The following is a 140,026-nucleotide window of genomic DNA, read 5'->3' on the forward strand; positions in this document are numbered from 1 at the left end:
TTTGCTTCCCTGTGGCCACCAGGTGATGCTCCTTCCCAGAGTACAGTACTATACAGACCTTTCAGAATAGTTTTTGTTGACAAAGTATGCCCAATAACCACAGTTCCATATGCCTGGATGAATAGCCCCGCCGGGTGTCTCGGTGAATAACAACATCTTAATGCTGTTAGCAGTTGCCTAGAGATCATAGTCGTGATATTTTGGTGAAGAAAATGGCTGCCTTTTGCCCTTATCTAAAAAGTCTGCCTGTGGCAAAAGTGAAGAGTTTTGGATTAATTCCACTGGCAGAGGGATCTCAAAACAGTCTACTATGGACTCTGTCATGTGGTTATTAGTGATAACTCTGATGAAGATTTACACTGGAAAGGAGCAAGTTGAGTAGGGTAAATTACAAAATGTAAATTTTGAGGACAAAGAAGAACACCAGGAAGTAAAATGGAACTAAGTCCTGTGTTCAAGGAGATAAATGGATTAGGAAATGGAATAAAAAGAATGGTGGACTCAGAACAAGATCCCACCCAGCTGTGGACTCAGAACAAGATCCCACCCAGCTAAGTTTCCAACTTGTGGAAAGGGGTTAAAGAGCATCTTAGAGCCAGGTGGGTAATATCGCATGCCTTTTATCCCAGGACTTGGAAGGCAGAGGCTGTTGGATCTTTGAGTTCGAAACCATCCTGGTCTAGAGATTCAGTTTCAGGACAGCCAAGCTTGGGCAGTGAAAGACAGATATCTGGTGCAGTTGTAATTAAACAAGGGGGCCATGTTTTAGCCCCAGCAAGCACGAGAACTTGGGGTAGCTGGCTTTAGAGTTAAGGATAGAAGAATTGGGTTATGGAATTTTCCTCCACACGAAGGAAAGCCACTGAGACCAGGCATGTGTCAGGGTGGTCCCTGAATGGAAGCCCAGAAAGGCCATTTCATGAAACTGTGAAGTTGAAGCCTGGATTGCTTTGGAGACCCCAAGGTGTTAGAGACGCCATTATATGCTGGATATATGTGATTTGTATTTTGATTTTGATTTTAAAGATTATAGTTAAGAGATCACATGAATTTCATGAGAGACTTTGAACTTTAGATTTTTTAAGTGTTGAGATTGTGATAGACTATGGGGACTTTTGAAATTGGACTAAATGAATTTTGCATTATAATATTGTTGAAAGCTTATGGGAATCAGCGAGTAGAATGTAGTCATTTGAATATAATTAGTCCTTATAAGCTCATAGGGAGTGGTACTATTAGGAGATATGGTTTTGTTGGAGTGAATATGGCCTTGTTGGAGGAAGTGTATCACTGCGGGGGCAGGCTTTGAGGTTTTCTGTGCTCAGGATACCGTCCAATGTCTCAGTTGACTTTCTGTGCCTGCAAGATGTAGGACTCTCAGCTACTTCTCCAGCACCATGTCTGCCTGCACACCGCCATGCTCCCTGCCATGATGATAATGGGCTGAACCTCTGAAACTGTAAGCCACCACCTCAATTAAATGATTTCCTTTATAAGAGTTGCCATGCAGGGTGGTGATGGTACATGCCGTTAATCCCAGCACTTGGGAGGCTGAGGCAGGCGGATCGCTGTGCATTCAAGTCCAACCTGGTCTACAGAGTAAGTTCCAGGACAGCCAGAGCTGTTACACAAAGAAACCCTGTCCTGGAGGGAAAAAAGTTACCATGGTCCTAGTGTCTCTTTAGAGCAGCAGAAACACTAACTAAGACAGCTGCTTAATAAATATTTATTGGGGGTGGTGAGATGGCTCAGTGGGTAACGGTACCTGCTGCAGACGGCCTGAGTTCATCCCTGGGACTCCTATGCTAGAAGAGAATGACTCCTGATTACCTCCACAAGCACCATGGCATGCACGCCAACACACATACACATGCACACAGGACAAGCACCATGGCATGCACGCCAACACACACATGCACACAGGACAAACAAAATGTAATGGTAAAAATAATCAAATACCGGAGGAGTTCTACCCGGAGAGATCCTTCATCCGACGATGGATGGCGATACAGACGGAGACCCACATTGGAGCACCGGACTGAGCCCCCCATGGTCCAAATGAGGAGCAGAAGGAGGAAGAACATGAAAAAAAAAAACTCAGGACCGCGAGGGGTGCGATCACCCACTGATACAAGGGGACTGATCTAATGAGAGTTCACCAAGGCCAGTTGGACTGGGACTGAGCGAGCACGTGATCCAACCAGATTTTCTGAATGTGGCCGGATTCTCTGAATGTGGCTGGCCCGGAGCCTTTCTGAAAAGCCATTGACAATGACACTGGGACTTGTTTCCTCTGCATATACTGGATTTTTGGAATCCGATCTGTTTGGATACTCACCTTCCTGGACCTGGAGGGAGGGGGGAGGAACTTGAACTTCCCACAGGGCTGGAAGCCCTGACTCCTCTTAGGGATGGAGAGGGAGGAGGAGGGGGAGGGGGGGAGTGGGAGGGTGTTGGGAGGAGGGGCAGAAATGGAAACTTTCATAATTTAATAAACTTTGAAAAAAAATAATCAAATACCCAAGCATGGTGCATGCCTTTAATCCCAGCACTCAGGCGACAGAGGCAGGTTGATCTCTGTGAGTTCAAGGCCAGCCTGGTCTGCATAGAAAGTTCCAAGACAGTTGGAACTACATAAAGAGACTCTGTCTCAATCAATCAATTAATGACTCAATCAATAATACAGGTGGGAGAGATATGGCCTAGAGATTAAGACCACATATTGCTTCTCTTCCAGAGGCCCGAGTTTGGTCGACGTCAAGAAGTGCCCAATCTCCTGTAATTCCAGTTCCAAGGGATCAATACCCATTCTTGCCTCTGTGAGCATCCCTCCACACACATACACTCATATTTTCATAAATATATATATAATTTAAAATAAAACTAAAATTTTAGCTGGGAGGTGGTAGTACATGCCTTTAATCCCAGCACTCAGGAGACAGAGGCAGACAGATCTCTGAGTTCAAGGTCATCCTGGTCTATGGAAGGAGTTCCAGGACAGCCAAGGCTACACAGAGAAATCCTGTCTCAAAAACAAAACAAAAATTAAAACTTTTTAAAAAAAAGGAACTAGAGAGAGGGCTCTGGGGTCAAGAGTGTGTAGTGTTCTTGCAAAGGCACCCACATTAGATGGCTCAAATCTGCCTGTAACTCCAGATCCAGGAGACTGTGTCTCTGGCATCTGTGGGCACCTGCACCCGTGCACATACACACATGGATACAAATAATTAAAACAATAAACTCCAAAAATAAATATTAATGACTTTTGTTACTCAAAAAATTTGGATAATTAATTTTTGGTAGCATCGTTAGATTTGCACCACCACCCTCTCAGGTGTTTTGTCTTATTAAATTGACAGTTTGCTTCACAAGGAAACCAGCAGAGGGCTCCACTTCAAACAACAGCAAGAATCTCTCTCCCTTCACTTTCAGAGAAGAGAGCATGGATTGTGCCACACCACAGCTCTTGTTTCCCAGTGTTCTTTGTAAAAAAATTTAAGGTTCATTAATAACCTTTGTCTGAGTTAAACCCGTTATTGGAACTTAAATTGTGATTATTTTCTTTCTTTTTTTTTCTTTTGTTTTGTTTTAAGACAGAGTTTCTCTGTGTAGCCCTAGCTGCTTTGGAACTCTCTCTGTAGACCAGGCTGGTCTCACAGAGATCTGCCTGCCTCTGCCTCCCGAGTGCTGGGATTAAAGGTGTGTGCCACCACCACCCGGCTGGTGGTTATTTTCTAATTCTATCATTTATTATACATTTAGTAGGGGGTACTCTATTGTTGCTACGGACCGGCTCAGGGGAGCCACTCAGACCGTAAGGGAATCAGGGCGAAGGCACAGGAGAAATCAGGATACGGCGAGGAAAGTGACACACAGACACTCTCAATGTTGAGACATGCTGTTGCGATTTACTTACTTCAGTGCAGGATTATATATTTCTTTTTACAATCAAAGAACTTGGCAAAGGCATACATCATCAAATCATAAAACAGAAAAGAACAGCATAAAACAGTTTACAAAAAGAATCTTTGAAGATGCTTTGACTTGGGCACAAGGACTTCTGCTCTCTCACACTTTACAAAACAAACTCTCTCCTCTTGCCTTCAAAGAGATCACTGCCCTTGAGCTAGACCATCTTTATCAGCTTGCAGGTGGCTGGTTGGTTTGAGCTAAGTGACCTTGTGTGCCTGGGTGAGAAAGAAAAAGGCTACTATCTCCCTGGGAAAGCTTTCTGCTAGGAAAATTCTAATACATAATCTTGAATCTCTCTGAAGTTTACTTTATATTACTAACTTCAACTCTCCTTCCTTCTCAATTCTCAGGCTCAGATATTGTCAGCTTAGGCTAGGTCTTTTTCTTCCCATAAGAAAGGTTTCATAGGCCTTCTATTTACAGTTGGACATATTTCTCAGGCAAATGCCTAAAGCTTAAGGTTTTTCCTAGTAAAATTAACTCCTTTTGTTCCACATCATCAAGGAATTGTCCTAATGATGATTCTGGCAATTCCCAGAACTGGCTACTTTTTTAAGGCTTTAATTAATAGTGGAGCAGAATTCAAAAATGTCCTTAGCAGTCTTGTTTGTATCCACAACTGCCTGGAATAGTTTGATCTGTTAGCAATATGCAAGGATCACAAAGAACACACAGACAGGGGAAAAGACAGACATATGGCTTCAAGGACAGCCAGGTTGAGTCAGTACTAATGGCGACTCAGGTAGCATTACACCACAACTGATTGCCAAGGGACCGCCTGGAACACACAGCTTCGAGAAGCACAAATCCCACTCCTACCGGCAATATTTGCCCATCCAGTCAGCATTTCTGCTACACTGGCGAGACAGCCGTGGATGTAGCATATTGTAAAGAAAACCTTCCCAGGCTAGAGAGATGGCTCTGTAGTTAAAGGCTAGGTTCATACATCAAGAAAATTTATCCTTCATCAACTGAAGGTGAATCATTGTTCTATTGTTGTTATTAATGATTTTTGAGACAGGCTCTTTCTAGGTAGCCCAGGCTGGCCTAGAACCTAGTGTTTAATCTCTTGAGTGTACAGAAATGCACCACCCATCAGGCCTGGTGCACAATTATGTAAGACAGAATATATGCTATTTTCTTTAATTAATTGTCAGAGCAGTACACTGATTTAATAGTCAATTCCAATAATGGGAGAACTATTCTCTCTGTCCAAGAATAACTATGAGTTCTTGATTGGTTTCAGGTTTTTTGCTTTTTTTTTTTGGCAGGTTTTGTTACGTAGCCCAGGCTTTCCTCACATTTATAATCTCTGCATCTGCTCCTGGGTTTGGGGATCACAGTTTTCAGGTATTCAGTATTTGCGGTCAGTTGTTGTCATTTCCCTTTTGATTCTAAAATTGTCCCTAATTTGGCTTGTGGGAAATCCTCCAAGCTGATTCCTGTGGCTTCAAATTTTACTTTTGGCACTATACTATATAATGAACCATGGCCAGGCTATAACCTGTATAAAATAGAATTGTAACCTACACCCTGTAGCAACTCTCTCAAGAAGTCAAAGCTTTATCAATGATGACACCCCTAGGAAGCCACCCTGCTCTACTGAGGCTGATAAGAAGTCAGTGTGCTCTCCATTCATAATTCAGGAAGCTAGACCATACCCTCTGTAACAATCAGTGCAAAACACCCAGGGCTTGATTCAACAGTGACAGCTTCCCCAATCCCCCAATTTTGTCTCCTTACTTCCATGTAAACCGGGGTGGACTCAAACACCTTATGAAGTTGAGGATGACCTTGACCCTCCTGCCTTCACCTCCTGAGTGCTGTGGTTACAGGTGTGTAGCCCCACACCCAGTGTGTAAGTGCTGGGGATTGAACTCAAGGTTTCATGTGTGCCAGGCACTCTACCTGCTGAACTCTATCTCCAGCCCTTATCTCCACTTTCAACATAGCCAACTATGCCCCTCTAAAGCAGACAGATGGGGTGATTGGCTTCCAACTAGTCACCTGCCTCAGGCTGTGCCCAGGCTGTGCCTCAGGCTGTGCCCAGGCTGTGCCCAGGCTGTGCCCAAGGCTGTGCCCAGGCTGTGTCCAGGCTGTGCCTCAGGCTGTGCCCAAGGCTGGGCCCAAGGCACAGCTGGAACAGCCGCTTTCCCACTGGGCATCCTCTTCCTGCCCTGGAATCTCTTCCATCTCAAGTCATGAATTTGATTGACTTTCTCCTTCCAAGTACCAAATCCTCAAAAGATAGCCCTCTGCTTACTAACTTTTTAATTTTTATTTTTGAGCCTTTGGCTTTTCTCATGTGATTTGTTGTGGTTTATTTGCAAACTTTATTGGCACGTAACTTGCATGCAAGACATGTGCCCTTTTAGTGCTGGCTTGATTTGCTTCGATAAGTGTGCATTATCTGAGTAACCAAGATAAAGAACAAACACATAGACCTGGGTAACCACATACTGGTTCCAACCCTAAGTTCCTCGATCTTCCTTTTTAGTTGCTGCTTCTTCTCTTCCACTCCTAGCACCTGCTGATATCGTTTATCACTATGGGTTAGTTTTGTCTTTTCTCCTAATTCCTGTGGATATATCTTATTAACTCAGACACCTCCTCAGTATTTAAGACATAGCAAAATATTTGACTTACGCCCCCCAGAACTGGTAGCAGAAGCTCTGGATTTTTTTTAAGTGTAAAATAGAATTTATGCGCTAGAGATGGCTCAGCAGTTAAGTGCCCGTAGATGCTCCTCCAGAGACTTAATTCGGTTTCCAGAAACCCCAGCATAGCTCATGATCCACGGACCTCTTCTGGCGTGCAGGCATACGTGCAGACAAAACACTCACATGTATAAAATACATAAATACATTTAAAAGAAAATAGGAGTTAGAAACCAAGAGCGGTGCTAGCTCTACTGGTTACCATTGGGGGAAAAACCATCCTGGTTTGTCATGGAAGACAGTTTTAGATTTATGTGTATAAATGATTTGTCTGCAGGTATGTATGTGTACCATGTATGCTCCTGAAACCAACTGAGGTCAGAAGAGGGCATTATGGATGATTGGGAGCCACCATGTGGGTGCTTGGAATTGAGCCCAGGTTCTCTGCAAGAGCAATAAGAGCTCTTGACCATTGAACCACTCTAGCCCTTGTCTGAGAGTTTTAACCAAATGGCTATTACCCCAGGAAGCCCCTTTAATACCTGGGAAGAGCTGACAATCCATGACCCTTCAAAGTCCTTTCAGTACACAAAATTAAGACTTTTATCTTTTTCTTAAATGGGTATATATTAATCATACAAAATAACTTCATTACATTTTTTTGTTTTGGTTTTTTGAAACAGCGTTTGTTTTGTTTTGTTTGAGACAGGGTTTCTCTGTAGCTTTGGAACCTGTTCTGGAACTAGCTTTTGTAGACCAAGCTGGCCTTGAACTCACAGGGATCCACCTGCTTCTGCCTCCCGGGAGTGCTGGGATTAAAGGCATGTGCCACCACCGCCCAGCCAAACTTCATTTTTAAAAATTTAATTTATATATACCTATGTGCCTGTGTGTGTGTGCCCATAGAAACCAGAAAAGGTCAGACTCCCCTGGAACTGGAGTCACATGTGGTTGTGAACCATTTGATACAGATGCTGGGAACTGAACTCAGGTCGTCTAGGAGAGTAATGAATGCTCTTAACCCATGAACACTCTGTAAACTTGCCTCATTATTTTTATGTGTATATATGGTACTTTGATCATATTTCTACCTCATTACTATTTTTTTTTGTCCTTTCTTCTATTGATCCCCTTAGGTCACTTACTTTAAAATGTGTTCCAGAAGCTGGAGAGACAGCTCACTCATTAGAGCCCGGGCTGTTCTTCAGAGATGCAGGAGCAGTTCCCAGTTAGGTGCATCCACCTAAACGGTGGCTCGCAATGATCTGTAACTCCAGGTCCAGATTGGCCACCCTCTCTGACTTCCAAAGCCACCAGGCACACAGACATACATGCAGACAAAACACTCACACATACAAAATAAAAATTTTAAATCTAAAAAAATGGTTTTTGAAAGTATGCACACACACACACACACGTATGTGTGTGTCAGTATTATGTGTGTGTCAGTATTATGCTTGTGTACCACATGTAGGCCTACATAAGAGACCAGAAGGGGGCATCAGACCCCTGTAACTGGAGTTACAGACATTCATGAGCTGCCATAAGGGTGCTGGGAATTGAACCCAGGTCCTTTGAAAGAGCAACAAGTGCTCTTTCCAATAGGGCCATCTCTCCAGCCCCAAATTGACATTTCAAATTTAAACTTGGTTTTTCTGAACTTCTTTGGTTTTGTGTTTGTGTCTTTTTTTTTTTTTTACCCTGGCCATCTTTGGAGACAGTAACATTAAAACATTTGTACTACAATATACATACCTTCAAAATCACAGCAACGATATGATTAACTATAAATCACTTAATGAAACTGAGTAATTATTACTATCTATAGTACAGAGTCCTCCACAGGCACAGTACCAGAGTGTGGCGCTCAAACACTGCAAATGTATTCTTTCCCTTGTGTATCTTAGTTGCACAGCAATTTTACTTAGAGTGAGTTGGTTTATTTCAATTTACTTTTGACTTCGGGGCTTTTTTTGTTTTGTTTATTTCTTTGTTTTACCTTTTGGCTACGGAAATTTTAAAAATTCAGATGTCCTGTTTCTACATTTATCTCCTATACCCATTACCCTCTTTATGAGTAACTCTTACGGTTCTGCACTATCCTTCATTCTTTCCAATGAATATGTGCCTACTTATGCTGTGGAACAGTCTTTGCACACCGTAAATATGTATTGCTCTCGTCAATAAAAAGCTGATTGGTCGATGGCTAGACAGCATTTTCAGGGCAGAGAGAATGCTGGGAAGAAGATGGAGCCAGGAGAGTTGTTAGGAAACGCTGAGGGTGCAAGACAGTTAACGGCTGAGCATTTTTATTAATAAGTCTCCGAGTAGTTTTTGGAAGCCGCTGCAAAACAGAGCTGACCGCGGTCCCCACGAAAAGCTCCGACTACATATTCATATATGTGTATATTTATTTTTACACCTTGCTTTATTCACTTAACAGAAACCAGGACTCATTCCAAAATAACAACTTTTTTTGTTTTTTCTTTCTTTTCGTTTTTGGTTTTTCAAGACAGGGTTTCTCCGTGTAAAATCTCTGGCTGCCCTGGAACTCACTCTGCAGACCAGGCTGGCCTTGAGATCCGCCTGTCTCTGCCCTCCGGCGTGCTGGGATAAAAGGCGAGCGCCACCACTATGAAGGGCTGCGTCCTCACCAGAAGATGAGATTTCAATGTATATTTCCATTATAAACACAGTTGACCCTCCTGCCATGGTAAAGGGTCTTTTGCCACGTCCTTCCCCGTTTTCTTTAGTTTACTGCTATGTAAACTGGAGTATTTTCTCGAGCCTAGGGCGACTACACACCATGGCTCCTTTCATCATCTGGTCTGTACTGTCACCGTATCCTTATGAACCATCTCAGCCAGGACACCTTCACTGGGATCAGCAGTTCTCAGACAGCTGGCTAAGGCGGCCGAGCCTAAGAAAGGCTGTCCCATTTGAGGAGCGGTGTCCTTTTTGCTGCAGCCAGGCGGACTGTCTTCCTGGAATCCTCGCCCGGCTGCCTACCCGGGCTTCCGGTCCGCGGTCCGTCCACGCAGCCGCCCCGCTCCTCGATTCAAGCCCCGGGACGTCCAGGGGGGCGCGGCAGCGGCTGTCGTACGCCCTCAGTCTCAGAACGAGGGACACCTCGGCGCGGGGCCGCCGTCTGCGCGTTCCGGCGACGGCGCGCGGAAGCATCCCGAGCGGCGCGGCGCGTCCGCGGCAGCCAATCCCGAGCTGCCTGCACGGATTCCTCCGCCCAGGCCGTGCTGCCGCCGCAGGTGGCCCGGCCGAGCTTGTCCGGCGGCGGCCGCCGTCCCGAGATGCCTCGCGGGTGACCTCCGACCTCGCGGGCCCGCCCTCCTCTCCGGCCGCTTCCCTCTCCGACCCGGCTGAGCTTGCAGAGCCCCCACGGGGCAGGCGCGGGCCGCGGCGGCCGGTCTCGGTGCAGCGGCTGGCGGCGGCGGCTCCCCAGCGCCCCGAAGCCCCGAGCGGGCCGGCCGGCCTCCCCTCGCCGCTCCTCCCCGGCGGGGTGACCGAGGCAGTGCCCGAGAGGCGCGTCTCGGGTGAGTGGGCCACGGGCGGGGTGGCGGTGGGGCGCTCGGGGCGGGGCGCGCTCGGGCGGGGCGGGGCCGGCGGCGGGGCCTGGTTTCCTCCCTCAGCGCCATTTTGTGGCTGCGAGACCCGCAAATAAAGGCTAGCGCCGGGGCTGCGGCGGGAGGAGCGCGGCGGGGGGGGCCGGCGGCGGCGCGGCCTCGGCCTGTGTGACTGGCGGCGCCCGCGCAGCCTCGGGCTGGAAAGGTAGGTGCGGCCGGCAGCGGCAATGGCCGCGAGGGCCTGCGGGGGCCGGGGATCGAGGCGCGGCCGCCCCAGACCCGGGAAGACGCAGCCCGGGCCGGAAGGGCGATCGGGCCTGGGACCGCGTTGGCTTCCCGTTAGCCGGAGCGGCGCGCTGCCCGCGGGGACGCTCCGCTCTCTCAGGGCCATTTTCCTTCCGTCCCCGGTAGCAGCCGGGGACAAGGCGGGCGGGCGTTCCCGCGGCCGGGGAGGCGGGGAGGCCGGAGGCCGGAGGCCGCCCTCTCGGGGCTGACTGGCCATGCCGGCCCTTTCCCCGCCTATGTCGCCCCCTCCCACCTCCAAGGACTGGTTCCTGGCGACCCAGCGACACTGACGAATTCTGCCAAGCACAAACGAAGGGTTCGGTTTCTTTTTAAACCGAGTTTCACGTCACGCAGTAGCTTGTCACTGCAGCCACGTTCTCCCGTGGACTTCCATTTTTAAATAAGTGCATGCATTGTGAGAATAATTGATTTTCTTTGACAGCTTCGAGAAATTTTTCGTCAACTTTCAGTCTTGTTTTGGATCTCTTTGAGGCTGGTTTGACTGTATTTAGAACTGTTTTCCATAAGCGTGAAAGCACAGTAGGAAAAGGCCTAAGCTTTTGTGTGTATGTGTGTATGTTTTGTTCCAGGGGGGCGGCTAGGAACGGAATCCTAGGCCTTGTGTATGCTAGGCCAACAATCTGCCATTGAGCTATTGCTCCAGCCCACAGTTCTTGATTTGATAATGAGGAAGTTAGCTAATTTGACCCCAAAGGACTAAGACACTCTTAACTGGTGTAAAGATCAGCGAGTATGTTACAGCTTCAGGGAGCATGTTACAGTAATAAGCTTGATTTGCTAGTAAGATTTATGCCTCTTTCCTCACTCTAGCTTTTTCCATTTAGTTTTATTCTTTCAAAAGTGGAAGATCTGTTACTGCAAATTCTGTTTTTTGTTTTATCCCCCCCTCCCCTTATATTGATCATTGGGACTGAAACGTTGGCCCGGCAGTTAGGGGCACTTTCCACTCTAAAAAGACGAGTTCCCAGCACCGAAATGATGCCTCTAGGCTATCCTTAACTCCTGTTTCTGGGATTCTGACTTCCTCTTCTGATCTCTGTGGGCGGCACCAGGCCTGCACGTGGTGCACATACTTACATACAAAACATCCATAAACATAAAATACATTTTTTTAAATGGCAGATTTAAAAAAAACAACTGAGCATCAGGTTTTCTCCTAGGTAAACAGACTTGTGAAACGACTGAAAGGAGGTGGCTAGGTTTCATTGATCCAGTAACAACTGACAGGAGTCGGGGAAAGACTGCAGTTCACTGGGTGGCTTCTGATGGGACTGAAGTTGACTTCTAAAGATTCCGGTAGTGTTTCCAAGAGTGCTTTAGTTCCTCGCTCCATAGCAAAGGAGCAACTTTTGCTTTAGTGGACCCTTTAGCAAAGCAAGATGTGAAATAACACTACTCTTGTTTTTAATTACCTCCTCCTTTCTACCTCTGAATACTTTATATTCTTGTAGTTAACTAAACTTGGAAAAAAAATTTCAGTATTCCCATAATTGTATAAGCTATTTGATATAATGTGGTACTCTTCCATCAGACTAGATTTATGTTATCAGTGTTCTTTATGTGCTTTAAAGATGAAACTGGTGGAGTTTATTTTCCTAATGTTATATTTCTTTCTACATTCATTGTGTTCAAACAGTTCTTGTTTGTATAGTCTTTTTATGCCACCAGTAACAGAGGTCTGCAGCACTTAGTGCACCAACATCGTTCTCTTTTGCTGATAGAGAAGCTGAAGCCCCGAGTTAAGTGACTTACTTGTTCAAATAAGTCTATGTAACTGACTGAAATAGTGGTCTGACTTGTAACTTGTCCCTTTGTAGTGCATGCTGAGGCTCCAGCACCGTCAGGTAGTAGGTTTCTTATATCCATTGTGATTTATTGCGAGGCATATACATGTCTTGCATAAAGTTGTATTGGCTTATGCTCACTTTTCTCCAGGGACTAAGTTGCTCAACTTGGGATCATAGTGTTAGGATCTAGAATGCTAGGCACCTATTCAACAAAAACTGAATTCCACAACCTAAGCTCAGCATCGATGACATTCTAAATAAGTATATATAGACTTATTTGTTCTGTTTTATGTGTGGGGGTGTTTTGCCTACATGTATGTCTCTGTTCCATGTCTGTGCAGTGCCCTTGGAAGAAGCGGGTGTCGGGTCTCCTGGAACTGGAGTTCAGTAGTTATGAGCTACAGTATGGGTGCTAGAAATGAAACCCCAGTCCTATGAAAGAGCAGCTTAGTATTCTTAACTTCTGAGCCATCTCTCCAGCTGCTTTTCCCCCTTACATAATTTTAAAACCAGTCATTTCTAACCCTGTCGTAAGGTTGGCAAGTTGGTCATGTTGAATTTTTCTGTTTTGCCTTTGTTTTTAAACATGGTGTGTCTTTTTGTAGCCCTAGCTGGCTTGCAACTTACTTGCTGTGTAGAACTTGGAACTCTGCAGCCTGTGCCTCCTGAATGTGTGCTGTATGGGCCATATATACTGTACCACACTGGACATGCTTCCTTGTTGTGTTTTTGTTTCTGGTTTTTGAGACAGGGTCTCACTGTGTAGCCCTGACTGGTCTGGAATTCAATAAGTCCCAGTTTCTCAAAATACAAAAGTGTGTATTATTTCTCTCATTTGCAGTTCCAGGGGCTCAAACCTCAGATTCTTCATGCACTTATCATGCAGTCCACAACTATATCACTTCCCCAACCCATGAAAGACTTTTAAATAGAAGACTTAAGCTATAATTTATAATGTGGTCATTTAGAGTGTTTTCCTAAAATTTTAATTTCTTTGTACAACAGACCTAATTTGAGAACCAGGGTTTAGTGGTGGTTTGATTAGAATATCTAGTTTATTTGGGAGTATGCATAAAATTGATATTGGGAAATCTTTACTTTGGTAAATTTTGATAAATCTCAAATATTCATTAAGAAATTAAATATCACTGGGCAGGAGGACTTCTGTGAGTTCAAGGCAAACCTGGTCTACAGAGCGAATTCCAGAACTGGCACCATAGCTACTGAGAAACCCTGTCTCAAAAAACCAAAAAGAAGTAAAAAAATCTTTTAAAAATCACAAATTCTTCAGTCAAAATTTTAATAGTTCAGAATTTTGAGACAGATCTCTATGTACCTTTGATTGTCTAGAACTCAATGAAGCCTGGTCTCAAACTACAGAGATCTACCTGCCTGTTTCTCCAGAGTGCTGTGATTTAAGGTGTGTACCACCACACCCAATTTATAGTGTAGAATTTCTGTTAAGTATAGATGAGTAAAATAAAATGAAAAAAAGTTGTTAAAGATGTAAGGGAATTTTGGTGATAGTCTGTGAGAACTAGGACCTAGGAATAACTATGTTTGTTTCCTGGTTAAATTTGAATATCAGAAAACAGGAGAAAAAAAAACAGCTGGGGAGGGCGTAGCACACACCTTTAATGCCAGCATTCTGTGAGTTCAAGGCCAGCCTGGTCTACAGAGCAGCTCTAGGTTAGCCAGTACCCTTACACTGAAGAAACCCTGACTCGAAAAACAAAGAAAGAAGGGCGGTGGTGGCACAAGCCTTTAATCCCAGCACATTAATCCCAGAGACAGGCGGATCTCTGAGTTCAAGGCCAGCCTGCTTTATAAGAGCTAGTTCCAGGACAGGCTCCAAAGCTACAGAGAAACCCTATCTCGACCCCCCCCCCCCAAAAAAAAGGAAGAAAGGAAAAACAAAGAAAAAGAAAACAGATATGTGATGTGTTTGTTATAAGAACCTTCCCTCTAAAGATCTATTGATTTATTTTATATGTATGAGTGCTCTATTGACTTTGTACCAGAAGAAGGCATCAGATCCCACAGCCACCATGCAGTTGCTGGGAATTGAACTTGGGTCTTCTGGAAGAGCAGCCAGTGCTCTTAACCACTGAGCCATCTCTTACTCCCCAAAGAACTTTTTTAAAGATTTATTTTTAATTGTGGATGTGTATGGCGGTGTTCATGCTTGCCTGTGGAGGCCAGAAGTATCTAATCCCTTGGCACTGGAGTTGTCAGCCACTTTACGTGGATGCTGGGAACTGCATTCGTGTCCTCTTCAAGAGCGTTTGACTGCTAAGCCTTCCCTCCAACCCAAGAACTGAAGTTTTAATTGTGTATAAATTATTACTTCAAATCAATTTAGATTTGGGTGGAAAAATACTGGCTCCCAGACTTAAGTCAAATAGTATTTAGTGTTCATAAAATCTTCAAAAGAAAGTTTTATATTTATTAGGTTAGCTTTTCCTGTTCCATATATTTGCTCCCCAACTTGTTTTGTAACGCATTATGGTACAGTTGTTACATATTTCTGTCTTTCTGTAGTATGTGAATTTGTGGTTTAATAAGTAATGACTGCCAGGTGGTAGTGGATGCACACCTTTAATCCCAGCACTTGGAAGGCAGAGGCTGGTGGATCTCTGTGAGTTCAAGGCCAGCCTGATCTACATAGTGAGTTCCAAGATAGCCAGAGCTACACTGTGAAACCCTGTCTCGAAAACCAAAAAAGGGAGAGGGGGGAGTGGCTGCTGATAGAAGCGTGTAGTGGTTCTGTTGAGGTACCTATCTTTTGCAGCAGTTAGGTGAACTTTGTATAAATATATCTAAAGAATCTAATTTTGAAATATAGATTACTTTGGCATGCAATCATGTGGTGTAAGCATATTTCTGTAGTTACTGTTACCAGAGTGGTGATTAGATGATGGGTTCTGCTTCGTGGTGAAAGCATGTTACTATAGAAGTCTCATCAGGAGACTGGCTGGTGCTACCCCTCTGTGGCCCTTCAGCAGTGCCTAGATTGCCTCTGAGGTCCTCTGAGATCGGACTTACAGGGAACTTTTAAAAATTACATAACCATGATAATGAAAGATGTTAACAAAGAGGAAATTTGTTGAAAGCTACAGAGGAACTCATGTCTTTGTACTTTTTTTGTAAATTAAAGCTATCCCAGGCTCAAGTCAGTGACAGCACTTAGCAGAGTGTGAAGGAAGCTATCCTGGACTGAGTTCCTTCCACTGCAGTGAGAACTGTTTCACATTAAGATTTGCTTGAACATTTGTGTGAAAGAAGCAGTTTTAACTTCGAGAGGAATAATTGAATTGAAAGAAAATCAACTGAAAATCTTTTTCCCAACACCCTTCCCCCTGCTTTTTTAGGGTTCAAGATGACAAACGAAGAGCCTCTTCCTAAAAAGGTATGTTGTTTGAGCAGCGACACTTCACTTGTTAAAGCCTAAAGGACTATTCTTTGTTCTTATTTTTCACTTCCTTTCCCTTGTACTTTGCATCAGAGGTACAGAGTGTTGGATGTGTATCTGTGTGTGCTCTATTTAGCATGAAGGATCACGGCTTTTAGAAGGCGTTACTGTGGTCTGCACTTCTTAGCCTGAATTAAATGACTATTATACACACATGTCACGTACAATTTCTAATCTTTCTTTTACAGGTGAATTTTTTTTAATTTTCCCTCCTAATTTATTAAACCCCGGGCTTGTAACTGAAATCCATCCTCTTGTGGATTTTTCAAGGCTACAGCCAGTTAGTTCTTACAGTGTTTTCTTCTTTCATTTCCTAACTTTTGATTTCCCAGTTCTATATTCCTACATTGAATTTTAGCTTACTACATTTATAGTATAGATGCACTACATATACCCTGAGGTTTTGTTAAAAAAGAATAATATAGTTTATGGAAGACTTGACTTTGTAACTCAGTTGGAAAAGCTTAGTGTTTGTTCATTAAATATTTAAACAACTGATTTATTATCTGCTGTATAAAATTCTGCCTTAAATTTTGAGTCACATTACTCCTGGAGTGAATAAAGAACTGAGTATGTGGGAGCTGTGACTTGCTTTCAGTGGGTTAATGTTTCTCTGTTTTGTAGAACAGCACTGGTTAATGCTTAGACACTTTAAAGAAAATGCTTTCTCTGCTTCCAGGCATCAAGCTAGGCTTCGTGCGTGCCCTGCAGGCACTTCTATTGATCTATACTTCCTCCACTAAGAATTGTCTTTTTAAAAAAATATTTATTTACCTTTTAGTTATGTGTATGTATACGTGTGTTGGGGGTGTACACATTGCCCTAGGTGTTAAGGAGGCCAGAAGCATTAGGTTCCCAGAACTGGAGTTACAGATGGTTCTGGGCCACCTGACATGGGTGCTGGGAATCGAACTCAGGTCCCTTGGAAGAGTAGTACTTGGTCTTTACCACTGAACCATCTCCCCAGCCCCGAATTTTCTTTTTTTTATAACAGAAATTAATAAACCTTTAGATTTTTTTTTAAATAAGGGAAAACATTTCTAAATGTACGAAACAATTTCAGCTTATGTTCTACTTTTAAACTTTATTGGAGAGTTATAAATTGATAAGTTTTAAAAATGTTCAGGGATGTTCTATGAGCCTCGTTAAAAAAACTAGGGAACTCGTATACTGGGGTTTACCTTGTCTGCAGCTTTGTGTAGGAACCACCAATCAAGGTCAGCTTCTGAATGGTCACCACAGGCTCTCCTTTATAGGCACTTTGACCCGCTCCCTCCATCCCCCACCCATGTTATTATAACCTGTTCTGCTTCTTTAACTAACCTGAGTGCTGTGTAAAGGAAATCATGCATGTGTTTCCTTTTGAGATTATTTTTTCATTCAGCATAACTTCCTTCAAATTTATTTGTTTCCTATATCAATAGTCTTATTTTCACTTAATGCTGAAGAATGTTGTATGATATGACTGAATTATAGTTTTATACATACTTAGCCTGTTAAGGGACACTTGGATGACTCCAGCTTTGGACATCACAAGTAAAGCTGCTATGAATATATGCTCAAGAATACAACTACTGGGGGCTGGAGAGATGGTTCCGTGGATACGAGCACTGGCTGCTCTTCCAGAGAACCCACATAGCAGCTTACAACTGTTTGTAACTTCAGTTCCAGGGGATTTGACACCTTCATACCACTGCATATAAAATAAATTTAAATAGATTAAACAAAAAGAATGCAACTGAGTCATATATGGCATGTGCATTTTAATCTTGTTTTGACTTTCGTTTTTAGTAGGGATTTTTTTGAGGTTTTCATTTGTTTTGGTTTGGTTTTTGTTTTTTCTTTGTTTCAGTTTTTTTGTGTATATGTATGTTGGGGGATGCCCCGCGGTGTGAAAGGGGTATTGGATCCTCTGAAGCTGGACTTAGAGGGATTTGTCACTCCTACTGATGTGGGTGCTGGGAACTGAACTGGTGTCCTCTGGAAGCGCTCCAGGCACCCTTAACCACTAAGCTGTCTCTCTGGTCCTCACTTTTAGTTGAAAAAGAGCAGTCAGGCTAGTTTTCAGAGTTGTGAAGTACTGAGCTATTTAAATAATCCAGTTCGGGAGACGGTTCCTAGCTCAGCACATAGCACCTCTCTGGAAGAGTACTCAATCCATTTTTAATTTTCTTTATAGGTCCGTCTGAGTGAAACAGATTTCAAAGTTATGGCACGGGATGAGCTAATTCTGAGGTAAAATGTTCATTCATCAAAAATTCAAAAAATCTATAGACAACATACTGTGACTACTGTAAAACTTTATGCATCTGTACTCTGGGTTTGCTTGTTTTGCAGATTTTTATTGTTGCTGATTGTTTGATACAGGGTTTTCCTGTAGAAGTCAGAATCCTCCTGCCTTAGCTCATCAAGGGCTAGGAATAATAAAGATGTGTACTTTGTTGTTGATTTTTTTTTGAAGATTTTTTTTAATTGACTTTATTGAGCCATACATTTTTCTCTGCTCCCCCTCCCTTCTTCTCCCCTCCAACCCTCTCCCATGGTCCCCATGCTCCCAGTTTACTCAGGAGATCTTGTGAAGACGGGTTCTTTGTGTAACCCTGGCTACTGGAGCTAGCTTTATAAACCACGTTGGCCTAGAGCTCACAGAAATTCGCCTCCCTCTGCCTCCCAGGTGCTGGGATTAAAGGCGAGCGCTGCCATCGCCCAGCTCAGTTTTACGTTTTTAATGTTAATATACCCTCAAGTCCCTTTGTATGTTTTTTGGACATGTTTCCTATGGTTCTTCGGTAGATAAACAAGAACTATAACATTAGCTTGGGTGATTTCTAGACTGACACAGAAACCAAGTTTTCTTTTAGAGCTAAAATACTAAGATTTGTTACATGGGAAGCATTTTTATTTAATGTATGACTTGCTAGAAGGGATGTTCAGTTTAATAAATCAGGCACAGGAAAGGCAAGATGACTCAGTATATAAAGACCCTTTCTGTGGAAACCTGGCTTTAACCTGAGTTCAGTCCCTAGAACCCACGTAAAGGTAGACGGATTAAAAAAAAAAAAACTATCCTCTGGGCTCTTCCACACGTGTATAGTATGGCAGATGTGAGCTCACACACATATGTTTTTAATAAAAGTAATAGGCAAAAAGTTTAAATTAATAGGCATGGATGTTGGGGTTTTGTTTTGAAACAAGGTCTTTCTTAATGTATATTCAAGTTGGCCTCAAATTGAAAATCCAAATTAATCTTCTAAATGTTACAAATGTAAGCATGTATTACCATGCCTGCTCAATATTTTTATTATATTATTTTTTCTTATATTGTGTAACATATATTGAAAAGTTATAATGAAAGGATGGTTTTCCCCCTTTGGTGTTTTGAGACAGGATTTCTCTGTGCAGCTCTGGCTATCCTGGAACTTGTAGACTAGACTAACGTTGAATTCAGAGATCCGCCTGCCTCTTCCTCCCAAGTGCTAAGACTAAAGGTTGTGTCACCACCAACCAGCCGAAAGGGATAATTTTTATAATTTTCATTTTGTGTGTATGGGTGGTGTTTTGTCTGTATATATATCTGTGCCCTGCTTGCCTACTTGGTGCCTAGGGCGGCCTGAAGAGAGAATTTAGAGTTATGAGCTGCCATGTGATTACTAGGATTCAAACACACATTCTGGAAGACTTTCCACCTAATAGAATCCTGGAGTTCAAGGTCAGGCAAGACACCTTCATCTACTGAGCCATTTCACAGCCCCTAAATGAAAGTTACTGAACTTGGTTGTCTTGAAAATTTTCAAAAACTTTTTATTTAAGCATATCTAGCAAGGGAGAGAAGAGATGATTTCATTTGGTGGAGACAAAGAGACCATTGCATTATTCCTAGAGGTTGGTCTTTGTTGCAGTGCTAGAGATGGAGCCCAAGTCTTTGCACACCAGGCATGCATTGGACTCTTCTCCCAGCCTGAATTCAGTAATTTCCCACTTTGGCTTTCGCTAAGCTTAAGCTAATGTGTTGTGGACTTCCACATGTCTTTCACTGCCATACGTCTACATGTAGATAACTCTTTGCTTTAGCTTTACCTTCCTTCTTAGACCCTTGCAGTTAACCTACTTACTCTTTTTATTTTAAATCAATCTTTTTTTTATTTTATTTTTTATTTATTTATTTATTATGTAGGCAATATTTTGTCTGTGTGTATGCCTGAAGGCCAGAAGAGGGCGCCAGACCTCATTACAGATGGGTGTGAGCCACCATATGGTTGCTGGGAATTGAACTCAGACCTTTGGAAGAACAGTCAGTGCTCTTAACCGCTGAGCCATCTCTCCAGCCCCTTAAATCAATCTTGAAACAGTTTTTCCAATCCTATACCTCAGTGGTAAGATTACAATTGTGTGCCACTAAGGCCACTTGGCTTTTTTCAACATGGATTATCTATTTCTGACTTAACTACTGAGTACAAGCACTCCTTGTGCTTCCAAAGTTGTTAGACTTACAGGTCTAACCACTGCCACAATTTGTAGTCTCTTGATTTAACAACTAGAAGAAACAAAAAAAATCAGTTAAATTTTATTTAAAACGTTTTGAATAAGTGTGTGTGTGGTTGTGTACATGTGAGTGCAGGTACTTTGGAAGCTAGAGGCTGTGAAAACCCTGGAACTAGAGTTCCAAGGCAGTTGAGAACCACCTGACTGGAGGTCTGGGAGCTTGAGCTCTTCTGAAAGAGCAGTATGGTCTCCAAAATGCTGAGCTATCTCTCCAGTCTCCCAAATCAATAATCTTAATAACAATAGAAGTAGAAACATTTCTACTAAGTAACAAAGGTTCTAAAACATTTCTAAAATGTATAATTTATACTTAGGAAATTTTTAAAAAACTTTTTCAGTGATTTTTTTTTTCTCCTTAAATACTTTGATGGTTTTAAATCAACTGTTTAATTAATCTGTTTCCTAAAGTTTGAGGGGTTTTTGTTTTGAAAATGTCATCTGTTTGTAACTGTTGAGACTTTGTAGCCAGGGTGCAGTTAAACTCCTGGTCCTCCTTCTCCCTGTCTGCTGCTGGAATTACACCACACCCAACTCTTTTTTTTTTTAAATATTTATTTATTGTATATACAATATTCTGTCTGTGTGTATGCCTACAGGCCAGAAGAGGGAACCAGACTTCATTACAGATGGTTGTGAGCCCATGTAGTTGCTGGGAATTGAACTCAGGACCTTTGGAAGAGCAGGCAATGCTCTTAACCACTGAGCCATCTCTCCAGCCCCACACCCAACTCTTTTTTTTTTCTGTCTCTTTATATATGTCTCTGCCTGTGCTTTGGTTTTTTTTGGGGGGGGGGTTATTTTTCTAAAGAAGCTCTTCTAGCCCCCAGAAAGGATCTGTGTTGATTTCTAAGTGGCCAGTGAGCTCTTCTGTATCCTAAGATAGAAGGGGCCCTAGAAAATAAGCATTCAGAGGAGTATCTATGTAGAAGATGATTAATTTCATTGTGTGTATAATGGTGAAGATTATAAGATTGTCTGCTAGAATTAAATTTTAGGTGCCAAGAATGTAGGCTTATTGGTAGAATGCTTACCAAGAATCCATAAAGGCCTGGGTTCCATCCCACACATAAGCTAAAGGTCATTTTCCACTTTGCAGTGAGCTACATGAAACACTGCCCCAAAGGGATAAAACCAAGTTAAATTTAAATTTTACTTAGCTGTACCTAGAATAGAAGTTAGAAATCAATGCTTAACATAAGCAGGATGACAGACATTCAAACAAGGTATTCTCTGTCAGGAGGTGCTTAAACTCAACCTGAAGAAGTCTTTATTGGTGTTTGTAGTAATTGCCAAAAGCAGTTGGTGACTCTACGTACATTGAGTAGAGTAATATAACAAGCAGGGAACATCCCTTAGTATCCTTTAGCACTTGGCATTTTTATAGGCTGTTCTTGCCAATTAGTTGTCATTTTCTAATCTTGGAAGATATTCTTTAACCCATTCTTATAGGTTAAAAAAAAAGCAACTTTGCAAGATGGGCATTGTGGCTCATACCTTTAATCAGTGAAGGGACACTCAACCTACTTTGAATTATGTGACTCTGGCCAACCTTGTCCTTTCCTCTCCCCCATTCCCTCCTTCTTTCTAAAAACCATTAGACTACATCCCTAAAGCTAGCCACCAAGGTCTTTTTTCCCCTTATTTGGATACTTTCCTATGCCAGACTCATTCCTGAGGATGAGAGTACCAAAGTTCAGCACTCAAAAGCCTGTTTGGTTCACCTAATTAACATGCCCAATCAAACTAACCCACTGTATTGTAGCCCATTCTAACACTGACCTCCCCTTTTCCTCTTTAAAAAAAAAAAATTACACCACTTCTCTTCCATAGGACCCGGGTTCAGTTCCCAGAACCCACATGGCAGCTCACAACTATTTGTAATTCCAGTTTCAGGAGATCTGACACCCATGGCAAAACACCAATGCACATAAAATAAAAAAAAATAGATATTTTTAAAATTTTAAAGAAAATTATGCTTGCAGGGTCATTTGCTGCTGTTTTCTGCCTGAGTCAGAAAGTTAAGGCAGTCGCTTTAGCTTTTCTTCCCCCTACCTCCCCTTATTAAGGCTCTCTCTGTGAACACAGGTATTTGGGTGTGTTTTGTGACTAATCCAGGGTTCCGGACGAGGAAGCCCCTGCTGTTTGGGGATCTTCCATATCAACAGTCAAGACAGAGGCAGGTGGATCACTTTCAAGTCCAGTGTAGTCCACAGAGATATCTATATCTATATCTATATCTATATAGTGATACTCTGTCTTCAAACAAACAAAAAAAAAAACATTGCTTTGCCAAGAAATAAAGGAAAGTTTGAAGGTTCTGAATACAAGTAATTAAATATCATTTTAAAGAGATGGAAATGCTAATTGACGTTTTGGTCATTCCACACTGTATGCATGGATATATTAAATTATCGCACTGTACCCCGTAAGTGTGAACGTGATAATTTATGATTGGGAAAAATACTATTTTGAGATAATGTACTTTCGAAAAGAATAGTTCCATGCAATTAAGCACATTTTTCTCTTTCAATCTTAACCATTGGTAATATCTAAACACATGTGGTGTGATCTCGCTCAGAATCTGAGTGCCACAGTAGAGAACACTTTATCTTTGTATCCCCACCCCAGCACACACACACACTACTGGGAATTGAACCAAGGGCCTCATGCTCGGCAAATGCTTTACCGATCAACCATGACCAGGCTACTTTTTAGTTGTGTTTGTTTGGAGACAAGGTCTCTGTGTAGCTCTGGCTGTCATGAAACTCATACTGTAGACCAGGCTGACCTGGAACTCAGCCTGTCTCTGCTTCCTAGGTATTAGGATTAAATGTATTTGTTACCACTGTCCTGTTTTTGTTTCAATATGAGATAGTAGTGATAAATTGCTACACTGGCTTGGAGCATGCTTTCCTAGTAACTAGGATTGTAGGCTGGCTGTCACTATGCCCAACTTAGATGTGGACTTTTACCTTAGTATACTTTCTTTTACCTGTCTTAATGTAAATTGAGAAGAAATAATGAGCTAATGAGTATATTTCTGATTAAGCTATGTTTGTGGTTATCTCAAAGTTAAAAATAATCCAACACAGCTCTTAGTCTTAATGATTGTGGATATTTTTGTTTGTTTGTTTTATTTTGTTTTCCAAGACAAGATTTGTATATGTAACAATCTTGGCTGGCTGTCCTGGTACTTGCTCTGTAGACCAGGCTGTCCTGGAACTCACAGAGATCATCCTGTCTCAGCCTCCCAGGTGCTGTGATTAAAGATGTGCACAGCCCAGCATGTATTTTGGGTTTTGTTTTTGTTTGGGGGGGGGGGGTAAAGAAAGGTAATTTCAATATAAGCACTAATAAGAATTTTCTTTTTACTAGATGGAAACAGTATGAAGCATATGTTCAAGCTTTGGAGGGAAAGTACACAGATCTCAATTGTAAGTTTGGTTTCCTAAATGAAGATGTGTAGTTGTCTTTTGAAAACTGGTTACAGTGTAAATTAGCTTTCCCAAAGCAGATACTGTTTTTGTTCAAGCATTTTATTACAAGAATTGTGTCCAGGCCCTGTAGGGAGTTGGAAAATGTAGTGAATGATGCTTGAAAGATAGATGATTTCTTCTGACAGACTCCCAGGCACCAAGGAAGACATATTTATTTTAGTAAACAATGGTGTGCCTGATTTTAGCAATATTAAGTACAATTAGGATAACACTTGCTTGGATCTTTTGGTGTGTACCTAACTACCTTCTACACGGGAATTTTAACTACATAAACTGTTAACATAGAAGAGACATACATGGAAACAACTAGTAATAGATTTTTTGAGAACCTAAATGACAAATTTTGTGGCTATATTACTCATATAGATGTGACTTATAAAAGTTTATGGTTCATGTAGTTAGTGTTTTTTGTTTTGTGTTGCCAAAACTGCTCTGGAACTTAAGATCTCCCTGCCACCACCTCCAGAGTGTTGTGATAAAGACAGGTTACTGCCAGGTCAGGCGAGTTAATGTCATTGTTAAAGTGATTAGGTTAGAATGTATTGTTGGGGTTTTTGTAAATATTAAATGAACTGTGAGTGTAGATAGTAGATAGTGTGGCTTCCTGATTTAAGTACAGAAACAGCTCAGTATAATAGTATGTTTGGGGAGCATTAGCCATTGCTTCCTGGGGGAGGTCTCATGATCAGGAACAAGTACCATGTTTCAAAAACTGTGATTTTGATTACTCTTGAGACAGCTTTCTTCTGGCTAGTTCAGTTTGATTTTGAAATGAGATTTATGATGTTTTGGATTTCTTTTTTCAGCAAACGATGTGACTGGCTTAAGGGAATCTGAAGAAAAACTAAAGCAGCAACAGCAGGAGTCTGCACGCAGAGAAAACATTCTTGTCATGCGATTAGCAACCAAGGAACAGGAGATGCAAGAGTGTACTGTAAGTATTTCAATATTGCAGTCTCTAGTTGAGGAATCCACATCACTACAAGTAATTTTTAAGCAGTGGTAATGGCAAATATAAGTGCACACTTTGTTAAGAGTGGAATGGAGAGTGCATGGGAGTGAAGGTCCCTATGTCACTAAAGGGTCTTGAATGCTTGCTTTCCTCTTGATTCCTAATTTTTACATTTTGGGATTTTGTTTTTTGTTATTGCCAGACATAGACAATTTGCACTATACCAACAGAATCTCTGGCTATTGTTTACACGGTGGTATTTTGGATCATCATGCCTAGTCAAAGACTGGGTGGTAGTACTCCATCATAATTTTGATTTTGAATTTTGTTTTAGGTTTTTGTTTTGTGTTGTGTTTGTTTGTTTGTTTTACCTTAATCTTTTCTGGTAATATTTTTAATATTTTTATTTTATGTATAGGCAAGTTTGGCTTAACATTTAGTGTCTGTGCACTACATGTATGCCTGATGCCTGTGGAAGCCAGAAGTGGGCATTGAATCCCCCGATAGTGGAGTTACTAACTGCTATGAGTCAACACATGAGTGTTAGAAACTGAACCTAGATCCTTTACAAGAGCAATCATGCTGTCTCCAACCTTGGTCATTACTTTTTTATGCCTTTCCCTGAATAGTAAGTACAGCAGTGTTCTTGTAGTTGGGATTTAGAGCTGAAGCTTTGCGAGCAGCACTGAATAAAAAAAGCAGGGGAAGGACACATGAAGTTGGGAGTTTTGGGTGAGACTGAAAAGTAGTTAAAGACTTGGGGACTTAGGTTTATCCTAGGTATAAGTAATGGCAAGAAGTTTTTTCTTAATTTTTTCTATTTTTTGTTTTCTGTGATAGGGTCTCTCTCACTTTGTAGCGCTGGCTAGTCTAGAACTTCCTATGTAGTCTAGACTGGCTTGAACTCTTAGTGATCCACCTGCCTCTGCCTCAGTGCTGGGATTAAAGGAGTACACTACCATGCCCAGCTACCAGTGCAGAATTTTTCAGCAGGATACTCATGGGGTTGTGAACTGATACATTTTGGGTAGATGACTGGCTTGAGTATGGAAGGTAGATTTCTTCCTCTCTCTTCTCACTCTTGTTTGTGTGTTCTTGAAATATGTGGTTCAGCCCTAAAATCTCTAGTAACTGAGAATGACTGCATTTCTGATCTTCTTGTCTCTACTTTCTGAGTGCTGAGATTATGGGAGCTCACCAAGTACACCTTGTTTATGCGACTGTATGTGCATGATAGGCACACTTTGTTCTGAGTGACAGCCCAGCAGCCTCTAGCTGAGATTTAGAATAAGAAAACTAGCTGGGCCGGGAAGCAGGGTCTTTAAATCATATAACAAACTCACTGGTAGGATGTGATAAGATAGTCTCAAGGCACAATCAATAGGATTTGATTAATTTAGATATTGTTGGGAAAGGATTTAAGAATGAATCATAGGTGAATCTCAAGTTTATATTATGTAACAGAGTGGCTGAGAGATTGAATTTAGGAAGAGCAGAATATACTGTTAGTAAAACAGAAGCTGTAATTTTGCTCTTCTGCCCACCCCACCACCAGCCTCTAGGTATTGATCAGAGTGATCAGAGGCAGGGCAGAGTTATTCAGCTGTTAAGAACACTTGTTGCTCTTGAAGAGGACCCAGGTTCAATTCCCAGCAACCAGATGGTGCCTTATGAACTGTAACTCTGGTCCCAAGGGATCTGAAGCCCTTTCCTGACCTCTCTAGGCACCAGGATCTCATGTGGTATACATACAGACATGTAGGCAAAACACTCATAACACATAATAAAATGAATAAATCTTTGGTTTGGTTTTATATGTTGAGATAGGTTCTGTCTGTATAGGGCTGTTTTGGAACTCACTGTATAGACCAAAGATCCACTTGCCTCTGCCTCCTGAGTGCTGGGATTAAAGGCGTGTACCGCCACACCCAACCAAATGAGTAAATCTTTTTTTTTTAAACTTTATTTAACTTTATTTCATGTGCATTGGTATAACGATGTCAGATTCTCTGGAACTGGAGTTACAGACAGCTGTGAGCTGCCATGTGGGTGCTGGGAATTGAACCCGGGTCCTCTGGAGGAGCAGTCAGTGCTCTTAACCACTGAACCATCTTGCCAGCCCCATGAGTAAATCTTTAAAAGGGGAGAGGTTAGTTTTAATTTAAATAGGAATTATAAATTGCTTAATTTAGCAGTCAGGAAAATAATAGGCTACTTTAGTAGTACCTGTTACTGTTGAGGGTTTGTATTGAAGGAAGATTGGAGTAATAGGTGATAATTTCAATTAAAAATGTGGAGGCTAAGATTATATCTGTTGGGTTAAGGACCTGAGTTCAGTCCCCTAGTACCGTGTAAAGTATTGTACATGGGAGGTGTTTTGGTAATCCAAGCCTTGAGGTCTAGCCAGTGGAGTGAGGCAGATCGCTGGGCTTTCTGGACATAATCAGCAAGTGTCAAGCCAGTGAGATACTTGGCCTCCAAAAACAAAGTGGATGTTTTGTGTACGTAAAGTACCAGAGGTTTACAGCCAGACTAACACTTGGGTGTTCTCTGTCCTACACAAAAACACATGATTCCATCTTTAGCAAATTTTAATTTAAGTATGAAAGTCAGACGACAACATGCGTGATTAATTTTTTCCTTTCACCTTGGGGATCTTGGGGATTGAATTTAGGTCTGCAGACTAAGGTAGCAAGTGCCTTCACCCTCTGAGCCACCTTACTGGTCCTTTTTTTTTTATGTTTGTTTAGTATGGTTATGAGTGCACTCATTCCATGACAAACGTGAGAATCAGAGGACAACTTGTGGGAGTTGGTTCTCTATCATGCGGATCCTGGGAATTAAATTCAGGTTAAACTATCTTTCACGTTTCCTTGTATTCTCTTCCCTAGCAAAGAGAATTTATTCTAGTCATATTTGCCTCCTTTTCATGACCAAAGTGTCGACTGTTGGGATTTAGTCTGAGTCAGTGTTGTGAAGATTGTTTCAGTTAATGTTGAGAGCACATGATGCACACTATGTGATGTGTTTTATTCTTCTACTAAATTACTTTAGTAGATGGCAGTGTCTTGAATTAAGGGAGATACTTTTTGTTTAAAATTAATTACTTTCAAATTTTTCCATAAGAGCTGGGCAAGATGGCCCAGTGGTTAAAGTGCTTACTTGCTGCTTATACAGAGGACTGAAGTTCTCTTCTAGCACCCACACCTATCTATGTAACTCTAGCTCCAGATCTGATGGCCTGAGAGCACTCAGGCGACTGCTCGTACTAACATATAGGAATAAATAACATACAAAAATAAAATAAGGGCTAGAGAGATGGCTCAGCGGTTAAGAGCACTGACTGCTCTTCCAGAGGTCCTGAGTTCACTTCCCAGAAACCATGTGGATACTCACCACCACCTATAATGAGATCTGGCGCCCTCTTCTGGCCTGCAGGCATACATGCAGACAGAACACTGTTTACATAATAAATAAATATTTTTTTAAAAATCTCTTTAAGTTAGAGCAGGTTTGATGGGCTCATGGCTTTAATCCCTGCTCTATAGAGTACATGTTTCTGAATTCCAGACCAGCAGGTCTACATAGTTAAACTTTGTCTCAAAAGAAAAATGTATCTCCATAAATTTAAACATTCCTTTCTATTTGTGTGCAGGGACCTCATAATTAAAGTCAGTATATCTGTGCCTTCTGATCGTCCTAATTAAACCTTAGGGTACAGTAGGGCAGATGGACAAAGATGCTTGCTACCAAGCCAAGTGACCTGAGTTCAACCCTAGCCCCACATGGTGAGAGGAAGGGGACTACAAATTTTCCTCTGATCACACCACTTGCCACTAACAAAAATAGTTAATGTTTTAGAAATTAAAAAAAACAAGTCGGGTGGTGGTGCACACGCGCTTTTAATGCCAGCACTTGCGCTTTTAATGCCAGCACTCGGGAGGCAGGGGCAGGTCTGTGAGTTCAAGGTCAACCTGGTCTATAAGAGCTAACTCCAGGGCAGGCTCCAAAGCTACAAAGAGACCCTCTCTTGAAAGAAAAAAAATTTAAAAAAACCCCAAAAACATTAGGGCAGCAAAATACTCAGGATTCAGTTGTACTCTGGATACAAAAGAAATGAGATAATTTTAATTCATGTTTTGGATAATGTGCTTTTAGAGTGATAGTAAGTGGCAGAACTGAAGTTGAAATTGGAAGTTTCATATGTAAGAGGGTTCTAGTACGATGCTAAAAGTTCTCCTAGGATTCTGCTCACATCCAGCTTGCTAAATCTAGTTTAGTTACTTTGTACAACATTGTTGCTCTATGATTCATACATGGAAGAGAAAATAGGAATATATTTCTGCTTAAGATGCTATAGAATTTTGCTTCTATAAAGCCATGTCACTACTCTGTTTTTAAATTTGGAAGTTCATATTGTAATATATTCTAATCTTGTATCAGAGAGTCTTATTGTAGAATGGTTTGCTTAGGCAGAACTTGTTCAGATGTAAACTAAGACCTCACCATTTCTTCCGTAGTAGAATTTTAAACTTTGCTTCTTTCCAGCAGTCCTCAGTGTCCTTAAAATAAAAACATTGTTGCTTGTTTTTGTTTATTTTGAGACCAGGTCACACACTATATAGCCCTGGCTGGCCCAGAATTCACTGTATAGGTCAGACTATCTGCCTCCCATATACAGACAGAGAGTAAAGGCACATACCACCATGCTCAGCTTGTTTTGTTTGTCTGGTTGGTTTGGGTTTAAGACATATTTTTAATAATGCATGTGTCTGTGTGAGTTTCTGCCAGGTATTGCGTCTCCCCTGGGCTGGAGTCAGTAGGCATTTTTGGGCTGCCCAGTGTAGGTGCTAAGAGCTAGAACTCTCTAGTCTTTTGCTTCTGTAAGAACAATTCATGCTCTTAATTGCTAGACATGATACACCCTTGTTTTAATATTGTTTTGGTTGCAAAGTAAGACATAACCTCGTCTTAATTGCTTTAAACAAATACTTGATTTTTAATTTGTGTGTGTGTGTCCTTTTTTTCCTTTTGTGGTTCTAGGGACCAAACCTAGGGTCTTGTGCATATAAGGCAAATGGTCCACTGCTAGGCTACTTAAAATCCTCTGCATTACTTCCTAAGTGCAAAATTATAGGCATGTGCCACCATGCTCAGTTTTAATTGGTACTTTTTAGGGCTTGTTGTAATTCTCTGAAATGGTGTATATTTGTACTGGAGATTGGACTCAAGGGCCTTGGTCCACATGTTCTTGACTGTTACAGAACTACACCCTTAACCTTAGGGAGACTTTTGATATCAAAGGGGTTACACACCTGACAAGCAGGCTGATCCACTGTCAAGTTAATAAAAGGGAATTTTTCTGTTTTAAAGATTTCTTCTGGTTTGGTAATTGTTTCTTTTGCTTTGCACAGACTCAAATCCAGTACCTCAAGCAAGTCCAGCAGCCTAGTGTTGCCCAACTGAGATCAACAATGGTAGACCCAGCCATCAACTTGTTTTTCCTAAAAATGAAAGGTGAACTGGAACAGACTAAAGACAAACTGGAACAAGCCCAAAATGAACTGAGTGCCTGGAAGTTTACGCCTGATAGGTAAACAAATCATACTCCCCAGTCAAGACTTCCCTGACAGTCCCACCTCGAGAAAGCTGTGGTGGGACAGCCAAGTACTCGTTTCCACACCAAGACTCAGACTTTTTGAGCCAAAAAAGCCACATTCTTATACTGCCCAGCTTGTAATGGTTAATGTAAAACTTACCAGATGAACCTTGTGTTTCAGCTTTTCTCTTCCCCTTCCCCTTGCTTCAGAGGCCTGATGCCGTCGGACTATTCCGAAGAAGAGGCCACCTCCGAAAAATTCCCCTTCTAGAACATGTAGACACTTGAGAAATGTTTCTGTTTGAAGAAAATAGAGGGGAAAACAGAAGTCTTAAGTCTGTGGCACACTGTGTCTTCAGACAGTTTGGAGGATTGAAAACCTAGAGGTTTTAAATCATGAATTGAACATGTAAAATTCCAGTAAAATGTAAAAATGGAATATGCATCGCTCTTAACCTTGAGCATAGTGACTTATAGACACTGTACATCAGTTTTGCCAATAAGACTGTGGACTTCATGATTGTTGAACTACTGGGTCAAAACTCAATGAGGTGATTTTGCCTTTAAAGGGTTTACATTCTAAGAACCAACTTCTAATAGCCGTGAGACAATCAAGCCATAGCTACCAGTATAAGTAGAGCATATATTTATCCATTAGCTCTCAGCTCTATATTACATAATGGAGCCTTAAATATGTGGTTTTTATCAATGGTTTGTTCTTTGAATGGTTGTGGAACTGTAGATAACCTTACCTTAACTGAGGACTGTACAAACGTGAAGGTGTGGTCTCACTCTTCAGGTTTAAAAATGTTGGAAGCATTATAAGCATTCATTTTATAATTAGATTGTATAAGGTATTGGCTGTGATGAGACTCACGATATTCAGTAAACCCTCATCTCATTCAGCAGGCACATGTTAAACAGCATTGTTGTTGGTGTTAAATGGGGGAATGTGTTCCTTCATTGTATTTGGGCCTTTTGTATCGAATTCTTGATATTAAATTAAATGTGCCTTGAAATAGTTGGGTTTTTTTTTTTTTAATTCAAGGAATACTCTGATAATTTTGTTGTACTCTTTATATTTTACTTTGGGGGGTTGTGGAGAGCAGATCAAGACTTTGGAAAAATTATCCTGTGCTCTTCAAATTCAAAGTAAAGGAAAAGGCTGTCTCATTTAAAAGACTTTATTCCAGGTGGTATAAAAGACAAAGAGACTTGGCATTTGGCCCCAGGATATTGCAGTAGACCATAATGTGGGACAGTCTCACAAGGTACCTGCCAGAAGATTGGGGAAATAATGTGTTGGAACTCTGGGCTGGCCCAAGTGAGACTTTCTGTGAATTGAAAAAAGGTATAGTTTTTGATCATTCTAGCAAGTTCATGTGCTCATTTAGATAAATGAGGCATTATATTCTTCATGCTTCCATCCAATCCTGGAGGTGAATTTTTTTTCGTCTATAAGTCACCAGTTTGAATTTTCGCTTGGTGATAATGGAGTCTGAGATGAGTAGAAGATAAAAGTTCCAGCTTGTCCCAACGTTTAAGTGCAGTTTTAACAAGGGTGACTTAAGTTCTCTCTTAATCGTTCAAATCAATTGTAAGTATCCTGTATGTTTGCTTTAGGGAACTGATTGTGGGGCAGGGGTGGGTTGGAGGAGTGGTTTGTATGACTTTTCAGGAACAAGTCTTCTTCTAAAACTGTCACTGGGGGTTTGGAGGGTAAGTAACCAACTGTTTAAAAGTAGTCTATTGTAACCAAATTGGATCTTTTGTATTTATTATGCATTTCCAGATCATAATAGAAAAAGGCCTGAGTATATTTTTAGTAGGTTAAGTAGTAATTTGTAAACTGTATTACTAACATGTGTTCAAATTTAGCCAGTCTTTCTTTGCTACTTGGATACAGTAACGGAGGCCTGTGGGCCTGCTTTCTTGTTGTAACTTCTGTCTTAATAAGACAATACATGCTCGTGTATACAATTGAAATATTAGAGGAAGGGGAGATGGAAAGTGTCACTCATGAACTGACTTCAACCTGCCCTGTTCTGCTCTGCAGGACCAGTAACCGCTATTAAATATCTTGGGTATCATCAAGATAATTTGTGCATATGCAATGATTTTATGTATATTGGTTTTAAAGAAATGTAATCATGCCGTACATATATGCTTCAAAGCGTTATTTTTTTCTCCATTTTTATCTCGGGTATTTTTAGCTTATCTAGATTACACCTTTTTAATGGCTACGTAGTAGTTTTATTAGTTAATCTTAAACAACCCATAGATGGGGTTTTATTACATAAAATTAAATCCTAAACCAGACTATATCAAGTATTAAAAATACATTATTAATTTGAAAAATAGTAATGATTAAATCAGTAATCTGTATGGAATGATTCAGGTGATTGGGTTTGGGTTTTCTTGTATGTGTATATGGTATTTCCCCTCTTTGTTTCAGGTCCAATTTTGAGGGATAAAGATATTTTATCAGGGTGTGGTGGCTTATGCCTTTAATCCCAGCAATGGTGAGGTTGGTGCAGGAGAATGGGAAATTCAGGGAATGCACTCAAATCCTCTCTTGAAAAGTAAACAAAAGCTAATGAGAGATAGACTATAATTTTCTCTGAAATATTGTCCACTTTAAACTATTTCATTTGATAAGACATCAGAGTGTTTAGGCGTATACTGGTAATCTTCAGTTTGCACTTAAGTCATTTAGGCAATTGTATATGCATCTCCACAAAATAACCTGGCTTCCTTCCCTTGGTAATTAAAGCAATATATGAATGCCCCTTCTTTTTTGTAAATCTCTTAAGTATTAACTGTCAGTTTGTGGCTATCTGGTTTTAGAAATCACCTGAACACTTGGGTGGCAAAAGGAAGGCAGATCTCTAGGAGTTCAAGGCCAGCCAGGGCTTCATATTAAGACTCTGTCTTTTGTTTCTTTGTTTGTATGTTTTTAAAGCAGAGCTAGAGAGATGGCCCAGTGGTTAAAAACACTGGCTGCTCTTCCAGAGGACCCAGGTTCGGTTTCCAGCCCCTACATAGCACTTACAGCTATCTAAAACTCCAGTCCAGAGGATCTAACACACTTCCTTCACGCACCAGGAATGCATGTGATGCACAGACTTTCATGCAGGCAAAACACCCATATATATGAGAAGAGGACGATTTGTTTTTTAGGAATTATTTTTGCATATATAAGTGATATGTCTGCATATCTGTCTATACACCACGTGCACGTGGCCAAAGTAGGGTATCAGATCCCTTGAAATTGGAGTTAGAGAAGGTTGGGCCACCATGTTATGATGGTAGTTAAATCTGGGTCCTCTGGAAAGGTACCAGTGCTCTTAACTGCTGAGCTAACTTTTCAGTTATTAAATGAAAAGAATTTTAAAAATTAAAGGAATATTTTCTTGTAGTTTAGTTCTCTCCCTCTCTCTCTCTTTTTTAACTTATTTTGTGGTGCTGAGGATTGAACCCAGGACCTTGACCGTGCTAGATAAGCACTTGATACAATTATCAAGTCTGAGCTGTGTCCTCAGACTTTTCTTTGGTGGAGAGTACTAAGAATTGAACCCAAGGCCTCAATGCTAAAGTCAGAGTACACTCCCAGCCACACCATTTTAACGTGTGGAATGTGTTTTGTGAGGAACACAACCACCAGTTTTATTCAGCATAGTTTTTAACATAAAATTGAAGCAGTTTTAAGGTGTTTTAGATAAGAGTAAGTTTAGAGGTGATTCCTAAGACAGGGTCTCTCTGGCCATGGTAGCCTAGAACTAGCTTCAGCTTACACTAGAACTTCATCAGCAGAGTAGTTAAGCTCTTAGGCATTTTTAGATAAAGTATTTTATTATAAAATTTTTTGATATTTTCTATGGGGTCAAATGACCAGTTAATGTGTTTTATAATTGTTTATTCCCTCTTAATCTTTATTAATTCACAGGAAAGTAGAACTTTCTGGTTGAAAAAATCTGATGCATATGATTTGTAAGAAAGAGCTGGCTAGGCCTAGTGGCATGTGTCTTTAATCCAGCACTTGGGAGACAGAAGTGTACAGATTCTGTGATTTTGAGGACAGTTAGTTCTAGGTTAGCCAAGGATACATAATGAGATCCTATTTTCTCTCCCTCTTTTTTTGTTTAGGTTTTTGAGTCTGGGTTTCTCTGTGTAACCCTGCTGTCCTGGAACTCATTCTGTAGACCAGGATGGCCATGAATTTACAGATCCTCTTGCCTCTGCTTGGGATTAAAAGAAAACACCACCATGCCCGGCTAGACCCTATCTCAAAAAAGAGAAAAGAAAAAAGTTGTTATATGGGCAGTCAAGTAGAAGGAAGGTGGGGATCCACTGTCTTACAGTCGTGTCTGCAGCTTGTTTCCTCATTAATTTCTAAGTACTTGTTCAGTGGAAACTGAACTCTGAAGAGGCTGATAGGAAATGGAGAGTACCTGGAGCTCCAGTAGCAGTGAAGGGAATGTGTTGACCAAATGAAACTCTTACTGTGTGCATTCAGAGCTTGGACCTTGGTTCCTTTGAACAATAGTAACCTGGTTTTTAATGTTCCCCAAATATCTTTAAGGAAATTCTAATTACAATTTTTTGTTGTTGAAACTGTACTATAACAAAAGCTATACTTTCAGGAAACCTGCACTATCCCAGTAAGAGTACTCCACAAAGTGCTCCTGTTGTTAGGGCTCTGGTGTCTGCTAGAATCTCACTAGAAATAGGGAGAACGGAGATACAGAAGTGTTCTTATCACCAGGCAGTGGTGGTGCACCCCTTTAATCCCAGCACTTGGGAGGCAGAGGCAGGTGGATTTTGGTTAGTTTGAGGCCAGCTTGGTCTACAAAGTGAGTTTCAGGACAGATAGGACTGTTACACAGAGAAATCCTGTCTCGAAAAACAACAACAAAAGTGTTCTTATCCAATGAGAAAAACATAAAATTGTTCATATGCACCTCTCAAAGTTAGTATTACAATTGCAAATTGAAGTCAAATCCCTTTGAAATTACCATTTCTGCTGTTACTACTAAGGCTAAAAACAGTGAGGTTTTACTGGAGTGTTACTTGCAGTTTTATTACTAGTTGGTATTCAACTAACTATATGAGTTGAGTAACATTGCTCAACTCATTATTATTTAAAAATTAAAGTGTTCAAAAGTACGGTGATACTAATCTGACAGATAATTTAAGGTTTGGAAAATAATCTTGGATCTTTGTGATTTGGGAATATACAGTCTTAATCACATACCAATGTTAAAATGCTCATCAGGCATAGTGTATTTTATTATTACGAGGATTACACACCTGTAATCCTAGTACTTAGGAGGAAGATTGCAATTTTAAGGCCATCCTCTTCTACATAGCCAAAAAAAAAAAAATTATGTCCCAGTTAGATTAAATAAGGAACTAATGGATTTCTATTTGGCAAGTTTTTTAAAGACTATATTCTTGTATAGAAGAGACCTGTACCAGAAACTACCTATTAAAAGGAATCCTTTATGTGTGTTTATTAATAAGAATATATTCTCATTCTTTTACAGGTATTTTATGGGTAGTAAAGGGGCATACATTTATAATTGATTCTACCCATATTTTTTTAAAGAACCTTTGTTTGATAAAGCTTAGTACCTTAGTGTTACATTAACAGTATATCCAAGATATACGTTAAATGGCCTGCTTATGCTTCAAATGGTAATTTAGGTTGAAAACGTTGATGCAGTAGAAACAAAAAGTGGCTATGTAGCACTTTTTGTTTAAGGTTTATTTTTGCTGCTATATTGATAAGTACCGAAGTGCAGAAGATGGACATGTTCCAGAAAAGAAGATGGTAATTACAGGGTGACATCTGCTGTGACGTAGCTGTGTTCATCTGCTGTCATGATTGTGAGCAAAGGCTGTAGAGAGCTTTGTCTGCATTTTGTGATGATCGGCTCTTTCCTTTGCAGCCAAACAGGCAAAAAGTTAATGGCGAAGTGTCGAATGCTTATCCAGGAGAACCAAGAGCTTGGAAGGCAGCTGTCCCAGGGCCGTATTGCACAACTTGAAGCAGAGTTGGCTTTACAGAAGAAATATAGTGAGGAGCTTAAAAGCAGTCAGGATGGTAAGGGGGTTTGTTGTTTAAAGTTTGCTTAACTTAGCACTGGCTTTAAAGGCTGCCAGGCTTGTGGTAGATGAGTTTCTGTGCATGTTCTGGCTACATAAGATTGTGCATGCAACACCTACCATTGACTTGTAAAGCTAAATGATTTAATGTAGAGTGTTCCCCAAGGTACTAAGAACATTTTGGGAAATTTTTGTAAGTTTTTGTTTGTAGAATGAAGGTGTTTTGTTTAAGGTATAAAAATTATATTCAGTGCTTGGGTATCATTATTTCCTTAATGTCCTCTTCAATAAAAAGGAGATTCAATATTTAGATCTGCTGAGACAAACCAAATGTAATTGTTACCATACTTTTGTTGTTTTTGTCTTAGTGTAGCTGCATTTTTTTTTCTTGTTTTGTGAAATGGATTAATAGAAAGAAATGAAGCCACACTGTGAGCATGTAAACTGAGAAGCAGTGTATTTGATGGTTGGTTGCAAAGAAAGTTGGTAGATGTTAAGTGGGGTATGTTACGTAGCAACTGAGAGGCTGGTTTTTTTTTCTCCAAGCCTTTTTAGAAAGTTAATGGACTTAAATATTTTAGCAATACCTAGGTATTTCTTATGTGATTGTATTCTTGTGTGTAAAATAGATCTCTTTGCGAGGGCGGGGATGGGGGCTGTCAACACTGTCCAGGGGGCTGGACCTGCTGTAGATTTAATATAAGACTCTGGCTGAGGTTGAAGAGAAGGGACTCTCAGGTCAACATAGAAAAGATTTTACCAGCTATTGTCTCAATTGTATGAGGCAGGAAGATTGGAATCAATTTTAACTTGGTTACTTAAATAATATATTTAAAGCATCCAGTTACCTTTCAAACTCATTCTTGTATGGTGATTAAAATTACAGGTAAATTAAGTATGTTGTTCTAGTTTTAAAACAGTATTCTCTTGGTAAGCACTTATTGACTTAGTTTTGTTGCTGGCAATTAATATTGAGGGGGCTGGAGAATTAGCTCTATGGGCATAGCACTTGTTATGCAAATATGAGGACCTAATTTTGGATCCCAGCACCCAAATGAAATAAGTATGGAGCTGGTGGTCTGTTAACTCCCGTGCTTAGGGTGTGGAAGGTGAATTTTGAGGTTTGATGGTCAGCTTATCTGGCCAAAATGGCAAGTTCCAAGTTCAGTGAGAGATAGAAAGCTATAGAAGAAAGACACCTTATGTTGACCCCTGGCCTCTCATACACACATGCACAGGTGAGTGCATGTGTACGCACGTAACAGAAATGTTTAAAATATGTTAACGTATTAAAGTAGGTTTGACTCTTCTTTGCACAGAACTGAATGACTTCATCATTCAACTTGACGAAGAAGTAGAGGGTATGCAGAGCACCATTCTAGTTCTTCAGCAACAACTAAAGGAGACGCGACAGCAGTTGGCGCAGTACCAGCAGCAGCAGTCTCAAGCTTCAGCCCCAAGTACCAGCAGGACTACATCTTCTGAACCTGTAGATCAGGCAGAGGCCACAAGCAAAGACTGCAGTCGTCTGGCAAATGGACCAAGTAATGGCAGCTCCTCCCGCCAGCGGACGTCTGGGTCTGGATTTCACAGGGAGGGGAACACAACTGAGGATGACTTTCCTTCTTCTTCAGGGAATGGTAATAAGGCCTCCAACAGCTCAGAGGAAAGAACTGGCAGAGGAGGTAATAGTTATATAAACCCACTCAGTGCGGGGTATGAAAGTGTAGACTCTCCCACGGGCAGTGAAAACTCTCTCACACATCACTCAAATGACACAGACTCCAGTCATGACCCTCAAGAGGAGAAAGCAGTGAGTGGGAAAGGTAACCGAACTGTGGGTTCCCGCCACATTCAGAATGGCTTGGACTCAAGTGTAAATGTACAGGGTTCAGTTTTGTAATATTTTTCCAGCAGATTTTTATACAGTGTCATTTAATTTGGGAGAGGATACTGTCAAATTTAATGCATACTTTTGTCACAATTTGCCTTTTTGTGGGTGTGTTTTTGTTTGGTTCCTTTTTTTTCTTCCTTTTTTTATTGCTTCAATACCTCTGCCACTTTGAAAATTGTAACAGTTAATTACTTTGAACGTTGCTAAAAGAACATTTTGTGTAGGGTCAAGTTATTTTTATATGAGTTAATGTGAAGTTGTAAATGGGAATCTATAACAATGATGTCTGTATAAATCTGTCTATCTAGAAGCTGTGCTGTGTAAGGGCATTCTTCTCATGCTGTTATATACTTATGCACCATTCAGACTTGTTAGAGTAGATGTGGGTTAGGACTGCCAAGTTTGCCCAGTACAGTAGTTTTTATCACTAAGAAGTTGGACTTGGAGTCCTATAGTAGTTTCAGTGTTAGATAGTTTTTCCACCATACATCTGTGCATTCATCTTTAGGTGACCGAATGTTTAAGAAATCTGTGTGCATAGTTACTAAGTTTTTATGAGCTGTTGTGTCCTGTTAATGCATATTGCCCTGTGACTCCAGTATATCTCACCTGTACTGACCAAACCTAAATAAAAAAATTTTATTATGATTCCTCTGTTCGTTTTTCCCTATTGTTTTTGGTGTTTAGCTATTTATTTTCACTGAATTGCTGGATTCCTACTTATCCTGTAACATACACAAAGGTCAGATTAAAACAGTTCATGCATTATGTCTGATTGCACCTCATTTTTAATTTGCACCTTTTTTTGCAGAATGAAGTAGGAGTTTATGGCTGCGGTTCAAGGTTTTGTTTTTTCCCTTGACATAAAAACCTCATTTTAAAAAATAGCTAAATAACATTTAGGTTTTAATTGAAAAGCAGTTCTTGAGATCTAGTTTCAGGGAATTAGTGTATCTTTAGTCAGGGATGTTTGTCTTAAAGACCTAACCGAGTAATGGCTTTTCCTAAAAGCATCCTTGCACAGATTATAAGGAAACCTATGGGTGTGAATATGTGAAAAGTGTTGTAAAAGGTTGCTGCATTTTGTTTCACTGTTAGTGTAATTAGTAATACTAAGTATTGAGGTCTTAAAGTCTCTAGATCTGCAACTTTTCATAGATAATTATGAAACGTTTTTTCTAAGAACAGCAGGATTCTTAGTTAACTTATAATGAAGGAACCTTAAAAGTGAAATTTTAACACTTGAAACTGAGATAGCATTTCTTTGAGAAGAACTGTTGTGTTTTTGCTTGCCTAGCTGGTAAGTATCTATGGTCTTCAGAGGCACATTTAAAATAATGTTGCACTGTGCCAGGCAGTGGTGACACACACCTTTAATCCCAGTACTCAGAAAGTATAGGCAGGCTGATCTCTGAGTTCAAGGCCAACCTGATCTGCAGAGGAAGTTTGAAGACAACCAGGACAGAGCAACCCTGTCTCAATAAAACAAAGCTTTTATGCAGTCTTAAGTGGATAAAGCCAATATGATTTTAAATAAATCTGTATATAATTAACTAGTTTGATATGTGCTAAAAGACTTTCTTGATTTATGAAATACTATTGGACTTTAGCTTTATTTATATATAAACATCCTTTTACCCAATTTACACAAAAATAATAGCTTTTCCTATCCTATTGGTATTTAATCATTGGTAAAAGGAAATTGTTAATAGCAACATAACACTAAATTTAACAGGCTTATTAATATAACAGATTTCACATTTCTGTTGAATCTGCTTGGTAAATAACTTAGGGTTTATGTGAAGTCAGCAGTCCTCATTTCTGGAATTGGATGCTTCATTTGCTGAGCAAAGGTGATAGACCTTACCGAGGTTAAGTGGTTTGTGAAAGCAGCAAGGTTGAGTCCTGCCATTACTGGTGATGTTGTCATGACTAGAGCCCAGCTCCATAAAATGTCATTAGCTGAGTTGGTAGAAGTGTTGTTTAAGCTCAGGTTGGGTGTCAGCAACAGACTGACTTCTCACAGTTCTGGAGGCTAGGATGTTTGAGGTGATTTTGATGTGCTGGCTGATTTGGTTCCTGGTGGGGACCTCAGATGTATCTCCACAAAGTAGAAAGGTTATTTCATTTCTCGTAGCCTGTTTGGGAGGGTTCAGTCACTATGATCCAAAGGTAGGGTGTAAAGGATACATCCTTCAGTGTGTGGCAAGTATCAACCACACAGTGACTGCTCAGTAAATGTCAGCCACTGTTGAATCTTGGAAGTCTGTCCTGGTGGCAGACCACCTCCCTTTGTCAAGCTACTATCCAAGTACAAATACAAGTTTGTTTTTGTTTTCACAAGACAGGGTTTCTCTGTGTAGCCATGGCTGTCCGGAACTCTGTAGACCAGGCTGGCCTCGAACTCAACAGAGATCTGCCTGCCTTTGCCTCCCAAATGCTGGGATTAAAAGTATGTGCCAACACCACCCGGTCAAATGCAAATTTTTACTTGATAACTTACCAAATAAATTTGAAGAGTAGTTTCTTCTGGTGTTAGAGCCTTGAAGTTCTATTGAAAGGAAGCTGTTGCCTCTACCCTGATTAGATTCTACCTCTGGGTTGAGACATGCTATTGTGCTCTCCTTTAAGAGTTAATACAGTTGGGCAGATCAGTCACCTGGCTAAGGGACCACTGCTCAAGAAGGCAAATCGACCTTAAGGCATGCTAAGGAGTAATACCTTTAGTAGAGAAAAATGTAGCTTTCCTTCCTAGAATTTCTGCCCTACAGGAGTCAGTTTACTAAGCCAGGCAGCTTCCTCAATTGGCCTACTGTCTGAATTACAGTAAGTTTTCCTCCTTTCCTTGGTCTAAGTATGCTTTCCCAATACTGCATTTCCTTGCTCTCTCTGACACACCCTATCTCCCTTTAAGAAAAAGATTTGTGAGCCTGGTAGTGGTGGCATGCGCCTTTAGGCCCAGCACTCGGGAGGCAGAGGCAGGCGGGTCTCTGAGTTTGAGGCTAGAAAAAAAAAAGGGTTGTGAGTTCAAGACTAACTTGTTCTACAAAGCAAGCGAGTTCCAGTATAGCCAGAATTGTTAACATAGGGAAACTCTGTCTCAAACAAAAAAAGCCAGGCAGTGGTGGCCTTTATTCCAAGCACTCGGGAGCAGAGGTAGGCAGATCTGAGTTCAAGGCCAGCCTGGTCTACAAGAGCTAGTTCCAGGACACCCACGGCTATTAAACAGAAACCCTGTCTCTAAAAACAACAACAAAAAAACTAAAAAAAAAAAAAGTTTCTGTTAATAGTGTTTGTATGTAGGTGTGTGTATCACGGGTGTGCCTAATAAATCCTAAGGTCAAGCCGTCATCAGATCCCCTGTAATTGGAGTTTACAGGCAATTTGTGAGCCTCCTGCCATCTGGGAGCTGGGAACCCAGGTCCTCTGGAAGAGCAAGTTCTCTTAACAGATGTGCCCCCATACTCCCTTTTTGCCACCTAGCAGCTTGTCCACCACATGGCTGACCACCATGCCTAACTCAAATGATACTCCCTCCCTTCCTCTTCTCATGCAACTGCCAGGACTTTGTCATCATCCTTTTCATAAAATGTGGTAATGACACCTTCAATACTTAACACTGAGGGTGCCCTTTAGAGAATATCATTTACTGTCCCTTGATACTATCTAAAGATGGCAGGCCACCCAGTTGAGCCCAGCCTTTAATGTTTTCCGCGGGCTTTCACCCTTTTGAACAAAAGGAAGAAAAGAAGAAACAAAAAACTGAGTTTGGGAGGATAGTCTTTGAGGTTGCTGTGCCAAATATTTGGAGATTGGAACTGGAGATGATCAATGTGATGGCTGTGCAGTAACTGAGAGAATGCAAATTCTCTTTAAGTATAGAGTTAAAAATGGCAGGCTAAGATAACCAGCTTGGTTAAATACAGTCTTTGGAAGCATTTGAGGATAGGGTAGTGGCTTCGTGATGGAGTGCTTGCCTCGCATGGTCATAGCCCAGGTTATCCCTAGCATGGCCAAAAACCATTTATGGACAAAGGGAATTAAAAGCAGCTTTAAGCCTAGCATTGGAAGATAGTTGCCATATTCTTAGTTTTGTGAATGAACAGTTGGCTGTGGTTGTTGTCTAATAGCTAACCCAACAACATTGTGGGGGTGAAGCAGGATGGGGAATTCCAGCCAACCTGAAGCTACTGTTGTAATGAATGCTATGACTGGGAAGACAAATGTGAGCATGTGTAAAAGTGCTTACTAAAGAGACTTTGGGCTGGAGAGATGGCTCAGAGGTTAAGAGCACTGGCTGTTCTTCCAGAGGTTCTGAGTTCGATTCCCAGCAATCACACAATGGCTCACAACCATCTGCAATGAGATCTGGTGCCCTCTTCTGGCCTGCAGACATATATACAAACAGAACACTGTATACATAATAAATAAATCTTTAAAAAAAAAAAAGACTTCAACAGATAAGCTTGTCCTCAACTGTATTAACTGTATTTAACACGGCCTTTTGTAAAAGCAATATTCACAAAATAGCATTGTTCTGATAATTGAACTCCTGTAACTATTCCTAAAACACCCCTAGAATGATTGCAAGGTCCCTTCAGGACAGACTGTCTGAGGCACTGTTAAATTCTTCCTTCTTTTGCCAGCCTAGCACCATACGAATCTAGGTGTCATTTAAGAAACTATTCCAGAGGCTGGGGAGATAGTTTAGTGAGAAGCAGCAACTGCTCTTGCAGAGAACTCAGGTTCAGTATCTAGCATCCATAAAGTGGCTCACAACCATCTATAACTCCAGTTCCAGGAGATCTGAAGCCCCCTCACCTCCACAGGCTGCTACCCACATGGAATGCACAGACATACACTAAAATACAATAGTTAAGGGGGAAAGAAGTAGGGCGACGGATGCCATCAATCCCAGCATGCAGGAGGCAGAGACAGTTAAGTCTCTGAGTCTGAAACCAGCCTGTCTACAAAAGTGAGTTCAGGGCTGGAGGCTGCTCTTCCAGAGGTTCTGGTGCCCTCTTCTGGCATGTACATGCCAGTTGAACATTGTATGTATAGTGTTAAAAAAAAAAGTCATGTTTCCTTTGCCTGTCCTAGAAGTTGCTCTGTAGACCAGGCTGGCCTTGAGCTCACAGAGATCCACCTGCCTCTGCTTCCCAAGTGCTGGGATTAAAGGCCTGCACTTTTATGTGTGGAGGCCTGAGACTGGTGCCAGAGATCTTTCTTAACTGGTCTACTTTTGAGGCATGATCGATCAGTAAACCAACAGCTAAACAATACAGCATATGTAACTAGGCAGCTTGATGCTAGGAGACTGGAATTATAGGTGTACTTCCATATCCACTCAACATTTACGTGAATTCTCAGAAGCCAAATCCTGATCCTCTTGTTTGCACAAATGCTTTAATCACTGAGCTAATTCCACAGAACAATGTTCTTTTTATAAAAAAAAAACACAAGGCCGGGGCTGGAGAGATGGCTCAGTGGTAAAGAGCATTACCTGCTCTTCCTAAGGTCCTGAGTTCAATTCCTGGCAACCACATGGTGGCTCACAACCATCTGTAATGAGATCTGGTGCCCTCTTCTGGCCTGCAGACATACACACAGACAGAATATTGTATACATAATAAATAAATAAATATTAAAAAAAAACCCACAAGGCTGGGCATGGCGGATCACACATCTAATCCCAGTACTACTCAAGAGGCAGAGGCAGGCAGATCTCTGTGCGTTCAAGGCCAGGCTGGTCTACAAAGTGAGTTCCAGAACAACAAGTACTGCTACACAGAGAAACCCGGTCTTGAAAAACAAAACAAAGCAAAAAAAAAAAAAAAAAAAAAGTTCATATAGCTCAGTGTACCCTTGAACTCCTGATCCTCCTCTGTTAGTTTTCCAAATGCTCAGATTATAGGCCTGTGCCACCCCACCTAGCTCATCTCCATTAATTCTCATGCGCAGAGCATAAGTGATATACTAGTGTTCACCAGATTTCCTGCCTAAAATATACTGGCCATAGATAATAAAACAGTATAAAAAGGGATCGAGAATATTTTGCATAATGTAATAGAGGAAACCAGAAACTAAGAATTATATGTTTAAGTAGAAAGATTAGGTATAAGATCTGAAGGGAACCAGCTCTTACAGGATTTAGGAAGGCTTCCTGGAGGAAGTAAAATCTATGTTGATTCAAGAGATTTCTAGTGTTGCCAAAGAAGGATACACCACTTGCTGTCTTCAGAAAGAAGAAATAAGCTGAAGAGGTAGATATAGTGACTTTGGATTAGATGTGATGAATTTGATATTTTTTATAGAAAGTTTAAATAGAGAGGGCCAGTCTGCTCATAGGTTAGATAAAAGATTTCAGAGCTGTCAACATAATGGGTGATAACTGAAGTGATGGGATGGACACAATGCTTCAGGGGAACTGCTGCAAAATTGGTCAAGAGGCAGTCAGAGTAAGCCCACCAAGGGGACTAAAGAGTGGCCAGAGTTGTGGGGAAATAGAGAACTGGAGAGATGGCACAGTGGTTAGAGCACTTACCCCTACTGCACAGAACTGGGTTTGTTCCCCAGCACCCAGATGGTAGCTCACAACTTTCTGTAACTCCAGTTCCAGACCATCCAGCATCCTCTTCTGCCCTCTGCAGACACTAGGCATAGGCACGTATGCAAAGGAGAAAATTTCAAGAAGCTAACTGCTTCCGTTGATTGACCAGCAGCAACACCGAGAAGCCACCATTATAGCGCCTTGCAGCTGTCGACTGAGAGCTACATATGGGCCAGATGCAAGCTAAAAGTAATGAATGGAGAAAAGGAGAGGTTTTTTATTTTTCTTTTTTCCCAGGAAGAAATCATTTATTATTTTGGGGTTTGGAGAGATGGCTGAGGGGTTGAGAGCAGTTACTGCTCTTCCGGAGAACCAGAGTTCAGTTCCTAGGACCTACAGTAGGTCAGCTAACAATTGTCAGTAACTCCTGCCCCAGGAGATCCAACAACTTCTTCTGGCCTCTCGGGCACTGAATGCACACGCAGTACACAGACAAAAAAAGCAGACAAACATCAATACGCACAGAATAAAAATAAATACATCTTTAAAACTGTATTAAAAAGGAAGCATGAGAGCCAGGGGCTGGAGGGGGGCGAGGATGGCCAGAGGGAATCGCCAAAAGGCATGAAATGACACAAGGAAGACAGCTAAGTAGAAGGTCCGACAGAAAGACTATGACTGAGTAGCAAGTCCGAAAGGATTGAAACAGAGCGATCCATTGCCCTAAGAATCTCTCTTAGTAAAGAGGCCTCGCGCCCAGAAGCTGTCAGCGCTGAGGACCCTCCAGAAGGGGCGAGAGGTGCCTACCCAGGAAAGGCTAGGCGGCTCCCTGGGGTGTGTCGCTTGAAGACCCCCAGGACACCCTAGACCCTTTCCCCCCGACCCCACCGTAGACTCCTAGATCGTCAGCTCAGCACATCGCTCTCCCACACCCCCAGATTCTCCAGGTCCACCCAACATCCCCGGATCGCCTATGGCCACGCTAACCAGCCACACACGGGTGCCTTAATCCCACCCCATCCTAGACAACCGGTCCTCATTCCAACCCACTCCGGCTCTTAGGCCCGCCCAGCGTGTCGCGCAGGCGCGTGGGGGCGTGGCGTGAAGGCTCCAGCCCCGCCCCCCAGGCCGGCCTACGCGACTGGAGGAAGTTTTACCTCAGTCGCAGACTGCTCCTGGCTGACAGCTGGCAGGAAGCGGAGCGACAGGATGAGTGCCGACTCGGACCCCGTGGTCATCGTCTCTGCGGCGCGGACCGCCATAGGTGAGCGTCCCGACCCATCGGCCTCCGACCCCTTCGCCCGGGCAGCTGCGCCGAGAACCGGGCTCGCGTGACGGAGAGGGGGGCGGCGGGCCAGCCGGCCGCGGACTCCGCGGACCTGTGCCTCGCGCCTCGCCCGTGGCCCCGCCCCTCGCGCTGCGATTGGCTCCTTGCCGTAGAGCCACCGCTCTGCCGGGATCACCTATTGGCTGCCTGTGGGACGCGCTCTCTCTCCTGATCCGTGATTGGCCCGCTCCGCCAAGCACCATCGGTCACGCCGTGGTGGTGGGGGCCGCGAGCTAGGGGTCTGAGCAGGGGTTCCGGGCAGGCCTTGGCATTGTTCCTAAGGTCCCCATCGCCTGTGCCCACCCGCCTCTAGCCGTCTTTGCATGGAAAGCATGTGGCCCCTTCCTCCTCCTCGGCCATACTCAGTGTTCCCTCGGTTCACACGCCGTCTCTCTCCCCCTTTCCGTTATAGGCTCCTTCAATGGTGCCCTGTCTACAGTGCCTGTCCACGACCTGGGGACAACTGTCATCAAAGAAGTCCTGCAGAGGGCCAAGGTGGCTCCAGAAGAGGTGTCCGAGGTCATATTTGGACACGTTTTGGCGGCAGGTAACTCCTCAGTAACCCCAGGAGAGGTGGGGCCCATTAAAAACACACCATCTACTTGCACACGAACACACACACCACCGCACAGTTCTTGTCTTAGAGTTCCCTGTGCCAGGATTCCTTCTGTCCCTCCTCCTTTACAAGCTTCTTCCCTGAGTGATCCCAGAAAACCGATCTGTGCCGCCTTTGCATTGTTAGAAGCAAGGCCAGCCTGGTGCATAGGAGAGTATGCATGGCCCTCCCCGCACCCCTAAAATGCCACACATTCACTCAAAGTGTGTGGCCCTGGCACTGTGCCAGCAGCGGGAGGGATGGCTGTAGCAGAACAGGTATGTGCGTGTCCACTTGTCATGAGATAGGCTGTTCCTCACTTGTGGGAGCTTAATCACTCCCTGGAGAAGGGAGACAGGAGAGCCTGAGAACGAACGCCTTCACTTTCCCTCTGCTTCCTGCTGGGTTGTAGACCAGTGACCCTGACCACCCGTGTTGATAATTGACCTGGGGTCTGGGTGTGTAGCTCAGTGGTGACGTTTGTGGTTAGCATGCGAAATCACGCAGTTCACCTCCCTGCCATCCCCTATGTTCCTCGGCATACATTGGAACTGATTGTAGAGATTTAATTGTTAGTATTCACAACCAACTTCTGTTCTTACTCTGCCTGGGACCTCGCCCATTTGTAGGTGTGCAGGCTGACTATTCCATGTTTGAAATGCTTGGAGCCAGAATTGTTTTGATTTCAGATCCCCTCACCGGATTTTGCAACATCTGTATATGTTGTCCTTTTTCTAAATTATTGCTCCCTCTTAATCCACAGCTGCCCTAATCAACAATTGCAACTCTGCCGCCATCTGTGGGAAACAGGCCACAAGGCACCCACTCTTTCAAAGCTACTAAAGGAACTTAACTCTGTCCCTCTAAAGGTTAACTCAAGATTCAAGGTTTAAGGCTGAATAGCAAGTAGCTCACCTCTTTCTCCTGTCTCTCCAAAAGTGCTTCTCCTCACCCCTCCTTAAAAAGCTTCTCCACCTGGCTCCTTCCTACCACTTCTCTCAGCCTCCTGCCTCAGCCTCCTGACCGCAGGTGAATTTTATTTGATCAAATACATCTTTGTATTATTAAACAAATGTTCCAGGGCATCAACTAAAGTAGCACACCTTAAAATAATATTCCATAACACACATGTGTGTGTATATATGTATGTATATATATACATATATATGTGTATATATGTATGTATATATATATATATGTGCATATATATATGTATATATATATAAAATGAAGTATCATTGTTACCAAACTTGATGTCACAATTGTTATCTCAAGCCAGATTCTGCCAGTTGGCTTTCATAAAATACCAAAATGGATAGCAAAAGGCAGACGCGGGAAATTTATTTAATTTGGTTAAATTGGGAAGAGAGGCAAAGAGACCCATTGAGCCCTCACATCCATCTTCATGGTCCAGAAGTGAGAGTAAACTTTAAATGTCAAGTTATGGCCACACCCACTATTGACCCATCACCTGGATCTCTTTAGCAAAGTGATCTGACAAGTTGTCAAAGTGTGTGAAATCTTTTATTTTAAAGCAAGATTTCTCTGAGTGGCAGCCCTTTCTGTCCTAGAACTAGCTCTGTAGACCAGGCCGGCATCTAACTCACAGAGATCCACCTGCCTCCGCCTCCTGAGTGCTGGGATTGTAGGAGTGCGCTATCAAGTCCAGTTCAAGCACTTTCCCTCTTCTTTGGTTTTTCTAGACAGTGTTTCCAGTAGCTATGGGGTCAGTCCTGAAATCTCTCTGTAGACCAGGCTGGCCTCAAACTCACAGAGGTCCACCTGCCTCTGCCTCCCGAGTTCTGGAATCAAAGGTGCATCCCACCACTGCCGCCCGGTGTGAAATCTTTTTCTTTTTCTTTTCTTTCTTTTTTTTTTTTGTTTTGTTTTGTTTTGTTTTGTTTTGTTTTTCGGGACTGGGTTTCTCTGTAGCTTTGGGGCCTGTCCTGGAACAAGCTCTAGTAGACCAGGCTGGTCTTGAACTCACAGAGATCCGCACGCCTCTGCCTCCCAAGTGCTGGAATTAAAGGCGTGTGCCACCACCACCTGGCATCTTTTTTTTTAAAGATTTATTTTATTTTTTATGTATACAGTGTTCTGTCTGTGTGTTTGCCTGCACACCAGAAGAGGGCACCAGATCTCATTACAGATGGTTTTCAGCCACCATGTGGTTGCTGGGAGTTGAACTTATAACCTCTGGAAGAACAGCCAATGCTTTGAGCCATCTCTCCAGCCCACGAAATATTTTTCTTTGAGGTAGCTTCCACCTCTGCCTGCTATCAGGCTTCAACTTCTTTCTTCTCCTGCACAGGATTTGTGGGGACTTCCAGTTTGGGGGGGGGGGTCACTGTTTCAGTAGAGTGAAAGACTGAAGAAAACAAGCGTCTCTAAAACATATCTTCTTCTCCTAGAGCCTGAAGAGATGGCTCAGCCATTAAGAAGTGTTCCTGCTCTCGTAGAGGACCTGGGCTCAGTTCCTAGCGCTCTCTTAGAGGTTTATAGCCTCCCTCACTCCAGATCCAGGGAATTGAGCACCCTCTTCTGGGCTTCACAAGTACCAGGCACCCTCAAACATACATACATACATACATTCAGGTGAAACATATACATAACATAAATAAATCTTTAGATAGATAGATAGATAGATAGATAGATAGATAGATAGATAGATAGATAGATACATCTTTGTCTCTGCAACAATGCTTATATCCTAGCTGGAACCCAATTTTTCATCATGTATATACCTGATATACATGGCCTGAATGTTATACAAAAAATGTGATTTTTGTGCATAAAACAAATTTTGTATGTCCTATCTATTTAGATAGAATTATTATTCAATGTTGTAGAAAATTACAAATGTGTTACATTTGTTTATGTTGGGGACTATTGTTTAACTGTAAAGGTGTTTTACATTTGTTTGTATTGCATTTGTTTAACTATGTAAACATATGTTCCTTGCATTTGTTTTACCTTACCTGCCTAAGGCACCTGTTTGGTCTAATAAAAAAACTAAACAGCTAATAGCTAGGGGTAAAGGGATTGGCTGGGCAGCTGGCAGAGAGAGAATAAGGAGGAGGAATCTAGGCTTGAGGGAGAAGGAACAAGGGGAAAAGAGAGGAAGATGCCTGGGGCCAGCCCTGCAGCTGCCAGACAGACACAGAGGAAGCAATGAAAGTAGGACATACAGACCATGGGAGAGGGTGAAAGCGAGGAGAGAGGCAGGGAGGGGAGCAGAGAAAAATGTAGAGCTCAATAAAATCAATAAATAAAAGAAAAGAAAGTAAGACATACAGAATGAAAGAAAGGTAAAAGGCCCTGAGGCTAGTGGGACAAGCATAACATAAGGCCGAGCATTCATAACTAATATTAAGTCTCTGCGTCATGACTAGAGAGGTGGAGGTCTGAGAAAGCCTGCTATAAGTCAAACTGCATCTTTACTCTAACTAGAATATGAGGGATCATACAGTGTTGCTTCAACTTACAAAGGTTCTATATTGCCTGGTTTGGTGATCTATGAGTATAACCTCAGCACTTTGAGGCCTGTGAATTGAGGGTCATGAGATTAAAGTCAGCCTGAACCCTTAGCAAGATGATCCCTTCTAAGAAGGAAAGCCAGGAAAGGCTGGAAATGTTGTAGAGCACTCGGCTGGCATTCACAAGCCACTGGGTTCAATACCTTGCACAAAAAAAAAAAAAAAAAAAGGAAAATATACTAAGCTTAGTACTTTCGGGCTTTTGAGATTCTTAAAATACAAATATTTGAGATATATTTGTTAAGTTTAGTTTTGTAGTTCTCCTCATTTCTTTATCTTTTCAAGTCAGTGTTTCTCTGTGTAACCTTGACTGTCCTGGAACTCATTCTGTAGACCAGGCTGGCCTTGACCTCAGAGATCTGCCTACCTCTGCTTCCCAAGTGCTGGGATTAAAGGTGTGTGTCACTACCACCTGTCTCTTTCTTTAAAAAGAAGGTGTATGTGTGTATACATGTATATATGTGTGTGTTTACTTTTTTATATTTGTATATGGGTGTTTTGTCTACATGTGTGTCCGTATATTGCATGCATGCCAAGTTTCCAGGGAGGCCAGAAGAAGGTATTAGATTCCCTTGAACTGTAGTTACAGCAAGGAAAGGTCATAGATGTGGGTATATATGAAACTTGCAAAGGAGGGACCACTCTGCCATTCGTCATACAATAACACATATGATAGCATTTCAAAGATTTGACTCCATCCCTTCTCTGTTTCTTCTTCTTTTCCTTTTTTTGTAAAGGAAAACAGTTTTTGAGTTGGTGGCTTACAGTTTCAGAGGTTTAGTCCATTACCAGGATGGCAGAACATGGCGTGCAGGCAGACATGGTGCTGGAGAAGGAACATGTTGATATGCAGGCAACAGGAAGTAGACTGTCTTCTTCTCTGCTTCTTTTAAGGAACTGTTCTGGTTTTGCTAACTGAAGGATATCGTGGATATGCCAACAGAAAGGCATTTGTTGGTTCTAATTCTGTTATATATATATATATATTTAACTTTAGTTTTTATGTACTAAAGTACAGCTTGGCCCGGAATTCACTATGTAGTTAAGACTGACTTGATCTGCTCATGGTTCATGCCAGTCTCAATTGAATATGTAGCCCGGACTAACCTCGAACTTACTGTGAACCATCTGCTTTGACTTAGAGAATGCTGGGTTTGCAGGTGTGAGCTATGACAAAACACCAGCACGATTTTCTACATTGCTTTTATGCACAGTTCTCCTCTTTAAGTAATCACCTTTTCTTCGTAAGTGTCATCGTCATATGCCAGGCTCCTAGGAGCAAATGCTCTCCATGTCTGAATTATGCCTTGTGTTTACAGCCATGTGACCGGCTGGCTGTCACCCTTGGCCTTAGTTACATCTCTTGCCGAGTAAGAGAAAAAGTCAGGCCACTAGAGATAAAGGTCTTGAGGGTCTGTCTTAAGGCTTTGGGAATGTGCTTGTGGAGGAGGAAGCTTCTTGTTAGAAACACCTAGGCGTTGCACAAGGTGCCATCTGCCCCAGGTGGAGTGGCAGGGAGGGAGGGAAGCAGGCACTGTGCTGCTGAGAACTTAGCTGCCTGAGGGCATTTAGCCCACACTTGTCCCCTCATGTTTTACTTTCTCCTGATGGCTCAGAGGCCTCCGTGTTCCTTGTTCCAGGTTGTGGGCAGAATCCTACTCGACAAGCCAGTGTGGGTGCAGGAATCCCCTACTCGGTCCCAGCATGGAGCTGCCAGATGATCTGTGGCTCAGGCCTAAAAGCCGTGTGCCTTGCAGCCCAGTCCATAGCCATAGGTGACTCCAGCATTGTGGTTGCAGGAGGCATGGAGAACATGAGCAAGGTAAGTGCAGAGAGGCTCACCGTCCTTGTCACCTAGGGTATGTGTGCTGCTGACAGACAAGGACTCAGCCAGGAGCCCTGCCTGAATGTCCATTGTTCTCCAGGTTGGATGGGAAATGAAGAACAGCTCATCATCAGCTTGGAGCCAAGGTGTGATTTTTCCTTAGCTGTTTTTCCAGAAGCATACAATGTTTTCTGAAATGAATCCCCAAGATTAGCTGATTGCAGTCTCATCCCTGCTTACTAGGTAGCCAAGGCTAGCCCAGGAATTATTACATAGCCTAACCTAACCTTAAGTACTTGTCTCTCCAGCTCTGCTTCCTGAGTGCTAAGTTTACAGGCATATGCTACTGTGCCCAGAAACCTTTGTAAATATTTGAATGTTATCCAAGTATCCAAAGCTAATTTTTCTCCCCCCTCTCTCTCCTTCTCTCCCTCCCTCCCTCCCCTTTCTCTCCCTCTCCCCTTTCTCTCTCATCATCTCTCTCTCTCTCTCTCTCTCTCTCTCTCTCTCTCTCTTTTGCTTTTTTGAGGTAGGGTTTCTCTGTGCAGTCCTGGCTTGCCTAGACTCACTCAGTAGACCAGTCTGGCCTGAAACTCACAGAGATCTGCCTGTCTCTGTACTGGGATTAAAGGTGTGCACCATGACCACATGCCCCAAAACTTTTCTTGAAGAGTGGTCTTCTTTACAACATTTTTTGGGGTTTTTTTTGAGGGGGGAGTGTTGATTTTTACTGAGATCTACATTTTTTTCTGCTCCCCTCCCTGCCTCTCCCCTTCCCACCAACCCTCTCTCAAGGTCCCCATGTTCCCAATTTAATCAGGATATCTTATCTTTTTCTACTTCCCAACTTTAAAGGTTTAAAAGCTCCTTTTTACCCTACTTAAAAAGTTAGTAAACATGTCTACTACAGGAAATACGTTTTGAGAACATTAAAAAGATAAAAAACTTGTCTATGATGGTGCCATACCACCCTGAACGTGCCCGATCTCGTCTGATCTTGGAAGATAAGCAGGGTCGGGCTTGGTTAGTACCTGGATGGGAGACTGCCTAGGAATACCGGGTGCTGTAGGCTTTAAAAAAAAAATTGTATAAAAAAGATAAAAGACTATTTTCATACTTACGAAGTTGACAACAAAGTCATTGAGGCCACCTGAATCATCCAGATTTATAATGCGACTCCACTACTTATTATCAAAGAATAAATATTAGACAGTTCGACAAAGGAGTAACTGCTCCTGACTGATGTCATGGTTAGGCCCCAGATTGCCACCTGAGATGCTGTCAGGATTTTCATTTCTGTGGTAGGTTGTTTCCCATCATGCACTGTTATCATTCTCCTCTATAAAAATAACAATAATAGGGCTGGAAGTGGTGGGGTACACCTTTAATATCAAAAAAGAAATGATAATAAAATTGCGGGGGGCCATCCTGACCAGCAGGAATGAACGCCACCAAAAACGAGCGTTTTTATGTGACCACAAATAAAGATGGTCACATCTTTATTTGGAGCATTCCCTTGAGGAAAATTGGGGGAAGGGAAGATAGAGCAGGGACAAGAGAAAGCTTAGAGAGAGAGCGTTGGGCCCCGAGGCAGCTGCTTTTAAACGGTGGAGCGGCTTGAACGCTGCCCTGATTGGTTAATGCCATTCTGCTGGTCTGAGCATGTGCAAGCAAGGGTGCAGGCAAGGGTGCTCAGCCCCACATGGCTACCTCCAAACTGCAGGACCACCTGTGCCTCCAGGTGGCTCCCAACATAAAATAAAGTGGGCACATGCCCATTCCCCCAGGCGGGTGGAGGCAGAGGACAGCTGCTGGAGCAGATTCTCCTCTTCCACCAGGTGGGTTGTGGGGCTTGAACTCAGGTCATCAGACTTGGTGCAACTGCCTGTACCCACTGAGCCACCTCACTGAAACGTCTTTCTTTTTCTTTTTTCCCCTTTTGTTTTTATTCATTTATTACTGGTTGTTAAAAATAAGTTTTCTTGGTAGTCCTGGCTGTCCTGGAACTCGTTTTATAGACCAGGCTGACCTTAAACTCAGAGATCTGCCTGTCTCTGCTTCCTGAGTACACGGATCAGAGGTGTGCACCACCATGCTATTTCCCCCACCCCCAGAATTTACAGAGGGTCCTATGTAGCTTGTACTGGCATGGAACTCCCCAAGTATTCCAAGTTGGCCTCAAATTCACAGAAATCCACCCATCACTACCCACACAAGGGCTGGCATTACCTTTTTTTGGAGAGATGGATCTAAATGTTCTTTAAACAGAGTGGTCAGTGGAACTCATAAACTCTGCTGTTTAAAATCCCTAGTTCATATTGGATTGAACTTCTAGAAACAATGCCCCACAGCTGAAAGCCTTAGGGCAACTGAACTCAAACAGGTCAGGTGGGATTCTGTCAGCTCAAGCAGCCTGTTCCTAGACACAGATCATCAGTCCAGGTCACAGCACAGCCCCAGACAGTGTTCTACTTTCGACTGGGAGCTAGAGCTCAGGGCAGTCCACACACAAATACTCCAGACCATGATCCACACACAGAGCACAAGGCACCTGAGCAGGACGGAGGGAAACAGGAGACAGGCCAGCTTGTCTTTATGCTTTCCCAGTGTGAGGAGGGGTCCAGTCACAGCTGGCCACTTAACCTTCTTGCCATGGCCCTTGGGCGGGAGGAACCCCAGGGACGAGATTTTGTTGATCTCCTAGAGGGTAGAACACGTAAAAGGCACCCATGGTGAAGCATGTCCAGTCCCCGCTGTTCAGGAGGCTGAGACTGAGACGCAATTGAGCCCAGAAGCTCAGGACTAGCATAGATCACACGGCAAGACCTTGTCTCAAAAATCCAAAGAAAGAACGTGGCCAAGGGTCATGGAGAGCTGCCCCTTTCCAGGAGGTTTGCCATCCTGCTCCGTCTTGCCAAGTGCTGCCCTTGAAGCTGGCCCTACAGTGGAGCAGTATCTTCTTCCTGTTGAAGCAGCTCCAGGGCTGACCTTGGAAGCCACTAGTCAGAGTCCTAGTGAGCTCAGCCACTAGTCCTTCTGGTCAGACACAGTAATGTGCAGATCTGGACCTAGGGCTGTTGTGTGTGGTCAACATGCCAGTGTTGTTATTCCCAACTTAGAGGTGGGAACATTGATGTCCAGAGCTGCCACTTTAAAGCATGGCTTTTGTTTCTTTGTGTCTTATAAACAATAATCATATGATATTATGGGTTTAATTATGTCATTTTCATTCCTAGGTATCATTGTACTTTTCTAGATATCATAGTATGATTGACTCACCTCTGTGAACTCCTGGTCCATTATTACCCTTTCCTTTGGATGCTGGAAGTTAGAAAAACTTTCTGCTCAGAAATCCTCCTCTCAGTTCATTTTGAAACCGTCCTGTTCTCCCTGTGGGTATTCTGTCTCCTGTCCAAATGGACATTAGATGTGCAGGAGCAATGGAGAGTGGTGAAGGGCTCGTACTGCTGTGACACGTGCTCCAGTCCAGCTCCTAGCGTCATTGTCAGGGGCCTTGCAGTTGCCTATAATCCAGCTCCAGGGCATCCTTTCAAGAAAGCATTTCTTTGTATAGCTTTGGAGCCTGTCCTGGAGCTCAGTCTGTAGACCAGGCTGGCCTTGAACTTACAGAGATCTGCCTGCCTCTGCCTCCTGAGTGCTGGGATTAAGGCGTGTGCCACCACCACCCATTTTACACATAACATGTTTTAAAGTAGGTACATGATTGGGGTTTTTATGCCATCGCCTTAGGTAATACTTGTCTAGCTAGAAGGAAAAAGTGGAATCATAAGGAATTAAAACCCAGAATGGATAGGTTTGAGGGAGAAATGGAAACGGGCAAGTTATTGAGGAAGAGATTCCTAAGAGGAGGCAGGTGGGATGGTCTGCTAATGCCAAGAGGATTCAGGCCCTGATCTGGGGAAGCAGATAGTGGGGAGAGGGGCTTGATGGGTAAATGAAGAGGGAGGAAGTCAGGTCCAGACCATTCATAAGGAGAGGATAATGACCACCAAGTCTAACCTGTTCTCACGTCCTGTTTCCAGGCCCCTCACTTGGCTCATCTGAGAGCAGGAGTCAAGATGGGTGAGATGCCGCTGGCTGACAGCATCCTCTGTGATGGCCTTACAGATGCGTTTCACAACTATCACATGGGCATCACAGGTAAGGCTGATGTGGCTGCAAACACTAGCTTTGTAAAGGTTTACAAGAGCATGTGACTTGAGGTTCGTTGCATAGGCTGTGAGTCTGGTGACCATCAGGCTACCCTCTTGTCTTCCTGCTTTAGTCAGGAAGCTAAGGCATACAGTAGCTCCCAGAGAGTCCTGGAATATGTGTGGTGTTGAATACCTCAAGGAGCTTCCCTAGGTGGCCTGTGGTCTGCTTTTGACCTGAGTCCAGAGAATTTGTTACAATTGTAGATGTCATTGGTCAGCATCGGACTTTAGTGACTAGACCTTGCACACAGGAGGGAGAGAGAGGTCATGCCTTCCAAATGTCTGTGACTCACTCATTCTGTCTTTAATGTTCCCTGTAGCACTTGCTGACTGTATGTCCACATGGCACTGGCAGAGGGTAGATGACAATACAAAGCAGCCACAAGATGGCAGATTTTCACCTGATTTTAAGGTCATAAAACCAAGAAAGTGAGAGTAATAGAAGATTGTTAGGAACCTGAATGGACAGCAAGTGACTTCCTGAAAGGCACATTTTGCTGATGCCATGGCTGAGCTACCAGTGTAATGATGACTATTATCGGAGAGATGGGTCAGCTGTCAGGAGTACTGGCCTTGTTGCAAAGGGCCTGAGTTTGGTTCCCAGCACCCACATCATGTGGCACACAATCATCTGTAACTCTAGTTTCAGGGGATCCTATGCCTTCTGGCCTCCACAGACGCTACACATACATGTATACATAAGCTAATTCAGCCCAACATACATACACATAAATAAAAATAATAAATTAAAAAAAAATTAAAGAACTTAGGCAGTCATTGTGGCACACGCCTTTAGCCTCAACACTTGAGAGGCAATGACAGACAGATCTCTGTGAGTTTTAGATCAGTCTTCTTAGTATTATGTGGGTTTTTAGGCCAGCCGGAAATACACCACATTTAGTTCCTGTCTCAAAAACAAACGACAGAAAAAACCTTAAAAACATGACTGTTATGTGTGGGCATGAAAGCTCTAGTTTAGGGGCTGGAGAGCTGGTTCAGTAGCTAAAAGCACTTGGTGCTCTTGCAGAGGACCCAAGTTCAATTCCTACCTCCCACAAAGTGATTTCATGGGATCCAATGCCCTTTTCCGATTTCCAAGGACAGCAGGCATGCATATGGTACATATACGTACATGAAAGTAAAACAGTCAAGCATAAAGTTAAATTAATTAAATATTTTTTTAAAAAAATGTTTAAAAGAGGGCTGGAGAGATGGCTCAGAGGTTAAGAGCACTGACTGCTCTTCCAGACGTCCTAAGTTCAATTCCTAGCAACCACATGGTGGCTCACAACCATCTCTGATGAAATCTGGTGCCCTCTTCTGGTGTGCAGGCATACATGCAGGCAGAATGTTGTATACATAATAAATAAATATATCTTTTAAAAAAAGTGTTTAAAAGAAAGCTGTATTCCAAAAGGTTCATCCTGCCAAGGAAGCTGACAGTAGAAGGTACCACATCCTTAGGAAGTTCCACAGGGTTTAAGCCTAGCAGAGAGACAGCATGCAGGCTGCTCTAAACTGCCTGCTCTCCTTAGTGTGCTCTCCTTACAGACACAGTCTCTTGTAGTAAGGAGCTACGGGCAGGCCTGCTTTTCATCCCGCCCGGCTCCTGCATGGCTAGCTTAGTCCCAGAAATAACAACACACAAATTGTATTCATTTAAGCACTGCCTGGCCCATTATCTCTAGAGAGTTAGTTACTGACTAACTCTCATATCTTGATATTAACCCATTTCTAATAATCTCGTGGTAGCACCACGAGGTGTGGCTTACCAGGAAAGATTCAGCATGTCTGACCTGGTGGCTGGCTCCATGGCGTCTGGCTCATAGCCCTCTTCCCAGCATTTTGTTCTGTTTACTCCGCCTACCTAATTTTCTGTCCTATCAAGGGGCCAAGGCAGTCTCTTTATTGACCAATGAAAATAACACAATAGACAGATAACCCTCCTCCATCAGTCTCTCTCTGAGGAACTGAAATGAGTACATCGACACTCTTCACTTGTAAATCCTTGGCACAGAAGAATATGATTCTTCTGGATTAATCCCCTCATTTCATCAAATAAGGAAGCAGAGTCATTACTCCTTTGGGTGATCGAGAGACCCTGTCACAGGGTTAGCCTAAGACCATCTCCATGTCAGATATTTACATTACGATTCATAATGGTAGCAAAATTACAGTTATGAAGTAGCAACAAAAATAATTTTATGGTTGGGAGTCACCACAGCATGAGGAACTGTATGAAAGGGCTGCAGCATTAGGAAAGTTGAGAACCACCGATCTTGGTCCTTGTATCTATCCTATGTTGACAGATGAAGCAATTGAAAAAGCAATACTTTTACTATATATAAATATAACTTGCTAAGTAGTGGTGGCACTTTTAATCCTATCACTTGAGAAGCAGAGGCAGGCCAATCTCTGTGAGTTCAAGACCAGTCTTGTCTACAGAGCAAGTACCAAGACAGGCTTCAGAGCTACACAGAGAAACCCTGTCTCTAAAAACATCAATAATAAATAAATAAATCTATATATTTCTCAAATCTTAAGCAGAAATAACATTTGACTGTGAGTTAAATAAACCCTGAGAAGGAAGCAATTCATTCTAAAGCTGGCAGCAATGACTGAGCTTCCATGAGAAGTATAAGTCATAGGAATAGGGTAGTAGAAAAAGGCTAAGAGTGTAGGCACAAGAGACAGCGTGTGCAAATGCAGGGAGGTATTGGGGATGTGTCAAACAGGGATTCAACAGCCCAGAAAGGTGTTATTTAGCTAAATAACACCAGAAGACTATGGAAGGCGTCATGGTTCTTACCTGGATCTTAGCCAGCCTCGTGTCTAGCCAGTTTCTCAAGTGATACTCATACTAGCTGCCTGAACATGACCAAAGTGGTCATTAAAAATTTAGATCCTGAAGCTAGGTTCAGGTTAGAGCACTTGATCAACATATGCAGTGTCTTGGGCTCCATCCAAAACAAGCACTCAAACAAAGAAAACAACACATAGAAACTTCATCTCCAAGGGCACCAAGCCTCAGTGACCATCCTTAAGCAAGATAAACTGGTTACCATCTGTCCCAACACGCCATTATTCAGTGAGGGAGGAGAGAAGCTATCTAGCCATGGTTAGAGAGATGACTCAGTGTTTAAAAGTGCTTGCTACACTTTCAGAGGACTAGTATTCAGTTCCCAGCAACCATGTCAGGTGACTCAGTGCCAGACATCTGATGCATGTTCCTGCTCCTCAGCCAACTGCACACGTGCACACATAGACACAAGCATACATATAAATAAAAACCTTCTTAAAATTGAAAAATGGATATCAAACTTAAGGAGCACAGGTAGTATGAAAATCTAGAGACACTTACAGCGAAGAGCACCAGATCCTAAGTGATGCAGTAGCCTGATACTCAGAGATCCTGCTGCTAGCTGTGAGCCAAGCAAGCTGGCTTGTTTGTTTGTTTGAGACGAGGTTTTTCTGTATAGCTTTGGAGCCTGTGCTGGAACTAGCTCTTGTAGACCAGGCTGGCCTCAAATTCAGAGAGATCTTCCTGCCTCTGCCTCCTGAGTGCTGGGATTAAAGGTGTGCACCACCACCAGCTAAACTGGCTTATTCTTAAATCATATTATATCAAAAGGTAAGGTTTGATGAAGAAGCCAAGAAATGCTGTCAATATTAAATTTCCTGATTTAAAATTTAAAAAAAAGAGAGAAGCCAAGCAGTGGTAGCACACATCATTAATCCCAGCACTCAGGAGGCAGAGACAGGCGGATCTCTGTGAGTTCTAGGCCAATCTCTATGAGGACCGGGCTGGCCTGGTCTATAAAGTGAGTTCTAGGACAGGCATCAAAGCTACACAGAGGAAACCCCGTCGGGTGGTGGGGGACACACAAAAAACAAAACAAACCAACTCTTGAAAATGCTGTTTTTTCTTTTCTTCTCCTCAGCTGAAAATGTAGCCAAAAAATGGCAAGTGAGCAGAGAAGCCCAGGACAAGGTTGCAGTTCTGTCCCAGAACAGGGCGGAGAATGCACAGAAAGCTGGCCACTTTGACAAGGAGATCGTGCCTGTGCTGGTGTCTTCCAGGAAAGGTGAGTATGGAGACCACAGTACACATGAGCCTGTTTGTAGGTGTGACTAACACCCAAGGGTGGTATGGAGGGCTGTTGTGAACTTTGGGCTTTACAAGTTGTAGAGGTGTAGGCTTCACACATCGGAATGTGAGAGAGTTGATGGTGATGTGTTGTTGTTGTTATTGTTAGGTTTGCTTGTTTGGTTGGATTTTCAAGACAGGGTTTCTCTGTGTAGCCCTGGTTGTCCTGAAACGCACTCTGTAGATCACAGAGATCTGCCTTATTTTCTCTCCTGAGTTCCATGATTATAAGTGTTACCACTACTGCCCAGCATGGCGTTTTGATACATGGTCTTGCTGTGTAGATGGCCTAGAGCTCACTCTGTGGACCATGCTGGCCTCCAACTGGTGGGTGATCCTCCTGTTTCTGCCTGCTGAGTGCTGGATAACAGGTGCACCACCACACCTGGCTGGAAAACGCTGTCTACACGGGATATGGACACATGGGAAACTGTCGTCTTCAAACTGTCCACGGCTGCAGTGTGTATGCAGTGGGCTCCATGAGAAGTGGAGCATCGGTTTGTGGTCGTTAGGGGACAATAGCTCTCCAAACCTTTCCGGAGGCATCTACTCTGCAGAGTTGATCTTATGTCTCACTCACATTCTGAAGGGAACACATTCTCAAAAGATTTATTTTACCTTATTTTCGTGTGTGCATATGTCTGTCTATCTGTATCTGTGAGTATATGCACATATGTGTGGATTGGGGACTGTTTGAAGATCTTGGATCCCTAGGAACTGGAGTTACAGGTTCTTATGAGCTGCTGGAGGGAGATGTAAATTCTGGTTATCATGATGAATAGCAAGCAACCTTAAAGACTAAACAGTCTTTCCAGTTCCTTAAAGACGCATCATGTTAGGGTGCTGTCCGTGCTCTGAAGCTGAATCTGCAGACAGTTCCCTTATCCATAACTGACATTCATGCTCAGCTCCTAGAAGGTGGATTATCCAGACCCACTCAGTTGTGGCCAGCTGAATGCAATGATTCAAACCCATGTACATACAATACAAATAACCTGTCCTTAGGAAGGGCTGTGGATTTGGAACACAGCAGGACTGTCTCATGAAAAGTTCTCATGGGGGAGGTAGCATGCAGTAATTCTAGCAATTTCCTACCAGAATGTAAGTGGTTGAATGTTAATAAACCTTTCTACCAAATGCAAATCCTCTTGTCTGAGAAGTCCCCCGTCCCGGCACTCTGCCTTCTCTGTACTCATCCCAGGTAACTGGTTTTACTTTTTGCAGGTCCTATTGAAGTGAAAATTGATGAGTTTCCTCGCCATGGGAGTAACATGGAAGCCATGGGCAAGCTAAAACCTTACTTCCTTTCTGATGGGACGGGAACAGTCACCCCAGCTAATGCATCAGGTTTGATTTCTGAAGGGCATTGAGGGAAGAACCAACTGGTGAGGTCTACCAAGTAAATATGTCTTTCTACACAGCATGATTCCTAAATCTGGGTTTAAGGGGGAAGCTTATAGTTTCTATATGCTTGGCTGTTTAATCTATACTTAATGAAGTGATTTCCTTTCTTGACATCTAGATTAAACATATATGTAAAAGAACAAAACTATGAAGTTGTCTGGGTACACACCTGTAATCCTAGTACTCCGAGAGTCCTAGGGCAGCCTGGTCTACAGAGTGAGTTCCAGGACAGCTAGAGCTACACAGAGAAGCCCTGTCTCAAGGGAATGGAGGGAATTTAAAGTTGCCAGGCATGGTGAGGCACTCATTTAATTTCAGCATTGCATCAGAGTTCTATGAGGTGGAAGCCAGCCTAGTATACCTGGTACACATAGGGAGTTCCAGGCTAGCCAAGGCTAGAAAGAGCCTGTCTCAAAAAAAAAAAAAGACTTCAGATTTATCCTTCATATTTTTCTAGTTCCAGAAAGTTCCCAGTATCTGTGAGTGAGGCCTAGGCTGTTTCTTCAGTTTTCTTCCATCTCCCCTCCCCATTGCTTTTGGAAGAGTCTTGCAGTGTTGTGTGGTCAATATCATATTCTAGACTTGACTTTTATCATTTCTTTCCTTCTTTCCTTCCTTCGTTCGTTCGTTCGTTCCTTCCATCCTTCCTTCCATCCTTCCTTCCTTCTTTCCTTCCTTTCTCTGTGTAACAGACTAGGTGCCTGTCTTAGAACTTGTTCTGTAGACCAGGCTGGCCTTGAACTCACAGAGGTCCGCCTGCCTTTGCCTTCCAAAGGTTGGTTCTAAAGGCTGCTGCTGCCACCACCCTTCGACCTTCACCATTTCTAAGTACACTGTGTGATCTGATGAGTCACAGCCAAGGGCTTTGCCAACCTGTCAGTAACTTGATGCTTTCAGGTGGAAAAGGTGGTGGCCCTGGGTACACACTTGACCTAAAGAGCACTGTAGAAACCAAGTCACTTGTTCACAGGGATAAATGATGGTGCCGCTGCTGTGGTTCTTATGAAGAAGTCAGAAGCCGAGAGTCGAAGGCTGAGACCTTTAGCAAGAATAGTATCCTGGTCACAAGCTGGCGTGGAGCCTTCCATTATGGGAGCAGGACCAATTCCAGCCATAAAGCAAGCTGTGAGTCTTACTCTGTAGCCTTTCAGCTGTTTGTTTTCCGTGTTTGTAACAGAGTTCTGTGTAGCCCAGGCTGCTTCAAACCTACTGTGTAGCTCAGGATGATCTTTTTTTTTTTTAAGATTTATTTATTTATTATGTACACAGTATTCAGCCTCCATGTATGCCTTCAAGCCAGAAGAGGGCACCAGATCTCATTACAGATGGCTGTGAGCCACCATGTGGTTGCTGGGAATTGAACTCAGAAACTCTGGAAGAGCAATCAGTGCTCTTAACCTCTGAACCATCTCTCCACCTCGCTCAGGATGATCTTGAGCAACCTTGGACTTCTGGGCCTTCAGCCTCCTTTTCCCAACTCCTGAGACCATTGTCTGTACCTGCATATCTGTCTGCCTCATCTTTGTGGACCTCATTCTTGACTTTGGTGATGCTCTGAGGGCAGCTGACTGCAGTTCTGTACAAGCTCCTCTTAAGCCCCCTCCCCTCCCACTGCCACTCTGAAGTGTAAGGACATGCATGATTTTGTTACTTCTACCAGCTTTTATTTGCTGTTTGCCTTTTGTGAAAACATTGTATTCCCCAGGCCTTAAGTGAACTTAGTTCTCTCCCTAACTTTTGGGACACATATTTGTGTATGTAACTGTGTCTTTGGGTTTGTGAGAAGGTAGAAACACATTGTTATTCCATTAAAAAAAAAAAGCCAGGCAGTGGTGACCCATGCCTTTAATTCCAGCACTTGGGAGGCTGAGGTACACAGATATCTGTGAGTTTAAGGCCAGCCTGGTCTACATAGTGAGTTTTAGGACAGCCAGGGCTATACAAAGAAATCCTGTCTTGAAAAACAAAGTAAAACAAACAAAAAAAAACCAACCTACATATATGAGGGTTGGAGAGATGGCTCAGTGGTTAAGAGCACTGACTGTTCTTCCAGAGGACCTGGGTTCAATTCCTGGCACCCACATGGCAGTGCATAACTGTATAACTCTAGTCCCTAGGGATCTAGGCCCTCTTCTCCTAAAATCCATGGCCCTCACCAGGGATGTATGAACTTACACACACACAGGCAAAACACTCATATACAAAAATAAAAAATTGTAAATGTATTTTTTAAAAAACCTGTATGTGTCTGTGCCTGTGTGTGTAGAGAGCCAGGCCACTCTAAGGCTTCTCAGATACCCAGTTGGTAGGGCAAAGGGAACCTAGTTTTGTTTCCTTGCCTAGGGACATGTGTGGCAAGATCTAGTTTGGAGCTGAAGTCAAGACCTTGAGGAAGTTAAAGATTCAATTCCTGGAAGCTTGTGTTTTTTCCCCTGAAGAGACTAGAATTATCAGCCCCAAGGCCACTGTGTGCTTGGTCTGTGGCTCACTTGAGATACCCTGTGTTCCACTTGTGCAAACTGCTTGGTTAGCTTCCTGCTGACTTTGTCCATTGTCCCATTCTCCCCTAGAAACTGCATATAAGGTGCTGTACTTAGTAAAAAGCTTGCTTAACATGAGACATAGCTTGTGCAAGACGTCCTTGCCTTGGCTTTCCTCTCTTCTTGCTCCTGGTCGTCTGATCTAGGACCCTGTCACTGAAGAATGACCTGATAGTCCAGGGTGTGTGTTTGTGTATGTGTGTAAGCTTGGGACATATGTGGAAGTCAGAGAACAACTTGCAGGAATTGTTCTTGCCTTAGACTTGTGAGACCTGGGGAGCTCCAGAGTGAAACCAACTAGCTGCACCCTTCCCCTGTATTTTTGAGATAGCCTCACAATCGTCTGGAATTTTCCAACCAGGCTAGGTGTCTTTCCAGCCCTGAGATCTGCCCATCTAAGTCTTCCCAGCAGTCTGGTCCCAAGAGCACCACCATGCCTGGTTCTTTTGTTTGGTTGGTTTGGTTTTTCAAGATAGGCTTTCACTGTGTAGCTCTAGCTGTGGAACTCGCTTTGTAGGCCACCTGCCTCTGTTTCCCGAGTTGGGATTAAAGGCACGTGCCACCACCACCAAGCGTACCATTTTTTTCCCCAATGTGGGTTCTGGGGATTGGCCTTAGGACATTTGTACTCTGCCTCTTGAACCATTTTCTCCAGCCCCATGTCATTTTTTATTTTATTTTATATATTATTTTATGTGCATGAGTGTCTTGCTTATATATATGTCAGCCAGTGGAGGTGCTGGATCCCCTGGGACTGGAGTTACAGTCTGTGTGGTGAGCTACCATGTGAGTGTTGGGAACCGTGCATGGGTCTTCTGGAAGTGCATCTGGTCTTTCTCCAGTCCCTAGGTTTTTTAAAAGTCAGATACAATGTGCTGTATTAGCTGCACATAACAGATGCTGTTTGTTTCATTTTTAAAAACAGGTTAGACTTCTATGGTAAGGGGTATTTAGAGTATATTCTTTTGGTTTTGAGGCTGAGCCTTGCTCTGTATGAATTTAGATACTGTCCTGCCTGAGCTTCTGAGGTGCTAAGATTACAAGTGTGTTCCCCCACATCTACCTAGAGAATATCATCTGCCTTTTGAATGGCATCAGCTTCACTGGGGCTGGGAGGGTAGGGGAGCAGGGAAATGTCACGGGCTCAGATAGAAACAGTCCATACTGCCAGTGGTTTCAGATGGGGTGTCTTTATGGAGGCTGACTGCAGCCTCTTCAGTCTTGTATTTACAGACAGAAGCCACCATGGCACACCTAGTTTCATTAGCAGTTTCCTAAAAGGGGTGTCATTGAGGGGGATATTACGTATATCACTGTATCTTTTCTCTTTTAATTATTGTGTGTGCAAGCATGCAGTTGCCCTTGGAGGCCACAAGAGGGAATGTGATGCCATAGAGTTGGAGTTGCAGGGTTTGTGAGCCACTCAACATGAGTTCTGGGTCTGAAGTCTCATCCTCATGATAGAACAGCAAGTATTCTTAACCACTGAACCGTCTCTCCAGCACCTCAAGTTTATACCGTTATGTTAGTAATGAATGATTTGACTTCAGTTCATCTTTCCTGTAGGTTATGAAAGCAGGCTGGTCCCTGGAGGATGTCGACCTATTTGAAATCAATGAAGCCTTTGCAGCAGTGTCTGTTGCAATAGCTAAGGAACTTGGATTAAACCCAGAGAAGGTAACCAACATGAATTGTGCGGTTTGCCAGTGGACTTGCACAATCCAAGTTTAGGGTTGTAAAAACCAACAAATGAGGTTATTTCCCAGGACTGATTATCTTGGCAAGAGATGAACAAATACTAGTTAAGTTTCAGTTGACTTATTTGTTCTTTTTCACAGAGGAGAACTGAGTATGTTAGTTTACAATGAATAGGACATTCTACAAACAAGGGCATCAGCAGTATTTACTCCTAAGCTTGAGAGTGGGAGTTGAAAGGGTGGTTTGCTAGCATAACCCTGAGAGGACAAAGATAAACGGGGGTGTTAGCTTGTGTCCACAGAAGACTGACTTGCTCTCCTCCCCTCCTTGTAGGTCAACATCGATGGAGGAGCCATTGCCTTGGGACATCCTCTGGGAGCATCTGGCTGTAGGATTCTAGTGACCTTGTTACACAGCCTTGAGAGAATGGGCGGGACGCGTGGTGTGGCAGCCCTGTGCATTGGGGGTGGGATGGGGATAGCAATGTGTGTTCAGAGAGGATGACCTGTCTGACAGCCCCCACCCCTGAGCGCTTCTTGCTAAATCAGTGAAACACTACATTGTATGTGAAATCAGAGGACCAAAGTGAGGACAGGAAGCCAGGTGGTCAGCTTGCTGTACTTTAATGAGACACCCAAGGCCAAGACACTGCACCTGACACTGCTATAAATAAAAGGGAAATCCAATCAATCAGTCATCAAGGGCTCCAGAGTGAACGGCGTTTTCATAACTTCCATGTTTATCGTCTTTGCTTTCTGGGTGTAATTTTATCAGATCATCGATTTTTGTTTGTTTATTTGTTTTTGTTTTTGAGACATGTCTTCACCATGCAGCCTTGAAATTGTTTTGTAGGCCAGGCTGACTTTGAATTCCCAGAGAGCTACCTGCCTCCTTCTTCTGAGTACTGGAATTAGAAAGGTGTGTGCCATCATGCCTGGACCCCAAAATGACCCACTCAAAGGATGGTGATCGGGGCTTCTGTTGCAAACTTCAGGCTCTTCACTTTAACTGTGGTTGGTTCAAAATACCGCTGCTTGCTTGTTGTCTCGTGGTTTCCCATTGATCAAATCAAGACCAATCCTGTAATGGTGAAAATTTAGTGACCTCTTCCAAGCTGAAGTGCTGTGTTCCAGCTATTCTGGTCCACGAGACTGGGATTCTAACAAGTGTGTCTCTGGGAGTAGAAAAGTGAACAGCAGGCAATTTTGATGTATTTACTTCTCTGCTCTCGACTGGGTAAGATGTTCCCTGCTTCAGATTTTTGTCTAGCCTTCCCCAGAATGATGGACTGTAGCCTGGAATTGTGAGCCAAATAAACTCCTTCCTCCCTTCTGTTGCTCTTTGTCAGTTTTATCATGACAGCAGACATAACGCTAGAACATAAGGATGTATTAATGACAGACAGCTTGAACAGAAAAGCCATGGTTTATAGTATGTAACTGAGAGGTACAGCCAAGGACATCTGAAGCAAAATACGGGTTTTGGGCAGGTTGGGCAGAAAGCGTTCATTTATTATGGACATTACTAATAATAATTAACAATTATTATCTAATAATAATTATCTAATATAATTAATTAGATAATAAGTATTATCTAATAATATTGCTATAAATAATATTAATTATATTAATAATATAATTAATTGATTAGATAATAAATATTATCTAATAATGATTACTAATTAGATAATAATTAGGTTATCCTCAGATGAACCTACCAGGAGGTAGCCACACACACTGTGGCAGTCATAAGCAAACTGTAATAGAGATGGATTCCGAAAGTCAGTTAGTGAAGCCTGTGTCACACCTGTGCAATTAGTCAGGGCCAAACTCACAGCAGCAGTGCCCTAATGAAGCCTGTGTCACACCTGCACGATTGGTCAGTGATGGGCCAAATACACAGCAGCAGTGCCCTAATGAAGCCTGTATCACACCCACATGGTTGGTCAGTGATGGGCCAAATACACAGCAGCAGTGCCCTAATGAAGCCTGTATCACACCCACATGGTTGGTCAGTGATGGGCCAAATACACAGCAGCAGTGCCCTAATGAAGCCTGTATCACACCCACATGGTTGGTCAGTGATGGGCCAAATACACAGCAGCAGTGCCCTAAGAGTATAAGGGAGTGAAGAATGCCTACCGCTGAGAGACGCCACCACAGCTGTAGTCAGTGCACTGCACCGCTGACAATAGACTACAGCCAAGGTAGTGTGCACTAACCTGCACAGTGGCGTAAACACAGCATCTTAGATGAAAGTATAAAGCCAGGTGGTGGTGCCACATGCCTATAATCCCAACACTCGAGAGGCAAAGGTAGGCCTGGTCTACAGGTCAAGTTCCAGGACAGCTAAAGCTACACAGAGAAACCCTGTCTCAACCACACACAAGTATAGCAGTTATAGTATCTGACACTTGACAATAAACAATGGACTTCGTATGCTTATTGTGCTTTTTTTATATACAGTGTTCTGTCTGCATGTATGCCTGCACGCAGAAGAGGACACCAAATTTTACGGCTGTGTTGGGCTGTGGTGGCACACACCTTTAATCCCAGCACTTGGGAGGTAGAGGCAGGTGGATCTTTGTGAGTTTGAGGCCAGCCTGGTCTACGAGAGCTAGTTCTAGGACAGGCTCCAAAGCTACAGAGAAACCCTGTCTCAAAAAACAAAAAAAAAAATCTTACGGCTGTGAGCTACCATGTGGTTCCTGGGAATTGAGCTCAGCACCTCTGGAAGAGCAGCCAGTGCTCTTAACCTCTGAACCATCACTACAGCCCAATTTATCATACTTTATATCATTTTTCTAGTATGTGACATGAGGCCACTATGCTGACCATGCTGATCACAACTCCCAAGCTTAAATAATTCACCTGTTTTAGACACCTGAAACTAGGACATCATTCCTGGCTTGACTAATTATTATTTGGGTTCTCTCTCTCTCTCTCTCTCTCTCTCTCTCTCTCTCTCTCTCTCTCTCTCTTTCTCTCTCTCTGTTGTTGTTTGTTTTTTGAAACAGGGTTTCTCTGTGTACCCTTGGCTGTTCTGGAACTCACTTTGTAATCCTTTGTAATCCAGACTGGCCTCAAACTCACAGAGATCTACCTGTCTCTACCTCCTGAATGCTGGGATTAAAGTGTGTGCTACCACTGCCTGGCTTGACAAATCATTATTTTAGAATATGCTCCTAGCTAGCCAGTCACTGCAGGCTGGGGTTACACATCAGGAACATGGTCTGCCTCTACCTCAGAAACTTGGGATTACACCTGCACAAAAGTTTAACATAAACAAGCCAAGGATTTCTGTGTATGTATGTGTGTTCCCATGTTTATGTATGGAGATTAGAGATCTGGAGCATCAGATCCTCTGAACTGGAGTTCACCATGTGGTGCTAGGACTAACACCAGGTCCTCCGCAAGAGCAGCAAGTACTCAACCACTGAGCCGTCTCTCTAGCCCCCCTACTTTTTTTTTTAAAGATATGAGTGCGCTGTCTGCATGTATCCCCTGCAGCCAGAAGAGGGCATCAGATCCCATTATAGATGTTTGAGAAGCTTCATATGGTTGCTGGGAATTGAACTCAGGACCTCTGGAAGTGCCGTCAGTGCTCTTAACTACTGAGCCATTGCTCCAGCCCCCATCTCTAGCCCATTTTAAAATTGGGCAGGGGTACTCATGAATACAGAGCTTGAGGAAGCCAGGGGCAGTGGATATTCCTGGAGTCAGAGTTGTAAGGAGATATAGGTGCTGGCAGTCAAATTCAATCCTAGGAATTTTTAAATTTATTTTTATTTTATGCACATTGGTATTTTGCCATGGGTGTTAGGTCCCCAGGAACTGGAATTAAAGATAGTTGTGAGCTGCCATGTGGGTACTGGGAATTGAACTCAGGTCCTCTGGAAGAACAACCAGTGCTCTTAACCACTGAGCCATCTCCAGCCCCAATCCTACGAAATTTAAATAGAGAGGGCCAGTCTGCTCAGGCAAACAAGGATTTCAGAGCTGTCAACATAATGGGTGGTGTCTGGGGTGAACATGATGTTTCCTGTGAACCTGCTGCAAAGTTGGATGAAGGGCAGTCAACCCAAAGAGGGACCTGAGGAATGGCCACAGAGTGGTGGTGGTGGTGGTGGGGTACATGGGATAGACAAGACATGAAGCTGCAGGTGCAAACCAAAATGACTGTCCTTTCAGAATGCTAAGGGCTCTGCAGCTGTCTTGTGAGGGAATGGGGATGGGGAGGATAGCCAGAGCCAGTCTACAAAAGGCATGACACAAGGCATTGTGGGAAAGGTAAGTGAAATGTTCTCTTTTCTATCAAAAGTTTAGATGAGACCAAGGATGTGCCATCTTCAATTAGAAAAGACATCACCTCACAAAAGTCCCCTCCCCAGTCAGCATTTTTCTAGATAATAGTATGTACTCAAGGTTACATCTGTTCTCAAAAGTTACACTTGGGGCGGGGGTGGTTCATGGCTTTAATCCCAGCACTTGAGAGGCAGAGGCAGGCAGAGCTCTGTGAGTTAAAGGGCCAGTCTGGTCTACAGAGTGAGTTCTAGGACAGCTAGGACTGTTACACAGAGAAATCTTGTCTTGAAAAACTTAAAAAAAAAATTAAAAGTTATACTTGAGTTAGTCCACATAGCTTTAACCCCAGCACTTGCGAGGTAGCAAGGTAGAAACAGGTTGATGTCTAAATTCCTGGGCAACCTGATCTACAAAGTGACTTCCAGGTCAGCTAATGGCTTCATTATGAAATCATGTCTAAAGAGAGAGAGAGCGCAATAATTTGGGGGTTCTGGAGAGATGGCTCACAGGTTAAGAGCCCTTGTACTTATTCTTGCAGAGAACCTGAGTTAGCAACCACATGGTGATTCAAAACCATCCTAAATCCATTCCAGGGGATTGAAAGCCTTTTCCTGACCTCCCTGGGGAACTAGGAACATAAGTGGCATACATGCATGCAGCCAGACAAAAACAAACAAAACACTGATATATATGAAACAAATCTTAATTTTTCCCCCCTTGGAAAAAAAAAATGTGAGGCCAAGCAACCTGGAGTGAGGGGAGGGATGAAAGTCCAGTCTCTACCAGAGCCTGCAGGACTTAACACAGTTGTGTGATCTCTGTAGAAATAAAACTTTGCTTGCCCCACATACCCGGGTCCATTTCTAACATAGAAGTAGTTTGAAAGTCCTGGCAAATTCTGACTTTGGCCACAGATATTTTAAACAACAGAGATCCATGGCCCTAAGGGATCTTCAGTGGAGAGAATCCACAGAGCATCTTCCAGAAGCGCCCGCGTCCTAGGCTCCTGGGTTTCTCCCCTTGACAAGAACCGGGTCAGTTCTTCACATCCGAGTGAGCTGCAGTTCACGGGGCCCAGGCGCACGTGGAGGAAGTCCTATGAAATCGACACAGTAGCTGATGTGCTCCCTCTGGCTCATGGCAGGGTTCGGGAATTCTGCCAGGGGAATCTATTCAGAGCTGAACCAGAGGTAGACTTTTGGTCACCCTCACTGCTTCGAAAATACACAAAAACAGAAACCATGATGTGAAAAAGGGGTTTACATGGATACAGAGAAAGATTCGAGGGTGTTACCCGTGTCCGAAGTCCACAGCCTGAGATTCCCTCCGACCCCCCAACAACTTCTCGGTCTTTTGCACGCTGACCGCACCCACCCCAACATACACACCAGAAAGGTCTCTACCCCACCCGGGACCGTACACTATCTACACCACACCAACACCTCCCACCTCCACCCTCACGCTGCTCACGCCCCGCCCCTCCCTGAGCCTGGGGGTTGGGGGCGGACCAGCGGTACGCTGAGCTCGAACGGGGCGTGGCGGCTGTATAATCACTTCCCAGCTCTGCCCGGACTGAGCAAAGTTTTCCTCAATTGCAGTCAGAGCTGTGCGGACGCCAGCGGAGCAGCAGGATGAACGCAGGTTCCGACCCCGTGGTCATCGTCTCGGCTGCCCGGACCGCCATAGGTGGGTGTCCCTGAATAGTGGCCCATCGGTCTCTCTGTGGTGGCAAGTGCCAGGCACTGGTGATCTGAGCTCAACAGACTCTGGGCAGCCCTGGACTTGGAGAAGCATTAGTTTAAAATTCATGTGGCCCCATCCTCCTCCTCGGCCATCCTCAGTGTTCCCTCGGTTCACACGCCGTCTCTCTCCCCCATTCCGTTATAGGCTCCTTCAATGGTGCCCTGTCTACAGTGCCTGTCCACGACCTGGGGACAACTGTCATCAAAGAAGTCCTGCAGAGGGCCAAGGTGGCTCCAGAAGAGGTGTCCGAGGTCATATTTGGACACGTTTTGACGGCAGGTAACTCCTCAGTAACCCCAGGAGAGGTGGGGCTCATTAAAAACACACCATCTACTTGCACACGAACACACACACCACCGCACAGTTCTTGTCTTAGAGTTCCCTGTGCCAGGATTCCTTCTGTCCCTCCTCCTTTACAAGCTTCTTCCCTGAGTGATCCCAGAAAACCGATCTGTGCCGCCTTTGCATTGTTAGAAGCAAGGCCAGCCTGGTGCATAGGAGAGTATGCGTGGCCCTCCCCGCACCCCTAAAATGCCACACATTCAATCAAAGCGTGTGGGCCTGGCACTGTGCCAGCAGCGGGAGGGATGGCTGTAGCAGAACAGGTATGTGCGTGTCCACTTGTCATGAGATAGGTTGTTCCTCACTCGTGGGAGCTTAATCACTCCCTGAAGAAGGGAGACAGGAGAGCCTGAGAAGGAACGCCTTCACTTTCCCTCTGCTTCCTGCTGGGTTGTAGACCAGTGACCCTGACCACCCGTGTTGATAATTGACCTGGGGTCTGGGTGTGTAGCTCAGTGGTGACGTTTGTGGTTAGCATGTGTGAAATCACGAGTTCACCGCCCTGCCATCCCCTATCTCCCTCGGCATACATTGGAACTGATTGTAGAAATTTAATTGTTAGTATTCACAACCAACTTCTGTTCTTACTCTGCCTGGGACCTCGCCCATTTGTAGGTGTGCAGGCTGACTATCCCATGTTTTCTGAATGGGTGTTTTGCCTGCATATGTGTCTGTGCACCACTTACCTGCCTGGTGCTGGCAGAAGAGAGAAGGGGACCCTGGATTCCCTGGAACTGGAATTACAGATGGTTGTGGCTGTGAGCTGCCAAGTGGCTGCTGAGAATCAAACCTGTCCCTGGAAGAGTAGACAGTGCTCCTAACCACTGAGCTGTCTCTCCAGCCTCTGAATATTCCATATGTAGAAAGCTACTTATTTCAAAATTTAAAACCCCCAACAGATTTTTAAAATTTTAATATATATTGAATTTCAGTTATATTTATTGAATATTCAAATGTCTGGAGGTTATACAGAATGTTTATGATTTTGTACATGAAACCAATCTCGTGCGTCCTATGTAAAGGGGATGGGATGTCTTTAACAATGACCTAACCCTGTTATGCACCTTCATTGTGACTTCCACCACGGCATCATTTCAGCATGGGAAAGTTCATGTTGCCCAGCCTGACGGTACAAGGGTGTAACTCTGCACCCTGGAGTCCAGGAACTGAGCACCCTGGGGCTGAAGCCAGTCTGAACCACTAGCAAGACCCTTTGTCAGAGAAAAAAGGGGACAGGAGGAGGGATGTATTTGTTTGTTTGTTGAGACGAGGTCTCATCCTATAGCCTTGATTGTCCTGGAACTCACCATGAAGACCAGGCTAGCCTAGAACTCACAGAGATCCAACTGTCTCTGTCCATTTTTATTTGTTTAGAGCATGTGAGTGTCTCTCTGTATGTGCATGTATGTACATATATGTGAGGGTGTGTGAAGGCCAAAAGAGGGCTTTGAATCCCCCGGGCCTAGAATTACAGGTAGTTGTGAGTTGCTTGACATGAGTGCTGGGAACAAAATTCAGGTCCCCTCAACTAGGGTTTATGATTTCCTGACCCATAGGTTTTTGACCAGGTTTCCGGTACCAACCATGCCTCCTGGCGAAAGTGTATTCCACTTCCGTAGGGTATCTTTGTTTAAACTCCCTTTTAAAACATGTCTTTTAATTAGCTTACAGAACAGTGGGCTTCCGGAAGAGGTTTTCATTCATCCCCTCTCTCTCCCATTATCCATCCGCATCTCTGTACCCCAATACTCCTCCTTTTGCTGTCCTATCCAGGACTAATAGCCCCTCACTCCTTCGCACCTCTTCCTCTCCTCCTCTCCGTGTCCATTCTAACTTCCTGAGCTCAACAAATTAAACTCACACATCTACGAATCCACAGCGCCATCTTCCACCCTCAGGTAGTATCTGTCCTTTTCGGTGAGGAATGTTTCTTGGAGGTAACAAAGAGTTCCTGTTGTTCATCCAGTCTACTAGTCTGAGTCTTTTGATTGGGGGACTGAGATCATTAATATGCAGAGTTATTTTTGAAAGATGTTCACTGATGCCTGCCTATTTGTTGAATTTTATTGTTTTTGTTTGTTTTATTTTCCTCTTTCTCTCTTGCTTAGTATTATTCTATCTTGGTTTATTCTTCCTTGTGGATGAATGTGTGAATTTGTTTATCTCTTCTAAGTATTTTTCAAGTATGCTCTGTAAAGTTGGCTTAATATCCATAAATTCCTTCCGTCTATTTTTGTCACGGAAGGTTTTTTATTTTTTTTCTATTATAACATATAGTTTTTCTGGGCTTAGTATTCCAGGTTGGCAGTATTTTATCTTTCAGAACGTGTTATATATCTTTCTAAGCCCCCTGGCTTTTAAGCTTTCAGCTGAGGGGGTTGAAGAGATAGCCCGGTGGGCTCTTCCAGAGGATCCAGGTTCAATTCCCAGCACCACGTGGCAGCTCACAACTGTCTGTAGCTCTAGTTCCAGGGGATCTGACACCCTCACACCAATGCACACAAAATAAAAGTTAAATAAACATTTTAGTATAATATTAGTATATTATAGTTTATTAGTAATAAAATAAACATTTTAGTAGAGTAATCACGTGTCATTCTGATGTGCCCACCTTCGTGTTTGACTTGGCACTTCTCTCTTGATGTTTAGAGTTTACTTTCTTTCCTCTGTATATTAAGTGCTTTAATTGTAATGTGACAAGCAGTGGTGTGGTCTGCTTGGTGTCCCTAACGCCTCCTTTACCTGGATTAACATATCTTTTCTAGCTCTGGGAAATTTTCTGTTATGATTCTTTTGGAATTGTTTTCTGTGCCTTTGGAATGAGATTTTTCATCTCTGCCGCGCCTATCTTGGAGTTCTTGTCTTTGTCCTTGCTGGACTGTGACAGTTTCTCCACGTGGTCTTTAAGCCCAAACTGTCTGTCTGTCCTTGGTGCGCTCTATAACTGAGACTTTACAGAGGGTTTTCCCCTGGTTTTTTCAGATAGGATTTCTCCATGTAGCCCTGGCTGTCCCGGAACTTGCTCTGTAGACCAGGCTGGCCTTGATCTCAGAGATCCACCTGCCTCTGCCTCCTGAGTGCTGGGATTAAAGGAGTGGACCACCATTGCTCAGCATTGTTTTTAACTTACTACACTTTCTATGTCCAGAATTTCGGGTTGCTTTTTTTCTTCATCGTTTCTATCTCTTTGTTGAATTCCTGTTTCACATTATCCATCTCCTGTCTTGTTTCATTCAGCCATTTGTTTGTGTTCTTGGATGTGATTATTATATTTTATGTCTGGGGTTTCAGTTAATTTACTCTCACTAGATACCGCTGTTTTAGGGTTGACTTTTGGAGGACTTATGTTGTTTCATTCATGTTCTTGTCGCTGTTTAGTGTGGTTTTTTGAGACAGGATTTCGTTGTGTAATCTTGGCTGTCCTGGAACAAGCTCTTGTAGACCTGCTCCTGCCCCCTAAGTGCTGGGAATAAAGGCAGGTGCCACCACCACCTGCCCGTCTTGTTTCTTTTACCTGACTATAACCTTCTGTAGATTTAACAGACTCTAAAATCTATGGACTATAACCATCTCAACCTTCCCCTCCCAGCTGCTAACCTCGGTTTTTCTTTTTTCCAACGTTAATCTAATCCTTAATTCTTATCCACACTACTTTTTCAAAGTCCATCTAAATACTGACTTCTTCCTGCCCGTGCTCTCCTTTCAAAGTCTGTCTGCCATTTAACCCTTACCCTTACCCACCCTACTTCCCTCCCACTCCTAATCTTATTAATTGAAATCCAGTACGTTCCATAGTATCTTTGGTTATTTGTTCTCCAGGTTATTGATGTCAAAGGGCCACTGTTATTAACCGGCTAGTATGATAATTGCTTAATGATGCTATCAAACATCTCTTGTTACTCTCCCAAGGAATAATATAAAGCTTTTGTCAGGCATCCAGAGCTTCTGATCTGAGGAGTTATTTTCTAAACTACACACTCAACACTAGCATATCCAAGTGCCACTTGAACATTGCAAATACTTCAACTGAAAGAATAAAGACAATTTAAAAGGAAAAAAGCGAGCAAGCCAAGAAATGACACCAGATACCTAAATCTCAAGACAGGAACATAAAAAACGTGGGAGGAGGGCTGATCTATGAGTTTGAAGTATCTACAGAGTGACAGTCAGGGCTATACAGATAAACCCTGTCTCCAAAAGGGAGAGAAAAGAGGAAGAGGAAGAAGAGAAAGAAGAAAAGGGGAAGGACATAGGAATATGAGGGTCGTATCTAAGATGTGCCCAGAGAGTATCGTGAAGTCTAGCAAACTGGGTGAAGAAACACAAACAAAAGACCTAAAACCTACCTGAGCAATGGACAGGAAAGCGAAAGCGTCGTGAGAGGTGCAAGAATCAGTGAAATAAGAGAAAATGAGTCCCTAGGGAGTGAACGGCTGGCCCAGCGGAGCTGAAAGGTAAAGCTCTCAGGTCCCCTCCCACTGCAGCACTCCCGGTGGCCTTTCCTGGTTCTGAAGGTCCTGGGCAGGTGAAGAGCAGAACTTCCCTGGCCTGCTGCCACTTTTAAGTATGTGTTATATTCCAACTGAGGACAGTCCCCTCCGTTAAGAAAGAGAGACATTTATCAGTTCTGTGTGTGTGTATGTATATGTACATAATATGTAATATATGTATGTTACTTGTAGATTTTATTTACTTATTTATTTATTTTGGGATTTTTTTTCCAAGACAGCATTTCTCTGTGTGTAGCCCTGACTGTTCTGGAACTCTCTTTGTAGAGCAGGCTGGCCTTGCACTCACAGCGATTCACCTGCCTCTGTCTTAAAAGTGTGCACCACCACCGCCCAGCTATTTCTATATTTTAAAATATGTGTATGTGTATATGAGTTTAAGTACTTGAGAGAAATGCCCACAGAGGCAAGGAGAGGGCGACAGGTCCCATGGAGCCAGAGTCACAGGGCTGTTGTGCCCTGCACTGTGTGGGTACTGAGAACAAAACTCAGGTCCTCCGCCAGACCGATAAGGACTTTTAATCACCAGACCCTACCCCACCCTTCCTTTTTAGACAGTCTTACTAGGTAGTGCAGGCTGGCCTAAAACTTGTTATGCAGTACATGTGGGCCTCGAACTGACCATGCAGTAGACGCTGGTCTCAAACTTTGTGTACAACCCAGGATAGCTTTGAACTTGTGATGTATGATCTCCTGCCAAAGCTTGAGGAGTGCGGTGAACCCTACAACAGCCTGATTCTATATATAATTTGTTACATGTGCTTTTCTCATGGTCTAATAAGTTATAGGCCCCGTAATTCCTAGGTATCATATGCTATGAACCTGGGAGCAAATGCTCTCCATGTCTGAATTATGCCTTGTGTTTACAGCCATGTGACCGGCTGGCTGTCACCCTTGGCCTTAGTTACATCTCTTGCCGAGTAGGAGGAAAAGTCTGGCCTCTAGAGATAAAGGTCTTGAGGGTCTGTCTTAAGGCTTTGGGAACGTGCTTGTGGAGGAGGAAGCTTCTTGTTGGAAACACCTAGGAGTTGCACAAGGTGCCATCTGCCCCAGGTGGAGTGGCAGGGAGGGAGGGAAGCAGGCATTGTGCTGCTGAGAACTTAGCTGCCTGAGGGCATTTAGCCCACACTTGTCCCCTCATGTTTTACTTTCTCCTGATGGCTCAGAGGCCTCCGTGTTCCTTGTTCCAGGTTGTGGGCAGAATCCTACTCGACAAGCCAGTGTGGGTGCAGGAATCCCCTACTCGGTCCCAGCATGGAGCTGCCAGATGATCTGTGGCTCAGGCCTAAAAGCCGTGTGCCTTGCAGCCCAGTCCATAGCCATAGGTGACTCCAGCATTGTGGTTGCAGGAGGCATGGAGAACATGAGCAAGGTAAGTGCAGAGGGGCTCACCATCCTTGTCACCTAGGGTATGTGTGCTGCTGACAGACAAGGACTCAGCCAGGAGCCCTGCCTGAATGTCCATTGTTCTCCAGGTTGGATGGGAAATGAAGAACAGCTCATCATCAGCTTGGAGCCAAGGTGTGATTTTTCCTTAGCTGTTTTTCCAGAAGCATACAATGTTTTCTGAAATGAATCCCCAAGATTAGCTGGTTGCTGTCTCATCCCTGCTTACTAGGTAGCCAAGGCTAGCCCAGGAATTATTACATAGCCTAGCCTAACCTTAAGTACTTGTCTCTCCAGCTCTGCTTCCTGAGTGCTAAGTTTACAGGCATATGCTACTGTGCTCAGAAACCTTTGTAAATATTTGAATATTATCCAAGTATCCAAAGCTAATTTCTCTCTCTCTCTCTCTCTCTCTCTCTCTCTCTCTCTTTCCCTCCCTCCCTCCCTCCCTCCCCTTTCTCTCCCTCTCCCCTTCCTCTCTCTCTCTCTCTCTCTCTCTCTCTCTCTCTCTCTCTCCCCCTCCCTCTCTTTCTTTCTTTCTTTTGCTTTTTTTGAGGTAGGGTTTCTCTGTGCAGTCCTGGCTTGCCTAGACTCACTCAGTAGACCAGTCTGGCCTGAAACTCACAGAGATCTGCCTGTCTCTGTACTGGGATTAAAGGTGTGCACCATGACCACATGCCCCAAAACTTTTCTTGAAGAGTGGTCTTCTTTACAACATTTTTTGGGTTTTTTTTTGAGGGGGGTGTTGATTTTTACTGAGATCTACATTTTTCTCTGCTCCCCTCCCTGCCTCTCCCCTTCCCTCCAACCCTCTCCCAAGGTTCCCATGTTCCCAATTTAATCAGGATATCTTATCTTTTTCTACTTCCCAACTTTAAAGGTTTAAAAGCTCCTTTTTACCCTGCTTAAAAAGTTAGTAAACATTCTACTACAGGAAACACGTTTTGAGAACATTAAAAAGATAAAAGACTATTTTCATATTTATGATGTTGACAACAAGTCATTGAGGCCACCTGAATCATCCAGATTTATAATTCGACTCCTCTACTTATTATCAAAGAATAAATATTAGATAGTTCGACAAAGGAGTAACTGCTCCTGACTGATGTCATGGTTAGGCCCCAGATCGCCACCTGAGATGCTGTCAGGATTTTCATTTCTGTGGTAGGTTGTTTCCCATCATGCACTGCTATCATTCTCCTCTATAAAAATAACAATAATAGGGCTGGAAGTGGTGGGGCACACCTTTAATATCAAAAAAGAAATGATAATAAAATAAAGTGGGCACATGCCCATTCCCCCAGGCGGGTGGAGGCAGAGGACAGCTGCTGGAGCAGATTCTCCTCTTCCACCAGGTGTGTTGTGGGGCTTGAACTCAGGTCATCAGACTTGGTGCAACTGCCTGTACCCACTGAGCCACCTCACTGAAACGTCTTTCTTTTTCTTTTTTCCCCTTTTGTTTTTATTCATTTATTACTGGTTGTTAAAAATAAGTTTTCTTGGTAGTCCTGGCTGTCCTGGAACTCGTTTTATAGACCAGGCTGACCTTAAACTCAGAGATCTGCCTGTCTCTGCTTCCTGAGTACACGGATCAGAGGTGTGCACCACCATGCTATTTCCCCCACCCCCAGAATTTACAGAGGGTCCTATGTAGCTTGTACTGGCATGGAACTCCCCAAGTATTCCAAGTTGGCCTCAAATTCACAGAAATCCACCCATCACTACCCACACAAGGGCTGGCATTACCTTTTTTTGGAGAGATGGATCTAAATGTTCTTTAAACAGAGTGGTCAGTGGAACTCATAAACTCTGCTGTTTAAAATCCCTAGTTCATATTGGATTGAACTTCTAGAAACAATGCCCCACAGCTGAAAGCCTTAGGGCAACTGAACTCAAACAGGTCAGGTGGGATTCTGTCAGCTCAAGCAGCCTGTTCCTAGACACAGATCATCAGTCCAGGTCACAGCACAGCCCCAGACAGTGTTCTACTTTCGACTGGGAGCTAGAGCTCAGGGCAGTCCACACACAAATACTCCAGACCATGATCCACACACAGAGCACAAGGCACCTGAGCAGGACGGAGGGAAACAGGAGACAGGCCAGCTTGTCTTTATGCTTTCCCAGTGTGAGGAGGGGTCCAGTCACAGCTGGCCACTTAACCTTCTTGCCATGGCCCTTGGGCGGGAGGAACCCCAGGGACGAGATTTTGTTGATCTCCTAGAGGGTAGAACACGTAAAAGGCACCCATGGTGAAGCATGTCCAGTCCCCGCTGTTCAGGAGGCTGAGACTGAGACGCAATTGAGCCCAGAAGCTCAGGACTAGCATAGATCACACGGCAAGACCTTGTCTCAAAAATCCAAAGAAAGAACGTGGCCAAGGGTCATGGAGAGCTGCCCTTTCCAGGAGGTTTGCCATCCTGCTCCGTCTTGCCAAGTGCTGCCCTTGAAGCTGGCCCTACAGTGGAGCAGTATCTTCTTCCTGTTGAAGCAGCTCCAGGGCTGACCTTGGAAGCCACTAGTCAGAGTCCTAGTGAGCTCAGCCACTAGTCCTTCTGGTCAGACACAGTAATGTGCAGATCTGGACCTAGGGCTGTTGTGTGTGGTCAACATGCCAGTGTTGTTATTCCCAACTTAGAGGTGGGAACATTGATGTCCAGAGCTGCCACTTTAAAGCATGGCTTTTATTTCTTTGTGTCTTATAAACAATAATCATATGATATTATGGGTTTAATTATGTCATTTTCATTCCTAGATATCATTGTACTTTTCTAGATATCATAGTATGATTGACTCACCTCTGTGAACTCCTGGTCCATTATTACCCTTTCCTTTGGATGCTGGAAGTTAGAAAAACCTTCTGCTCAGAAATCCTCCTCTCAGTTCATTTTGAAACCGGCCTGTTCTCCCTGTGGGTATTCTGTCTCCTGTCCAAATGGACATTAGATGTGCAGGAGCAATGGAGAGTGGTGCAGGGCTCGTACTGCTGTGACACGTGCTCCAGTCCAGCTCCTAGCGTCATTGTCAGGGGCCTTGCAGTTGTCTATAATCCAGCTCCAGGGCATCCTTTCAAGAAAGCATTTCTTTGTATAGCTTTGGAGCCTGTCCTGGAGCTCAGTCTGTAGACCAGGCTGGCCTTGAACTTACAGAGATCTGCCTGCCTCTGCCTCCTGAGTGCTGGGATTAAGGCGTGTGCCACCACCACCCATTTTACACATAACATGTTTTAAAGTAGGTACATGATTGGGGTTTTTATGCCATCGCCTTAGGTAATACTTGTCTAGCTAGAAGGAAAAAGTGGAATCATAAGGAATTAAAACCCAGAATGGATAGGTTTGAGGGAGAAATGGAAACGGGCAAGTTATTGAGGAAGAGATTCCTAAGAGGAGGCAGGTGGGATGGTCTGCTAATGCCAAGAGGATTCAGTCCCTGACCTGGGGAAGCAGATAGTGGGGAGAAGGGCTTGATGGGTAAATGAAGAGGGAGGAAGTCAGGTCCAGACCATTCATAAGGAGAGGATAATGACCACCAAGTCTAACCTATTCTCACGTCCTGTTTCCAGGCCCCTCACTTGGCTCATCTGAGAGCAGGAGTCAAGGTGGGTGAGATGCCGCTGGCTGACAGCATCCTCTGTGATGGCCTTACAGATGCGTTTCACAACTATCACATGGGCATCACAGGTAAGGCTGATGTGGCTGCAAATACTGGCTTTGAAAAGGTTTACAAGAGCATGTGACTTGAGGTTCGTTGCATAGGCTGTGAGTCTGAGAGTTTCCCTGCTTAGCTGTTATGGTGTGGTAGTGAACAGGTGTTCACCTGGTGATCTGTCTGTTTGTCTGTCTGTCTCTCTCTCTTTCTCTCTCTCTCATGTGTGTTTTTGTGTTTGTCCAACATGGGGTCTGGGAAAGTGAACTCAGATCATCCACCTTGACAAAAAGTGTCTTGATCCACTAATCTGTTTCAATTGTCCAAGAAAGGCTTCACTTTCTTTCTCTCTCTCCCTCACTCCCTCCCTCTCTTCCTTTTCTTTTAATTGAGACAGGGTCTTATCTAGACAGTAGTCCTAGCAGAACTTGAACCAGGATAGCCCGGAACTCACAGAGATTCACGTGTCCCTGCCCCCCAAGTGTTGGAATTAAAGGTGTATGCCACCAAGCATTGCCAAGAAAGATATTTTTCATAGCGTAATAATTCTCAGGTGTTGCAGAATATTAATTTAAGGTGTATTATTTTTCTTTATGATCTGGAACATTTGTTTAATGATGCAAAGATGTGTTTGATTAAATAAAATTCTCCTGTGGTCATGAGGCTGCCTCAGCAACTAGCTGACAGGAAGGTGTAGGAGGAACCAGATAGAGAAGGGTTTTTAAGGCGGGGCGAGGAGAAGCAGGAAGACTTCTTAGGGGATGTGAGGAGGTGAGCTAGGTGAACTGATGTCTCTTCAGCCTCTCTGGGGAGCAGGATTCTACCTCAGCCTTTGAATCTTGAATTCTTTAGAGGTGGTGTGGGAAGTCCTTCTGTATATGTGTTGCTTTTATTGGCTAATGAATAAAGAATCTGCATTGGCATGTGATAGGGAAGAATAGAGCTAGGTAAGAAAATTAAACTGAATGCTGGGAGAAAGAAGGCGGAGTTGTGAGATGCCAGTAACCAAGCTGGCCTCCAACTCAGAGATCCACACCTACCTCTGCCTCCCAAGAGCTGGGATTAATGCATCTGGTCTTTTCTTAAGAGTCAATAGTACAATAGATAAACTTTGAAGATGAGTTAAGAAATAGTATTGATGTTAAATTTCCTGATTGTTTAAAAAAGGTTTTAAAATCTATTCTTGTGTGTACTTGGGCACACAGATATTCAAGTACCAAAGTGCATGTCTGGAGGTCACAGGTCAGCCTGGAGGTCACAGGTCAGCCTGTCGTAGTCAGGTACTACCCCACTCTGTGGAATCCAGGTTTTCAGCTTTAGTAGCAAGCATCTTTATCTGGAGAGACATATCATCACCAGTCCTGATTCTGCTTTTTTTTTTTTTTGTTTGTTTGTTTTTTTGTTTTTCAAGACAGGGTTTCTCTGTAGCTTTGGAGCCTGTCCTGGAACTAGCTCTTGTAGACCAGGCTGGCCTTGAACTCACAGAGATCCACCTTCCTCTGCCTCCAGAGTGCTGGGATTAAACATGTGCACCACCACTGCCTGGCTTTTTTTTTCAGTATTTTGAAGCTGAATTGATTATACCTTTAAACAACCCATTATGTAGGTAAATAATTTGTTTGCAGAAAGTATGTAGTGAAATTATAATTCAGAGGTAAAAGGAAATTTGTTCATCTTTCCCTCAGATGATTAGGGAAGATAATGTTCAGGTAAATGGGACAAAAATATCAATGATGAATCTGGATACTGATTTCTGGAAGTTTCCACTTCCACGTATAGAAAGAGAGAAGAAATGTCTCTCAAGAGACACCAGCTTTCAGGTCTACTATCAGGGTAGTGGAGCCAGCCTGTAGAGCACTGCCTCTCGCCTATCAGGAGGCCTGCTGGTGTGTACTGCTGGTGTGCACTGCAGGTGTGCACTGCTGGTGTGCACTGCAGGTGTGCACTGCTGGTGTGCACTGCGGGTGTGTACTGCTGGTGTGCACTGCAGGTGTGCACTGCTGGTGTGTACTGCTGGTGTGTACTGCTGGTGTGCACTGCAGGTGTGCACTGCAGGTGTGCACTGTGGGTGTACACTGCAGGTGTGCACTGTGGGTGTACACTGTTGGCATGAACTGTGGGCGTGCACTGCGGGTGTGCACTGTGGGTGTACACTGTTGGCATGTACTGTGGGCATGCACTGTGGGTGTGCACTGCCTCTCGTCCTATCAGGAGGCCTGCTGGTGTGCGTTGCTGGTGTGTACTGCTGGTGTGTTCTGGTATTCTTGAGCTATCAACACCCAGCTCTTGAAAATGCTGTTTTTTCTTTTCTTCTCCTCAGCTGAAAATGTAGCCAAAAAATGGCAAGTGAGCAGAGAAGCCCAGGACAAGGTTGCAGTTCTGTCCCAGAACAGGGCGGAGAATGCACAGAAAGCTGGCCACTTTGACAAGGAGATCGTGCCTGTGCTGGTGTCTTCCAGGAAAGGTGAGTATGGAGACCACAGTACACATGAGCCTGTTTGTAGGTGTGACTAACACCCAAGGGTGGTATGGAGGGCTGTTGTGAACTTGGGGCTTTACAAGTTGTAGAGGTGTAGGCTTCACACATCGGAATGTGAGAGAGTTGATGGTGATGTGTTGTTTTGAGACATGGTGCAGCTGTGTAGTCCTGGGTGGACTAGAGTTCACTATGTCGACCAGGCTGGCCTCCTCCCACTTCTGCCTGCTGAGTGCTGGGATTACAGGTGCACCGCCACACCTGGCTGGAAAACGCTGTCTACATAGGATATGGACACATGGGAAACTGTCGTCTTCAAACGGTCCACGGCTGCAGTGTGTTTGCAGTGGGCTCCATGAGAAGTGGAGCATCGGTTTGTGGCTGTTAGGGGACACAACTCTTCTACACAGTCTAAGTAAAGCTTTCCTAGTTGCTTCCATGTGCTTCTCACATCCCATTTGCAGAGGACATATCAAGTTAGGACAGTTCCCTTATTCATAACTGACATTCATGCTCAGCTCATAGAAGGTGGATTATCCCAGTCCTGAGCCACTCAGTTGTGGCCAGCTGAATGCAATGATTCAAACCAGTTGTCTGAGTTTTCTGTCCTGCCTGGTTCCTGCAGTTATTAAGTCCCAAAGAAATCACACAGAGGTCTACATTAACTATAAACTGATTGGCCCATTAGCTCAGGCTTCTTATTAACTCTTATAATTTATATTAGCTCATTATTCTTGTCTATGTACCATGGCTTGGTACCTTCTTTGGTGAGGCAGTTATATCTTGCTTGCTCTGTGCTGCGTCAGGACTGCAGAGGAATTGGCTTTCCTCTTCCCAGAATTCTGTTCTCATTAACCTGTAACACGAGGGCCGGCTTGTTGGGGTTTCTGTCCCGCCCAGTACCCCAACAAGCCGGCCCTCGTGTTACATATGGCGCCCAGACGTGGATAACTGAATCCACAGAAAGCTTGAGAAAGCTTGGGAAAGAATAGAGTAAAGCATGTTTTGTTGGTAGCAGCAATTTTTCGGTTCTGCTCTGCTTGCTAGAGGCAAGCAAATGCTCTCATCTAAGAGAGGCTTCTTGACTCAGCCTTAGCTGCAAAACCTTGCAGCTCATTAAGAGGTCCTGCCACGAAACACTTAAATGCTGTTGGTGAAAAGCTGAACGCATGCTTTTCGGTTTTCAGTCGTAGCAGGAAAAAAGCTGCGCTGTTTTAAAATGCCGGCTTTCTAGGCTGTCCTGCCAAGGCAGACTCTGACTCTTTCAGGCAGGCAACCTGAAGCACTTGAGTGTGGTCTGTGAGCAGAATGCTGCAGCTTGCTTGCTAGCAAGGACCTTGAAACGCCATAGAGTTGTGGCAGTGAACACAGCTCTGGCTGGTATCTCAGCCATGAGACTGAAGAGCTGGGGACTGGGCTGCATCTAGCCGTCAAAGCCACTGCTCTCCATATTGTTTAGTAAATTAAAGGCTTATGTAGTCAGAAAAAGAGATATACAGTAAAGAGAGATTCAAAGAGGAAGAAAACCTCTAAACATTTTACAGTGTGTTAAAAATATATATGCAGGCTAAAAGTTAAAGTTCTTAATGTAAAAAAAGGAAGAAAGAGAGTAGTTGGGTGTGGTGGTACACACCTTTAATCCCAATGCCTGGGAGACAGAGGCATATTGGCCTCTGTGACTTCAAGGGGTAGAGGTAGATTGACCTCTGTGACCTCAAGGTGTGGTAGTACACGCCTTTAATCCCAATGCCTGGGAGGCAGAGACAGATCTCTGTGAGTTCAAGGTGTGGTAGCATACACCTTTAATCCCAGCACTGGGGAGGCAGAGACAGGAGGATCTCTGTGAGTTCAAAGACAGCCTGGTCTACAGTGTTATTCCAGGACAAAGATATACAAAGATCCTGTCTCAAAAAGTAAAAGTAAAAATAAAAAAAATAGAGGTTAAAATAAAGCCACATAAAGATGGAAAATGCACAGAGAATCTTCATACTGTATGCTATTATGCTCTCTTTAAATTGTTTGATTGCTGAGGAAGGAGCAACAACTGCTAAAAGACTTTTGTTTATAAATGCTACTGAACTAATCCAAGATAGGAATTTTGAAAATACCTTGGCTTCAAAACTGAAGTCAAAAGGTATGTTACTTTGGAGAAGAGATTTTGCTTTTGTTTCCACAGAAAACGAGAGACTCTGGATTTATTCAGAGTTAAGAATAATCACCTTTGACCAAGGGAGGCCACCTGAAAAATCTCCGATAGGAACAGATGGCCCAGATGTCTGAGTTCTACATCCAGAACAGATTCAAGACTACTGCCTGAGATGATCAAGACTCACAGGATACTCCAGTCATGACTTGATTATAACTCTAAATTTTCTTTAGGTCCCCTTAAGACTATCAGCGCCCCCAACCAGCAGGAAGTAGCCTGAAATACTACGCCCACATTCCCAACGAATGGATTATGGGTATTTTCCTTTGTTTTAAAAAAAAAAAGAGAGAGGGAAATGGTGCGGGAGAATTATCTGTATTCTGTCAATCATATTTTAATAAAATGCTGATTGGCCAGGCAGGCAGTATAGGCGAAAAAGCCAGACAGGAAGTAGGGGTGGAGAAAAGAGACTGGGAGTATTCTGGAAGCAGAGCTCCCTCAGGCACTCCTGCGCAGATCACTGAAGAAGCAACATGTAAGCTGTCACACTGAGAAAGGTACTGAGCCCATGTGGCTAACATAGATAAGGATAATGGGGTAATATATGTTATAAGAGTTAACAAGAAGCCTGACCTAATGGGCCAATCAGTTTATAACCTAATGTAGACTCCGTGTGATTTTCCTTGGGACTTGCTGGCTTGTTGGGGTACTGGGCGGGACAGAAACCCCAACAAGCCGGCCCACATGTTACATTAACCCACCTCTACTTCCTGTCTGGTTACTGGCCAATCAGCATTTATTTAAAATATAATTGACAGAATACAGACCATTGTCCCACACAAACCCATGTGCATATAATACAAATAACCTCTGTCCTTAGGAAGGGCTGAGAATTTGGAACACAGCAAGACTGTCTCATGAAGAGTTCTCATGGGGAGGGGGTAGCATGTAATTCTAGTAATTCCCAGCACTCTGCCTTCTCTGTATTCATCCCAGGTAACTGGTTTTACTTTTTGCAGGTTTTACTGAAGTGAAAATTGATGAGTTTCCTCGCCATGGGAGTAACATGGAAGCCATGGGCAAGCTAAAACCTTACTTTCTTACTGATGGGACAGGAACAGTCACATCTGCCAACGCAACAGGTTTGATTTCTGAAGGGCATTATGGGAAGAACCAACTTTGACAAGTCTACCAAGTAAATCTTTCTACACAAAATACCTAAAGCTGAGTTTAGGGAAAGTTTGTCCTTTCTATATTGTTGGTTATTAATCTTTTCTGCAGTGACTTGCTTTCATGACATCTAGTCAAGACATACAAGTGAAAAGAGTAAAATTAAGAGCTCTAGAGTAGCTGGGCATGGTGGTGCACACCTTTAATTCCAGTTCTTGGGAAGCAGAGGCAGGCAGATTTTTGCGAGTTCGAGGCCAGCCTGGTCTACAAAGTGAGTTCCAGGACAACCAGGACTGTAAAACAGAGAAACCCTGTCTGGACACCATCTCCCCTGCACACACACACACACACACACACACACACACACACACACATATACACACACACAAAGAAAACAAAGAACTTCAGTTTCTCAGGCCTTCACTTCTCGCTCTTAGGTGGCAAAGGCAGGCAGATCTCTGTGGTTTCAAGATCACCCTGGTCTACATAAAAAATTCTAGACTAGCTAGGGTTACATGGTGAGACCCTATCTGAAAACAAAACCCTCCTATGTTCATCCATTACATACTTTTCCAGTTTCAGGAAGCCCCAGCACCTGGAAGGCTTTGGGTGTCTCTTCGGTTTCGTTTCATCCTTGACCCCCTCTTCTCTATAGCTATTGGGAGCATCTAATCATGTATGGTCAACATCATACCCAAACCTGACCATTTCTAAGTACACTGTGTGGTCTGATGAGTCACAGCCAAGGGCTTTGCCAATCTGTCAATAACTTGATGCTTTCAGGTGGAAAAGGTGGTGGCCCTGGGTACACACTTGACCTAAAGAGCACTGTAGAATCCAAGTCACTTGTTCACAGGGATGAATGATGGTGCCGCTGCTGTGGTTCTTATGAAGAAGACAGAAGCCGAGAGTCGAAGGCTGAGACCTTTAGCAAGAATAGTATCCTGGTCACAAGCTGGTGTGGAGCCTTGCGTTATGGGAGTAGGACCAATTCCAGCCATAAAGCAAGCTGTGAGTCTCTTTGGTAATGTATGTCTGTGGACATACTTGGCACATGTATGACAGGGTTTGAAGAAGCCTGATTTCAGACTGCGTAGCCAGAGGTTGGTTTTGAACTTCTGCTCCTCCAGCTAGTACCTTCCCAAACGCTAGGGTCACAGGTATGCATCAGTAATGACCGTAACTAAAATCTTTCTTTACTTTTCTGTGTACGAATGTTACCTGGTGCCAAGTGTGCTGCTCTGTCGTCAGCTCCCCTTTCTACTCTGGAATGTTAGGAGGTGCTTTCACTTGGTTTATGCTACCAGGTTTCATTTGCAGCACGTAATCCTAAAACCTGCCCACCCTAGCCTCTACAGCAATGGGATTACAAGCGCACGCGTCTCCACTAGCTCTGTAGACCAGGCTGGCTTTGAACTCTGCCTGCCTCTGCCTCCCAAGTGCTGGGATTAAAGGCATGCACCACCACCGCCCAGCAGCCTTTCTTAAAACGTGGGTTCTGGGGGTTAAAACTTAAAAATCAGGTGCTATTCAAAGAACTCCACCTGCAGTCACTTTGCCAGTTCAAACTCTTTAGTTAAAAAAAATGCTAGTGGACTGGAGAGACAGCTCAGAGGTTAAGAGCACTGCCTGCTCTTCCAAAGGTTGAGTTGAAATCCCAGCAACCACATGGTGGCTCACAACCATCTGCAATGAGATCTGGTGCCCTCTTCTGGCCCAAAGGCATACATGCAGACAGAATACTGTATACATAATAAATAAATCTTTTTTTTTTAAAAAAAAATGCTAGTCACTAAGTACTGGATTATGCTCTCGGGTTTTAGTTCTTTAGGACTGTTTCTCTGTAGCTTTTTAAGCCTTCTGGAACTCACTCTGTAGAAGAGGCTGGCCTTGAACTAACAGATATGTCTCTGGCTCCCAAGTGCTGGGATTAAAGGTATGCAACACCACTACCTGGCTAAATTTTATTTATGCATGTTTTGTGTATTTATATACCGTTTAATGTTTTGTGTGCACATATGCCCAAATGCCAAAAGGCACCAGATCTCATTATACATGGTTGTGAGCTACCAAGTGGTTACTGGGAACTAAACTCAGGACCTTTAACCACAGAGCCATCTTTCCAGTGTGGACTTTTGGTTTTGAGGGTGGGTCTTGCTCTACACAGCCCAACCTGGTCTCAAATTTAGTTGTCCTGTTTCAGTCTCTTAAGTGATTACACTACAGGCTGCACTCTACCTAGTTATTTCCACACTGTGGTATTGTCATTAAGGAGTCCATCATAGTGCTCTTTTGGGAACATTATGTAGCCTGGTGTTCTTTTAAACCCATGGGAGTCAAGAGGCCACCATGGCATACCTAACTGTATAGTTCCCAGAGTCCCACGCATCATGAATTTGTTAATAACTAATGATTTAACTTCAGTTCGTTTTCTTCCTGTAGGTTGCAAAAGCAGGCTGGACCCTGGAAAATGTTGATGTGTTTGAAATCAATGAAGCCTACGCAGCTCTCTCTGTTGCAATAGCTAAAGAACTTGGATTAAACCCTGAGAAGGTAACCAACAGAAGCTTTGCTGTTTGCTAATGAACTTGCACAATCCAAATTTAAGGCTGCTTCTGCCCGTTGTTGACTTGTTTTCACAGTGAGGGCATCAGCAGTATTTATTCCTAAGCTTGAGAGTGGGAGTTGAAAGGGTGGTTTGCTAGCATAACCCTGAGAGGACAAAGATAAACGGGGGTGTTAGCTTGTGTCCACAGAAGACTGACTTGCTCTCCTCCCCTCCTTGTAGGTCAACATCGATGGAGGAGCCATTGCCTTGGGACATCCTCTGGGAGCATCTGGCTGTAGGATTCTAGTGACCTTGTTACACAGCCTTGAGAGAATGGGCGGGACGCGTGGTGTGGCAGCCCTGTGCATTGGGGGTGGGATGGGGATAGCAATGTGTGTTCAGAGAGGATGACCTGTCTGACAGCCACCACCCCTGAGCGCTTCTTGCTAAATCAGTGAAACACTACATTGTATGTGAAATCAGAGGACCAAAGTGAGGACAGGAAGCCAGGTGGTCAGCTTGCTGTACTTTAATGAGACACCCAAGGCCAAGACACTGCACCTGACACTGCTATAAATAAAAGGGAAATCCAATCAATCAGTCATCAAGGGCTCCAGAGTGAACGGCGTTTTCATAACTTCCATGTTTATCGTCTTTGCTTTCTGGGTGTAATTTTATCAGATCATCGATTCGAAGAATGGTAATCGCAGCTTCTGTTGCAAACTTCAGGCTCTTCACTTTAACTATGGTTGGTTCAAAAACCCCTGCTTGCTTGTTGTCTCGTGGTTTTCCATTGATCAAATCAAGACCAATCCTGTAATGGTGAAAATCTGATTCAATGACCTACCTCTTCCAAGCAGAAGTGTGTTCCAGCTATTCTGGCCCACAAGACTGGGATTCTAACAAGTTTATCTCTAGGAGTAGAAAAGCTGGTAGTGTAGCAGAGAAACCTTATCTGCCAAACATTTAGCAGTCACATGTTGTACGCTGATAATATTATGTTCAACCATGTAGTGCATACAGTTTGGTGGTCAAAAGATTCTTCTGCCTAGTGACAGCATGGCTGTCTTGCTTGGTGTTAAGTATGTTTTATGACGTCCTTAGAAGGACACACTGTTCTGAGACTGCACTCACTGTAAGCTGAGGGGGCTGCCTGAAAAGGTGAGAATAACCTAAGACCACCCTCTTGGACTTCCTCCAGACCACCCAGGGAGTCAGAATGGGGTCCAGAGATGACATCTAAAAGCAACAGTGCTAAAAATCAGCAGCCCCCATTACACATATAGGCACCAAGCAACAATGATGCCTGTAAAGTTTCAGTATGTGACAAGTCCCTTCAAATATTTCCCAAAGGTACAGGGAGAGACAACGGTACTGTGATGAACTTAAAACAGACCCACAGCAGTTGACAATAGAACACAAGGAAATCGTAAACTCACCACTTTAGATTTTTACGTTCTGGGTTAACTTGAGCCTCATTGTGAAAAGCTCTTAACTTGGCAACCAGGTCTGTGGAATCTTGGGCAGCGTTCACTGCCAGTGTATTAGGAATAACAAGAAGCGATCTTGCAAACTCTGCGATAGCAAGCTGTTCCCGAGATCCCTAAAAAGAAAAATACGAGGTGTCTTCATGAAAGCAAACGGCATACAGAAGTAGTTCTGACAGGTACACCCAACACCACCGTCTCCTGTGCCTTTCTGAAACCATCCTTACCATACTGGTTGCATAGTTCTCAAGATAGATGGACAGGGCAGCTTCTACAGCACCTCCACCTGGGACCACAGATTTTGACTCCAAAACTCTCTTCACCACACAAAGAGCATCGTGTAAAGATCGCTCCATTTCATCACACATGAAATCATTTGCTCCTCGTAAGATAATTGATGCAGATGTACGAGCTTTGGTACTATGAAAAACAAAAAGTCATTAGTATTTTTTAATTAATGAAAGCAGCATCAATACAAACACCCTTGGTTAAATCCTGCTCACATTTAAGCATAAGGCACCAAGAACAATGTTTAGTCCACGCACAAGAGACAAAATACTATCTCAATTCACAATGGTCTAATATAATTTTATCCCACGCCTAAACTGATTCTATCAGTGAGTGACTAGAGCGGCAAGTAAAGGGAAAAGAATTCTTTTCACAACAGAATCTGCACTGCTCTGTAACTTACAACAGTCGCTCTTACTTTTTGATTAAGATCAGCTCATCATCACAGATTCTCTCCTGGACTACCTCCTCCGCCTGTCCCAACATTGTAGCTTCAAAAGTCTCTTCGCCTTCCAGATTGGCCAGTGTGGACAGGATAGTCGCTACATGAGAATCATAGGACACACATTTGTTTTCATGATTGTAGTTTAGTGATTTTCCTCATGAGAAGAGCAATGTATTATTTCAAGGTCATAGACAAGACACTACTCCTTAACACAAACTGTCACTTTAAGGTCAAATCAGTTCACTCATTTCCAACAACTCAGCAGCAAGCAACTTTTCTAATTACCTAAAAATAATAAAATATGGCTCTATAAATCTATCTGAGCACAACAGAGAAGAACAAGAAGTTTTTGAAACTCAGTGTCAATATTTCAGTTCAAAGACTTGTGACCCAGTCACATATTACTATGTAATGTGTCTTGGGCTGGGAGAGACCTACCTCCAGAAGCTTTAGCAATGCGCTTAAGGTCCCTTTTTAAAACTCTTCTCACAGCCATGGCACCAGCCTCCACAAAATACTTCAGACACATATCATCTATCCCACCAGTGGTGAGAATGACATTGGCCCCAGTCGCCAGAATCTTCTGAATTCTCTCCTTAGTGATATCTGATTCTCTACAGAGAAAGTATTTCAGTAAACCCAAATTAACAACTTTAAAAATTTAAATAATAGTGCTATAAGTTTGACTTGTTATTCTTTTTCACTAAAATCAAAAGTTAAATTAGTCTAATTATACAGCAGCAATCCCCTAAGAGCAACGTGGAGCGGAGCGGAGCAGTGTGCTGGAGCCGTGTCACAGCAGTTGCAGTCAGCACTGCCAGCTGTGTCTCACTACTGTAGTACATAGTATCTTAGGTGAGAAGCCATACACAGTACCAACACTTGAGGCAATGCTGCTGTCCATGCTGACCACAATTCATCAGCTTAAATGATCCATCTGTTTCGGACATGCGTGGCTTGACTAACCATTACTTTATAACATAGCACAAGTGCTGATTTACAAACATCCTTTCATAGGCAAAAATCTTCCCATATACCTCTGTCTAATCTGGTCCAATTTCTCCGGGTCTGTAATAACCACCTGCACACCAAGCTTCATTTTTGTTTTCTGCAGGCTGAAGTCAAGACAGGCAATTTTTGCATTAACTATTCTCTTGGGCATGCCTGTAAATGAATAAAAGGTCAACTATAACAATGCCAGGGTTCACAAAAGACAGTTATCCTTAAATACATAACAAAAAATTTCGTGTTACATATAAATCAAATTTAGATGGTAATTTATTACACTAAACCTCAGGAAAGTCTGACAGTCACAAGTGCACACAGTTTCTTTCAATTGATACTCACCGCAAATTCTAAAAAAAAAAAAAAAAAAAAAAAAAAAAAGGGCAGAGTTTCACAGTGTAGTTAAGGCCCTAAATTCTACCTATCACTCCTCAGTGCCAGTAACACTATTCCTGGTCCCCATCACAACTATTTAAGCCTATGTAGATGTATACTACGAAAAAACACACAGAGACAAAATCAAACCAGCCAAGCAACAAAAACTCGAAACAAACAAAGTGACTCGGAACAGTAGCATTCTCATTTCCACGTTACATACCCTGTGATCCCACCACACAGTTGAGTGCGTAGCCGTTGATCAGCATGCTTTCTACCTGACTTCTCCCATGGGCTTTCAGAATATTAACAGAATTGACTGGATAGCGAGCCTGGCCTCTTGTATCTGTGTATTTGACAGCAAGTACAGCATCCACCACCATATTGGCGAAGAAATCACCATTTCTGAGACAACAGTTAAGGACAACAGATTTGGAATAAAAGACCCAAGGGCACAAAAAGCAATTCAACTAGACTTTCTTTTTAAAAATAATTCAGCATTAAGAAAGTACTATTACTCCCATCGAGGTGACTTCTGTCTACTTACCACCATCTACACTTCAAGCACCCTTCCACTGTGGAAAGGCTAGGGAGGCAGCAGCAGCAGGCAGCATCAGTCAGTTTCAGTTGTTTTCCCTCTAACTGGATCAATTTGCATTAGACAAGCATTGTAAGTTTTACTGCATAAAATCGACATTCTATAAAACCCAGCTGTATTTTTAAGAGTGAAAGGGGGATAGGGACAAATTTCACTAGATCATTTAAGGATACATTCCAATAATTTTGGAAGACATGGATGTCTTAGCAGCATTGATCAGGCAGTCTCTTCCAAGTTCATCTGTGTTAATAATTAGGTTCTCACTGATATAGCGCACTGCTTCCCTGTTACAGGCACGGCAAAGAAAATATAAACATACTACTCAAAAGTTTTGCGTTTCACCACATTTAGCACACTGTCAAATGCCACAGGCAATGGCTTTCTGTTCAGCCATTTCATATAGGAGGAAGACACCGAAAAGCCCTCCTCCTTCAGATCACGGCACTTTTCATCTATCCCATAAGCATAGCCACTAAAATCTATTAGAAGAAAACGTGGCAGTCAACTGGGAAAAAAGTACCTGGGTTGAGTACTTCAAATAGGACCTCCTGAACGCTAAGGTACAGCAGCTTCATCAATCACAACGTAAGACAACTACAACAACTACACAAGTAACATTTTCTTTGAATGTAATCTTACTTGCAGGCAAGCCGATAGCCACTAATAACTGATGTTGGGTGGATTTTCTGTTTGACTAGTTCATCTGCATTTTTCAGAAGCTCTGCTGCAATAATTACCTGTTGAGTAAACACTACATTAAGTATTTATAGCATTCAATATGCACTATGCATACAGAAAAGCATTAAAATGACCTAACATCCTTTACTTGTTTTTTCAAAACAGGGTTTCTCTGTGTAGCCCTGGCTGTCCTGGAACTCACTTTGTAGACCAGGCTGGTCTTTAACTCAGAAACCCACCTAACAATGTCTCCCAACTGCTGGGATTAAAGGCGCCACTATGCCCAGCTATGACCTAGCATTACTATGTAGCTGCAGCAGACAAGTGAGTAGCAGCTTGCTGAAAAATATGAAATAAAGACCACCACAAAGTACTCTTTATCAACGGTCCAAGCTACAAACACCAGAAAAACGCTAAAATCCCAGTACAACAGAATCTATATCCATTACATTTAGAGATCGAGTGCAGCAAAAGCTATATAGCTAACATTTGAAATCATTTGTGCTAGTCTAGTATTTTTTTAAACTTTAGCTTTTTAAAAAGATTTATTATATATACAATGTTCCTTCTGCATGGACAGAGAGGGCACCAGACCTCACTACAGATGGTTTGTGAGCCACCATCTGGTTGTTGGGAGTTGAACTCAGGACCTCTGGAAGAGCAGCCAGTGCTAATGTTAACATGAGACATCCCTCCAGCCCCCAGTCTAGTATTTTTAACTAAATCTTAAAATCATTTAAAATATGAAACACTAAGAACCATTTTTCTGAATTAAAAAACAAAAGAATTTGTCCCCTTCTTTTGAAAGGAGTTAAGGCATTTGTCACAATATCTATTATCAAGTTAGACAAAGGTCATTTTCATCGTTTAGGAACAGATCCCATTCTTTCAAGGCAAAGTTAAATCTCTAAATAAATTTCCCCACAATCTGTTTAGCTAGAGCTAACACCTTCCTCATCAAACAGTACTTTATCAGCACATTGGATAATTCATCAAGCGTATGTCATTAACCACACTTGCTGATTAGCTATTGGCTCCTTACGGTAGCAAATTGACTCTCTCAAATTTCTACTCTAAATTCCCAAGATTTCCTGCCCACATTTAAAATTCAAAAGTATCTATTAAACAACAAACCAAGGAGCCCAAACATTCTCTTCTTTAATGAACTCTTTTCTAAGCTGGGTGGCGGTGGCTTACACTTTAATAACAGCACTTGGGAGGCAGAGACAGGCTGATCTACAAAGACAGTCTCCAAAGCTATAGAGAAACCCAGTCTTGAAAAACATTGAAAACAACCCCCCCCAAAAGAAACTCTTTTCTACATGTAAATATTATCACTGCAAGAGGATTAAATATGAGTCCCAAATTCATGAGACTCCAGTATTTAAAACAAGCTTATATTCAACTACCTTAAGTTCTCTCCCTACTTAAACTGTACACACTAGTCACAATGATTAGTTTTCGGATGTCTGAGACCATAAACACCTGACTCACTTCTGACCTAGAGCAAACGATTCTGCCATGGGTTCAACTCTCCTGACTGTTCTCTAGGCAGTCCCAGTAGCCTCTCACCACTGAGGTAGTTCCATCTCCAACTTCTTTGTCCTGCAGGTCAGCCAGCTCACAAAGAACTTTAGCCGCAGGATGCTCTACCTCCAGTAACTTCAGGATGGTGGCTCCATCATTAGTAATGGTTACATCCTGAGAAATATGAAGGAAGCGGGTCAGCACAAAAACCATACACTCAGCTTTAATGTATTTAGGTAAAAACAAAGACTTTAAAGAGAAAATAATTTCCAAGTTTTATTGAAACTATTTTTATCAAGGTAACCAAAACCAGTTCAGATATACTTACACCAATATCATCCACCAACATTTTATCCAAGCCAACTGGCCCCAGAGAACTTTTAACAATGTTGGCAATAGAAGCTGCAGCCATAACTGTAGAGGAACAGTGGAAAAAAAACAATTTAGATCAACTTACAAACTAAGAGACACTCAACCACATATGGTCTTCTCAAATCTACAAATCTGTACTTACTCTTTTTGAAAGACAAAATTACCTATTTAAGAACTAGTGAAGGTTAAATATTTTTATTTTGAGTACTGATATGTCAAAAGTTCCAAAAAAGTTCAAAAAATAAGTACAAAAAAAAAAAAAACCCTGCCACTACTCATTGCAATTAAAAAACAAACAAACAATTGATTTGAATTTAGTTTACGTGCATTGGTGTGAGGGTGTCATATCTCCTGGAACTAGAGTTACCAACAGTTGTGAGTTCCTATGCTGGGAATTGAACCCGAGTCTGCTGGAAGTGTTCTTAACCCCTGAACCATCTCTCTATCTCCGCAGAAAAAAATTTAAGGGACACTTCAGCCTGCTTCACTCTAGCAAGTTTTAGTAATAATAGTAGATAGTTCGTCTGGGTAGTGATCGTGTTTCGGGGGGCAGCTTAAATAACAAAATGAATAAACATAACCACGATTCTAAGCCGCTAAATGCTTTCGAAAACAGGTTCAACTACTGTAATGCACGTGTTAATTCGTACTACCGCTAACAGCGACACCGGTAGCTCAGTACCGCTTCCTAACACTCGCTTTACGTTCCGTTAGGTTTTCCTGGGTGCAGCTGTCAACTGCGAGACTGGAAATCCAAGCACCCGCCCCGCCGGAGGCAGCCCCGCAAAGCCCACCTAAATTCTTGCAGGTATTTCCTCGTGGGCCAAACGGGTCGTGTCAGGGATGCTCCCACCCGGCAAAGAACAAAGGGGCCGTGCGTGGGGCGTGGCAGGCGAGGAGGTCTGGAGCTCGCCTTCCGTGCAGTGCGGCTCTCCCTCGGGGCGTGGACGCCCACACCCATCCCCGGCACTCCCCCAAAGCGTGCTGTGCTCGAACGTTCTTCCCTTATACGGAAGGGCGCCGGGGAGCCGAAGCGGCCCGCGGGTGAGGGCTGTGCTGGGCCCGGTCTCCTCGGGGGACTTCACGGTGCCAAGGGGGTCGCCCCGGCCTACCGATCGCGGGCCGGGCCCCGGATTCCCTCGCCCTTACCGTTTTGGGAGCGGATCGCTTCCCCAGTGCTGCGGTCCCCGAACACGGACAGAGGGCCCTCCATCTTCAGGGAGCCTGGCCGACCTCACTAACACCGCACACAGTTGGGATCTCCGCTGCGAGGCCGGACGGCGGCCACCACGGCGCGACCACAGCGTGGAGAGGCCCGAGAGACGCGCGCGCGGTCTGCTGGGTAACACGCCCCGCCCGCTCCGCTAACCGCGGGGCACGCTGGGAAAAAGGAGTATATGGCGGCGGGGGGCAAAGGAGAGAAACGGAAAACGCTGGAAGTGGAGGGCGGGGCACCTACAATTTTCGTCCAATTAGAGGCTGGAAAAGAAAGGCGCGAAAGTGGGGGACCGAAGTCAGGGACGGAAGGAGCACTGTGGCGCGCTTGTTCGGCTTGCGCGTGCGCGTTTGTACATTCTAGGACTTTCTAGAAAAGTTGGTAGGGCTGAGTTGGGGTGTGGTGGGGGGGGGCGAAGCCCCCTTCCCGGGGGCGGCCGAGCGCGTCTCGTCAGAGCTCCGCCCCATCTTTAGGTGTCGGGGAGCGTTCGGCGAATCGGCTGAGACTCGATCCGGTCTGGCCAGAGCGGACAAGGCGCTTCCGCTCTTTGAGAAAGCCGTGCACCCCGCTCTCCCAGAGCTCCGGAGCGTGTGCGCCCCAGTGGCCTGTAGCTCTGCGGACCAGACCCCTAAAACAACAGCCTGGACCCACGCGTGACTCAGGAATGGCTTCCGGGAGCGTGTCCCGCCCAACACCCCGACGTCAGCGGCGATTGGATCGCAGAGACTGATCGCTCTCCCGACCACTCAGAACGAGGGGTCGTGTTAGTTCCGGGTCCTGGAGGCCCCGAGGGCCTGCTGACATCGGTAGCTTTTCCCTCAGTTAAGATGGCTCCGGCCAGTCCTCCTCTCGGACGACCGTGAGCGAAGGGAGGCAGGGCACCGGGAGGCTTTGCCTCCGTCCCGTCAGCGATGGCACTTCAGCCGCGGTTCTGGAAATGCCTGTCTGTTTGCAGGAACCTGGGTAACTAATCTCGCCCCGCTGACTTGGCTGTGCCCTGTGCACAGGACACGCGAATTTGCAAATCCGATTTGGCACCCGAGGTTCCGCGTGGGAAAGTGAATGCACAGCCACACCGGGGTGGCGTTAGAACGTTATGGGTCTGTGGTCAAATGGCCCTTTCTCCCCGCTTCTGGGCCTCGCGATTGGAATGGTTAGAGCATGCCCCTCGTGCCCGTGTTCGTCATTTTAAAGATTCATGTGGTCGTTTTCATTTCCTAGAGTGTGGGCTGGCATCCCTCGCGACCATTTCCACACCAGCGATTCAGCACGATGTGGCGACTAAGGAAAACGAAGCTGTGGCCCCGGAGTTCACCAACCGGAACCCTCGGAATCTGGAGCTCTTAGGGGTAGCCAGGAAAGAGCGGGGCTGGGCTACAGTGTGGCCCAGTCGTGAGTTCTGGCACAGGTAATTAAAGTCGGCTGTGCATAGCACCTTACATGTCATTTTCATCAATGCCTTGACCGACCCTGCCAGAGACACCCGAGGTTGATTGAGTCAGGAAGATGACGTGAGAGTAGAGAGCGACCATGGAGCAAACAACCAATAGTTGTCGTGAAGAAAGCGAAACGATAACTCGAGAATAAGACACTGTGTACTGACCACTCTGAAGACGTGACATGTCAAATATTGAGATCTAGTGGGCAGTGGTGGCGCAAGCCTTAGTCCTAGCACTCGGGTCTCTGTGAGTTCGAGGCCAGCCAGCTGTACAAGAGCTAGTTCCAGGACAGGCTCCAAAGCTATAGAGAAACCCTGTCTCGGAAAAGCAAAAAAGCTGAGCTCTAAAGAACAGGACGATAATCATCTGCCACGAAGGACAGTCTGGTAGGGGAGGCTCCTGGGCTGGGATTGGTTAGTGCCTCTGAGGGACCCTTAGGTCTGTGTACCTGGAGTTCAGTAAATAAAGGGCTGAGTGAAATGTGATGGAAATAGAGTAGTCAGTGTGAGCTGGGCCGTGGGGGCGCATGCCTTTAATTCCAGCGTTTGGGAAGCAGAGGCGGGTGGATCTAGGCCAGCGTGGTCTACAAAAGTAACTTCCAGGACATAGGAGTGTTACACAGAGAAACTTGTCTCCAAAACAAAACAAAAAAAAAGATGAAAAAGAGTAGTAAGTAGAATTAGGTTATAACCTTGTAGATGGGGTAAATAATATAGAATAAAGTTTGGGTTTTGATTTTTTTTGAGACAGGGTTTCTCTGTAGCTTTGTAGCCTGTCCTGGAACTAGCTCTTGTAGACCAGGCTGGCATCAAACTCACAGAGATCCGCCTGCCTCTGCCTCCCGAGTTGGACCTTAATTTTTAAGGTGGGGAATAAAAGGAAGGCCAGCTAAAAGACTTAATAGAAATGAGATACTTGCTTTAAAAAGATTCTTTTTCTTAAAATTTTGTTTGTGGAGGTTGGAGCAATAGCTCATTGGTTAAAAGCACTTACTAAGCTTGCAGAGGACCCAGGTTCAATAGACATACATGTGGGCAAAACACTCATGCACATAAAAGTAAATGTTAAATTTTATTTTGGGACAACTATGAGTGTTAGACCAGGACCTTCAGCACACAAAGCATGTGCTCTGCCTCTGGACTGTACTCCCCAGCCCCCAAATGGCTGTGTATTGAAAATATTGTATTTTCCAGGAACTATGCTAGTTGCTTTGAATTTATGATTTTTTTTTCATTTAATTATGTACACTCCATTTTGAAGCAGGTGTGTAGTACTTTTCTCCACTTGGCAGGGACTGAGGAGTTGAAAGGAAGGTAGATAGGACGAGCTAAGATTCAGACATGTTCGTATGTGACCGCAGAGCCAGAGCATTGGATGATCACCACCGTGTGACAGGGTGTAGGTGGCATGTGCTCGCTTCCTCGGTATTTGTCAGCGTGGGAATTTTCTCTTTTCAGTTTGCTGTGGGTGTGTACATGCACACAGGTCTTTGTGTGTGCCATAGACACCTACGTCACATTGCGGCTTGTAAGGCCTGGGGACTGAATTCGGGTGGTGAGCCTTAGCAGGAAGTGTCTTTAGCCACTGAGCTGTTTTAATAGCCTAGTCACCAAATTCTTGAGAAACTTAGGCATTTATTTCCATGAAGTAATTTAACTTTTTGGTTTATTCTCTTTTCATCCCTCTTAGGTTGCGAGTTATAAGGACTCAGCATCACATAGAGGCAGTGGTTGAGCATCAGAACGGCCAGGTGGTGGTTTCAGCATCCACTCGGGAATGGGCTATTAAAAAACACCTGTATAGTACCAGAAATGTGGTGGCTTGTGAGAGTATAGGACGAGTGTTGGCACAGCGATGCTTAGAAGCCGGAATCAACTTCATGGTTTACCAACCAACTCCTTGGGAGGCATCCTCAGACTCGGTATTTTCATTTCTATATATTTACATAAAGATAAAAATTTGGGGGGGCTGGAGAAATGGCTCAGCAGTTAAGAGCACTGACTGCTCTTCCAGAGGACCCGGGTTCAATTCCCAGCACCCACATGGCAGCTCACAACTGTCTGAAAATCCAGTTCCAGGGGATCTGACACCTTCACACCAATGAACATAAAATAAAGATTAAAAAAAAAAAATTTGGGGGGTTGGTGGTGGTGCTCACCTTTAATCCCAGCACTCAGGAGGCAAAGGCAGGTGGATCTCTGAGTTTGAGACCAACCTGGTCTACAGAGTGAATTCCAGCATAGCCACAACCACACAGAGAAACCTGTCTAGAAAAACCAAAAATAATAATAAAATAAAATAAAAATTTGTTCTGGTGTGGTAGAAGCAGAGGCAGATGGAGCTCTTGAGTTCAGGGCAGGCCTACAAAGCAAATCCTATCTAGTCAGGGATATAGTGAGACCCTGACTCAAAAAAAGGTGGTAAGTTGGTTATTGGTGACACAGGTCAATAATTCCAGCTATCGAGGGGTTGAGGCAGAAGATTATCAATTTCAAGTCTTGAATAACTTACTAAGACCCTGTCTCAGAATTTTGAAAGGAAAAGTGGGGACTAGTGCTATAAGTCAGTGGCTGCTCTTACCTAGCATGCTGGACACCTTGTATTTAATCCGTAGTGTGTGCACGCATGTGTGCGTGAATACACAGTCTCACACACACGATACAGAACTGGGCCTGCAGCTCTGCGAGTACTGCCTAGCATGTGCAGCCTCTAGCAACATACAGGTTGATAGAGGGCATTTTGTTAGTTCTTGGTATTAGATATGCTTATATTTTATGAAGATATGCCATGTGTTAGGCCTGTGGCTGGGTACTGTGATAGCCACATCCTGTGACTTGATTTTTGCAAGTCCACAGGAGCTAGTGCTCCCATTCTCTGCATAAACTGAGGTCAGTCAGTATTGTAAGTTTCAGATGCAGGATATGGGAGCCCCTGAAGTGTAGGATGTTAGCACTGCACTAGTTGTCAGACTGGCAACTTGTCCGTGTAGTTGAAGATGCTGATCACTGATAGCTCTCCATTTCCTTTTTCTTATGTTCTTAAGATCACTCAGAGTGGGCTGGAGAGATGGCTCAGAGGTTAAGAGCACTGACTGCTCTTCCAGAGGTCTTGAGTTCAATTCCCAGCAACCACATGGTGGCTCACAACTATCTATAATGAGATCTGGTGCCCTTTTCTGGCCTGCAGGCATACGTGGAGGCTGAACAATGTGTACATAATAAATAAATAAATCTTTTAAAAAAAAACACTCAGAAAAACCAATGCAGGTCAGACAGTCAACAAGATAAAATTGTTTGTCTGTTGGAAAGCAAACATTTTTCAGGTTTTCTGAAGGCTGTTTTCCTTTGCTCTTCAAACCAGATAAAACGTCTACAGAGTGCCATGACAGAGGGTGGTGTGGTGCTTCGGGAGCCTCGGAGGATCTATGAATGAAACAGAAGCACCAACTGCATTAAAGTGTAAACACAAAACCATCAGTTCCTCCAACCACCAGAAGGAAGAACCTGCTCCTAAACAAAGACAGAAAGGCAGGCTTTTGGAAGGAGAATCAGACTGAAGCTTCATAGCGATAACGTAACAGTGGAGAATTATTTAAAATGTACCTGTTCCCACTTCTGTGTGTGTGTGTGTGGTTTTGTTGTTTCAATGAAGGGCAAACTTGTCCCTTTTTGTGGACATGAGAGATACTTAAGAAAAGCAGTCACCGGTTATAACCATCTGAAGGACAAATTAAAATGTTTATAACAAACTACAAACCTTTGCTGTCTTACTCTCTTAGCATCTTGTGGCTACGAAAGAAATGTGAAGTTTCTGTAAGGCACTGTCTGTTATGGATGGCTCCTGGCCAGTCATCAGGGAGTGAGGATTGCTTGCTGCCCAGGATGGTGACTGGTGTTTTGTTTTTAATGTCAGTGTAATTGTAAACTCAGAAATGCTATGGCAATATTCTGCAAATGCTTTCTAGACTTCCCTAGACTCACTCCCTAGTGATTTCAGGAGAATCTTAGAAGTGAGTGTGAGGAGCAGCCAATGGGAGGTGGAAATGATAGGTGATGACTGTTCATTGAGAATTCAGGTCTGGCTGTAGAAAAGGCTTTATTTTATTTATTTGTTTATTTTTGTTTTTTTGAGATAGGGTTTCTCTGTAGCTTTGGAGCCTGTCCTGGAACTTGCTCTGTAGACCAGGCTGGCCTCGAACTCAAAGAGATTAAAGGTGTGCACCACCACTGCCCAGCTAGAAAAGGCTTTATAAATAGTCGTACAAGGGACTGGAGAGGCGTCTCAGTGTGGTGGGAGCAGTTGCTCTTAGAGAGGGACTAGGTTCTCTAGGAACAGACTCTCAAGACCAGAGTAGTTACTCACAGCTGGTACTACAGTTCTAGGAAACTTAGTGCCCACTTCTGGCCTCTATAGGTACTGCACACGTGCACATGCCTGCCTGAGAAACATACACAAAAAGTTATGTATTAAGAACGTCATGCAAGTTAGGTTGGGGCTTGGAGAGATCATGGCAGCTCTCAGAAAGTTGATAAAATGTGAAAAACACATGTGAACATGGATTTTGGTGCAGTTTCCAAATACTGAGTACCTCAATAGCTTTACTTGGGGCTGAAATATATTACTTTTGAGAAATCATTATTTTAGAAAAATGGCAAGCATGTACATTTTGTTTGTTTGGTTTTTCCAGACAGGGTTTTTCTGTATCTTTGGCGCCTGCCCTGGAACTAGCTCTTGTAGGCCAGGCTGGCCTCAAACTCGGAGATTTGCCTGCCTCTGCCTCCTGAGTGCTGGGATTAAAGGCGTGCGCCACCACCAGCCAGCGTACCTTTTTTTTTAAAAGAAAAAAAAAAGTCTTGATTCTGAGGCATTCAGCATAGGAATCCTCTTTGCTCAATAAATACCCAAGTGAAGGCAAAGTAATGATAATGCCAGCACGAATATATATTTTTTCTTTCCTCCTGTTAAATATGGGTTGAAGCACCTCACTTGGAAGCTCGGGTCTGTAGGAGACTGTAAGTCTATAACTGAGAGGGCATACCAGACTGTAGACTAGTGAGCGTGGAGACTGGTCACTGGGGTACCATAAGCGGGCATTTCTACAGGATGAAGACCACACTAGCTGATCGCCGATACCAAGGATGCCTTCAGCACAGCTGGTAGTTCTTGATTGTAACAGCTTCCACTTTCCCTGAAAGTTAAGACCAAGGCCATGGGTATCCCATGCAAATTCGCACCAACCAGGTTCCGACCGAAGCGGGCCACGTGCAAGAACTTAAAGGCCCTGCGCAGCGGAAACGCGTGGGCAGCACGCGGCCGCATCCGGCGCGCCCCGGAACTAGCGGCTATGGACGTGGGTGCTGATGAGTTTGAACAGAGCCTCCCACTCCTGCAGGAGCTTGTCGCGGGTGCGGACTTCGTGGGTAAGGTACCTGGGCTAGCAGGCCCTGTCATCAGAGTCGCCTGCCTCGGAGAGCCTGGGGACTGGTGGGTATAATTCAGTACTGGATGGGTCTCCAGGCCAGAGGAACTCAGAGCATCATCCCTAGGAAGGAGAGGAAGTTTTACCACTCCTACAGGGGGCCTGAAGCAATCAAACCCGCGGCTTCTGTGACTGTTGTCCAGTCAGCCCTGTTTGGAATCATACCCTAGGCCCCAGTGTGAAAGGTGGTGCTTGCTGTGTGTGTGTGTGTACATTCATGTACCGCCTGGAGCATTTACAGGTGTGAAAGCTGGTGGCTTGCTCTGGGCCTGAGGACCTGTTTGTTTTGCTCTACCCTAGGTCTCGACATAGAGTTCACAGGTCTGCGTTCAAACTTGTCCCGGCCCCAGCAGATCAGGTACGGCTGTCTAACAGCCCACAGAGTGAGCCTCACCTGTGCCTCCTTAATTAGACCCTTCATACCAGCACTGTTTTCCCAGCAGGTTCCTGTTGGCTTTTTTTTTCTTTTTTCTTTTGGTGTGTGTTGGGTATTTTGGTGTGATGGGTTGCTTCCACCTGTTGAGAGATGCGGCTTTTGTTGACCGAATGCTGGCAGATGCTCTCTAATTGTACCAAGGACAATGGGTCCCTGATTGAGAGTAGCTGAGCCTGCCTCTGATGCCCTTGCCTGTGCAATGAGATGCCTCTTTGTTCACAGTCTTTTTGACTTGCCGTCGGAGTGGTATGTGAAGACCCGGCAGAGTGTTCAGCAATTTACAATCTGCCAGATTGGTGAGTCTGATGCTCAGCTCTTCATTATGGATCGTTCAGGAAGGGTTTTTGTTTTTTTTTTATGTCTGGGTTTCCCGTTGCTCTTTGACTATTTTCAAAGACATTGTGTATCATTTTGTGTGCTTGTCCTGTTTTCAGGTTTGTTTTTGTTTGTTTGTTTTGATGTGTGTGTATACCACTTGCAGCACCTACAGTGTGAAAGGTGGTGGTTTTTGTACAACCAGGAATTTACCAGCATTATTTCGTGGTCCTAAACAGACCACTGTCAGGGACAATCACTGTTAAACCTATTCCATCATTTGAGCAAAAGTAGGTGTCAGAGAGTATATGCGATTTAAATTTTTTTAGGTTTATTTTATGTCTTTAGTGTTTTGCCTATGTGTACTGATGCACCGCTTGCATGCAGTGCCCACACAGGTCAGAGGAGGATGTCAGATCCCTATAACTGGAATTACTGATGGCTGTGAGTCACCTGGTGGGTGCTGGGAACAGATCCCCTGTCACCACTGAGACATCTCCCTAGCCACATGTGATTTTTAAAAGAAAACCTACAGGAATGGGATTGTACACATAGTTTACATTTGGGATTTTTGTTTTATTTCTCCATTTTCTGGAGTTTGGATGTATGTGTTACCATACGGACTTGGTCTTTTCACAGTTCTGTAGTATTACAAACTACAAGTTAGGACTTAGTGTCCTAAATAAGGTATACTTAGTAGCCATTTGTGTACAATTAAATGGATTTTTGTTATTGATAGTCTTCATATTTACACACTGTTACACTTTAGTACATCAGGGATAGCTCTGTCAGTGAGACTGCAGAATTAGAATGTGTGCATTAAAGTGTTGATAAATACTGCCAATCAACCACAGTGTTTTCAGCGACTCACCCCAGCAACAGCAAGTGTACATTCCCATACAAAAACCCCGGGGAGTATGAGTCTGAAATTTAACCCAGCCCGATAGTCTTAAAAAATACTCTTAATTTTATTCTGATTTACATTTTCTAATACTGGGGTTATAAGCTTTATGTGAAGGACTAGATCATTCCTAAGGTTTTGTAGGTCATGTGATTTCTTTTACAAGGCCTGCCTTTGTAATAGGGATCCTGACTCTCAGTAAAATGAAGTATAAAAACATTTTATACAAACACAAAAACATTATAAGAAAGAGGGTTTTACGGACCCCCTGCATTTTCCGGAGATAAACATTTCTGTGTGTGCACACCTGCTTTCCATTCTATTCTTGGGCTTTGCTGCTTTTTAAAAAATTTTTTACATATTAAAAAAGAACAAGAAATTGCTCTTGAGTTTTTTGTTCTCCATTACTCTGGAAATTTCCCCCTTTGAGTGGCTTATTAGTAATACAGGGATTTTCAAAGTAGTCTAATCTGTCTTTTTTGTTGTTGGTTTTGAGTTTTTAAATTTTTAGGTTTATTCATTATTTTTGAGTGTGGGACACGTGTGGAGATGAGAAGATAATTTGGTGGAGGTTGTCCTTCCACCTTTGCCTCCGTTCCAGGAATTAACCTTGGGGCGTCAGGCTTACGTGTAAGTGCCTTTGCCCACTGAGCCATCTCCTCTGAGACAGAATCTCACACTGAAACCCCAGATCGCCTCAAACTTAACAAAAACCTTCCTACCCTAGCCTCTGCAGAAGGAATGTAGCCAAACTCTTCAATTTGTAATCCTCCTCCACCTCCTGAGTACAGGTGTGTGCCATGAAGCCTGACTCTTGGCTCATTTAAAGCTACGAACATGCTGATCTAATACTTCTGTGTGTGGAAAACTGGCCATCGCCACATTATGGTGATTTCAACACAAGCTGTGGTGTGGCCGATCTCATGCTGCAAGTCTGGTTTTCAGTAAGGATGCACCCCCATTCTGCCGCCCCCTCCACGTCTGTGGGGGCAAAGCATGGGCGGGGATGTTTGGTCGTTGGTTGCCGTCTGGTGACTCTGCTTTGGTACTCATGACTTCTGTTGTTCTAGGGTTGTCTGTGTTTTCCAGCATCGAAGGAGAGTCAAACAAGTATGTATAACGACAATAACACACACCACTATCCCGTCTGTGTTTGACAGCTTGGCCTTGGGCATCTGAATCTTTGTCCTCAACACTCTGTTCTGACTTCTGGCTCTTGTGTACGTGCTGTGCTCTGAAGATTGGCAGGAGCACCTTGTCTGTGGGGCCTCCCTCTCCTGTCCTGTGTCTAACTGTCCTGGCTCTCATTTCCATCAGTGGCCCTCGTGCCGTCTTCGGGGAGGTAGCAAAGTGTGCTAGCATCCAGAGAGACGCTGAGCTGCCTAGATGCTCTCAGGCACCAGCAGTCAAAGGAATGCTGTACCTTTTGGGATACCCTTGCCTGGAAGCTCCTTCAGGAGGCTGACCCGTGTGTGTTGGGGGGTTACTGCCCTGCTGCCCTGGCTGAATATGGGGAGCCTTTGGGTGGGTTATGGGCCTATTTCTGCTTTAGACTTTGCTCCCCAAGGACGGTGTCATTGCCTATTTTCTCTGGCCCCTAGACAGAGCACCTAAAATACGTTCAGCCTTCAGAAAACATTCAGAATGAAAATCTAGCTCAGCCCAGGGCCCGGTGCATGAGCCCAGCTGGTTTGTCTGTCTGTCTGTCTGTACTAGTTTGAGGCTTCTCACCATTGTCTCTGCTCTATAGGTATGTAGCCCACTCCTGCAACTTCTTCCTCTTTCCTACAACGTTTGGGATCTTGGACTCAGAGTTCTCTTTCCAGGCGTCTAGTGTTCAGTTTTTGAATCAATATGGCTTCGACTATAACAAGGTATGAACCTGGAGGAGGAGGGGGCTGTGACTGGGGAGGGGTCCTCTGAATGTTCCCTGTCTCTTCTCCCTTGTCTGCACAAAGCCAAGGTGTCCCCCTTGCTTTGCTGCCTGGCCCTCAGACAGCCCTCATTGGTCATCTTGTTCTGTTCCTGTCTTCAGTTCCTCAAAAATGGCATCCCGTACATGAATGAAGAGCAGGAGAAGAAAATTAAGCATAGTATCCTGAGAGGGAACTGGAGAGTCCGGAGGTAGGGTCCACATTCCCAAGTGCCTTTGGTTTCTGCATTACTGTGTGTCTGGCCTCCTCTGCAGGTGGAGACACTGGCCCATCCATCCACGCTCAGCTGGGATGACTTTGGCCGCCTATACTTTCCTGAGAGGTCAAAACACTTCTCCCATCGCCTCCTTTCCACTCCCATGTGAACGCTATTTTATCTTGAAATGAAAAAACTATGGCTTGGGAGGTAAAGCTCAATTGGTAAAACACTTGCCGTGAACGGCCCCAGTTTGATCCTTAAAACCCAAATTTTTAAATATGCTTGTAATCCCAGCACTGGGGAGGCAGAGGGAGGTGAATTCCTTGGGCTTACTGGTTGTGCAGCCTAGCCGGTGAGATTCAAGAAACTCTGTCTCACAAAGTGCTAGAGAACACTTGAGAAAGGACAGGTTGCTCCCTCTCCCACGGCCAGCACATACACCTCACAGACAGGATCCAAAGACGGTGGCACACACTGGCAATCCTAGCCTTCTAGCCCTCCGGAGAATGAGGGAGGATGATTATGTGTCTAGGCCAGCCTGAGCTACACAGCATGATCCTCATATCTAAAAAGAAAAGAGTGAACTTCTTTTCTCCTTTCTGTTTGGTGCTCAAAGAGAATGGAGTTGGATCTGTGGTGTGAGTGGAGGATTCACAAGGTGACTGTTGGAGACACAGAGAGCGCTAAGACTCCAGAGTATCTGTGTGGGCCCTAGATTGCCTGACCCTGCTCAACACGGGGCTCGTCTCTGTGGCCTGGGCAAGGTTGCTTTTTTTTTCCTTTGACAGGCCCAGACTGGCATCGTGTTTACACTAAAGTTCATAGTGAGAGGTGGTAACTTGGGTCCCAGTCAGCAATGGCTACCCCTTAGTTGCCAGCTTTGAACTATGTAAGATCTGGGGGATTGAGATTTTTTTTCTTCCTCATCAGAAAGAAAAATAGCTTTGATTCTGAAATTTGGTTTTCATAGGGTCTCGGTAATTTTGATATTTTGATGTTTTTTTTCCTTAACTTTTTTTAAAAAAATATTTATTTATTTAATTTATTTATTATGTATACAGTATTCTGCAGGCCAGAAGAGGGCACCAGACATCATTTCAGATGGTTGTGAGCCACCATGTGGTTGCTGGGAATTGAACTCAGGACCTTTGGAAGAGCAGGCAATGCTCTTAACCTCTGAGCCATCTCTCCAGCCCCCTCCTTAACTTTTTTTTTAAAATTTGGTATTGATGTTCATATTAAAAATGTAGATTTTATTTGAAAGAAATGACAAGAAGTCACTTAATAGAACTTCCCTGCTCAGCTTGCCCATTTTTCTGAGTTCAGACTCAAAGTAGGGGGATGACTTTCTATTTTTTCTCTGGGTACCTGCCAGGATTCTCAGCATGCTTGCCCTGACCTTCTGGACTTTCCCACTGTTTCTCTAAAGCCTTGCCCCTCCCCTGAGCTACTTGCTGACCTCCATTACCGAATCTGCTTGATTTTCTTGAACCCTAACTCTAAAGGCCCGGCTGGGCTCTGCCCGCTTTGTCTTGCTGCTCTCACAGCTGCCTGGAGTTAGAGCTTGCCTCCCCTGTTGTTTTCCCTTTCAAACTCTAATGAAATGATCCTCAAAGTTCAAGAATAAAAATAGAGGGAAAACAATTTGAATTTTTAAAAAATTTTCATTTTATTTGTGTGGGTGTTTTGCCTGCGTGTATGTTGGCACCAGTGTGTGCCTGGGACCAAGGGAGCCCAGAATAGGCTCTAATACCCTGGAACTAGAGTTAAAAAAGATTGTGAGCCACCATGTGGTTGTTGGAAATTGAGCCTGGATCCTCTAGAAAAGCAGCCAGTGCTCTTAAACACTGAGCTATCTCTCCAGTCCCCGATTTGAATTTTTAACCTTTTACTTTCAAGTGTTGGAGATAGCGCTTAGATTTCTGACATAGGAGCAGAGGGTTGGTCCATGTTCTTGTCTTTTCCTGTGTTTCCAGCCAGGTGGTTACAGATTCTCTGGGAGCACAGATGGGCAGACATCCTGACAGTAGTGTTCACTGTAGGGCTCCTTGCAGTTCTTCCACCCCATCAAGGCCGTCTTGAATTCCTGTGGACCTCTGGAGAGCAGAGATAAGAGCTTGCCTTCTTCTGGGATGAGGGGACATGGAGAACAAATGACCGTCGTCATTGTTGCTGCTAATTCTCACTGTGAGGTCACAGCATTAAAAACAGAGGTTCCAGGGCTAGAGAGATGGCTCAGTGGTTAAGAGCACTGCTTGCTCTTCCAGAGGTCCTGAGTTCAATTCCCAGCAACCATATGGTCACTCAAAACCATCTGTAATAAGATTTGGCACCCTCTCCTGACCAGCAGGCATACATATTGACAGAACACTATATACATAATAAATAAATATTTAAAAAAAAAAAACAGAGGTTCCAGACACGTTAGTCCTAGTATAAGGAGTCTGGTATGATCTCTGCCAACCTTTCTGCTTTCCTCTTTCATTTTCAGCTCTCTGGATAAAGACCAAATTAAGGTGGTGATTAACAAGGTGACTCAGTGGCTGAATCTGGCTGAGGAAGGTGACCAGATGACTCTGCCCGGCATTGCTGGTAGGCAGGAGGCTATTCCTCCCCACCTGGGAACACAGGGGTGTCATGGCAGTGCATCAGACGGTGGGGAGCACATTCTCTCTTTCCTATAAGTTCTGATCTCAGATGCCTTATGACAGAGTTTGAGACATTTGCTAATGTCTTGGGGTTAAAGTCCTGACCTGAATTCCCAAGTCTCAGAAGCTTTCTAACCTGCATTGGGTGTCAAGGGTAGAGAATCATCCATGAGCCAATCATTTTCATCCTGCTTTACTCACTTATAATCCATGACCTAGGGCAGCAGTGCTCAGAGCATGGGCCATGGGCCCTTGGCCATGGAGTCTGTGAGATCAAATCCATTTTCCAAGTGTCGCTCAGCTGTGACATGTTCATGTTTTTGTGCCATTTGTCCTGGTGCTGTAGCGATGAGGGCAAAACCCGCCTGTACATGGTACAAGTTCAAAATTATCTTCATCTGCATAGTGAGTTTGAAGCCAGCCTGGGCTACATGAAGCTGTCCCAAAAACAAACACAAAACAAAAAGTTGGATCCATAGTCATAAGCTTGACGGCCTCTCGGCAGAGACCTTGCTGATGAGGTCAGCGGCTGTGTGTACTCGTGTCTTCTCTTGGTATCGGTGTAGCAAACTGTGAGCATCTGGAAGACGGAACTGCAAACCAGCGTCCTCCTCGGAATGGGCTTGTGATGTCCCGACAGCAAGGCACAGGGCAGCCAGTGGGTCCTGCATCCCCCAGTGACAAAGTTCCTTAGTGACAGCCAGTACCTAAGGAACTGGCATAGCATACAGAGACCATATGCAGCCAGCCGTCTAGAGCACACAGCTGTAACCCCAGCACTCAGGAGGCAGAGGCAGGCAGAGCTCTATAAGCTCCAGACCAGCTTGGTCATACATAGCAAGTTCCAGGTTGGCCTGGTCTATATGGTGTCTCGAAACAAGCAAAACCTCCCTCTCCAAAAAAAAACTCAAAGAGCTTCCCAACCCCCAGAGTCACTTGAGGCTGGCCACTTTCTCTTTTCTACCTTCATTATCTGTTTTGGCCTGTTTTTTTGTTTGTTTGTTTGTTCATTTTCTAGTGTTTAAGAACCACAATGTAGCACAATAAACCAAATGCAGAAGTGGATATGATGCCCCTCAGTTGTTAGAAATTTGCAATATGTAAAACAATGTCTCTTTTTCCCTATATTTATTATTTATAATATTTTTTTCTATTTATTTATTTTTATTTTATGTGAATTGGTGTTTTGCCTGTAGGTATGTCTGTATGAGGGTGTCAGATCTTGGAATTACAAACAATTGTGAGCTGCCATGTGGGTGCTGGGAATTGAGCCCGGGTTCTCTGGAAGCAGCAAGTACTCTTAACTACTGAGCCATCTCTCCAACCCCTATATAAAATATTTTTTTAAAATTTATTTTATGTATACAAATGTTTTGCCTTCATGTATGTGTATGTACCATGTGCATGCCTTAGGGGTCAGAATTGGAGTTTTGGACGGTTGTAAGCCACCATGTGAGTGCTGGGAACAGAACCCAGGTTTTCTGCAAGAGCAATAAGTGCTCTTAATCACTGAGCCAACTCTCCAGACCCTCTATTTTATTCTATTTCCTTAGACAGATCTCACTGTGTAGCCTTGACTGACCTGGAACTTTTTATGTAAACCAGGCTGACCTCAAACTTAAAGATTTGGTTGCCTCTCCAGAGTGCTAGAAGCAAAGGGATACACTACCACATTCAATTTACTAAATATTTTGTTTTTCATAAGTGTTAATTTTAACTCTTTTGCTCCTGAAGTGCTTTTTGTGAGTCGTAACTGGTACTAGTCTCTAACAGGCTTAATAACAACAGCTGCAAACTACAGAAACAACCATGTGAGTGTCCCCAACTGAAGAGCATCCCTGAGACCCACTCCTTTGAGGACTTTGTCCTAGACCATCACAGCAGGCACGCATGCATGTGGCTCAAGACTCCCTGGAAGCAGGCCTCAGGTGCAGCCCACCGGTCACAGGCTCAGATGTTCTGGAAGCCGGCTTCGGGTGCAGTCCACTAGTCACAGGCTCAGGAGTCCTGAAAGCTGGCTTCCGGTGCAATCCACCAGATACAAGCTCAGGTGTCCTAAAAGCAGGCTTCCGATGCAATCCACCAGTCCCAGGGTCTTGGCTTCTATTCTTTTCTCCCATGGGGTGGGAAGGTCCAATGGTGTTCCAGGATCTGTGTGTGCCTTGTGCTTCCTCGCTGCAGGGTTCCAAGCCTTTGAGGTCCAATTGGTGCTGAGGCAGGCCCTCCCCAACATCTGGACAGTGCTGAAGGATGAGGGGGTGAGTCCTTACCTGGGTGTGCCTTCTTGGTGGCTCCCTCACCCCTCTCCTGTTCAGTCAAATCTGGCCTCTGCACGGCTTCTGTCACGTGTCCCTCCATTCCGTGTTTTCCAGCTGCACCCTTACACACTCGCTCTCCTCTTTGCTGCAGGTGGTTGTGAAGAAAGTCAGTCAGCCACATCGCTGGTACCTTGAGCACGACTCTTGCGACCAAATCAGCTGTTGGAAGGAGCAGATTCTTCTCTCTGCAAGAGGCTTTTCTGTCTTTTTTCAGATGCTGGTGAAAGCCCAGAAGGTAGGAAGCATTTTTTTTCTTATTTTTGTTTTTTTCCCCATCATCTTCTGTATTAAATGGTGGTGGGTTTTGAAGATTTCTCTGCCAATAAAATTGTGTTTTTCACCTAACCTTATTCGGAAGGACAAGAAGAGATTAAAGATGTCTATTTTCTTTTTATTTATTTATTTATTTATTTATTTATTTATTTATTTATTTATTATGTATACAATATTCTGTCTGTGTATATGCCTGCAAGCCAGAAGAGGGCACCAGACCCCATTACAGATGGTTGTGAGCCATCATGTGGTTGCTGGGAATTGAACTCAGGACCTTTGGAAGAGCAGACAATGCTGTTAACCTCTGAGCCATCTCTCCAGCCCCTCTATTTTCTTTTTTAAATAAGTGTTTCTTGGGTATGGGGAGATGACTCAGTGGCTAAGAGCACTTGTTGCTATTGCAGAGGACCCAGGGTTGATTCCCGGCACCCACAGGGCCTCTACAGTTCCAGTGGATCTGACCCCTCTCTGGTCTCTGTGATCACCAGGCATGCACGATGTACAGACATACACGCAGCCCAGACACCCATATAACCTAGAGAGACTGATAAAATTTTCTGCTGACTTTGTTTTTTCTAGCTAGCTTTCTGGACCCAGCCTTGACGTCCCATGGTGGCTTAGTCTGAGGAAAGGCTGTGTGTGTGAGATGCCGCTGCACCTTTGTCCCTGCAGCACACGGGCATCTTAACACCTAAAATTGTGTCTGCCTCACAGGGTCCCAGTGTGTACCCTGACTCAAGCCTCTACCGTTCACCCATCTCCCCCTCCATCTCTCCCCACTTCCTTTTCCTCCCTCTTCCACCTCTCTCCCTTTCTCCCCTGCCTCTCTTCTTCCCTCCCTCCTCCTCCCCGCTTCCTGTTGTCTTCCACCCTTCTGTCTCAGCAGTCCCTTTACCTTCAGTGGGAGTTGAGAGGAGTGATACTGGGTTATCAGATATCTAGAGCTACGGTCTTTACCTAAAGAAACAAACCCAGAAACCTGATTTCAGATCAAGCGTCAGCCCTGATGCTTAGAATTTCCTTCCTCTCCCCTGTTGCTTTGCTCCAAGTAGCCCTTGGTAGGACACAACATGATGATGGACCTTCTGCATCTCCATGAGAAGTTCTTCCGACCTCTTCCAGGTAGGGGCAAAGCTGTACTCTCCCAACCTCAGGTCTGTGTCTGTGCCATCTTCTGGTCAGAGACCAAGAGACGTCTCAAGGAGGGTCAATCTGATTACATCCACTCTTCCTGTGCCTGAAGCTGCCCAGGCTCATAATGCGACCTTAGGCGAAATTAGAAGTATGTGAAGCAGAGAACCCACGGTTCGTCATTCAATACTTTGGCTTTTCCCCTTGTTCTGAGTCTGACACACTTGTGTAGACTAGGTGTTAGATCCTAAGGCTGGCTTTTCCCCCTCTTGCCGTTATAAACCTTGCGGATGTCATTTCATTGACTCCCTGGACTCCTGTCTGGTGGCTGTGCTTCTTTCTCATGCTTGATTCTCTTGATGGACAAATGGCAGTGTAGTACAGTGGGTAGTGTCATCCCTGGTGTTGTGTGTAACCTTCAGCTGGTCCTTTACCTTCTCTGGTTAGCTGGGAGATGAGCTGGCAGAAGAGACCTCAGCATGATGGCGGGCTGAAGCTAATGCACACAGGCGTGGTACACACTAAAGAAAAGAGGTGGACAGCTCTAGGAGGGACATCTGCAAAACGTGACTGGACAGAACAGCTGGGTTTGAGCATATTAGAGAATTTAAGGGCAAATTAATAAAATGCAAACAGAAAAAAAGTTATCAGTGGAAGAGGGGAAGTGAGGCAAATGGAGAAGTGGCTGCAGCTGGTGGGGTCCTGTAGCCCGGGGCCTGTGGTTTTGGCGAGGTGCTACAGAAGTCACTGCTGGGGAGGAGAAGGGAGCGCAGTGAGAAGAGACCTGGCTTCTTGTCTGGGAAGTGTGTGTGTGGTGATGCTGTTCATCCTGAACTTCATTCATGGTATGCGGTGTAACTGCACAGAGTATGGCCTAGTAAGAGTCCACTGAGAGCCCTTCTCCTACCAGGGCTCTTTGCTTAATTATAAGGTGTTTGGTTGATTTTGTCTTGGACGGTGTTAGCTGATGATGGCGTAGGTAGGACCTTGAGTTTGGAAAGCCTTGTGACCTTTCCCATAGAAAATGGCGATAGTGGTGTAGCTGGGGCTTCAAAATTCTAGATGAGGATTAGGGATATTTCCAATTCTTGTCTCGTTCTCCCTGTTTTTGTAGTCAGTGCTGGTGGTGAGCTGGGCTAGAGAGTGGGTCTGTGTTGTGTCCGTGAACCCACAAATTCATGTGTCCCCATCTGGACCTTCCCCCTCAGAAAGCTACGACCAGTTTAAGCAGAACATCCACAGCCTGTTCCCGGTTCTCATTGACACCAAGAATGTGACAAAGGACATCTGGAAGGTATGAAGCAGATTGCTTTGGAGTCGGGGCTGTTGAGTCTGTGCAGGTGACACCTTTCTCTGGATTTTTACCCTTTCCAGGCCCCGGTTGTGTTGTATTTGTGGTGTCCTTTTTGTTGGACAACAGAGCAACAATTTTGTGGGGGGTTTGTTTTCTTTTTAAGACAGTTACCCCGACCAACTCTGAATTCATGACAGCCCTCCTGCCTCAATCTTCCATGTACTGGGATCAAAGGTGTATGCCATCATGCGTGGCCCAAACAGCTTATTTTAGAGCTCGATGCATGTTTTATAAATCTGTGAGGGGCCCCTTGTAAAGTCTGGAGGAAGCACCGAGGTCCTGGGTTCTCTGACAGAGCTAGAATTACAAGGGAGGCGGCAAATTGACCCCACTTCATATGTGGTCTAGAGTGGTACCAGGTGAGAGATGAAAGCTTCCCATGTGACTGTCCTGTAGCCCAGGTCACGCACTACTTGTGAAAAAGGGAGGCATTGAATTACTTTAAATACTTTTAGGAATTAAACAATAACAGAACATGGGGACTCCACCAGTATTCATTCCAAAGTCCTGGGATAATGGCTTAAGGTGGCTGTCAGAGGAGGGCAGCAGAAGTCAGAGGGGCTTCAGAGCAGTTTTCCCCAGAGAGGCCATTAGTATTTGATCCTCACCCGTTTCATCTTTGATCTTGAGACTTAGTAATCTGACTTTGCCCAAGGCCTTCTGATCCTAGAATGCTAGATATTCTGCACATATGGCCTGGACCCAGTCCAGTGCCTCAGGTTCCTGTGCTCTCATACGTCCCTAGACAGAAACCTGAGTTCTCTGGGTGACAGGCCATCCTAGCCAGGCTTATGGGAACATCTCCTGGCCTGCAATGAAGGAAGAAGGGCGGTTAGGTCATGAGGGGAGGCCATGATTCACCAGGTCCAGGTAGTGACCCCCTGTGAGGCCAGGATTTTCCGGGTCCAGGTAGTGACCCTCTGTGAGGCCGGGATTTTCCGGGTCCAGGTAGTGACCCTCTGTGAGGCCAGGATTTTCCGGGTCCAGGTAGTGACCCTCTGTGAGGCCTATAGCAGATGTTGACCCCAAGCACAGTGCTCTCTTCTTCATGATTGCAGGAACTGCGTTTCCCACGAGTCTCCAACCTCTCAGAAGTGTATGACGTGCTGAGCAGGTGAGGAAGATGCTTCTGGAACAAGCCTGTGGCCGCAACTGCCCAGGCCACAAGGGACCCCTGAGACCTTTTTCTGGTTTTAACTCACTCCAAGCCCCCTGGTTTTGATGTGTTTGCATGTACTTGCATGCTTTTCCTTGGACGATTTGGTGGTACAGCTTCCTGTGACCCAGCTGCTTGGACTTCCTGTCCTGTCCGGCTCCTCATGCCTTTGTCCTGCCTCAGACAGCATTCTTGGCCCCACTTCTGAGAAAGAAGGTCAGAAGTCAGAGGCCAAGGTCTCACAGCCTGCTGCCTGGCTTTGTGAACATTTTACAAGTGCTGTCATTTTACCGTTGTCTCCCCTGTCACCAGAAAACACAGTCATTTTTCTTATTTCTTTTAAGACAGGATCTCAGGTGTCCCGGGCTGGCTTTGAACCCTACCCCAACCCCACGTAGCCAAGAATGGCCTGAACTGATCCTCCTGTCTCTACTTCTCCAGTGTTGGTATTACAGGGTCATACCCATATGCCTGGTTTGGGGTAGAGCCCAGCGCTTTGTGCATGCTAGACAAGCACTTTAACAACTAAGCTGTGCCCCCCACACCTTCCCTGTTTAAGGCCAGCAGGGCTGCTCTCTGCGGGGTACCACCCTCTCCTTGCCTCCTCCCTTCTCGCAGACGCTACCTACCTGTCCCTTTTCTGGGGCCCTGGCCACCACCTCTCATTTCTTTGACCATCACCATTCAAACTTAAAACCAAGCTACTCACCTTCTGGCCCTCTTCCTGGCTTGCATGGGTAACCCTGTGGTTTTGGACTTGTGGGAAATACGAGGACTAAAAGGGTCAGAAGTCCTTCCCTGGAGGGAAGCCTTTGGTGAGGAACCTACAACTGGTGCTGTAGTATGACTGTTCCCTGGAGGCAAGTTACCCACCTTGTCTTTGGTCCCTTGAGCAGCCTCCCTTCCCCCATGCCCACTGCTTTAAGGCTTATTTGCTCTCTACCAATTACTCAGGGCCCCTGTACACACAAGGCACGAGGGACAGGCTGCAGCCCCTGTGCTGGTCAAGGTTTGTGTTACAGTGTGCCTTGAAGCCTGGGCTCTCTCCTCCATGGGAGATGCTCGCTCTGGACTTCTCTGTTTTGGTTTGAGTGCTGCTTGTTCCCTTGATTCTCTCCTCATCTCCTAGAACGCACGTAGGGTGTCCCTCCTGTGCCCTCCTCTCTCCGTCACTGTTCTCAGCAGTCCTTTGCCCCTCCTCCCCTTGTGCAGCTGCAGGTCTTGCGGTTCACAGCTGGCCAGGCTGTTTTCTCATGCTTTGTTTTTGTTGGTTTGAAGCGTCAGGGATTGAACCTAGAGCCTCATGCGTTAGAACCAAGAGCTCTGGTGTTGAACGGCAGCCGCAGTCGTCCAAGTAGGCCGCTCTGGGAAAGTCGTCTGCCGGCTTCCTACTCCGTTTTCCTCCCTGGCATGATCTGAAGACGTCTTCAGCTTAATACTCAGTTTTGTTCCTTAAGCCTATTTCCAGACCTGCAGCATTTACTAAGTCTTTAGGGCTCCAGACTCAATGCTGAAGGCTGTGTGTCCTTTAAGTGGGCACTAGTGTAAGGAGAGAATTTTGTTTTTTAATTCCCACACTCTGATCCATGCTTCTTGGATTTAAACTCAGAATTTGACACTCACTGGTTCATAACCTACTTTGAAAAAACCTCAGCTTTGCCATCTATGAAATGAGCAGGTAAAACCCTAACGTCTGTAACTCAGGAGGAGGCAGTGAGATCAGGTGGGGTCATGCACGTGGGAGGCTGAGGACAGGCCTTGTGCTTGTTGAAACTTAGCTGCCATCACCGCTGTTGAGACCCCTCCTAGCCCTGGTAGCTGTGTGTGGAGCAGGGGCAGTCATCATGGCCATTTCACGGGAAGGAAGGAAGGGCCCAGAGATGCTCAGCATCCGTAGGTGTGAGATGCTGGGTGAGAGCAGGTGCAGTGCAGATGTCCATAGTGCCGGATGCTGCTGCCCCCTGGGCCTCAGAGAGGCACCACCCACGTCTGCCTACTCAGCCATGCCCGCTGGTATTACCCTGCATCATTTCTGCGTTCTCAGGGTCGCAGGTGCTTCCAGGCTGTTGCTGTTAGTCTTCCAGTGCAGGAATTGTTCCTAAGGCCTTTCCATGCTTGGCATCACCCTACCGCTGAGCCCACGTCCCCAACACTTTTTAAAAGATTTTGATTTTGAGGCAGGATTTCACTGAGTTAACCAGACCGGCTCTCAGGTGGTCTGTGTAGGTCAGGCTGGCTTGAACCTTCACTCTTCTTGACTCTTTGACCTTACTGTGACCTCAGTGCTTTTGGGAGTCTCCGTGTGCTTTGGAGCATCTTCACTCTTGGTCTCCAGCTATGCTTTCCAGGAGGGCCGCGTCTGCTCCTCACTGCCGCCTGCTCTCCTCAGCTCGAATGCCGCCACCCATTCCTTCAGCCATGTTGGCTCACACAGCTCGAGACCATCCTCCAGTGCCCCCCACGGGCAGCCTGGTGACCTGATGCCATTATCTGGAAGGACCCTGGGGTTTCTGTCTGTGCTCTAGGACACATTATGATTAGCTCTGTACTTAGAGACTTCAGCTCCACAGGGCAGGCAGCTAGCTCCCTGTAGTCCAGATGTTTTCCACGTACTGGAACTATCCAATTAGCTTCCCTTTTATCTTCCTCTTGTTCTGTGGCCTCATTCAGACCTCATATGTCCATGCTTAGATCCATGCCCTTTTTTTCTTAAAAAAAATTTTTTTGGGGGAGGGTTGAGATAGGGTTTCTCTGTGTAGCAGCCCTGGCTGTCCTGGAACTCGCTCTGTAGACCAGGCTACCCTCAAGTTCACAGAGATCCTCCTGCCTCTGCCTCCCGAGTGCTGGGATTAAAGGCGTGCGCCATCAGGACTGCATCCACACCTTTTAAAAGGATGTGCTGAGCGCAGATCTCTATAGCTTAAGCAGGGGACAAGAAGAGATACGTTTAGTGAGTTAATCTTTATTCCCTCCCCCACCCCTTTTTTCTCCCTATTAGTAACTTGAATCCCACTAAGAATTCTGGACCAGAGATTATTCATGCAAGAGAGTGTAAAAAATACGGTATGTTCCTGAGCTCTGGCCCATTGCATGGTTGGCCAAGTGCCCTAGGGCTGAGCTAAGGGTTCTCTGGTCCCCCGGGCAGCAGGCTGCAGAGGCTTGGGTGACGATTCCCCCCTGACCTGCCTTGCTCTGCTCCACAAAACTCTGCCTTCCAGATATATGAAGCCAGAGAATAGTCAGGTCATGGGAACCTGTTTTCTCCCAATGTGTGGGGTGCGGTCTGCCATCTCTACATGGTAAGGTCCAGGGTGACAAATGTTTATAGGCAGAAGGGCACACATTGTGTGCCCCAGTTGCCATGGGATACTAGTAAGGTTGAATGGGATGGGAAGAGGGACTGCTTTCTCATGATGCATTCTAAGCACTGACCCCTCTCTTTTGGAAAACCACTTCAGCGGAGACCAAGTGCCCCCATGAAGCTGCATATGATGCCTTCCTCTGTGGGTCAGGTAACGTGCTCCTTAGAGGGGCGTTCTGCTCCAGTGATACGTGCTGGGTTCTTGCTGGACTGGGTGTAGGGTTGAGTTTGCTCTTTTCCACAAGCCCTGAGACCGCTTACATCTCTGACTTTCTCTTCTAGTTCTTCTGAAGGTGGCGCACTTGCTCCTGGAGAGAGTGCATGGGTGAGTGTCTTCTCTCCATCCTGTTACCAAGTCCTTAGGCCTCAACCAGGACCTCTGGGTCACAGGGCTACCAAAGAGAAGGTATTGGAAGGAGGCCGCTGGTTTGTCCTGGCCTCCCAGGTAACTTAGCCCCGAAATAACCACATAGAAACTGTATTAATTAAAACACTGCTTGACCCATTAACTCTAGATTCTTATTGGCTAACTCTTACATTAATTTAACCCACCTCCATTAATCTGTGTATATCGCCACATGGCAGTGGCTTACTGGGTAAAATTCTGACTGGCGTCCATCTCAGGCAGAGGATCCATGGTGTCTCTCTGACTCTGCCCTCTTCCTCTCAGAATTCAGTTCCGTCTTCCCGCCTACCTAAGTTCTGCTCTATCACCAAGCCCAAAGCAGTTTTTTTATTAAGCAATGAAAGCAATACAAGACAGAAGAACCTCCTACACCAAGAAGGAATGTGTTTTAGTGGGTTTTTCACCCAGAGCCAGCCAGTGTTAAAGCAGGCCATCTGCTTTAAGGAGCCCTTTCCTGCCTCCACCTCCTGCGTGGGTTCTGCCCCTGTCTTGGCAATGGGGAGATGGGCATACATCAGGAGACTCACACAACAGGCTTTGACTGGAGTCCTAATTCCTCCTGGAGAGCTTTCTGTCAGCTACAGGTGTTCTCACAGCTGTTGGAGGTGACAGTCAGGTCAGGGATAAGGTGATCAGATGAGACACATCACGGGATCATCCAGGCTGCAGGGAGGACAGAGGCCGAGAGAGGTGCCTGGATGGAGGAACAGAATGCCAATGCATTGCCCCTGGCGCTGGTGGCATCTTGATGCCCTGAGCTGCCATGTGAGCACCAAGGACACTTTGATATGTGACAGAACTGTTAGTGGGTCACATTAATTCCACGGGACTCGGTGTCCACAGAAGGGTTTCATCACAGTTGTGGCCTGTTCTGCAGGACGGGCTAGACATATTTTGGACTCTGATCTGTTAATTTAGGAACCGTCTTTGTCTATTTTCGCCACAGATATAAATACAAATGTTGTATGACATATTGATGCGAGACTTACGGCTCATGTGAGGGACTGTCAGCTGGTTTCCTCTCCCCCCCCCCCCCGATGTGGCAGAGCTGTGTGCTGGCACAGTGGGTGCTTGCAGCAGCATGGTTCAGTGCCTGGGGCCAGGCCTCGCTCCCTTTGTTGCTTTTGGCTTTTTGACTGGAAAACCCTTCTCAGGTTAGAGAAGCTCACAGCTCTGCGGACCTGCTGATTCCAGGACCTGCATTTGGGGTGCAGCTGGTGGCAAGGGATGGCCGTTTGGAGAGCATGAAATGGAGCTTCCTCCAAAGAGGGACCTCGCTCTCTGCGTCTGCTGCCAGTGCTGGTCAGCAGAGACCAGGAGCTCTTGGTCCAAACTCTGCTTGTGTGTGTGTGTGAGGGAAGCCCATCAGAATGAGCTCCCACAGACTGGGAGAGGAAAGAGAGGTGCCTGAGGCAGCTCCCTTCCCTGTCTCCCTACTGAGAACCTTGGCTATGCCTGAGGACCTGCCTAAGTGCTTCCCGGTTCTCTGTGCTGCAGCACTGTTCCTGCCGACGACGATGAGTCCACCTTCCCTCAGTACCTCGACGTGCTGGCCCCGTATGTGAACCAAGTGAATCTCATCCGAGCTGGGGTTCCTAAAATTGTGAGTATGTCTCATTCTGCTCCCCGGCTTTGCTCAGGCCTGTGGGGTGTGCCGAGGGGTTCTGATGACAGTGAAGCGGAAGCTGAGGAGGAGGCTCCCTCCCCGTGACACTTGTTTCTTGCTCCTTTCTCTCCTCTCTGCTCCAGCCTCAAGCACAGCCTTTTCCAGGCTCTTTAGCATTTTCAGTTGCATGAAGTTTCAGTAAGAACTATGAAGAATTTCTCTTGGTTTTGTTTTTTAGAACTTTTCTGGCCCAGATTATCCCAGTATCCGCCCTCCTGTGCTCATCCTCACCGTCAGGAGGTGGCCTGGGGTCAGTGAGTATCAGGTCTACCGTGAGTTCCAGAATCTCTGCAAGTTCGATGTCAGGCGGTTCACTCGAAGCCAGTTCCTGCTCCTGACCAATAAGTTTAAGGAGTAGGTGTCTCACTCCAAGTCCCCTCTTCTCCCTCAGTGACTATGGCCACATTGCTGACCTGGGCAAACTTCTTTTGGCAGTGCTCGCAGTGTCTTGAAGGAGTACAGGAACCACCCGACCTTGCAGGTCTCCCTGTACCGGTACTGGAGACATTCCCCCAACATCACCTGCCTTTTACAGTGAGTGACCTGTCTGCTGAGGTCCCGTTTTGTCTGGTTCTGGCCCTGCTCACTAACTGCTCTGAGCTGTTGACAGGTGTGAAGGGAAGCTTTTTCATTCAGAACCACCCACTGGGCCCTGCTTTATCAGCGAGCCAAAGTGGACCATTCAGCTAGTTGGGCAGTAATAGGGAGGTGATAAGCAAGTGAGCGAACCGTATGTGGTATTGGTGACATGCATATTAAAAATGCGAGAAAGGGTGGGGATAGGGAGAGATCTAGGGTGAGGGTACAGTGCAGAGGAGATGGTGGGGATAGGCCTGGGGGGGTACAGTGCAGAGGAGATGGTGGGGAGAGACCTGGGGGGGAATACAGTACAGAGGAGATGATGGGGAGAGACCTGGGGGGGTACAGTGCAGAGGAGATGGTGGGGAGAGACCTGGGGAGGTACAGTGCAGAGGAGATGGTGGGGAGAGATCTGGGGGGCATACGGTGCAGAGGAGATGGTGGGGAGAGATCTGGGGGGCATACAGTGCAGAGGAGATGGTGGGGAGAGACCTGGGGGGGTGGGGAGAGAAATACAGAGGAGGTGGTGGGAGTCTCAGTAAGATTCGGGGAAGTAAGGACTGAGGAGCAGCAGTTAGGCAGGGGCAGCAGCCCTTGAATGGAGGTGCCTGGTGAGCAGAGGGGGCCAACGAAGGGGAACAAGCAAAGGGATAAGGTAAGGAATGGGTCCCATGCAGTGGAGGCTGCTACACGTGTGAGGACTGTGGATATGGAGAAACCAAGTATTGAGGGATCGGGAGGAGGAGGGACACAATCCAACTCCCATTTGCCAAGCCTTGCTGCCTCCTGTGCCAATGGGGGGTGGGGCATCAGGGAACAAGTATGGCTGTGTATGGTCCAGCCTGTGTGATGGGAAGGGGGACCAAGCAAGCTGCAGCCCTGAGAAGGGCTAAGTCGCCTTTGAGGTTGGGACCCAAGCGACTGGAAAACGAGCTTTAGAGTTCCTGAAGCTTTAGGAGGCACCAAAGGCCATGGGAGCCATGGTTACCATGGACAGTCTTCTTGTGGGTAGCCTCTTGTCCTGCCTGTCTCTGACCTACATCTCTGGAGAAGGCTGCTTTTCGGGATTGAGAGGCAGACGTTCACCATTGGCACCTGGAGAATGGTTGAAAGGACATTTGTGTTGGGGAGGTGGTTCAGTGGGTGGAGTGGGTGCTTAGTTCTGGGTTTGTTCTCCAGCCTCACCTAAACTAAATGTGCTCCACACCTGTCATCCTGGCACTGGAGATGCGGAGGACCAGGAGTTCAAGGTCATCTCTGACCACATAGAAAACCTGAGGCCACCCTGGGATACTCAAGCTCCTGTCTCAGAAAGAGAACAAAAGAAAACCACATTTGGTTGGACAACGAGGGAATGGCGAGCAGAGCCTGTGCCACTTGCCTCTGGTCCCCAGGCAGACCCTGCCCCGCCCAGGCCTCTGACTTGCATCTTTGTCTTACAGAGTCTGCAGCATTGTCACTACCTGGGCCATGGTTGCGTTCATCCTGGGAAGATCCAGCCCCTGAGTGCAGTTAGCCTCCTCAACTTCCGCCCCAGCTTCCAGAGATGGCCCTCACGGCTTGTCTGTATAAACCAGTTTGTTTTCAGACAGACCTGTATGGTCCTTTGTAGATATTTTGTTCTGTTCTGAATGTGAGATTGTGTAAATAAGACTGACGATAAAACCCTTGCATCTGCAGAACCTTTGTACATGGCCAATGCATTCCTTCCTGTAAGCTGGGGCAAGTCCTGGCCACTTGGGTTGGAGCCACTGCTCCAGCGTGCCCTGAATTTTGGTGTGTGTGTGTGTGTGAGGGAAGGGGCTGTTTGGACAGGCGCTGGCAGAGGCGAGGGAAGGGGCTACTGTGACTTCAGTAGCCTGGCCAACCCTGGGACTCCAGGGCTCCAGGCTCCCCGCTCTCGCGGTATAAGAACAGGAGGAGAGCAAACACTGAACAGGTCATCATGAGAGGAGTTGCAGATGGTAAGGTGTGAAGAAGCCCGTGGCGCTGTCACAGAATAGAGGGATGTCAATCACCTTAGGCTTGGGAGTCACGGACCCCCACGGCTCTACTGCTATGTGGCACAGGCAGCTGGTAAAGTTCATAGTTCCATGATCAGAGCAGGCCCAGCACTATGGTCATGTTACTGCTTGGAGATTGGACACAGCCATCTCACCAGAGTGCTTTTAAAACCTCCATTTTCGAGCTGAAGAAAGGAGCTGAGAAGATAGCCCCCACTCCTTTCCTCTAAACTGTGGGGTAGAGCTAACTTTGTCTCCCCACTGCAGATTCTCAGTGACTTGGGGTTTAAAATGCCTCTCGGGGGTCTCTTTCTTTGCTTTTCCCCTACTTCTTAAAGCAGCCTCATCTTGGGCTAAGGTGGCTTGTATATCTGCCTGCATACAGCTAGCCTCCCTGCATCCCGGCTCTTCTAGAACCCTCCTTTCTCATCTGGTCCCCGTAGTCATCCATTGATCTCTTTTACTGAGATCCTAGCTGGTCTCTAGCTCTGAGGACCTCATCCTACGTCTTCATTTCTCCAGGGCTGACACGGTCCCCTGGGACTAGAATGGTTCTGAGCCCGCTTGCCCTGGTGCGCACCCTTCACTGTCCTGTGATAGAGGCCACCTTCCTCAGATGGCATGCCCACTGCTATCAGCCTGCAGGATGGATGACTGGAGGAGCTGGCTGAGGTAACCCCTTACTCCTGACCCCAGTCACGCCATCTTGCCTTTCCTCTGCTCCTCCGAGGGCCCAAGTGAAATCCTTTGGTTCCAGAATCTTAGGTGGCTTCCCATCCCACTAAACGTTCATTTTTATTTATTTTTTTGAGACCAGGGTCTCTATGTATGTAGCCCTGGCTGTCCTGGATACTTGTTATGTAGATCCAGGCTGGTCTCAAACTCACAGAGATTCCTCTGCCTCTGTTTCCTGGGTGCTGGGATTAAAGGCCATTTGACCTTCTTGTTCTCTCATCTCTAGGACCAAATCGTTGTATCAGCTTCCCACAGGTGTCTTCCGTTTTTCTAAGGGTCACCTGATGCCCGAGTGGCAGAGCTCAGCTTAACCTTGGGTGCCAACTTGTCCTCAATTGACCTTTCTGTGTCCAGGTGTGGGATTTTCCTTTTTTTTTTCCTTTTTTTCCTTTTTTTTTTTCCTCAATGAGACAGTGTTTCTCTGTATAGCTCTGGCTGTTGTCCTGGAAACTCACTTTGTAGACCAGGCTGGACTTGAACTCAAGAGATTCGCCTGCCTCTGCCTCGCTAGTGCTGAGATTAAAGGTGTGTGCCACCTCGCATGGGTGTGGGGTTTTCCATGGGGCTCACAGTTAGTTTTGAGGCCTCCCCTGTAGCCTGCTGCCCACACAGGTTCTGAGGCCTGCCAGCCCTGGCTTCCCACCAGCCCGGCTGCTTGGACACTGATCTGTTTGGATGGGAAATCGCTCCTTATCAGCACCCACTTTCCCTTCCCATAACTTCACTCAAACTCTCCAGAATGTAGGAGGTCTGCCGCGAACAGGCCCCGCTAAGTGGAAGAATAAACCAAATAAAGCCTCTCTCCGGAGCCCGTTGTTGAGAGTCCAGGCATTTGGGCACTCATCCCATTGCCTCTGCTCCAGCTTCCCAAAATTCTAAATAAATTCATCTCAGAAGCCAAGAATTTGACTTTTTGGGCAAGCTTGCTTTTTCTCTGAGATGGTTGGTGGACAGCACACCCCGAAAGAGGATGGAGACCCCCAGTTAGAAATCAGTTTCCCCTGTTATTTCTGTTTTACAAATAAAGAATGCTTTTTCAGCCAGAAGCGTGGGTTTGACAGACAGTTGTGCCTGGTGACCTCTGACCCACCGACTCCAGTATTCCTTGGTTCCTATTTCTTTGTGTCAGCTACAACACTGAACATTAGGAAAAGGGTTAGGTCCCAGTTTAGGAAGTTCAAAGTTGAAGGCCACATCCCCACCCCGTAGTTTGTCTCTGGGGGAAATTGTGTAGTAGAAAGTTCAAGGTCACATGCCGGCAAGTTGTCCCCCCCCATTTCCTCCATGGGTGGGGGGGGGAGCGTTAGTGCAGACCCGGGGGCTGGAGAGATGGCTCAGAGGTCAGAGCACTGACTGCTCTTCCAGAGGTCCTCAGTTCAATTCGCAGCAACCACGTGGTGGGTCACAACCATCTACAAGGAGATCTGGTGCCCTGTTCTGCCCTGCAGACATACGAGCTGGAAGAACACGGTACACACAATTAGTAAATCCTTAAAAAAGACCTTGGGCCCAGGCACCTCCCAGTTGGCCTCATTTCCTGCAGGTCCACCACCTCCCAGGGACACCTCCCAGTGACCCAGCCTTCAATATAACCCTCAGGGGACGTGAGACTGAAGCTTAGCAGTGCAGGTGTTGGCTCCTCACTCTGTTTAATTTAGAACTGTTCTGAACCAGACACCATTCTGTTCTCATTGCAGTCATGTGCGCCCATACCGCGCCGCCTTGGACCCGTAGAAGCCCTTTCTAGGCTTTTCAGCACAGAATTTCCGATTTATTATGTATACAGTGTAATGCCTGCAGGCCAGAAGAGGGCGCCAGATCTCATTACAGATGGTTGTGAGTCACCGTATAATTGCTAGGAATTGAACTCAGGACCGCTGGAAGAGCAAGCAGTGCTTTTAACTGCTGAGCCATCTCTCCATTCACCTAGAATTCCTAAAATTGTTCTAGTCCAAGTCACATGACTGCACATTACCCAGGTTTTTGTTCAAATGCCACTGCTACCCAGAGGCCATGCCAGACTACCCCATCCAACAGGTTCTCTATCCTCCTTCGTCCTCTACCCAACCTTGTCTTTTCCCCTGGTGCCCCAAGTACAGTGTGACACCTGCAGGGGCTCCTTGAACATCTGCCCAAGAACAAATAAAACTTGGGAATGAGAGCCAGGTAGCGGTGGCACACACCTTTAATCCCAGTATTCCGGAGGGAGAGGCAGGTAGATCTCACTGAGTTCAAGGCCAGCCTGGGCTACAGAGCTAGTTCCGGGACAGCTAGGGCTATTACACAGAGAAACCGGCTATGAAACACACTTTGGGATGAGACTCTTGACAGGATGGTAACATGGACTTCAGTCTGTGCTCAAGTTGTCACCAGGGAGAGAAAGGGAGAAAGGAGCTGTATGTCTTCTGCTTGTGGCAAAGTTGTTTTTAAAAAAAGTGTGTGTGTGGAGTTGAGATGGGGTGGGGTGCGGGTAAGTAAGTAACTGCAGTGCCCCTGGAGTCCAGAAGGGGATGTCAGATCCTCTAGAGGTGCTGGTGGTTGTACGCTGCCCAGTGTAAGAGCCTGGGAACCAAACATGGGTTCTCTGCAAGAGCAGTATAGGCTCTTAACCACTGAGTCGTCTCTGAAGAGCCCAGGAAAGGTACGATGGGGAAACTTACAGAGAGGTGGATCCCCTCCCCTGTTTTTTGCCACTAACTTAGCACAGGCTTCTTAGCTTTTTCTCCACTCACAGCTTTTTGTTGTTGTTGTTTTTATTGTTTCGAGTCAGGGTTTCTCTGTAGCGTTGGAGCCTGTCCTAGAACTAGCTCTTGTAGACCAGGCTGGCCTCGAACTCACAGAGATCCACCTGCCTCTGCCTCACGAGTACTGGGATTAAAGGTGTGCGCCACCATCGCCCGACTCACTCACAGCTTCTTTTCAGCCAAGATCTTTTCAGGTGAGCTCAAGTGTGCAAGTCTGTTAAGTATACAAATCAAGCATTTAAGCCAGGTGGTGCACACCTTTAATCCCAGCACTCAGGAAGGTGGATCTCTGGGTTACAGGTCAGTCTGGTCTACATAGTTCCAGGACAGTAAGAACTATATAACTATCTCAAAACACAAAAATAAATATTTACTAGTAATCATCACTTTTCCTTTGGCATACATGTAATTTTAACATTAAAAACAAATTTACAATCTAATGAGATAAATTTATTTTTATATAAAGAACTAAATCTTGGCTGAATATTTGGCCCCTCATCAGTGTTTTTCAGAACTGGCTGATATTCTGATTTTATAATCGCCAATTTTGAGGATGTTAGTTGGTGTCGATTCATACTACAAAGCAATAGAAATGGGGCCATTCCAGAAATTGTTGGAATTATGTCCTAATCCTAAACCAAAACTAATGCTACATTTTTAAAAAAATGATTTTATTTCATGTACATTGGTTTTTTTGCCTACATGCATATCTGTGTGAGGGTGTCAGGTCCCCTGGAACTGGAGTTACAGACAGTTGTGAACTGCCATGTCGGCACTGGGAATTAATTAAATTGTTCTCTGGAAGAACAGCCGCTGTTCTTAACCACTGAGCAATCTCTCCAGCCCCTCATGGTACATTTTTAGATGAAATTTAAGCAACTCAACCAGAAGATTTTAGGATCAAGCAATTGTTTAGAATTAAAAAATTGTTCTAACCCAAGGATACACTGCTTCTGGACTGGTACATGCTGAGGCATTATGGGAGGAACAGTCAGCCTTAATTTCCCCTAATGAAACCATCATAGGAGCAGGAAGCTCTGCGGTCACAGTAAGCAGCTGGTAGTTCAGAGCACACAGCCTTCTCAGGTCTGTTTCCGGCAATTGTGGGGTGACAGCATGTCCAGCGCAAAGCTCACGTACCACGCGTTCTAAACCAAGGCTGCGGTGAAGTCACGTGGTGTGGGAAGGGCTGTGGGCAGAGGAGTCCTATGGATGGCGAGAGGATGCCCTGCTGCCACAGATACGTGCTGATGGAATCGAAAGACAGCTCATGAAATACATCTGACAAAGCCAAAGCCAGGAATCTGCCCCCTGTCTTCACTTTCCCAGGCGGTGGGCTGGCCCTCACGTCGTACTCCTTGGGCGAGACAAACAGAGGGTTCCTTGAAACACAGCAGGGCATTCTCAGAAGGTGAGCGTGAAATTTTAAGAACCATAGCCGGCAGTGTTGGTGCATACCTTTAATCCCAGCACTTGGGAGGTAGAGGCAGGTGGATCTCTGTGAGTTCAAGGCCAGACTAGTCTACAAAGCAAGTTCCAGGACAGCCAGGGTTACAAGGAGAAACCATGTCACAAAATAAAACAACCGCCAAAAACAAAAACAACAAAACAAAACAAAAAACGGTCATAACTGTGGCCTTTGCTGCCGACAGCTGCTATGGCGACCTCCCGTGATGGACACTGTGTCCCTCAGGCACATCATTCCCCTCCCACAGATGAAGTATTGAACCCTAGGTTGGGAAAACTGATGAGTGGTACTGAGCTGAACAGGAGCTGAACCTAGGATTAGTCACCCCAGGGCATGTGTGTAGGGTGTGGTGGAGTCACACAGTTTGAACCGGAGAGGGGTCTTGTTAGGAGACGGGGCAAGAGACGCTGGTCCCTGCCAGCACCCCAGCAGGGTGAGAGGTCTGAGTGGGGGTTTTCATCAGGCGTCCTGCTCTGGGGCTGGAGTAGTGAACGGGGCCTGGGTCCTACAGCGCGATGAATTCCCAGCAGGGAGCTGAGTCAGAGGTTCCGGTGCTCAGTCTCATGTCATCAGCAGTCTGTCTGACAGGCCAGCGAGTGGCAACAGCTGCCACCTTCTCAGGTGAGCCTATCCGCTGTCTCTGAGCCGTCTGCTAGAGATCCTTCACAGGTCCTTACTTCAGTCATCTTGGATTCCTGGGTGTTGGACAGGGCCATGCTGGGTTCTTGTGTCTTTGTCACATTTGTTCCCATCAATCTGAGGGGTCCCCACTCCCTGCTATGAGGCCACAAGATCCTGGTGCGGTGGGATTCACCTCCCCGACCTCTCCCAGAACCCTGTTTTGTTTTATTTTCTCCTGTGACATTTCTTTTGTTTTATTTTCTCCTGTGACATCCCATCCAGTCAGGTTAGCAGGTCAGGTGCTCTGATAATCACCAAAGGGCAGGAACTGAGTTCTTGGTCTCCTGGTGTCACATCTGCCATTGCGGCCTTTGTCCTCCAGGCTCTTACCTGGAAATGCTGACTCAAGGCTTAGAACCGGAGCCAGCGTGCCTTTTGGCAGGTCGGATGCACAGCCCAGGCCCATCTGCTCCCTTCCTCCCTCAGCTGGGTGCCAGTATGGTCCCAGTGGCCACCTTGGTTCTGGGCGGCTCCCCACCCTTAGGACTGAACATATCCTCTGATGTGTTGAAATCCCAGCCTCACCTGTAACTGCCTCCTGTGGAAACAGGGCCTGTGCAGCTTATGAGGGCCAAGGACACACGTTTTCAGCAGTGTTGCATGTCAGTGTCTATGGTTCCCAGATGTCACCACCATCTTCAGCCCCTTACCCAGTAATGCCTCTGGCCAAGGGCTCATGGAGCCTAGATGGACTTCAAATCACTATATTGACTATATAGACAAGGACACTCCTTATTCTTTCTGCTCCCACCTTTAAAAAATTACTTATTTGACATATATGAGTGTTTGGTCTGCATGTATGTTTGTGAACCATGTGCAAGCCACAGTGGCCAGAAAGAAGGTGTAGGATCCCCTGGGACTGGAGTTTCCATGAGCTGCCATGTAGGTGCTGGAAATCAAAACCTGGTTATCTGGGAGAATAGCCAGTGCTCCTAACCACTGAGGCCATCTCTCCAGCCCCTGCGTCTGCTTTCTGAGTGTTGGTACCACAGTCGTGTGTTACCACGCCTAGTTTACGGGGCCCTGGGAATCAAATTCAGGGATGCTAAGCTTCAGGCATGCTAATCAAATGGTCTGTCAACTAAGTTACATTCTCTCTCCCTTGAAATAATCCGTTTTTTGTTTGTTTGTTTGAGACAGGATTTCTCTGTGTAGCCTTGGCTGTCCTGGAACTTGCTCTGTAGACCAGACTGGCTTTGAACTCACAGAGATCTACCTGCCTCTGCCTCCCAAAATACTGGGATTAAAGGTGTGTGCCACTACCGCCCAGCTTGAAATAGATTTTTTAAAGTTACTTTAGCGAGATGGAAACAGGAGAATCAGGAGTTGAAGGCCATCGTCCACTACTTACTGAGTTCAAGACCAACCTGAGTTACTTGTCTCAAGAAATCTAAGAACTATTAATCCTAGCACTGGGGTAGCAGAGGAAGGTAGATATCTGTAAGGTGGATGCCAGCCCAGGCTGCAAAGTGAGTTCTAAGACAGCTAGGGCTAAATAGTGAAACCCTGTCCTAATAATAATAAAAACCAAAAAGCTAAAAACCAAAATATAACTTGAAAGAGCCACTCAATTCTAATCCTCCCAGCAAGCAGGGATTGCTGTCTGTTTCACACTTCTTTGCGCTGTCAGTTGCTTGTGGCAGTGTGCATATCCAGGCACGCTCAAGACTTACCTGGGGCGTGTGTGGTGAGCACACGAGACCAGCCTGCTGAGACTGCCACTTCCGTACTCAGGAGCTCACCCTGCCCCTGGTACTTCCCTTTGCCCTCACTCCAGTCACTTCTGGGCCTCAGCCTGGGAAGGCAGCCACCACTTCTAGAAGAGTCCAAGTACATTGACTCTGGACGGGGCAGGGCAGGGAAGAGACTCATGCCCACCCACGCCTGCTGGGCCCAGCTGTCTCCTTTTCTACCGCCTGGAGGCAGAGAAAGCACAGAGAAAAGCAGGAGCAGGGGAGCTAGCTCACTCTGCCTTTCCCCCCTGATGCACCCTTATCACGTGAGGCAAGGGTGGGTCAAGAGCTTTGGCAGCTGAAGGTGTGAGAACCGTCCACGGATCCTCCCTGACTAAGCTCAGGGAGAGTCAGGCAGCTGCAGCAAAGTATAAGGCTACCTGGATGTCTAATGCTGCCTGATGACATTTTTGAAAGATTTGTTTATCTTTTATTATTTTTAATGATGTGTATGTTGTGTGCATGTATGTGTGTCTGCCTGGGGGTGTGAACATGTGAGCGCAGGGTCCTGTGGAGGTCAGAGGCCAGAGGCATTGGATCCCCAGAGCTGGTGTTACAGACAATTGTGAATCACCTGATGTGGGTGCTGAAAACTGAACGCAGGTTCTCTGGAATAAGAGTACTTCTTGGGTGCCTGAAACTTCCTGGATCCGGAGAGAGATGGTGCACAGGTCTTGGCCTCATGATTGATCAGCCCAGAGGCGAGGGATTTCAGACAAGTACAGGCTTGCTATGCACCTTTCCCGGACCCTTAGACAAGAGCACAGGCCATGCATCCTCAGTAAATGTTTATAAGTGAGTAGTCGGTCACAGAGTTGCAATAGCATTTGGCATTATCTCTTACATGGAACTGAAGGATTTTATGATCGAATTCTGCTATTCAATTTTTAAATATTTACATTGTTTATTTGTGTGGGTGGGTGGGTGCCCACAGGTGGAGGTTAGAGGACAACTTGTCAAAGTCGATTCTCTGTCCCCACCACGTGGAAGCCAACACAGGTCACCAGGCTTAGCAGCAAGCACCTTTGCCTACTGAGCCGGCTCACCAGCCTGGCTCCAGCTGCCTAAATACACAGCTGCTAATACAGAGAGACACACACATACCTTTGGAGACAGCCCATGTTTCTGGGACTCCCAGTGAAACAGAATATGAAATAAAGTACTTGCCCTGAAGTGACTGGAACCGGGGTCAGGAAAGGGCGGAGTTTGTGGAGCCTCAGATCTGACTGACTTCCCAGCTTCTTCAAAGAGAGTCTGCTCGCACCCCAGGAAAGCTTCTGCAGGCCTGTTAGGGCTTTCATTGCCTCACCCGTTTCTAACTCCTTCTGTTCCTGCAGTGGTTCCCCAGAGCAGAGAGAATCCTGGAGGTTGAAATCTGTGACTGCAAGCCACAGGGGCAGAGAGTAAGGAAGTCTCCCTGGGGCTGCTTTAGGTAGAGTCGTGGGTTTGTTTCTCTGCTTTTCTGAAGTTAAAAAGAGAAAAGTGCTTGGCAGTCTGGGTCACCCTGGTGGTTTCACAGTAATGGAAGCTGATCCTAGGCTCGAGAAGGACGCTGTGGTGTGAGGGATGCTCTCCTCAGCTGTATCCCATTGTCAAATTCTGGGGGAGGGTCACCGGGACAGCCTCTCCTGGCGTTTCTCAGAGCAAGCCAGATACACCCACCAAAGGGCAAGTTTCTGAAGGAAGGCTGCAATTGTGGAAGGAGAGAGACTTTCTGGCTCGTAGCTCAGAAGTGGCCGCTCTTCCCGCCAGAGTCCAGTCAGCCTGTGCTCTTCCGGCAACGACGTCAGTCTTTCTCTCCTACAGCGATGTTGCTGAGCAGGTTGGACGGTTATAGTCCCGGTTCAGAGTCAACGGCGAGACACTCTCCTAACTCAGCAGCCAAAGGAAAGGTTCCGTTCTCTCCTCAGCATGCAACTCAACAAACCAAACACAGTTCAGTATGGAGTGAGTAGAAACCAGGAAGGTAGAGACTCAGTGTCCAAAAAAGCCGCTCTCAGTACTTGACTAGTAACATCTATCCTTGGCAGGGAGTCTAGCTCGTGACAGTGTGCTTGTCTGGCATGCGAGGCCTTGGGTTTCTTCCCCAAGCACCACGCATACACAGACAACAATTTATTAGACTTTGCCATTTGTATGAACTAAAACAGCATTCAGATATTTTATTTTATTATTTATTTGAGGGTCAGGATGGCCTCAGACTCACAGGAATCCCCCTGCTTCCCCACCTCTGAGTGTTCTGATTATGGATCTGGATGTGCCTGGCTCCACTCTGTTGTCTTAATTAGCATTTTGGTAACTACTGAATTCAAACACTTCTGATTATGGATCATTTTTGCTTGTTTGTAGTGGGATTATAAATTGTCCACCATTTAATATTTATCCATTTATCTATTGGTATCCCACCATTTTTACTCTTGGTTTAGTTGAACATTCCAAATATTAAGGGATATTAACCTGCTGTCATATTTATTAAAACACACTTTCTAATTCATGATTTATTGTAGTTGGAACAGGCCCAAAGTCACAGAATTCTAAAGCATTCAGTATAACCCCAGTTTGTCAGGTTCACATTTAAGGGTTTATCTTAGGAAAACCAGCTGCATTATGGGACTTTATATTGGTAAAAAAAAATGACTTGATGAACAAAATCTATAAATAACGCTGAGAAGCTGGGCCTGACCTTAAAATAGCAAAGTCCTTCCACTGTGCCTTGGGACTACTGCAGAATGTTTGCTTTGCAATAAAAACAGAAAACACTCCATTTCAAAAGTATTGGCAGCAGATTTCCAATCAGCTGCTCAGTAATGAGTGAGGGATGGTGTGTTAGGGAGGTCAGGTAATAGCTGCATGTTGGGGTCACCGAGGGAAAAGCATTGATTTGTTTTGTACACATTCTACAGAAAGATGCACTGCATGTTGTTCCTGGGCACATAAGTATCTCATGTTTAGACAAAAGAAAGCAGAAGACAGGAACGGAGTGAAGGGAAGTAACTGGGAATGGCAGAATGTGTCTGTAATCCCAATGCTCAGAAACTAGGCAGCAGCGTTGAAAACTTGAGGCCAGAATGAGCTACATAGTAAAATCTTCTCTCAAAAAACTAAGTAAGGATAGAAGAAAATCAGAGCAGGGAGACTTGGGAGTGGGGAGGCAGGAAGGGAGAGAAAGAGAAAATGTCCATGCCGAAGCAAATCTTCACTTATCCTTCTTGAGGCTTCCTCTAATTTCTTTTCTTTTCTTTCCTTTTTTTTCTTTTTTTTCAGGACAGGTTTTCTCTGTGTAACAACCCTGGCTGTCCAGGAACTTGCATTGTAGATCAGCCCCACCTTAAACTCACTGAGATCCATCTGCCTCTGCCTCCCAAATGCTGGAATTAAAAGCATGCACTACCAATGCCCAACACTCCCTCTAATTCTTACAGGATGACGTCTGTAAAGGACTCGCGGGACATCCCATCTATCTCTCAATTGGACCCATGGTAATTTCTCAGTGTATGAATAGTGAAGATGCTTGTAAGGTAGCATAGGTGTCCCTTATCTGTACTGACCTGTTTTCTTCTGATGCGTTCGAAGGGCAAGATGGAAAGAAGAGACCCAAGGGAGAGGACGTGAGGAGTGATATCTGACAACAGTATCGTTTATAGTGCCTCTCAAAGACTGCCCTGGGCTTTATGGTCTCAAGGGTGGGTTTGGGGGTCAGACTCCTTAGGTCACAGTCTGGATCAGCACCATCCATATTCTGAGTCCTTACTAAACCTCTTACCTTTATCTGTGATAGTAGATTAATAACAGTGGCTCCTAAGGGTGACAAGAAGATAAAGTGAGACGAGGTTGGGACATGGAGTTCTGTGCTGGGAAGGCAAGGTCAAGCCAGGGTCAGAGCTCTGTGCTAGAGAACTTGCCTGGCATGTATGATGCTCAAGAGCCAATCCCCAGTACTGGCAAAAACCACGAGCCCCACCAAGTTGTCAGTGGCCAGGTGTGTCCTGTGTGCAGTGTGTCTCATTATCATTTCTTTCCGGAGGGATGAAGGACTTTCCCTTTCATCTTAGGTGGACCACCGGGTGGGAAGATAGCGAAGTGGTTTCCGAATAGTCTTATATTCCCACACGGGGCTAACATTAGGCATCCTTCCTTGGGGATAGCCTAGCAGGAGGTCACGAAAGAGGAGGGAACTGTGTAACATCCTCCCTGGAGCCCACGACTGTCTTGTCCTCAAAGACCTTCTGCAGAGCTTCTTTCAGAGACTTCCGTCTTCTCTTCCTGCTCAGACTGCCGACCACGACGTAGACAACTGGGTTGATGCTGCAGTTGACGGTGGACAGCATGGTCAGGTAAGGGAGGGATTTCCAGACAGACTCGTCCGTTGAGCTGGAATAGTAGCCGATGATAAGCAACACCTTCATGGGCATGGCGAAGACGAGAAACAGGATGACCGTGGCCATGATGATCACGTAGAGCTTGGCGGGTTGGCGTGGCTTCAGGTTACAGCAGACCTGGATGAAGAGGATTAGATTGGAGAAGACCATGAGAGGCACAAAGACCAGGAATGTCAAGATACAGGAAAATATGTACACGTAACGGCATTCTGGGAATCGGGGCTTCACTTCCAGGATGCAGAAGAAGTTTTCCAGCCCAGACACGAGCACAGAGAGGGCCCACAGCAGCGCACAGGCCACGGCAGACTGGTGCTTTGGGCGCCGGCACTGGTACCAGATCGGGTAGAGCACTGAGAGGCATCGCTCCACGCTGATGGCTGTGAGGAGGTGTAGGCCCGTGTTGTAGCCAAAGATCATGAGGAAGATGGCATAGCTCAGCAAGGTGACGTCATGGATGTGGAAGGTGTTCACTAGTTGAATGACGGACGAGCAGAGGAGAACCATGAAGTCAGCAATGGCGAGGTGCAGGAGGTAGATGGTGAATGGCTTCCTCTTGACACAGAAGACGAGGAACCATATCAAAAGTCCGTTCCCAGTCAGGCCCAGCATACAAATCACCAAGGAGACAGAAATATAGCTATAGTCAACCACTTGCTTTGAAGACCAGGTGGTTTCATTTAGGGATTCGTTTCCGGTGTATTGTGTGGATTCCAGAGGACAAAAGGTCGTTGCCAGTGGCTCCATTCTTAGGAAATGTCTTTCTCTGTGGTCTCCTGTGTTCACAAATGGAAGACAGTGACAGCTGTCATCTCCTCAGCATCGGAAGATGGTTTTACTGGGGAGGCTCTCTCCCACATGAGGGATGAGGTAAGCCAGAGTTCCCTGCTGTGTCTCCTCACCGTCTGTATCCCCTGCCCCATTCTCCCCTCTTCACTTCTCCACCCAACAGACTGAAATGTCTACATCCCCTCCACTGACACCAGGGCTAATTTCCAACCTGGGCCCCAGTTACTAGAATCCACAGCAGTTCTTCATTTTTTCCTGGCTCTATGGGTTAGCACACTGTGTTTCTTACTTCTAAGAGTTCTCACTAGAACTAGGTGAGAGAATCAGGAACAGGATTTTTCTTTTTCTTAAAGGTAGATGAAATACACCAATGATGAAGAAACCATGGCTGGAGAGATTGCCCAGAAGAATATTTGTGGAAGCATGAGGAGCTGAGAGTAGATCCTCAGCATTCACACAAAAATCTGGGCATGGTGCTGGGCGGTGGTGGTGCACGCCTTTAAATCTCAGCACTTGGGTGGCCAAGGCAGACGGATCTCTATGAGATCGAGGCCAGCCTGGTCTACAGAGCGAGTTCAGGACAGCTAGGGTTGTTACACAGAGAAAGACTGTCTCAATAACCGCCCCCCCCAAATCTGGGTATGGCAGCATCTATTCATAACCCCAGCACCAGGTGGTGGAGATAGACAGATTCTAGGAACTCAGTGGCCCACCGGTCAGGCTGCAATCACTGAGAAACCCTGTCTTTAAAAACGAGATGGAGAAGTGACTGAGGGAGACATCTAGTATCGTCTTCTGTCACACATAGTGCCTGCATAGTCAGGAACCACACACACACACACACACACACACACGCACACCACCATACACCCTGGCATACACACAGAAAGTGGAAAAGACAGAGACAAGAGACAGAGAGCAAATGAGAGGGAAAGAGACAGAGACAGAGAGACAGCGAGCACAAGTGCAATGTGGGTAGAGTTTTGTCGATCTTTCCTGCCTCATCTCTCTTTAGCTAGTCTCCTGTTCCCATGTCTCGGTCTGCCGTTTGTAGCCACACTCTACCAATTCACTGGTGAACACAGCTAACGGACAGTCGTGTGCTTCTCTCTTGGACAATAGATGTCATTTCATTCCTTTGGGTTCGAGGAGGAGACAACCTTGTCATGATTGGGAAAGGTGGGAGGGGCTAGACTGAGGAGGAGTTTCTATCGAGGGGCCCACAGAGGAGGAGAGTGGACAGTCATGCAGGACTGTTATCTCCAGCCCTGGGATAGCCTGGGTCCCCAAGTGCGGTTAGGTACTGTGGCTGCTTAATTCCCCCTTCCTCCTTCCTCAGTGTTCCCTATTGCCCAAAGGATGCCCTCGCCACCACCAGCTGAAGTATGGCAGCGATTCAGGAAGCACCGGCAGAGGGAGGACATCCCGGGTTGCTCTTTATAGATT

The 140,026-nt window shown here is 44.9% G+C and overlaps 7 protein-coding genes, 1 long non-coding RNA gene and 2 other non-coding genes across 13 annotated transcripts; 5 read left to right on the plus strand and 5 right to left on the minus strand.

Annotated features, from left to right (window-relative positions):
• Positions 1–10,045: 10,045 nt before the first annotated feature.
• Wtap (WT1 associated protein) lies at positions 10,046–39,012 on the plus strand. 3 transcript variants are annotated; one of them, XM_087912304.1, is made up of 8 exons: positions 10,046–10,177; positions 15,672–15,709; positions 17,952–18,007; positions 23,690–23,748; positions 24,618–24,745; positions 30,178–30,356; positions 36,314–36,468; positions 37,790–39,012. In XM_087912304.1, the coding sequence occupies exons 2-8, from the start codon at positions 15,680–15,682 to the stop codon at positions 38,371–38,373; spliced, it is 1,191 nt and encodes a 396-aa protein (XP_087768430.1). In that variant the 5' UTR covers positions 10,046–10,177; positions 15,672–15,679; the 3' UTR covers positions 38,374–39,012. The 3 variants fall into 3 exon arrangements, with proteins under 3 accessions (XP_087768430.1, XP_085543739.1, XP_087768431.1); XM_087912305.1 differs by lacking the exon at positions 10,046–10,177 and adding an exon at positions 10,290–10,412; XM_085687613.1 differs by lacking the exons at positions 36,314–36,468; positions 37,790–39,012 and adding an exon at positions 30,573–31,381.
• A 4,739-nt stretch (positions 39,013–43,751) lies between these two features.
• On the minus strand, positions 43,752–46,207 carry LOC148123581 (uncharacterized). The gene is made up of 3 exons (XR_015739512.1): positions 46,072–46,207; positions 44,909–45,157; positions 43,752–43,956 (listed from the first exon to the last, which is right to left on the minus strand). It is a non-coding gene; the product is annotated as an uncharacterized LOC148123581 (long non-coding RNA).
• Positions 46,045–67,532, plus strand: LOC125391328 (acetyl-CoA acetyltransferase, cytosolic-like). The gene is made up of 9 exons (XM_087912308.1): positions 46,045–46,178; positions 46,654–46,788; positions 52,013–52,194; positions 56,241–56,358; positions 60,353–60,496; positions 61,783–61,905; positions 62,933–63,087; positions 66,069–66,179; positions 66,534–67,532. The coding sequence occupies exons 1-9, from the start codon at positions 46,124–46,126 to the stop codon at positions 66,702–66,704; spliced, it is 1,194 nt and encodes a 397-aa protein (XP_087768434.1). The 5' UTR covers positions 46,045–46,123; the 3' UTR covers positions 66,705–67,532.
• Positions 67,533–72,032: 4,500 nt separating this feature from the next.
• Positions 72,033–91,069, plus strand: LOC125391320 (acetyl-CoA acetyltransferase, cytosolic). The gene is made up of 9 exons (XM_087912313.1): positions 72,033–72,190; positions 72,392–72,526; positions 78,288–78,469; positions 82,043–82,160; positions 84,446–84,589; positions 87,767–87,889; positions 88,774–88,928; positions 90,360–90,470; positions 90,706–91,069. Exons 1-9 carry the CDS (start codon positions 72,136–72,138, stop codon positions 90,874–90,876), a joined length of 1,194 nt encoding a protein of 397 aa, XP_087768439.1. The 5' UTR covers positions 72,033–72,135; the 3' UTR covers positions 90,877–91,069.
• On the minus strand, positions 90,972–98,573 carry Tcp1 (t-complex 1). The gene is made up of 12 exons (XM_048420652.3): positions 98,390–98,573; positions 97,197–97,282; positions 96,914–97,042; positions 95,303–95,400; positions 94,837–94,947; positions 94,289–94,470; positions 93,723–93,849; positions 93,124–93,299; positions 92,659–92,782; positions 92,180–92,372; positions 91,905–92,068; positions 90,972–91,279 (listed from the first exon to the last, which is right to left on the minus strand). The coding sequence occupies exons 1-12, from the start codon at positions 98,451–98,453 to the stop codon at positions 91,063–91,065; spliced, it is 1,671 nt and encodes a 556-aa protein (XP_048276609.3). The 5' UTR covers positions 98,454–98,573; the 3' UTR covers positions 90,972–91,062.
• On the minus strand, positions 92,479–92,601 carry LOC125392457 (small nucleolar RNA SNORA20). The gene has a single exon (XR_007229532.1). It is a non-coding gene; the product is annotated as a small nucleolar RNA SNORA20 (small nucleolar RNA).
• LOC125392458 (small nucleolar RNA SNORA29) lies at positions 95,040–95,176 on the minus strand. The gene has a single exon (XR_007229537.3). It is a non-coding gene; the product is annotated as a small nucleolar RNA SNORA29 (small nucleolar RNA).
• Positions 98,574–98,766: 193 nt separating the features above from the next.
• Mrpl18 (mitochondrial ribosomal protein L18) lies at positions 98,767–103,650 on the plus strand. 2 transcript variants are annotated; one of them, XM_048420691.3, is made up of 4 exons: positions 98,767–99,419; positions 99,678–99,864; positions 101,585–101,667; positions 103,256–103,650. In XM_048420691.3, exons 1-4 carry the CDS (start codon positions 99,368–99,370, stop codon positions 103,321–103,323), a joined length of 390 nt encoding a protein of 129 aa, XP_048276648.1. In that variant the 5' UTR covers positions 98,767–99,367; the 3' UTR covers positions 103,324–103,650. The 2 variants fall into 2 exon arrangements, with proteins under 2 accessions (XP_048276648.1, XP_048276643.1); XM_048420686.3 differs by having other exon boundaries at positions 98,935–99,419; positions 101,585–101,816.
• A 130-nt stretch (positions 103,651–103,780) lies between these two features.
• Positions 103,781–125,733, plus strand: Pnldc1 (PARN like ribonuclease domain containing exonuclease 1). The gene is made up of 19 exons (XM_048420702.3): positions 103,781–105,315; positions 105,675–105,732; positions 106,033–106,106; positions 108,097–108,136; positions 108,777–108,900; positions 109,062–109,150; positions 111,651–111,751; positions 113,989–114,065; positions 114,217–114,360; positions 115,451–115,520; positions 116,738–116,823; positions 117,942–117,997; positions 121,038–121,102; positions 121,498–121,551; positions 121,683–121,725; positions 123,304–123,409; positions 123,651–123,826; positions 123,908–124,006; positions 125,494–125,733. Exons 1-19 carry the CDS (start codon positions 105,105–105,107, stop codon positions 125,555–125,557), a joined length of 1,737 nt encoding a protein of 578 aa, XP_048276659.3. The 5' UTR covers positions 103,781–105,104; the 3' UTR covers positions 125,558–125,733.
• Positions 125,734–134,333: 8,600 nt separating this feature from the next.
• LOC125392250 (mas-related G protein-coupled receptor member H) lies at positions 134,334–138,601 on the minus strand. The gene has a single exon (XM_085687588.2). The coding sequence runs from the start codon at positions 138,536–138,538 to the stop codon at positions 137,573–137,575; it is 966 nt and encodes a 321-aa protein (XP_085543714.2). The 5' UTR covers positions 138,539–138,601; the 3' UTR covers positions 134,334–137,572.
• Positions 138,602–140,026: the final 1,425 nt, after the last annotated feature.

The sequence above is a fragment of the Myodes glareolus genome, chromosome 1 (assembly GCF_982192425.1).
Source record: "Myodes glareolus chromosome 1, mMyoGla1.1, whole genome shotgun sequence".
NCBI classification, from domain to species: domain Eukaryota; kingdom Metazoa; phylum Chordata; class Mammalia; order Rodentia; family Cricetidae; genus Myodes; species Myodes glareolus.

What these genes read in the sequence shown, in the direction of transcription:
- LOC125391328 (XM_087912308.1), top strand. Translation starts at nt 46,124, where the DNA reads ATGAGTGCCGACTCGGACCCCGTGGTCATCGTCTCTGCGGCGCGGACC. An exon ending in CTATCACATGGGCATCACAG is followed by an intron (nt 56,359 to 60,352) that starts GTAAGGCTGATG and finishes TCTTCTCCTCAG; the next exon opens with CTGAAAATGTAGCCAAAAAA. An exon ending in GCTGGTGTCTTCCAGGAAAG is followed by an intron (nt 60,497 to 61,782) that starts GTGAGTATGGAG and finishes TACTTTTTGCAG; the next exon opens with GTCCTATTGAAGTGAAAATT.
- Wtap (XM_087912304.1), top strand. Translation starts at nt 15,680, where the DNA reads ATGACAAACGAAGAGCCTCTTCCTAAAAAG. An exon ending in AAAGTACACAGATCTCAATT is followed by an intron (nt 23,749 to 24,617) that starts GTAAGTTTGGTT and finishes TTCTTTTTTCAG; the next exon opens with CAAACGATGTGACTGGCTTA. An exon ending in TGGAAGTTTACGCCTGATAG is followed by an intron (nt 30,357 to 36,313) that starts GTAAACAAATCA and finishes TTTCCTTTGCAG; the next exon opens with CCAAACAGGCAAAAAGTTAA.
- Tcp1 (XM_048420652.3), bottom strand. Translation starts at nt 98,453, where the DNA reads ATGGAGGGCCCTCTGTCCGTGTTCGGGGACCGCAGCACTGGGGAAGCG. An exon ending in AGCGATCCGCTCCCAAAACG is followed by an intron (nt 97,283 to 98,389) that starts GTAAGGGCGAGG and finishes GTTCCTCTACAG; the next exon opens with TTATGGCTGCAGCTTCTATT. An exon ending in GAGCTGATCTTAATCAAAAA is followed by an intron (nt 92,373 to 92,658) that starts GTAAGAGCGACT and finishes TGTTTTTCATAG; the next exon opens with TACCAAAGCTCGTACATCTG.
- Mrpl18 (XM_048420686.3), top strand. Translation starts at nt 99,368, where the DNA reads ATGGCACTTCAGCCGCGGTTCTGGAAATGCCTGTCTGTTTGCAGGAAC. An exon ending in GTCTGTTTGCAGGAACCTGG is followed by an intron (nt 99,420 to 99,677) that starts GTAACTAATCTC and finishes TTCATTTCCTAG; the next exon opens with AGTGTGGGCTGGCATCCCTC. An exon ending in GGGAGGCATCCTCAGACTCG is followed by an intron (nt 101,817 to 103,255) that starts GTATTTTCATTT and finishes TCTTCAAACCAG; the next exon opens with ATAAAACGTCTACAGAGTGC.
- Pnldc1 (XM_048420702.3), top strand. Translation starts at nt 105,105, where the DNA reads ATGGGTATCCCATGCAAATTCGCACCAACCAGGTTCCGACCGAAGCGG. An exon ending in TCCCGGCCCCAGCAGATCAG is followed by an intron (nt 105,733 to 106,032) that starts GTACGGCTGTCT and finishes CTTTGTTCACAG; the next exon opens with TCTTTTTGACTTGCCGTCGG. An exon ending in ATGGCTTCGACTATAACAAG is followed by an intron (nt 108,901 to 109,061) that starts GTATGAACCTGG and finishes TCCTGTCTTCAG; the next exon opens with TTCCTCAAAAATGGCATCCC.
- LOC125391320 (XM_087912313.1), top strand. Translation starts at nt 72,136, where the DNA reads ATGAACGCAGGTTCCGACCCCGTGGTCATCGTCTCGGCTGCCCGGACC. An exon ending in GCATGGAGAACATGAGCAAG is followed by an intron (nt 78,470 to 82,042) that starts GTAAGTGCAGAG and finishes TCCTGTTTCCAG; the next exon opens with GCCCCTCACTTGGCTCATCT. An exon ending in GCTGGTGTCTTCCAGGAAAG is followed by an intron (nt 84,590 to 87,766) that starts GTGAGTATGGAG and finishes TACTTTTTGCAG; the next exon opens with GTTTTACTGAAGTGAAAATT.
- LOC125392250 (XM_085687588.2), bottom strand. Translation starts at nt 138,538, where the DNA reads ATGGAGCCACTGGCAACGACCTTTTGTCCTCTGGAATCCACACAATAC.